General features: G+C 43.5%; 3 protein-coding genes across 3 annotated transcripts in view; 1 reads left to right on the top strand and 2 right to left on the bottom strand.

Moving 5' to 3' along the window:
- The window catches only part of ERICH6B (glutamate rich 6B), a 36,120-nt gene extending 32,796 nt beyond the window's left edge, over window positions 1–3,324 (bottom strand). The window contains exons 1-2 of the mRNA XM_026072237.1: window positions 2,952–3,324; window positions 1–30 (exon numbers count right to left, since the gene is read on the bottom strand). The exon at window positions 1–30 is cut by the window's left edge and continues 28 nt beyond it. Coding sequence (XP_025928022.1) covers window positions 1–30; window positions 2,952–3,324 — 403 coding nt within the window. The remainder of the gene's footprint in view (window positions 31–2,951) is intronic.
- A 27,464-nt stretch (window positions 3,325–30,788) lies between these two features.
- On the top strand, window positions 30,789–31,769 carry SPERT (spermatid associated). The gene has a single exon (XM_026072236.1). It carries the CDS (start codon window positions 30,789–30,791, stop codon window positions 31,767–31,769), a length of 981 nt encoding a protein of 326 aa, XP_025928021.1.
- Window positions 31,770–65,871: 34,102 nt separating this feature from the next.
- Window positions 65,872–114,190, bottom strand: SIAH3 (siah E3 ubiquitin protein ligase family member 3). Its single transcript, XM_026072235.1, is given in 3 exon segments — window positions 65,872–66,544; window positions 113,757–113,950; window positions 113,953–114,190. Coding segments are annotated over 3 exon segments (1,026 nt in total). The 3' UTR covers window positions 65,872–65,950.
- Between the last annotated feature and the right edge of the window lie 18,894 nt (window positions 114,191–133,084).

Below are 133,084 nucleotides of genomic sequence, written 5' to 3' on the forward strand. Positions count from 1 at the left end.
GCAGAGCTGACAGGGAATCTGTCGCCAATTCTGGAGAGGAGAGAAAAAGCTTTCTTAAAAAAAAAAAAAAAAAAAAGATTTTTTTTGCATGGAACAGCAGGATTTTTCTGCCTTGAAATTTCTTGCCATTTCATTATTTTGTATGTCAGATAAAACCTTCCCACCTTAACGGGGAACATTTTTCCTCATCTATTTTAATGGTACAATAAATTGTAGGCAGGTGAAAAAAATAGCTCCCAAAAATGAGCTGTAAAAAAGTTGCTGTAGACTGAGGACAGGCTCTGCAGAAGAAGGGACAAGAGTTACAAGCTAATTTACTCTGCCTTTTCCATTCAGGTTTCGCTTGTAAGCTCTCCAGATCTAATTTTACCGACTCATCGGGAGGACGTATTCCCATGGGCATTTCACCTTCATTGCTTATGCTGGTGTGCCTGCACAGAGGTAACAACACCAAATTGAACTGCACAACTGTCTTCTCTTCTACTTCCAGCTGTCGTCAGTGTTGCTGAGCAGTTGCTGAGGGAAGGGGACCAGAGGCTGTCGTTCTGCAGGAAGGCCAGGATGCTGCACGAGTGATGGGGACATTTGGRATTTTGGCCCAAACACTTCATATAGGCACATGAAGTGCCCTGAGGGGACTTGCTGTCAGAGCAGCACCTTTTTCCTCCAGGTTTGCATTAATTGAGTGGCCACACGTTACACGTTTCCCTCTCTGTGCAGAGCACAGCAGATCTGTTGCAACCCCCATCTACAGAGTTGATTGTAATTCCTTAATCAGCAGAGATTTGCATTCAGCTCAAATGGTCTACCAGTTAAACCAATGGCTATTGAATGTATCTTAGTGCCAAAATCCCAACTGTAGTTATTTTCAAAAAAATCAGAGAGGACAGAGGGAGAGATTCAGGGCAGGAGTTTGCAGAAGCTGCTGGGAGAGAAGAGAGGTGCCCGTGGGAGCACAGAGGCCTGGGCAAGAGCGTGGGCATGGAGACACGTGGAGAGGGAAGAGATGTTGGTGCAGCATAGTAAGGCGTCAGGAGGAGATGGTGGGAGAGAAAATGTAGACGAATATATTAAACACATGGAGAAATGAGAAGCACAATTGTAACAAGGAGCCAGAAAGAATGTCGAAAGGTTGCAGCTCCGATTTTACAAGCCACTCTTATGAAAGACTAAAAAAAATGTAAAGAGATTGAAAAAAGCCAAAGAAGCTCCATGACTGTATAAACACTTTCAGACATATTAATTGTTCAATCTAGGTCCCAAATGAGACAGTCCCAAAGTTACATTTGATTTTCCTTGGTAAATCTACTTGTATCTAAATACTAGCCCTGAACCAGAATAGGCTAAAATAAACTTTATATTTCATCTGAATTTAAAATTGCAAGTTAAAAGGTGTGGAAATCCAACATGCAATTTCTTGGGATAGCACTCAGAGATGTTTTTGAATGCATTTGATTACAGTTACTTGTGGCTGTTTGAGATCCTCAGCCTCTTGCAGGGGTAGATTTATCCTCAGGGATGTAGCTTATGAATATCTGCTAAGAATATTTTATTTCCATGTGGAACTGTTCAAAAATAAACCTTGTGTGTGCAAACAGTCAATTGTTCTTGTTCTCAGAGGTGGGCAAGATTTGTATTGAAAATAATGCAAAAGTGAGCAGAGAACAGTTCTGCTGGCCAAGCCCCAAGGAGGAGTAATGCATGACTTCTGTAGGAAATAGGTAACTTTGCATTAAGGGCGAGGCTGAATCCTTCAGGCCAGCTGTGCATTTCTGGCTGTGCCAAGGCAGGCTGTGCTGGGGGCTATCCTTCTATAGACAGGTGGAACGCGTGACGCTTCTCACCATATTCAAGCATGTTCAAAGAAAAAAGAGGGAAAACATCCAAACTTTCCTCTAGAAATCAATTTATACTTAGGATAAGGCCAAGGAGTCCCACCTGAATCCCAGTCTGGGATCTTTGCATAAGGACAGCTTGCCCAAATGTAAGGAATGAGTTGCACTTCCCCACAGCCACTGTGTGGTCCCCTTCCCAGTGGACCTTTCTTTTCCGACTGGTGCCACTTGTCCCTTCCTTATTCACTTCTCAGGGACAGCTGTGGCCCTGTCCTGCATACAGCAACAAGTCACATTCTTGCTTGCAAGCAGAGGAGATGGGCTGTGTCGTGACTGCTCAGAGAATCGGGCAGCCAGAACCAAAATGGGACAAGTTCTTCCATACTTAGATTTTTTTTTCCTGGAATTTAGGGGCTCATCCTTTTTATGGATTAGCCACATTTTTGTCTCTGCTATCTGCTTCTGAATGTCAGCTGGATTGCTTAATGAGCGGTAAAATATTATTAAAAGCAGGGTATATGGAAAAAAATGTAAGCATAGTTTTAGATATCTAGTAAAAAAAAAAATAATTGTCTAATTCTAGTTTGCTGGCATTTGCATGCAACAGAGCAACTCTGACTTTCAAGACAAGTCTAAGTCACAATGTTTAGATTTTGAACACCTTGGAAGTTCAAAAGTGCTGCCTTATTTCCTAAAATGGGTGTGGCAGGATTTCCAGATATACTCTGTCCTGGCTTCACTGTGCTTCCATTTAAGTCATTTATAAAATCCTATTTTTTTCCAACTGGACTACTTAGACTAGCACTTTGTGTTTGTGGCAAGCTCTCTGACAGATTCCACAAATGGGATTCATATCTGGGTGCTAGTGCTCCTTACCATGCTCTCAAAGCTCAGTACCTTTGCCCAAACAGACTGTGCAAACCAGCCCATGAGTCCACACAACTGCAACCCTTGCTGGCAGGCAAGGAGGGTCAGACACATGTGCTCCTCAGAACCTGACACCATTTTAGGTGCCCATGGATAAAATTCATATTTACCATGTGCAAACAGAAACTTAAAAAAGATCACAGGCATCTAATTCTCTCTCCTTCCCACTAACAGATTGCTGTGAAATACCTGTTAATAGCTTATCTTTCCYTGAAATTTCTTCAGAGATCTTCCAGTGAACTTCTTTAGGATCTTCACTCCACTTTGTGGGAAAGGATGAGGAGGCTCCTTCAGGCTCTTCATTCCAGGCAAGCTCTCTGCTGCTTTTTCTAGTTGTTTCTTTGCCGGAGAGAGCAAGATTACTCTGCTTAATATATTCTTCAATTTTCTGCTTATTGAAGGCTTCTTTAGAATCCATGTACTCCTTTTCCAGCTTTTTCACATTCTCCTCTGTGAGGAGCGAAACAGCAGAGCTGGAATCTGATGAAATACTCCCGGGGGGAAATTTTTTTGGTTGGGACTGGTTACTGCCAGACCCTGACAGCTTGTGTCCATTAGACATATCTGCAATGCATTAAGGAGATGAGAATCTTCAGCAACAGGCAAAGTCAATTCATCATTCTGGTAACAAAGAAAGAAAGAAAAGAGAAATCCCATTAGTCATTTACTCCTGACGGGCATATTGATTGATGTAGTTAAAATGTTCACACTAAGATAACCTTATTAGATTGAAAATCACTTTCCTTTCAGGAGGATCTACTAGGCTGCAATTCAACAAAGCACTTAAACAAATACCTAATATTAAGGGCATGCTTAAGTCCCATTGGTAGGATTTTGTTAAATAGATTCTACGTAACACTTAAACATCAAGGCTTAGGATAGCTAAAAGTCCAAATAATGCAAACAACTATCTGTATTCAGACAGGTCCAAAAACGAGAAACCAAATACCTTGCATCGTAACACACAATGAACCCTAGTCCCCACTAAGGCTGTACTAAAGATTACATCAGTGATTTCATTATTAACCCAGTTTGCATTGGCTGTAACATGCTGTATGGTTGAAATTTACTGTATGAAGGCTGGAACASAGTGTACTTTATATTCATTACCAGTGCTCAGACAAATTATTTTGAACATTTTATGCTACATGCAGATGAAGAAAAAAATAAAAATATATAGTGGAATCTGTTGAATCTGTTTAATTGGACCTGCTGATGGCCATCCGACAATGCCAATTAAATAAAGACAAAGACAAGGAGTGCTCAAAGGACTTGCAGTGAATAAACCCTGGGTAAATACTGCATTATTTGTCTTATTGCATTATTCTGTATAGTTGTGTGTCTGAAATATAAACTAGTTATAGAAAGCAACTCGCCCTGCTGTTTGCAATATCTGGTTAATTGTGTCTGCATCTTCCCTTTATCCACTCAGCCTGTTTAATGTCAAAACAGAAAGGAGAGGAAAATAATAAGGTTAGTTTGGCAGAACTAGTGCTTCACAACCTCCTCTTCGCTTGCCCACCCCTCCCTGTCAGCTCCCATCAGGCATGATTTTCCTCCGCTCTGGCTAACTACAAACTGAGACTGCCATTTCCAGGTGTTTTACTGATACAGGAGGTCAAAAAACCTGCCAGTGTCCTGGGTGTCAGGTTTGGGGCTCCTGTCTGGATCACCTTTGGGACACTGCAATAGCAACACCCTCCTTCCGCATCTCTCCCAGCTGACTGTGCGCATGTGCGCACGCACACACACACACACACACACACACACTTGCCAGGTGCTCAGGGAGCCACTCAGTTGGACATATTTTTTGCCTGTTGTCTGGGATGTCCACATGGTAGCAGACTGGGATTACACCGTTACATCTTGCTTGCAGGTCATTGCATGGGCACGTGGCTAAGATAGTTAATTTAGAGCCTCTGCATTCTCCTTTTAAAAAACAGAAGCATGTAGAGAAACTTGCCTGATGACCAGGTGTGAATCTGCAAAACCAACAGACAGATCTCTGGGACTCAAGGGGAGGGCAGTCTCTGCCAGCGGACTTGGGTTAGTTAGACTTCGGGACTCAAGTTTCATTTGTGGAAGGCAGCAGTGCGAGATGTGGCATGGGAACAGACAGAGAGGGTCCTCTGTCACATTTATAGACTTGGATCAGCAAGGGAAATGGGCAAACAGAGACCAGCTTTAAAAAGGAGAAAAAGATAGAGCCAGGGAGTTACAGGCCAATAGCCTAACTTTGACTCTCTGAGAAACACTGAAACAAGTGAATAATTTATTTGCAGGCCCCTGGAAAGTTTAGAAAGGCCTCTAGAAGGCAAGAGTATAAGAAAAAAGGTAGCATGGGTTTGGACAAGATCAAATGACATCAAGAGAACCTCATTTCCTTCTTTGAACATGTAAAAGTCCTTATGGAAAGAGGAGAAGCAGGAGGCATGAATTACCTGGACTTCAGCTCTCTTGTGACAGTCTCTCAGTGTCTGTTCTTAGCAGCCACCTCATATATAAAGCAATAATTCCTCCACTCTGCTTTGCTTTAGGAAGGCCTCAGTTAAGGAAAGAAGTACAGTTTGGGGCAGTATATGCCAGGAAATGTGTGGAAAGAATGTGAAAATAAGGAGTAATTTAGCCCTTCGGAAGGGCTTTAATGTACTTTCTACATCTACCATGGACTGAACACACAATAATGGGGTCATACTTCAGCAAGGAAAATGCAGCCATGACCTGAGGAAAACCTTCCCATGGAAAGGATGGAAAAGCACAGGAACAGGCTGTTTGGGAGGGCTGGGGAGTCTCCGTCACTGGAAATCTCTAAGAACAGACTTGGAAAACACTGAGCGGGAATGGCACAGCGCAGTCCACGGTGCAGATACTGACTAGGCAACTTCACGAGGTCCCAGTCAGCACTGTTTTGGCGATACTCTGGTAATGGTCGTCTGTTCTGATTTATTGTATACTAAAAACCACAGGCCTGAGACCTGCCAGTTGGCACATTTTAATCCACAAACCTGACATAGTATAATTTCTTAACAGAAATGCCTGGCAGAATCAAGTCAAACACTACAGAGAAGCACATGCATAATGTATCAACACTTTTCCCTTTGTCCATCAAACTTACACATCTCATTAGAAGAAATCACTGAGCTGGTCTGGCAAGAGCTATATTCCCTAACTCTCCGTTGATACACATTAGTGACCATCTTTAGTTCTCCTGTTATACTTTCTAAGTGTCAACTTCTATCAGTTCCTTGGAACTTTCCTTCTGATCCAGGACTTGTGAAAAGCAATACCAATGGCCCAGAGAGATCCCCAAGGTTTCTTTTTTTGTACTGTTTGATCTGGGCTAGCTTTCTATATCTGCTGGTTTTAAAGCATCTAGCTTTACTAGTGGCTGTTTAACACTGCATCCTTCATTGTTGTTGGGACAGGAAATATGTCATTTTCATACTATATAATTACATTGTTTGGTTTTCATCTCCTTAGAGAACAAGCTTTTTCAAGAAAAGTTTGCCATTTCTGCATTTTTATGAATCATTCAATCATTTCTATTGTAACCAGTGATGTTGTTAAAATTCCTTTGCTTCTTAATCATACTTTAAAACTTGTCTGTTGTCATTAAGTCTGCTGATCATATCTTTCTCCTGGTGCCCTTCTGCTTCTTGTATCAAGATTTTACGGTCTCAGACCCATAGAACAATTCAGGTTGGAAAGTAGCTCTGGAGGTCATCTGGTCCACCTCCCTCCTCAAAGCAAGTCCAACTAGATCAGGGGGCTTAGGGCCAGGCCCAGTCCAGTTTTAAATATCTCCAAAGGTGGAGGTCCCACAACTTCTCTGATTCCAGTATTTGACTACCCTCATGGTGAAAAAGTTTTTCATGTTATCTACCTGGAATTTCCAGTGTTCCAGCTTGTGTCCATCGCCTCTTCTCCTACCACCATGCAGCTCTGAGAAGAGTTTGCCTCTGTCTTCTCTTCACCCTCCCATTTGGCAGCTACAGACAGCAACTAGTTCCCCCCTGAGCCTTCTCTTCTCCAGGCTGAACAGTCCCAGCTCTCTCAGCCTCTCCTCATATGAAAAATCCTAGAGTACCTTCATTGTCTTTGTGGCCCTTCACTGGACTCACTCCAGTAYGTGCATGTATCTCTTGTACTGGGGAGCCCCAAGCTGGACTCAGCACTCTGAATGTGGTCTCAGCAGTGCTTATCAGAGGGTACTAATCTTGTCCCAGGACCTGGGGTTTTGAAGTTAAGTCTCATCTAGCAAYTCCAACTGCCACTTCTCCCAACCCAGCGTCACCTTCACCTCCCTACTCTCACCTCCTGTAATTGCCATTTATCTTGAATTACAATGCATGGATCTGGGCAAGCTCAGAGCATGCACTAGGGCAATCCTTTGCCATATTTAAAACGTCTGCAGGGCAGGGGCTGGTCCTTGGACTGCATCTGTGCATAATGCTTCTCTTCAGCTCTGGCCAAGTGCTAAATTTCACCAAGGCAAGACCCCTCACACCATCACCAGTTAAAACTGGCTGCTATCCTTGAAATTCTCCACTTTCAAGAATGTTTTAGACCTTTTTACTTGTATTTTAGTGAGGCTTTTTTATGCTCTCTTAGGACTAAAAACCCCAGGAATTTTAATTAATAAAAGCACAACTACAATGAGCATATTTCAAAGCCAGTGAAAGAGAGAGAGAGCTCTTAAAATACAGACTTAGCTCATCTTCCTTCCTTTTGCTTGGCTCCATGCAACAGCAGCAGTGCCTAGTGGCAGAATCTGTTGCTTATTAGACATGTTGTTTGTGTTTCCTTGTCACCTTTCATACCCTGATCCCCTTAAAAAAAAAAAAAAAAAAGGAAAAATCACATCTTATACAACAAGTGCAGAGTATTCATTTTCCAATGGTGGAAAGTCATTTCAAATGGAGTTTCAAATTCTCCCTGTGTCATTCCACACAAAAGTAACTAACCCTATGGTAATCTAATATCCAAGGGTAAAGTCTTCAGGACAGAGACAACCTCTGACTCTGTGCTTGTACCGTACCTATTAGGCTAAGCTTTCACACTCATCAGGACAGTCCTACTAGATAATATGAATTACAAGAACTTTTAGAGGACCCTCTCTCTGCACTTGGCACATTAAAACCGTGCAACTAATGGATCAGCAGTTTCACCACAATTTGAAGAAAAGCAGTGCTTGAATGTTCATGTTGAACTTTTCCAGCAAACTGAAGAGGATCAATGAAGCATTTTATTGAATTCTAAATAGGTTTTTTTATTTGCATGCTTGCTTTCATCAAAAGAAATGTTCGAAACAAAAAGCCCATGGAAAATTAGAGGGATGAAATGCCACATTTTAAAAGTGCCAAAATTAAAGATTTCTGCTTTAGAACTTTGCCTCTGCCTCTCTAGCATGAGCCATTCTGGGATTTTGATATTAAAATGTCAAATGTTTCACTTGATCCAGTACATACTTTCTTTACAAAAGCCAGCCGTTTTTGGCAAAGCATAAATAAACATTTTCCTAATATGACCAGACACTACCACCATGCAAAGTAAAGTGCTCTTGCTTTATAAGCTCATAGTTCAGGAGACCAGTATTAAATAGAAAAAATCAGTCATATTGAAATGACAGGCTTAAAATCTAACAGATAATGTTAAACTGCCCATTACAGTGTTATATGAGATTGTCCACTAAGTATTCACAAACACATCTGCAATATAGCAAAGCATCTTCTCCAAAGCCATATCTGTCCCTGACATCAGAGTTCTCAATAAAAAGCAAGTGAATTTAAAGCAACATTTATTGGCTATTTCCTCTGTGAAGCTTCACTTTTTAGCTTCTCTGTTCTCATAATGATATGCTGAAATGTAGTCAGAATAGTTGAATCTTAGAGAAACAAAACACAGCTGAAGTAGCTGAAAGGCTAAAGGCTTGAGAAGCAATTTCCTCTGATTCATCAGGAGACAAAGGAAGAGTGATGATTATGTTCATGTTAATAAAAGTGGAATTGCCTTGCTGGCATAGTTGCCCCCTGTATTTATTTCATTCTTGCTTTCATCCCCCGCCTCACCACCAGCGCACTTCAATTCTCCACAGCAATCAAAAATGACATATTTGCTGGAAGCTGCAGCAGAACCTCATTTGATCCGGGTCCTTCAGGCAGTGGAGTTAGTGTCAGCTCAGCCTTGCCTCAGAGTGGGTGAGAGACAAGCATCTGGTCAGCGACAGTCAAGCCCAGAGGGAACCGAGCACTCACAGGAGCTTGGACGGCCCCCGGCGAACTGAGCTGCCCAGCCCCTGCCAGCCCCTGAGGGACATATTCTCCTAACAGCTGCCCAGTTCAGGATGAAAAAAACATGTTTTCCTTCCTCTGAGCATGCCAATCATCCCCAGTAAAAATCAAGCTGTATTCATCACTGGCTCTCACACCCTCGTTCCTTCTCTTGGCAGAAATCATCCCTTCCCAATCAAATTTGCTTTCCTGTGATGGCAGGGTGTTGCTGTCAACCAAAGAGGATGGCAAGAAGATCTGACCTTGCCTTCCTCTGCCCAAAGAGAGACACAGCTATCAYACTGTCCTCCCACTGTCAGAGAGTAACAACTTGACTCTTGGTGCCAGTGGGAGCCCTTGGCTTGGGGTCTCCAGTCTGGTGCAAGGAGCAGCCAGGAAAGCGCTGGTGACCTCCTGCAACGAGAGCTCCCGGTGGCTCCAGCGTGGTGAGCATAGTCCCAGCACGGCCCCACCAGGTGCTGCAAGCACATTAGTGGTAATGATGACTTCCTCGTGAGATTATCCCAGGGGAAATTGTATTATTTGCACTACTGTAACTCCCCAGACAGCAGCAGAAAGCACAGAGTGCAGTTCCATCAGATGAGGATTAAACTCTGCACCGTACTGAGAAATGTCAACTAAATTAATTCTCATCCTAAGCTCCCTACACATATCCCAAAAGATAGAGGACTGTTATGTACACAAGGCTAAAGAGACTTTCACACACAGACATTACAGGGGAATTTCCACACTGCAGTGGGTCTGGAGAAAATGCTGTGTAAATACAGGTTTAGTCAGCCTCTGTTTTCCTTTGCTATCTTCAAGATATTTGTGCTTGTAGAGGAAATCTTTTCTTCCAAGCAATGCCTGCTTGATCCTACAGGGTATATAATCTCTTCTCTAGTCCATTGCAATGAAAGCCATCTGATGATGCCTGTTCTTTGTTTAGATGGGAATTTGCAGCAGGACTTTACAATGCAATATCTGGTCTCAGGAGCTCTCAGAACCACTGCCCAGGAGGGACTGAGGCCCCCAAAGGAGTGCTCCAGTCACTGTGGTCACCCTGCTTTGCTGGAGCCCCTTGACACCCATGGGTGCTGCAATGTCACAAGCACAGAGCTATGACTTAACACCACTGAGCAAAGGCCAAGTGAGCTGGTGCGAGTCCACACTTCCTTAAACGCTGAAGGAAAAGCAGGTCCATTAAAACACACTAACTTCACCCCAAGGGCCTTCTACTGGACCAGATTCTCCTTTTCTTTACTCTGTATAACTGTGGAAAAAAAACCCAGTATGTCTGGAGCTTTCAGTGGCATTTCTGCAGATTTACACTGGGGTAACCAATCACAAAACTGAAGCTGCATGGCATAAAACAGCGTGAAGAGTTGCACTGGACACCACAATCTCTAATAATTAAGAAAACCTAAAAGAAGAGTTAGTATTTCCTTTAATGTTCTAGACTGATGTGTTTCGTCTTCAGCTCTTGGAATAAAAGAATAGAGAGAGAGGGACCTCTGTGACAGGACAGACCTAATTTCTCCTCATATTATTGTCTCCTCCACTTTCCTTCATGAACCAGACCTTTTCCTTCTCTCTGGAGAGAGAGAGAGAGAGAGAGAGAGAGAGAGAGGGGAATGGAGTATGCAAATGTTAAGTCAAAGGGCAAAATGGAAAAACCAAAGAACCCCCCTCCAAAAGATATATCAAAAGTATGACTGATCATTTTTGTCTCCTGCTTGAGAAATGAAGCATAATTCCATGGAGACCCCCTAATTTACCATTCTCAAGATGAGGCAGCCTCAATGCTAAAATAAATTTAAAAAATCTGGGAGCCCCAAGCTCTTCTGTTGGTGGCCATGGTTAGGAAAGTAGTTGACTACTTTCCTAGTAGTATACATACACACACACACATATATATGTACATATTGTACACATATTTATATATATTTACATATTTATATATTTGAAAGCTTTCATTTTACACTCACACTCAAATATTCACACAGTTAGAGCCCCCTAATTACACCACCACATACATTTAAAACCCATATATTTCCATTGAAAGTTCCGATGACAAAGAACTGGAATCAGAATGGAGAAACACAGTTACAGGCTTTAATTACAGAGAATGCCCATTAAAAGAAAACAGAATGTTTCACCTAATGCTGCCACTGCAATCGTGTCCAGAATAAATCTCCAAATTCTGTGTTTAGCCCTTACTGTGTAGCAGAAAATCTCCTAAAATAACTCAATTTTGCACCTTCAAAGACATTTGGAAAGTAATTGGTTGCTGTAAATCATGCAGAAAACTCTTGAGTGGGCTCCTGTTGTACAGCCCTTATGCCTATTGTGCACAAGTAAGTCCTGTAAGCACCAGCAGGTCTAACAGAGTTAGTAGGACTTATCACAGCAGTGTATTCCAGTTTGAAAAACTGCATCCGAAAGGCTGGGGTGCACCAGAGTGTCAATGTTAGCTCAGACTGAGGGTCTACCTAGTTGTCTGTAGCCAGCAGTGGGCATTAGCAGGCATATAGGAAATGTGTAAGAATATGGCAAATACGCTGTGATCCAGGTCCTGGTGAATTTGCCCAGCCTCAAGATGATAAAGATTATAATTTTTATAATAGTATACTATTTCTGCAGGTGCAAATATGAGAACAAACTGTAACCAGCAGTCACAGTCTGCCTCTGTCTGCAGCCATTAACACATGCAAATTAGAAGAGTTAAAACCATTTATTTTGATAAATCAGAAAAKTAGCTTCCCTTCCTTTGCATTTGTATGACATCATAGGCATAAAGAGCAACCCTACTTAGGAGGGACATGGAGAATCACACAGTCAACCTCTGTCGCTGGTACTTGAAAATCACTTGTCAGATCACATCTCCTGGGTCATGTAGCAGACAGGACGCATGCTCTGCTCACAACTGTGGAGCTAAAGTTCATGAATATTCTTCAGAAAGCCTCACTGTTCAACAGGGTAGCAATTATCTGACACAATAAAAGCAAACAGATCAAGCCATAAATCACAGTTATTAGCATATATTCTGGGATTTATGTCACAAGAGACAAGACGTAAATTCAAGTTAGGTCATCTGAATGCAAAGAAATACCTGAATAATGCTGCCAACTGTTCCAGCCCTTTCCTGCTCTGAAAGTGGAAAGGACTAGTCCGACAGTGCTGTGGGAGATTTACTGTGCTTGGCTGGAGGTAACAGAGAGCTGAAGTTACTGCTAGCTGCAGTTTTGATTTCTAACACTGCAGTGAATTGCAGGTGGAAATAATTTGTGCTCATTTCTACGTGCAGGACCCGATTCCCTCAAGCACACAGAGGTCTTTTGGCAGTTCACTGGCAGTGCTTTAAGAGAAGTACCCTTGCTTCACACCGAGCAATGCGAGAAAGAAGCCCGCGCAACACTGCATTTGGCCCTGCCCTTTGCAAAAGCCAAATATTTTAGTGGAGACCAGAAGGGCAATTCTTACATGTGGCCAATAAAGCCTAGCTAATCCATTAGATCCTAAACACAGCACTAAAAGTCACAGTCACGATGTACCTGGCGAAATGCCAACGGTGTAAATTTGCAGCAATGCTGAATATCTAAGTCAAGTTACTCTAGGTTTACAGCAGAATAAATTACAGACTCATAGGCAGTCACACTGAGAAAGACCTGAAAAACCATCTGATTTATCCTCCCTCTCCTGACAGAATAAACTATACTTACACTGTTCCACTGAGCCTCTTTTTTATGCTGTTGTCTCTAAGGTATGCATCCATGTGATATGTGCTAATTTGTTACATCAACTCGGGAAGTGGTTTTACGATGAAACTAGGCGCTAAGTACGGGCTAAACTACAACATCCTGTAACGAGAACATGTCCCCCACCCGAGATGATTCCACTGAGCTAGCGAAACTGCAACGCTAGTTTAGATTACCTAACATGGCGGTATTGCACAACTGTATTGTGAAATGTGTGCACACGACCTGAAGGTCATCACTCACAACGCCGAGGAAGACTCCAGCCTTCATCCCCACGACCACCAGAGGGCTGAAGAAGACCCCCTAGCAACAGCTGGCGCAACCGCAGAAGTTACAGGAAGTGCCMCGTATACCCGGAACTAGAGCCGCATATAAGGGGACTGTGAGCGGGGGAATTTTGCGCGCCGTTGGTGGAGCAGAGACTCCCCGGCCGCCCAGCGCTGCTTTGCTTACTTGTGACTTGCTCAATTATTTTATTAAATTGGAATTAATGCAACCCAGTTAGAGTGGTCGTTACGATTTGTCACGTTTACCTATAACATCCAGAAATACAAATGCTATGGTAAGTCTCAGGGAAACATATATATTCACAGCACTGTCCATTAAAACTACTAGTTCTGAAGCAGAAATTTATAAGAACTTAACCTGAAAAAAAGAAGGAAAAATAGATAAACCACTGCAAACACGGAGAACGTATGGAAAATCGGAAAGAAGCCAAGAGCGGACAACGCCTGCACGGACCCTTCGGAGGCCTGGCCAGGCGGAGCAGGGTCACAGCGGTGCTTATTTGGGGAGAAAGACTTATTTTTTAAGGTATGCCAACCTCAGGGGGGCTGGGAGGGGGCGAAGGGGCAGCCAGACCCCGCACTTCTGCCCTCTCCCGGTCGCGTTTTCCAGCCCTGCCGGCTCTGGGGACAGTCCAGGCCRGCCGCTCGCAGCCAGGCCTCCCGCGAGACCTCCGCCCCGCAGGAAGCCCCGGGCCGAGGGGATGTACCTCTTCGGGAAGGTGCCTCCGGGAGAGGGGGCAAGCGCACGGCCCCTCCGCCACATCGCCTGCGAGCCCCCGCGGCGCCCTGGCCTCCGCGGCCCCCTCCGGCCCGGCCCAGCCCGGCCCACGGTGTCCCCGCGGCACCGCCTGCGTTGTGGTTGCCGGGACAGTGGCAACCCGGTGGGACCTGGTTTAATAACCTCTGCTGCCTGCCGCCACGGCCCCCCAAACCCCCCTTTTTTATTATTTTTTCCCCCCTCATCCGGAGGTGGAGGAAGGTTGCCAAGAGGTGAAACAAAACAAAACACGACGAGGTCAGTGACCGTGAAGCCAGGCTGCCGGCAAGGCCCGCTGCTCTCCGTGCCCTTCAGCTCCGCGCCGCAGCCTGGCTTTCGTCTTTGTGGAGCGGCAGTGGCAACTGAGCCAAAATGTCAGCGGCTTTGACCTTTTGCGCTCCGTTGGAAGAAGTTAAAATTGATAAGGGGGAGGCTGGAAGCCAGGCAGCGCCAGGGTAGTGATCCTCATCTGGCTCCAGCTGCAAGCGGCACCAGCCTGGCCTTCTCCTTTCCCCTCAGAAACACAGCCTTCCCCTTCTTCTGGATGGCGAAAATTGAGAGTTTTATGTCCCAGAAGTTTCCTTAAGGACACACATCTAGCAGAACCTGTCTCAGGCAATGATGTTGTTGGACGGGGAACTGGGGCTTGGCTTCCCATTGCAAAATGATGGGTGGTTTTGTGGGGCTGGTAGCTTCCCCAATATACAGTAATTTGAATCAAAATTATATATTGTACAGTATATACCTCTAATATACTATAGATTTTATAACTGGCTTGAATTTCTCACTACGAAAAAGTCAATTCTTGCACGGTCGGGTAGCCAGAGGAAAGAATACTTTAGTCTAGTCAGCAAACAGGGACCTATTTTTAATCCAAAGACCTCAGTTACTTCTTACCTATTTAATGTAAAAGCAGAATTTACTACACATACAACTTAATCCCCTTTTTATATTTACACAGAGATCCCAGAGCATGTGTATGAACAGTTTTCGAGATAAGAGAGGGAAGGCCTCTGGAGTCAAAGTCATTATTTTTGCATGAAGTATTTAATGCTAAACATAAATATTGCGAGGACTGAATTCCCATGCACTTGCAGACTTTGCTTCTGTGTTCCTGAGGATTTTGCTTTACATCCAATTATTAAGAGCACGATTGTAAGTGAATGAAAAAAATTACTGGAAGCCTTTAAAGCAAAGGCACTTAGCAGGCTTCATTTTAGAGTTGAAAGGAAAGACAGTCTTTAGACAAAACAGAAGCAAAGGTGGTATAGTTTTCATCTCATTAAAAAGAGCTCAGTTAAGAAGTGGATGTGTCAGGCAGTAGAAACCCAGCTCCAGGAAAGGACTTTCTTCAGTGATGACCTCAAAGTGGATTGAAGCTGGAGTTCCTGGGGTGCACATTCATCAATCTCTCTCATTGTAATTCTCCTGATTTATGTTCTTACAATCATGATTAGATGGCGAAAAAAATGCTCTACACTCATGTTAACTTCAGAAAATGACTTTCTTTGTCCAAATCCAATCAAGCTCCACGGCAGGCAATCCTTTAGATTTAGCATTAATTTTAATACATGTGGCCCTGAAAAAAACCTGCCTGGCTTTTGAAACCTCCAGGATGAAAAGACTCCTGGATAAGTGTCAGGCAAAAGATCATCTCTGAGAGCTGCCATTCCTTCCACCAGAGGAAGTTTTCCTGGAGAGAAGAATGGGATGCGCTGGTATGAAATTCATTTAAAAAAGGAGTCAAATGCAACTTAGTGGGGTAAATTAGTTCTCTAAACAGAAAAGCAGGTTCAGAGGAGCTCCAACAGAATAAATAATGGAGGCATTCTGGGCAGTGAAGAGCAGACTTTTGCCTTMCTGGAGGCAATGTAATTGGATTATCCAATTTTTGTTCTTTTGCTTCTAGCAGCTGTAATAAGACTGACAAAATATGTTTACCTTTAAATGTAAAATCCTGACTCAGCTGATGTCATTTTGACTTCAATGGTCCAAGATTTTATACTGAAGCCTCTTTCTGCTGCTACCCATAACTTTCCAAAACAGCAAAATAACGGCCTGGTTCTTATCCTTTGACAAGTGGGCTTTCAGATTGCAAATCAAAGAACAGAAGCTGGCAAACTGCATGCATAATGGTCTGATCTCCATTCCTAAACTGAGGCAAAACAGGAGGGTAAAAAGCTGGAAAGAATCTCTCTGGCATATCTTTCTACATTCATTTGTTACATCAAACGTCAAAACCAAATCTCAACCAGCAATAATGAGCAGGAACAATCTGTGGCCAGTTATTCAGACAAACAGCTCATGGGTATGTAGGAGGAAGAAATCAGAAGAAATGTATTACTTAACTACTGCAGGCTGAGAGAGTGAGTTTAAACTCAAAACTTGAGTCAGGTTCARTCAAACAGACAAATGAACAAGAGCGTTTTTATTAGCATGCTGCATACCGAAATTAAGGACCTGTTCTCTCCTAATAACAATTTTGAAACCATTAACCAATCACATTATACCGGTGACAGTTCTTTCCTATGCTCTTGAGTGGTTTTCCCTCCCTATAATTTTTCTACTATGAGCAGAAAGCTGTAGTGCTGATTGCAAAGGACAGATACCTAATTATTGGACTTGTTATTAGTAGAGTCTGGGAAATAAAAAGTCTGCAGTTTGTATAGTGGGTAGAATGATGGCGCATCTCAAATCACTAATGTGACTTAAAAAGGGATCTATTGGAATTTGCACTTTTTTTTTTTTTTTGCATTAAATGCATAGGAAAGCCTATTAGCAGCAAGATTTGGAAGGCATTGCAATTGTTTTTTCTTGACTTTTGCTGGAACTAAACTTTGAGCATTTTCCTGACATCTTTATTCAATCAGTCTGTCAGTCAGGTACACAATGCCCTTCATGCAAATTTATCAAGGCATTTTATAATCCAGTGTTTAATAGAAATCTTGACCAAAGACAATGTTTGACAACACCTCCAAGGCTTAAGTTCTCAGACACACATCTCTATCTTCCCAGCAAATTTCTGGGACACATGTTGTCCCTTTGCTGCCCTTAGAGCATGCCAGTTGGCTGAATGCTACTCTCCTTACTGCTCCGAACAGGGGTGCTAGGCTTGGTGTCGTTAGGTGTGGGTAACAGGTAACGACCTTGGGAAGGGACTGGGAGCCGGGCTGTTTTCAATCAGCATACACTTCTGTCCCCATTAACAATATCTGGTTTATAGTTGCATTCAAACCAGATATATTGTTTAGACTAAAACGGAAAGAGAGAGAGAGGGAAAAGAAAGTGTCCAACAGTAAAGATGTAAAGTGAGGGAAAACAGGCACTTTTGTCTATGTGGCTGAAGGCTTTGTAAAGATAACAAGCCATTAAACTTTATGATCAAGGTCTCAGGGTAGCACTGGTTTGTTTTTTATATTTCAGTTGTCTGCACAAGTTTTGGACTGCTTTTGACCTCTCTCCTGCCCTCCTACATTTTCTGGGAGATATTCTGTCCTTTGAATAAATTGCACCTATTCATTTTTCATTGGCTTGTTGTCAAGTCTAGTTTCTGTCTCTTAAGGGCATTCCATAATGTTGAGTTAACCTCATTTGTTGACGGTGATATGCATATCGTGTAAAGACATATCTAGTCTTGTCTTTTCTCAATGGATGTTCCTAGAAATTTTCTGTGCTGAGTAGGTACTCAATTAATGAGTGCTATGCCTTTGTGGCCTGAAATATCTGACTCCTGAGTCCTTGTTATGTGATACATGGTATGCATGGAGATAAATCTTTGAATTTCCCAGCAAATTTAATCTGGGCAAAAATACAGAGCAAAGGGTCATTTTCAATTCCAGCCTTTACAGTTTTCACAAGAAGAAATATAGATACTTCAACCCTTCTCACACCCTCTTCCTGGACTACTATATCTTAGGTTTGTTCTAAACTTTGACCAAACCCTGGAAGAGATACAGTTCACAATCAGCAAATGACAGCTTGCCAGACTTAGAGCTATCAAAGGAAAAAAAGGAAAAAAAAAAAAAGATGAAGTAAGAAGAATGGTATATTCCAGGAATTAGATGAAAAAATTAGACTTTAATGTATTGTGTAAAGAGGCAACAGAGCGACTTAAATTGGAAAGACTTGCAGCTGAACCCACCCAAATATTTTAGATTTCAGTCTGTGTAAGTTTTWTGGGAAACCCAAGGCAGTCTTTCAGAAGGGAAATAATGTAATCTTGACACTGCTAATGAGCTGGTAGCTGTGGGATTCTGCAGCAGCTGAAAATGATATAAAGAGTTTAGCAGGAAAATCAAAGATGAGGAAAAAGCAGTGGGGAGAGAGAGAGAGAAAATTATGCTTCAAGGGTTCTGGTTCTCCTTGATGTAACATGTCAAAAGCTGGAAATATCCAGGCATAGGCTGTAAACAGCTTTGACAGTCTGATTGATGTGGACATTAACAGAAGTTATGACATAAAATATATGATCCTGCAAGTGCTTATTTTTTCCCCATGAAAGTGATTATCACAAGCACTTTGCCCAGTGACGTGTGATCTTGTACCTGTGGTTTCCTTGACACAATATAAAAAGAACTCTGAAGAACAAATGTCTCTATCATTTATTTTATATGTATATGCAAGTGACAAAGCATTTAAAAAAAGTATTTTTTTAATAAACTTCATGGTCAGACCAGATTTCAGTTCAACTCRTTATCACTTCTGCCTTTATTACTCAGGAAGTTTTTCAATGTTTCGTTGCTCTGGAAAAGAGTAGTGTAATGTTAGTTCTCAAGTCCTGGTATTTTATATGCTAAATGTGGAGGAAGCACTGCCTTAGATTTCTGCAGGTATCTGTACTTCCAGTGGTATATATTTTTCCTCCCTAAAAACACAGGTATCCCACAGAAGGGTACCGTTTTACTTGATATTAACCTGTATCTTATATGCAGAAGTAGTTTCTTTAGTAGGCTTCCCAGGAGATCAGCTGCTCAGCCCTAGCAATCAGCCAGATATGACTATGCTTTGGTGGCAGTTGTGCATCAGAAATGGCATATTTGAACTATGGGGCAAGCAATTTCTGGTCTCATTTGCTCAAGCATGTTTATTGCATGTGAATTTTTGTCTTTCATCAATACTGCTTAGAGCTGCCTCTAAAAGGGAACCGTGAGGTTGTAAGTAGGTGTAAATGGAGGTGATTTCTAAGAGCTCAGTGTTTGGGGGTGGGTGTGTAACTGGTGCCTTGGAGAGAAATGGAGATAATGGCAGATAACAGAAATGTAAGTTTGTAAGGGCTGTTTAAGTAAATTTCCCCAAGATAGGGTCAAACCTTCACGGGTTACCCCAAACTGCACAGCTCCACAATCCTCTAGCTCCAGGTACGTACGGAGCTGCTGAAGTGAACTGACGATTTTTTTTTGTCTTGGATCTCTCTACTCTGTCTATGTGTTCCCCAGATGGACATGTCCAGACTTTAAGTCATGTGAGTATAAACTGATTTTATGTCATTTTTGGTTGTAATGAGCAAGCAAGCAGGAAAATCCAGACCCAGACATATAGGTTGGCACAAAACATTTCTGGAACTATGTGTATGATGGGTGCAGAATCTGACCCAAATTCTTAAGTTCCTGCCTCACTATATACCTAAGATGTTTCAGGAGCATAGAAAAGTTACAGCCTTTGATCTATTGCAGCAGCTAGGGAAAAACACACCTATGGAGGTGCACTGCACCACTTCTTACAGTTCTTTTTTCTGTTTTGCTGGAAAGTGTGGTCCCCGCCTGCTACTTTTAATCCCCATATATTAGGAAAGCACCTGCTGGGAAGAAAATCACAGAGTAAAAGTAAATATGACAAAACAAAGACCAATAATTAGACAGGTGACTCATCATTTGACACAGAAACTGTAAATTCCATGAACAGCTTGGATCAAGTCCAATGACACATCTACTCTTCCAGTACAACTTCCAGTGTTGTCAACAGCTTTTTCTTATCATGGGTCTTCTGGCACCTGGGATGTTCCTTGTAAGCTCAGCTACTTGAATGGTGTTCTTGATAGAGAGCTTCAGCTTTCATCAGAAAGAAAATAACCTTCTATCTCCCAGGTGTATGGAGGAAATTTGACCTCTAAAAAGATTTACAATCTGTAGGTCAAGTAAAAAGCACCCCACATTTTTTTTTAAACTATCTTTATTTTTAGCCAGCTTTATGATTGGTGAAGACTTGGGGTTAGCAAGGCTGAACTTAGTCAATGAGACTGTAGAGTACAGCAGGTAACGGTATCTTTGATCAATCGGGCAAAGAAGATAAAGATGTACTGCAATAAAATTGACCTGAGAGCCACAGAAATATTTTTTTGCTGTCATTCATCAGTACTTGGGATGAGACTTGTAGAAATTAATCCACATTGGAGCGTAAGGTGAGCGAGATATGGGCTGATGGCATGTACCTTGTCTGTGAGCTTATGACAGGCTTTAGTTCAGTTGTTTTAGATGAGGCTTCCCGGGTCACCGGATTGCCCCTTTCTGCCTTGAAAAGGCGGTGTTGGGCAGTTTGCTTCTTATTAGTGTCAGGTAGAAATCTTAGCTGGAAATAGGAGGACAGTCTCCAGGTACCTTATTAGATACAGAAGATGTGACAATCACAGTAGCAAGTAATACAAAGCATTTAATGGCTAAAGAAGGGCTTTGCTGTCTCATAAAAAGGTTTTTGCAGTGATTTTACAGCCTGGGCAACTGTTCTTTTCTGTATGGTTCAAACTTGTTAATAAACATGCAAGCAGGCACATGTTTTCAGGAGTAGCTGTGTAGCTTTCCACAAGCTAAAGACTAATGGCAATTTGACTTTAGACAGGCACTGTTGACCTGTTACTGTCTTTCCATTATTAATATGGGAACCAGAGTCCTTGGTTGTTCATTCAGCAGTGAGCACCATGGTACTTGGTCCATGATAAGCTGCAAAGCACTGACAGGTTTAAATAGTAAATCGTGTTCCTGATACTCTGTCTATGCAGAAATCAACTTCGGTAAGATAGGAAGAGTAACATCAGTACAATATAAAATCTCAGTGTTTGTATTATGGAAAGTGATATTTTAGTTAATGGGGCGACTGTCACATCTATATGTGTACCTTGCACAAACAATCATGTGGCTTTTAGTTTCTGCCACAATACTCAGGTTAAAGGTAAGAATAACTATGCAAAATATTTTAATGACCACTGTGTATTTCTGCCATCTTGTCCCTGTTTACTATTGGAATGAGATGAACTGTCTTTTCCCCAAGCAGAAAATGTTTAACTTTGTTTTTTGCACAACCAGTGTTGTTCAGACTAGGACAGGAGTAATGCCTGACTGTGTCTGAGATGGCTAGCATCTGGGCCAAGGACGCATCGGCTGTGATGACTTGTGTTGCAGGAGACACTGTACAGATGAGAGCTATAGTTCTGGTGTCGTGTGGCAATCTGCCTAGTACTCACTTTGTCCCTTACACTGTAAACTGGAGATCCAAATCTCACACATACATAGGASAGTCCATTGAATGTTATGGGTGTTCTGCACCCTGGGGCTCCTACAGGAAAAACCTTGCATGAGAGGGTGGTTGCCATAGCTTGAATGCCCTGGAGAAGATGGGCTTCCAAGAGCTGGTGTAAAAGACAGCACTATGTGGTTGCAGAGCCTTATACTTGGCCCCAGAAGTAGAGTCACCTCCAACACTCTTCCCATCGGTAGTGGTAGTGATCTCATTGCAGTTCACATTTAGCAATGCAGGACAGATTACACTGGTGGTTGAGGAGTGTCTCTCTCCCATCATATCACACACCTCACCCCATCTTTTTTCAGACTTTACTTGCTGAATCACTGACATAGTAACATGAACCTCTTCAGGGAATTTCTCTTGTCACCAGGGTGGGATCTGTGCTTTGAAGATGTTATATATATGCTTTTTTCTTTCTGGATGGTTATGAGACAAAGAGCTAGATGCAGTGAGGAACAACAACAGTAATAAAAGATGGTATAATATTTTTTAGAGGCCAATAACTCCATACTTGCTCCTGCTGAGTTACACCTTACTATGAAGCTTGTGTCGCTGATGGGACTTGATTCGAGCGAGGCAAAGAAGCAGGGTCATTATAATTAATAATGCTTAGCAGGAAAGAAGTTATTGTGCTTGGGGGGAGAAGGGGGAAATTTGTTTTGTATTATTTTTTGAAGAGGTAATTGGTAGTAGGCAAAGATTTGCTGCATTGAGCCAGCAGGTGCTGCTTTATGACTACATTAATGTTAATGATATCCTCCTGACACATATGAAGACAGTTTAACCTGTTTTTTTCTAATTGCATTTCTCTGTGTAGGCATATGCTGGCTCCAGTTGTTTTTTGAGTGTCACCACAGAGCACTTGGACAGACACTGACCCCAAATTTGTACAGATGTTTGCAGGCAGTTTTATAAGAACAGGAAACTTTTGTAACCTCCAGTCACACTGGTAAAAACTTTGCAGATTAAAGGTTGAAGGAAATGAATAAAAGCAGCTGTTTCTATGGCTGCAAATCATTCCTAAGGGTTACATAACTTTTCCAAAATAGCCTGTGTAACTGTTCCTAGGTGTACTTAACAATAGTACCTAGGATATAACTGTTTATTCTCTTCTGTTATAGCTGAAATCTCTCTTCTTCTGGCATGCCATTAAAAAAGTACTCTGGCAGCAGTTTAAATCTGGGGATGAACAGGTGTTAAAATTGTGTTCCTCTAAGTGAAGCATGCCATCACCCATCAAAACACAATACATGCTAGAAATGGTAAACCAGTGGCACTGAAGAGCCTGAAATTGTCTTATTTCAGCGCCACTCTATAATTGGTGTTTTGTTATGGCCTATGTCCATTTTTTGCTGAGCTATTTTGCATATCTGGTTCAGTAAACATACATGCCACTGTCCAGAAATAAGCTTCAAAGACCCTTCAAGCTACTCATATTATTATTCAGATATTTGTTTTACACAAGCCTGTTAGCTCCAGTCAAAGCCTGGGTGTAATTTTACCTCCCAAACATGTAGCAGAAGGACAGTCCTTGAAGTCAGGTGTGAAGCTCTTTGGAAAATTCGGCTGACAAAGCTACCATTACAGAAACCTGCTGGATAGAGGGTGTTTCTGAAAGTCAAACCTGAGATTTAATAGAATTACCAAAAGATTCCTGTGCCCCATTGAAAATCTACCCCCACAAATCTAGTGAAAACAAATTGGGAGAACAATTTTTGTAAAGACAAAGATGTACAGAACAGTGTTTGTCATTACATCATGGATGCAACTCAGAAAAGAAGCTACGCTGTAGTTTCTTAAGGTTGAAACACAGGTATTTGGTGTTGAGATACTCCAGAAATATGAGGCAACAACAGCTGATACACAGAGTTGAGAGCAGAACAAGCTGATTAATGAGTAGCGGGGGAAAAGGCATGGGTGAAAGCATGGAACAAGCTAACGCTCGAGGGAGTGGAACCCTATGTATCATCCTTTTTGGAAAGGGTATCTATAGAATGCAACAGTATTTTGTGAGCTACACGAAAAGGAGAAGCCAGGAGAAGAAGTGACTGGGGAAGACAATGATGAAGTGCAAGAGTAGTTTATTGAACTGGGCTGGGCTGAAGAGTACTAGGAAACATTGCTCATCCCATAGATCTGAACCTAGGGTTTTGGGGTCTCTGGGTTTCTTGGTAACCAGCACATATCTGTGAAACCCACTGACAGAGTAGCTATCTCCTTGTAGCATACATGCATATACAAAAATAACTTGCTATTATTGCTGTTGCTGAAAATCACCCTATTTAACTCAAATGGTGCAGATGTTACCAGGCCCAGTCCTGCTGGTGATGCATGTAGAGATCAATGTAGTTCTATATAATCACATTTTCTTAGTTCATCTCTTTAAAAATATCAGATATTCTACATGCACATACATATGTGAATTGAATATTAAAGTTGTAAAGTCAGTCAAGAGCCAGGAAACGCCAGCATTACAATTGCCAATATTTTTAAATGAGAGATGTCTTTCTTGCCTGGTAGGTTTCCACCATGCACTGTCATTTAATCATACTGGGTTAGCATCTGAATGGATTTTTTATGTTGCTTTCATGGTTGCTTGTGTAACAACATTAGAAGTAGCATTGTTTATAGTATACTGTCTAGTAAATCCTAATGGGATACTAATTTTTTAAGATCTTAACTCCCTCCTCTTTACAGCTTTTAAAATAAAACTAAATGGTTAGATTCAGAAAAGCAGATCCTTTTTAAAGCAAGAACTAGTCTGATGATGACTTAAATTAGTACTATGTGGCCATCACATGTTATTTGATAAGCATTCCATTATAATTAAGAAGTGACTAATAGACAATTAATATACAGAATTACACACTTAGCTAATTAGATGATTTTTAATTTTTTTGTTAGATTAAAATGTACAGTATCCCATAAATCACTATTAGAGATTTCTTAATAAGCCTGAACTCTCAATTTTCTCCCTGTCAATCAGAAATGGAACCAACAACTTTTCCTCTCATCCCGTAAGACTTTCCCTCCAGTGCTGTTTGTCGTTTGGAAGAACCAGTGTGTTCAAAATGAGGTGAAATGCCCTTGGCTGCTAAACCTTGTGCCTGTTCACAGGACATCACAGCTCAAGTCTGTGCTCTCATTATCTGCCCCACTCCTTGAGACTTCCAGCTCCTGCCCTTGCGTATGAAATGGGATGTTCTTTAGTTTTTCCCTTCCTCTCAGAATTTGCAGTCTGTTGCTGGATAGGGGGGATTTTGCACAGGTGACCATAACACATGTGAAGAGGGTAATTTTTTCAACCACAAGTCTTTTAGTTCTGCTTAGCTGACCCTATTTAGGTGTCCAAAGCTAGAGAGCAGTTGTCTGCTCGGCAGTGCCTTCCCTTGCATGGTATATGTCAGAGCAAGCTGCACTGGGGCTCTCTGATAGGGTCCCAGACCCAGATTCATTCTACCTGATTTAGGAAGTTAATCACCACAGACTCATCCATAGTCCATGCAGGGGGAGACAGCTACAGGAGGGTGCTTCTGCCCCCATGTCTTCAGGAAGTGATGCCCAATCTCCATCAACTCTATGGGCATTCTTGGCCAACGGTGCTTTCCACTGAGCACAGCTGAGGGCTAAACTGATGGGATGAATCTGGTGCTTTAAAGAGAGCTGGGAAGAGAGGTCATGAAGTAAAACATGTTATGCTTGTAGGAGTCAGGGACACAGAGAAGGTGCTAAATGTATTTGCCAAATGAATACTAAAGTAGGGACTATTAGGATGGGATTCATCTCTAAACTGCAGACACCTGCTTTTAGATGTCTACATGTAGGTGTCTACAGGTCAGTGAAGTGTTTAAGCTCTCGTGTTGTCAGCAGAGACCTAATCAGTGCAGTAATGAGAGCCTACAGCGTCACTTCACTGACAAGCCAACAAGGGCTCAAGTCAGTTGCCTGAATGTTGATGTCCATTGCCGTTTGGGGTGTCTGGGGTATCAGAGATGTCTGCACAGAGCCAGCAGATGTGGCACAGCACCTGTGGCAGGTGCAGGTCTCAGAGTGCCAAGCGGAGTACCCTAAGGCATCACAAAAGGCATATCGAGGCAACTTTACCCCATCAAATTTGTCCTAGTGGAGGGGAAGACCAAACTACCCCCATGTGCACACTGCCAGTTCAGTACCACCATCCTCCTTAATGAGGTTCCCAGGATTCTCACAACAGAAACAAATGCAACTATAATTATTACTGTTAGCACTTATTTAATAATAAACAACAAATAGGCTTTTTCAGCAACATGGGGTGTGCTATCAAGTTTGATCAAACAGAAGTAAGACCATGATACAGGAGTTGGACCATGAGTATTTTGTTGGCAAGGCTCAGGACCATATATCACAGAGACATAACACAAAGGAGTAGTATTGACAAGCAATGGCTTAGAATTGACCGAGACACTGCACRTGGTTTTGATACGTTTTTTAAAATATTCACAGCTGAAGTAGGCTGAAGGCAAAGTGGGAATGAGATCTGAGATAGAACAACCCAAAACTGACCTTTCTGTAAGATGTCACTTACTAGCAAACATCAAATGTTTTGCTTCAGCTTGTAAACACTGAGTGTATCACAATTGTGAGGATAAATAAGGGTGGTGCATGGGTTTTCTCTACCATAGTGCTCTTCATGTTCAAAGCACTTTACAAGTACAAATTAATTTCTCTTGACAGCATATTTCAGAGTGCCAGTATCCCAGACTYGCTGAATACCTGAGGAAATGGGGGCATGAAAACAAATGACTTGCCCAATGTCCCAAAAGAATTTAGGACCAGAGAGGAGGCTTATGAGAAGATATTTCCACCTCTCATTCCAGCCTTCAGCTGACCTCACCATCCTGACCAGTGTTCACATGAGTATGAAGAGTGGAGTATGAGTATCAGTATGTTTTGCACAACATGACACATGTGAAGGTTACAGAGGCACATTGACATCAGCACTGTGACACTGTCCCTGGAAGAGCAATAAGTCTGAATAGATGGTGAGAGGTGTGTCCCTCAAGCAATTTTTCCATCTGAAAAAAACTGCTCTGGAGGTTTTTATTGCTGATTTTTACACTGCTGACTTCACTCAGCTTCTGGGCAGAATACAGTGCTGAGATAACCCCGCATCTCCTTCTAGACACTTCACTGTCCCTAAAACAGACAAAATATCATTTTTGCTCCCTATCCACTTAGCCAGGTCAGCAGCTGATTCAAAATCACTGAAATACGCAAGAATCTTTGTAGTGACTTGGTGAGAATTGCATCAAGGCATAACAGCCTCGAGGAAAATAATCGATGAATGTGTAGTTATACCAACCTGTACTGACAGGAACAAAGGCAGGAGTTTTAGAAGCATGAATGTGCTTGAAGTGGTAGAGAGTGCAAGGGGATTTCTTTGGTTTTATCAGAATAAAGTTTTAGTATTTTAAAACATAAAAAGAGAGGAAGAGAGAAGGTGCTCCAATTCGAAGAAGCATTTTACTTGTACTAAAAGAACAGATTGTTTTGATTGCAGGCACTTTAACAGGTCCTTCTAAGACCAAGAGCAAAGGAAAGAAAGGGCTGAGCTTTACTGTAGGTAGGTGTCCCCATTCCTCCCAAGGAAGCAGGACAAGATGGGGTCTGCAGTGTCCTTCCCGCAAGGCCTTTGCAGACATCAGTTCAGACCTCCCTCTCTCCCCATTTGAGAGTCATACCAGACTGTGACCTCTTGCAGCTCAACAGCGAGCTGTTTCCAGCACTGGAGAATGCTGTGAGGTGGGGATTGTAAGGTCTCCCCCAGAACCCGATAATCTCCGAAAAGAAGGAARAACAGCTCCATAGTCTGGTGTAAGCTGTGTAAGTAGATGGGGGACATAGCTTAGGTCCCAATTAATATTTGATTGTTTGTGTAGTGAAACAGCTTCACCAGGAGAAACTGAAAAGTCTATAGCTGTGGACAAAGCACTCAGCTGTGAAGTTGGTTCAAACCATTCTCCTGGAGCAGGGTTTATTTGTCTCTTGGCAGGGAGGGGAAAACACTCAGCATTATTTCTGCCTTTGTAGTTTTGTGAATGACATCTAAGTCCTTTTGAGATTCTAGCTCAGAAATCAGTGTAGCCGATATAAAAAATTCTGCAGTGAACTGTTGCAGCATTTTCCGTTCAAATGTGTGTCTCCACATATGTGCACATGCAGTGATGCAGGTCACTAAATTTGGCCCAAATACATCAGTATTTGAAGTCACAGTTTTTAGCAAATAAATGATTTGCCAAAAGAGCTTTATCCAACTTTAGGGAAAATACTGCATAGAAAAATTAAGAAAAGGCAAAGGTACACTGTTGAGTTCTCAGTAGTTCTGGATTAAGCAGGCTTTGTCTTCTAATCAGTACTTTACTGTGCTTGTCTCTATTAACTCAGTTTGCAGTCAGCTCTTAGATCTTAAAACATTCATCTAAGTGTTTTAGCGGCCCACAGTCTCAGTCCTTCAAAAATTCAGATCACCCATTGCAAACAGTTGTCCTTCCTAAAAATTGCTGCATCTAGGTAGCACCCTTAAACTCCCATCTGATGGCAAGCAGGGCACAAACACCCTATGATAAAATATTTTCCTTTCTCCTTTAAGGACATTTTCCTGCTCTCCTTTGTTGGGTACTTGAACTTGAAAAGAAGAGAATGCTCCCTGGGGAGTTACCATAGTAACCTGTGATGTTTCTGTGTTGTCTGAGATTAAAAAAAAAGCAAGGGAGAAATTACAGAGAAGAATTTTATACCCGAGTTTATCATCTTTGCATAACACCAAAGCTGAACTGCACCTCCAACTCCCTAAAACAATAACAGTCACCTTGGGGCTGATATCAGGTTGGTAATTTTCTTTGGAAAAGAAATTAACTGCTCTATTTATTATTTGAGAATCCTGATTAGAAAAAAAAATTATTCTACATCTTAAAGATGTAGCAAATAAGAAAGAAAATGAAATCATTAGCAATGTAAAGATGTGGAAGTGGGAATAACTGCTACAAATAATATCTAAACTTGCAATGCATGGAAGCCCTGCATATTCTATTTTCTTCTTAATAGGGTTCAGCGATATTCTCCTTTTAAATATATAGTCAAAGAAAAACTCCACAACCATGTTCTCTTTGGAAATTAACTTCAGGTCTCACTGTGCACACATGGAGGTTATTTTTGAGCATCAGTATCAGCTCAGCAGCAAACATAATTTGAATATTCAAAATAAAAACAAAAATTGTTTTAAAAGAATGTGATAGAAGAACAATCTATTTAAATTGCTCTCAGTTACGAGCATCAAAGATAGAGGGAAGCCTGGGTTCAGGAAGGGGCTTGAGAGCTGAGCTACGGAAAGGTCATTTTTATGAAAAATAACCCAAATGTGTGCTGCTGGGAAAAATCAAAGATAATCTTCGGAGGCCAGCAAAAAAAGAGCAAAAAATGAGTTGTGGGAAGGTGGCATCTGCAAGTGTCTGACTGTCTGCCAGGGGAGGCTTGCTGCCCTTGCCCCTGCCCTGGTGCACGGTGGCTGCTGGTCTTGTCACAGTCTGACGCCTTTGTCCCTTGTTACACACCGCGCGTGCGAGCCAGCGCTGGCAGGGCCAGGCAGGGAACCAGCTCGGAGGAGGAGAAGCTGGGGCAATCTTGAGCCTCTTGCCTCAAATCGAAAAAGCAGCTAGAAACGGGGCTGTTTGGCAAGTGCAGGGAAAGGGAACAGGATCGACTTTTGTGAGAGGGTGAGCATGCGTCAGTGCTTCATTTACTAGGGCTAAATTACCTGGCTCGGCCTGATCTTGTGCAGCTTCCCTCAAGAAAACTCCTTGCCCATCTCAGTTCCCCAGCCTTTTATGGGATTATTTAGCTAGAGATACACAAAAATGATAACAGAGGCTGAGAGAACTTGAAACGCATCTGTGAAGCATGGGTCAATATCTTTACTGCAGTGCAAAAGAGCTGACAGGGATGCTGTCAAGTTTAATTGTCCCCAGGATAATGTCCTTCAGTGCCAAATATATTAAATGTTTCTGTTTATCCTGAAAACATGCCATATAAACACTTTAAATATAAGTGATTTTAACAACTCTAGCTGCCTACCCAAGCTACTCAGTGGCAGGTGGGCCTTGGCTCACAATACCCCTTATTTTCCATTTCTTTTCTGGATATTTAGGGGGATCTGGAGGAAGAGGGTAAATCCAGGTGAAATTTGGCCGCCAACCTCTTTTTTTTTTAATTAGAAAAAGGCACATTGCAGAGATATAGGTTAAAAAAACACACACAAAAAAATCAAACAAGTTTATTATAAAAACAATTCAACCTCATCTCATCTTGAAAATTGCATGCATTTTATTTTTACAAGAACACATATTTTATTTTGATAAGAACTGCAGAAAACAAGACTTACTTTTGTATTTTCCATTCATGAAAAGAGACAGAAATCCTACATTTGTCCAGGTTTATTTATGACGAGAAGATGATTTGGGCAGCAGCATTTTGGGCAGAACAAACAAAAGAAGGGTATTGAGCAGATGAGTCTGAGTTTTCTGTGACTGAAATGCGAAGAATTGGAGGTACAACCTAGCGGGGTGGGTTTTAAAGAGATGGGTTTTCTGGTGATATGAGAAAGAGGCAGGAGGACTGTAAAAAACAAACGAGACATTGCTATTGCAAGTCTAGAATGAGAGAAAAGTAATGGAGCTATCAAAGGATATAAAGAAAAGAGGCACTGGGGAGAAATGAGAAGGAAAGATGGAGAATTATATATGGGGTGCGACAGTGTTTGGAACATGCTGATGGGAACCTGTCAGAAGAACATGTGAAGAGCAACAGAGCTCTCCCAGTCCTGATGTCCCAGTGCTGTGGTTTAGATTTTTGATTATCTGTGCATACTGTATCATTCTGTGTTCTTCCTATTCATGGTTCTGTTGATTTTAAGATTAAAAAGCACAGCTGCCATCAAATTTTTGTGGCCTCCTGTTAGCAAAGGTTACTGAACATCCACCAGAAAAAGCTGCTCTTAGGGCCAGTTTCAAAGGTAATGGCATTTTTTTCATCCCTTAAAAATGTCTTACTAGGCATCTTTGAAAACTTGGCTCCAGACTCATAATTTCTTTTAATTAATTAATTTATTTATTCTCTATCCTTGGAGATATTCAAAAGCCATTTTCTAGTGTATTCTCTACCTTCCAGTATCAAGRTGGCAACACAGTTGACTGTGGGGACTAATTTATTGTTAGTTTCTGTCACCTAATGTATTTAATTTTGACCTTGAATTTTATCAGTAATTCTGTGCATTTGTATTCCATCTTCTATCAGTCCTGAAAAAGCTTCTCCAAAACCCCCGGGTCATCTACCACTGGAGAATGGCCTCTCGTGGAAGTCCTGGAGAAAGTCTTTTCACACAGACTTACTCAGTTTATTAAAGAAAGTCCATGTCTGCTTGCGATCTGATGAACCACAGCATGCAATGTGCAAAGACTGACGTAGATTGTATCACCCCACGGGTGAAACTGAGTGATGAGACATTTATCTTCATTGATGGTAAATGGGTGAATGAAATCTACCATCAGCCACCCTTTGCTTCCCATGAGAAACACTTTAGCAAGAAGACAAATAATGAATGGAGTATCTGGGAGGAGAACAGAGCGCTCTGGGAGGAAAACAAAGCTCTTTGGATTGAAAACAGCATGCTCTGGGAAGAAAACAAGGCTCTTCAATGCCTCCAGGCACAGAATAAAACTGTCAAGGTCATTTATGATGACACTATTCAGCAGGGCCTCCAGAAGGAAAAGAAGTCATTCCCAGTCTTCCCAGAGAGCAACATAGGCTTTCAGGTCAACCAAGACAACAAAGCTCTTCAGATTGTTCGGGAAAAGAATAGTGCTTTAGAGATCTTCCGGCAGGAGAATAAAGCTTTCCCCATCATCTGGAAAAACAAAAAAGCCATTGCAGTCCATGAAGAGAGCAAAGATGCAAGCTCAGTTCTTCAGAAAGACACACAAACTGTCACAGATCCAGAAGAAGGTAACCCTGGCCCTGCCCCCTATCAGGAACACAAAGTGGGGAGCTCCACTCCAACTCAGAATGAGAAGAAGAGTGCCCCAGCCGTGCAGGGTGAGTATGCAATTGGTCAGGCCATCCAGAACTTATACCAAGCCCTCCAGGTCTTCCTGAAAGAGGACTATATTCTCTCTGGAGAGAAAAAGAATATTCAGATTCTCCAGGAGGAGAACAAAGTCTTCCAAGAAGAGAACAATAAATTGAGGCTGCAGTTGAATGCTGTGAAAAACTCTGTGTCAGACATTATGGCCCAAATGGAAATGTTGCAAAAAGAGCTCAATGCCATCACTTCCCCAGTGTACAAAGAAGCAGGACAGATACTGGAAAGTGAGTATCAGCTTGGAGAGATGTGAAGCTTGGAGCTAAACCTGCTGGTTCAATTTCCTGTAAAGCATCTCTCCTTGTTTCAGGGAACTCAATAAAATCCCAGTGGAGTCTGAAGAAAAAAAAACAGCTGGTGAACATTGTGTTATTATGAAACTTTCTTATATCACTTGGATGCATTTCCCCTTCTGATAACATGGGAGTGGGTAACTGTCATGAATTTGCCTAGTGCCAGAAAAACATGCTTTTCAGCATTTTTTAAAAGTTTCTARTATTAAGGCTACATTTTCAACAGATAATTCATGCTTTTCTCACTTAATTTGAGGTACCTTGCAATGGCCATACTTATCAGAGGGATAGGCRCTTCCTGAAAACCAGCATTCCAGCTGGTAGCTGAGTTCAGATCCCTGGTGGTCCCTTTCCTTAGGTTGGCCAAGCTCAGTGGCTGAACTATGTCTTCTGCGTTGCACCAGCCTTGCCTTTCTCATATAGGCTAAGCAGTGAATCATGGAAAACAGCCTCACAGAGGAGACAGGACAATGAAAGAGAATGGGACACAGAAAACCAAACTACCTGTCCAATGAAGCACTGTATACTAGCACAGCTGTAATGAAATATTTACAGTTAAGGAAAAACAGTAAAATTGCATGAAAAGAGTTTTCTATAAAAACTGCCCAGGATTTTTTCAAAATGGAAATATTAAGTGTTCTGTTGAAACCGACTAAGGCATTTACTTACTGCAGTTCTTGAGGATACTCTTCTCCACTAAAATTGGCCCCCTACTCTATTCTTGCTGCTTCCTTTTCCTACTCCTTCATTCCCACTTAACTTATTGTCTCTTTCTGTTATTTAAAAATCTTCCTCAGAAAAGAATCCATTTCTTGCTTCAGAGTATAACAGTACCATAAAACAAATATCACTGTCCAGCAATCACATCCCCTTCTGCCTCAGTTATTTGTAAATTACCCACATCATTTTGTACCTTAATTAGGTTAAATCCTTCTCAAATGGCCTTGTTTTTGGTACACTTGAATAATCTTACTGATTTCAAGTGAGATAATAAATTGGACCCAAAATGACTGCTCAGTGTCTTATTTATAACTCACTCCTAAAAGGAAAATGCCTAATGACTTTAGTGGTCTTTTTGGACCAGCTTATCTTTGTGGCCAGGAAGTTGGCTTGTCTTTGCAAAGAATCATGTGTAGTTATGGAGCTAACAACACTCTAGCCTGGAAAAGAACTGCTATTTTTGGTCGTATCACAATACAAGGGAAATGTTAATGGCCTTCCCTGTGCAGCAGAAGCCCCTGGAAGTTTTGCAAGTCTGAACTGTCTTTCTGAAAACAAGAGGGTTAGTGACGTCCTGGCCAAATTTTCTGATTCTCCATAGCCTTCTGAGTGTTATAAAGATAGTAAAAGAACAAGATGGGTGCAAAATCTCAGGAACATATAGATTTTACTGTTATTTCTATGGCATCTCCTAATGCAAGTAAGGCAGCACTGTCTGGTGTCTGTTGCATTTTTTGAAGGGCTCTAGGATGTTGAGGTCATTGCTTTTTTGCCTACTGTGTGGGTGAGTGAGGAGAGCAAGTCCCAACAGTTTTTGTTTTCTGCTGGTGATAAAGGGTATCTTGTCTCCTGACTCTTTCTCTTTATGAGAACCTTGACTGCCAATATCTCCTCTTCCCAAAGGACTTACATAAACTAAGGAAGGTCTCTTATGCCTGCTCTTTCCATCTTTGTCCTATTCCTCAGGGTGCTCCACTGACATGGAGACAGGCTGGCAGGCTATTTCTAAGGAGTAAACATCCAGGATCTTGGCCAGACATCAGGATCATCCTCAGGCCTTGGGTCAGTTTTATTCAGTCATCTTCCATTGGACATGGACACTTGAAAGCAGGACCATACATACCATAGTAACTTATTACCAGATGCACAGGAATGGGCTGGGATAAGCATGCTACAAGGCTAAGCAATAATACTCGTACCAGCCCTGCTCAGTCACCCAGTGGGTCCTGTTGACCAGACAGTTATTGGGCAGGTGGAGAAGTGTCTCCTCTGCTGCTTGGTCTTGCTGCTTCTTCTCTTAGAATTTTTACATCTTGTCCTTGCAGAGCCTTTTTCTCTGAATGTTTGATGATTTCCCTTCTTTGTCTCAAATTGTTGCTCACTGACATCAACTCAGCAGTCCCATCTCTGTGCCCTTTCTTCAGTTTTATTTTTGCATCTTGCACAGCTTAGAAGKTGACATGTCTTGCTTACAGACTAAATGATGGGACAGCTACAACTCATCATTATCTTCTTTCAGTAGAACAGGCCCATTAACCGAAGGCTCACAACATCAGGCCCTGCCTTCGGGATACAGGCCCAGAAATAGTGAAGGCAGGTCACAGGTATGCCCACAGCTGTGATACTCTCATCTGGGGGGAGAAAGGAAAGAGATGTCCCACTCCATATGGTTGCTTAGGCTGTAAGGGATGCTATTTCCAGGGACAATGGCCCGTTTCTCGTAGATGAACTGTCATATGCAGCTGTAGCCTGGGAGGGGAAGAAGAAGAACACAAGCGGATTACAGCAAGAAAAGTTGGTCCCAGCTCACAACTGACAGGTGCCACACAGGCAAGCRTGGGACTCTGGATGGTGCAGCCCATAGAAGAGGAGTTTGCTCTGGGGTGCTCCCCAAGAGTTARTGAACCCTGGGTGCAGCACGGCCAGAGCCACCACACTGTGGGGTTCCTGAAGTCTGGGGGCACACCCTTTAACGGCCCCATGATTGACAAGTCCAAACAAAGGAGAAGTCGCAGACCCACACCATAAACATCTTGGTGCTGTGGAACCATTCCCCAGAGAACAATCTGTTAATGGGCACGTTGTTACCGGCCCAGCAGAGCTGTGGGCTGAGCACTGGGTTACCTGTTGATATGCACACCGTTATTGACTAGAGCCACACAGCTTTTGTATGACTGTGGGCTGGCATTGTTTTGACTGGCTACAAAAGAGAGTTAGCCACATACGTTTGTTGTGGACTTGGCCCCACGGTCAGCTGGCCTGTGGACTCGAGGACCCACCCGTCAGCAGGGACACCCCTGATGTCAACAGCGTGGTGAGGAGAAACCAGGGAAAACTATACCAGAAGGGTGGCCCTTAAAGGGTGAGAGCAGTCACTGTACTGTGCACCTGTTGCTTGAGAATCCGGGGAAAACTATACTGGGGGGGATGGCCCTCAAGGAAAGGGGGAGAGCGGTTGTTGTATCGTGCACCCATTGATTTAACTGTAGACCTCTGATGTGTATATATATATTTTCAGTTCTGTTGTATTTCTAGCTTTACTATACTTTTAGCTTTGTTATAAYCTCTCATTTTTAATAAATTCTCACACTTGACAAATGATGATCTCTCGAGTTCAGTACAACCAACCTCGGAATCCAAAAGAATCCCGGACGCCCCTCTATTGCCATGTCACAATAATCCATGGACATACTCCAGCCCTCATGTCTCAAAGTGCTGATGAATAAGGGAGGATCTCTCATCCCAGGCATCACAGTGGGGTCACAGAAGTGAATGGATCAGACAGCAGGTCCACATCCTCTGCACAGAGCAGTGAGGTCCCTCCTAGTTTCTTGAACTGTCAAACAATGCAGGTTTTCAGATACTCCGTAGCAAGCAAGTAGCCTGCCAAAAGTAGTATTTTGATGGCTGTTCCACAGCTTAAGTTGGTACTTGGCTGCATATCTGCTTACAGTCTGAAGGGACATGCCAGTCTGAAGTGGTCTGCTGACACAGGAGACAGACAACCTATTGATATGCTGATGTTTAAAAATTGTATCGAGTTCCAACTGGTGTGGCCAGTGTGTCTGGGAATGTATTTTCCTCTCTGTGTTGGACATCCCTGCTACAGAGCAATTTGTCATAATCTTTCAGACAGAATATTGGAATCTTCAGGTAATCTAAGACAGCCGCAAGGAGATTGCTGCAGTGTAATTGTAGGGAGCAGTACTGTAAAGCAAAGGAAAGGTTTCAGTGAGGTTTACCTCTTGCAACAGGACCCAAGAAACATCTTGTCACTATAGTTTACAGGTCTCTAAGTGATTTGGCACCAAATTACTTAAAGGATGAATTATCTTTCACCTTGCATTTCACTCAGACTGCACCAGGACAAATACCAGTAATGACTGTTTATTTCAGAAGCTTAAAGTGTGGAGTATTTTCTTCTGCTTTCAGGGCTTCAAGAAGTTGAGGCAAATCTCTCATGGATAAAGGTAAAGGGTTAGCTCTCAGGAATGCAGGTGGAGGAGTGCTGAGTGCATCAGAATGAGGAGAAAAGAGAAACTGGGAGAACAGCCATTAATAAAAGGATGTGCAGAGAGTAAGTTGCTCCCGCTTAATGACAGGATTATAAATAAATGTAGCTAAATACCTCAGTCCCATGGTGGGAACATGTTTATGCTTCTGTGCCTTCAGACACACTCCTTTTCTCCTAGYTGTCTCGCTCACTATGTTTCGATGTAATATTTGTTAAAACATGCAGGAGGGGGCTTGTGAAGATCCTGTTGCAGAGCTGCAGAGAGCAGCAGTGATAGTGTCAGTAGCTTTGGTCAGGTTTTCATATTTTAACAAACTGATTAGTGTCCTGTTTGAAGAAATAAACTGCTCGTTTGCCAGTGACATGGACACTGACTCCTACTGTATCCCCGTACATAGGGAGAAAAGAAATGTGGGCGTGCAGCTCCCTGACAGGCATCCGGGAGTGTTCATCTCACCTAACCTTAGGTGTCCAGGGCTAGACATCCAGATCTGCACTAGTCCCCCGAGGCTGCCTTTCTAGTCTGTAGAAAGAAACAGGAACCTTCAAGCTGTGATTTATCTGACCTATCTTTGATATCCATTTTAGGATGAGCTGAGTCACCAGCTGGAAGTTCCTGTTTATTGCCTATATAATTACCATCGAGGTGGTTAGCTACCAAATAGGCATTTGGTTTGGAGCTGCATGAGTGAGAAGGGATATATCCTGCACTCTGAGTGATGATCTCGCGATAGTCCTGGCAGAAGAGGCATGTCACCAGGTTACAAGGGAGGCGTGGGGAAGTCGCGTTGAGCTCAGGAGCTTGTGCTGCGAGCCTCAGACTGTGGGTTTGCTTTATATGAGATGCCTTCATTCAGTAGCTGACTCAGATCTCTCCATTGTGAGGGAAAATTRTTACTTTGTGAATAAAACTGAGTTATTCTGGGAAGAGCTTAACTCACAGGAACACTTGCAGAGAAAGTTAGGAAAAACAGGGGAAAATGTTACTTTTCCTGAATGGTAATGATGTTCCTGGGGGAATTTGTTTTTCTGAGCTCTTTGCTCTTTGATCACTGCTTTGGATCTGTGAACTTCATGATTATAACAAGTCTAGATCTGGTATACATTGTTAGCATCTTCCATAGAGAGATTGAAGTGACTCATGCTTTAAAGGTTGCTCGAGTCTGTTGTGTACTGAGATAGCAGTGCTTGTGCTGGGCAGTAATTATGTTCAGTGCCTAATCTTGTGGAGAACCGTAACAAATCTCTAATCTTCTCATGTTTGGTTACAGACTGGACAGAGCTGAGGGCTACTATGGAGGATCATTTCTTGATGATGGGAGAAAAGCAGATGCTCATGAGTATTGCTCGGTCTGTTATCCAAAGTTGAGAGCATGGATGGTGATACTTGGCTGAACCACCTGCAAAGTGTCACAGGACTGTATGGGGACAGTCCTAAGTGGTGCCCATTTTCTGCTTTGCTCTGTGCTCCCAGCTAGTGGCATCAGCTACTTCTCCTTGTCCTCGATGGTACCATCACAGCATCCTACAGGTCTCTGTCCTGCCTCGCCTCTCAGAGTGGGTGTTGCTGAGGAGGGCTGGGCCAGCTCTTGCAGCCTATGTATAGCACGAATGGTGGAAAAATATGGCGATAGGTGTTTGCAGGAACAACTCATTAAGATAAGATTAAGGCAGATTTGGGAAAAATAGGGCAAGCTTCATTTTTTGTTATTTTAGTGGTGCCTAGGACGTTCACCGATTTGCAAGTTCCTGGAAACTGATAACTATTCTGTTTTGAAATGGACAGATGTCATACTTATGCTGCGTGATCTACCTTTTGCAAAGAAAGACGAACTCTCTGTCTCTCTCTCTCCTTATTGTTGCTGATTAGCACTTATTTTTACACTACTCATTTGTCAGTACTATATTTGGAAAGCTGAGTTTTTGGCAAGGTCACCATCAGCCTCTTGCTTCCCTGTGAATTGGATTATTGCCTGTAGCTGGGCTCTGTGCAAATGCTGACTTTCCTGTTCTCATTTCTTATTAGGTAGTCTAATACAATTGGTTTTGTACTGTCTTCATATAGCACCCAGATTGTCCTTTTGCACTTGTCTCAGCAACCCCTCCCTAAAAGGCAGTTTAGCAATTTGTTCAAAGTGTTTTGAGCTTTCTCTCTGACCCCTGGCTTGCTCCTGTTCCCATTGAAGGCAGAGTTCCCAGAGTTTTGCTTGTGATTTGATGAAGTAGAGGATGTGCTTTGAAAGCTGTGGCACAGGCAAACCCCACCCTCTCTGTCGTGGTGCTGGCTGTCTGGGTTCTCAGCAGCCCCGTCTAATCTTCCCAATGTAGGTCCCAATTCAGCTCAGAATTAGCCACGAAAGTACTTTTAAATGCACGATATGGTGGAACTCATTCACTTAAACTTTAGGCTGAATCAGGGTAAAAATCCTCGGTTGTCTTTCTTTTTGACTTTCAAATTTAGAAGTGGACTTCTTGCAATGTTCATGCAGCTTCCACTATCCGGTGAGAGGCAAAGAATGGGGCTGAGGAATTCTGTGCTATAAGCTGTGTGAAGAAATTGTTACCTACAGAGGCCATTCACTGGTTTTAGGGCAAACAGCTGTCTATCTGATAGGAAACACACTACTGTGTTTTCCAAAGCCCAGATTCATCCTGCCTAAGTGGAGGCACTTAAATGAGAGTACTAATCTAGGCACACAGCCACCTGAGGCTGCTTCTGCTACTGATGGAGAGAGACAGTCTTCTCAGAGAGCAATTCAGATCTTAGAGGGGATGAATCACTCTCCAGGGGTGCCTGTCTTTTCCCACTGACTGCAGAGAGAGCCTGGAGCAGCTAAGATTAGGTGGCAAGAGTCTGAGCCTGAGCGATGGTCTCATCCGTTAGTGTATTTACCCAGCCAACACCCCAGGGAAGTGGGAAAGTGCCAGGTTTGTGGTACAGAAGCAAAGTGAGGTGGGGGAAGGATAAGCCACTTGGCTGAGGTTACTTAGTTCACTCTTGTTGGAGTCAAGCAGCAAAGACTCATTTCTTGAATCCGAAATCAGCTCCCCAGCCTCTYGACCGACCAGGCTGCCCCTGACCAATTCTTGCACCAGCCACTCTGAAAGCAACGTGGTACCGCAGATCTGTGGGGGTGAGATCCGAACCTGATCCTGGCTGTTCACCACCATTCAYGCAGCCTTGGCTGCTGTGGGCTTACTGATTTAACCACTGAGTGGTTTTTCATCATTGAGTCTATTAGTTTGATCCTGCACTCCTGGAAGCCAGTGGCAAAACTCTAGCTGAACTAAGCATAACAGGATGGAGGATTGGGTTTGTACTGCACAAATGACACAACCAGATCTCATCAAACTTGTTGTAAATATGTTCACTTTAACTTTTCAGCCTTTCTGTGCTGCCAGGTTAATAGGCTTTGTTGTTGTTTTGGACRCGTAAGATAAACTCTCCAAACTTTCCATTTTTAGAAAAGTATAATTGACAGAAATGTTTTCTAAATGCAAACTGAACATCTCTTTCTTTTGATCTTGGGCTATGCCAAAGCTCTAACATACATCTTTGATCTTATGGCAGTGTCTGGAGAAATTATGGGATTCTAATATGGAATAATAGATTCTCATCAAGATTTCTAGCTTTAGGAAATTGTTTAATCTCCATTCTCAGTGGCTCTTTCTTTGATGCAGCTGTGACTGAAGGGTCCCAAGTGCTGGGGAAAACAGCTCACCAGCTCAGAACAAAGCTGATTATGTAAATTGTGTATTAAGATTCAGCTTCGATTTAATTTTATTCTGTAAATAAATATCCCATTAACATCCATCTGTTAAAAGTCAGGTAAAACATTTTTGAAACCTCCATTGTTGTGGCAGATGTGATTGTACCATAAATAGTGATGGGGTGGTGTTATGAGGATGCCAAAGTACAAAGTGCAAAGCACATTTGAAGAAGCAAAGAAGGCTATAACATTTAATTATAACAAAGGGACCTTGCCTGATTGTTTGAGACTTACAGTGTTTCCATTCGTGATTGTGCTGCTTGCATTATGCAAAAAATGCTTTCTCTGATAGCTGTCTCAGAGATCACTAATAATTATAGCTCATGATTTCACTTAAAATCTAAAAACATTTCAGCTGATGAAGATCAGCACTAAATTATGTCTAAGCCTTTTGCTTAATGGCTTTTTATTTCAACAGCTTACTTGTGGGTAGTCATCTTCCCTTGATCTAGCTGGTATTCAACTGACAACATTGTAAAAGATTATACTGATCAGGAATAGAATGATGAACCCTGTCAGGTTTTCTAAATTACTCTTGGAAGAGTAAGAAAAGGTTCAGGTGCTCTTAACCCGTAGCTATTTTTAACTATTTTAAATAATCAGAGACTTCATGAGCACTGTGAAAGAGCATTTGACAAAGAAGCAGGTCCAAGATTGGAGCAGATTTCACTTATACTGGAAGTACTGTGCATCTGCATCAGCTGGAGATCAGAAACAGGTTCCTTATATATTCTCTAACATCGTAAAGTAAGAATTATAGCAGTGCTAGTTTAATTCCATAAACAGAATGGAAAAGGTATTTTCTGTGGGACACACTGTAGGTAATGGTTAGAGGTAGTGCATTGCTGCGTGCCTCCAAGATGAAACAAGCAAGGGAGAAATTGCAATTCTTTAAGGTACTATCAGACTTTGGTACAACCTGCCAGTGCTCTGCTATTTCATTTAAGCTCTTTGTTTATAGGAAATCTGCACCATATGTGCAAACCACTACTGCTTGAAGGAAGCTAGCCTTAGGCATAAAATTGCATGCCTGTAAATACGTAATCCTTAGTACAACAAAATACCATATGCTGCACTAAAGTTTACAGTCTGATTCCCAGTAAAACCAGTGTACATTAATGCTGCATTGAAACCTTTTAACCAGAGCAAATAAAAACAGCGTCTGGCAGCAAGTTTCAAGACTGGATTGTTGCTCAGTTTAAACATATTTGCAAATCCTAGGCAACTGAGTGGTTCTCCAGGTATCAAATATTACCAGTCATGTCCTCATTCCTGTCCAATTTTCCAGAGAAAGTGTGAGGACATGGGGGCTGTAGCTCCAACTGAAAAATCCTGTCCGATATTAAGGGCTCTTCATCTGCATCAGCATGAAGCGACAAAGCTCTTTGACTGTACATCTTCCCTGCACCTTCACAGCTACCTTTACGCTTTCTTCTTCATGCGGATTTCCAGGTGGTGTGGGTGCAGGGCGAAGAGTCCTGGGCCATGCGGCTTTGCTCATCTTACGGTCCTCAGCATGCCTCCTGGGCCCAGTGAAAAGGTGGCTGCCCAGAAGTACCAGTTTGGTGAGATCCCCCCTGGAGAGGTGGTGGAACCTGAGTGGGGGCTCAGCTGGCAGCAAAGTGAGACTAGTCAGACTAGAAAAAGAAGGTTATCTCACCCTGCCAGCCCGAGCGTGAGCAAGCAGAGGGCAGAGTTGGAGCTCTGAAGGAGTGAGAGTGACCTCTTAAGTGGACATGGTAGGAAGGAACCCTGTGCTTTATTTTATTCTGCATTGCCCTCCTGCCCATTGCTGGCTGAGGTGAGGGAGGCCAGTTTGGATCTCTTCTTGCATATCAATCCACCCTTTTCCCCCATGTGAATTGGTTCTTCTGCCACTAAATCTGTGGATATGTCTTGAACAGCAACATTTTATACCTCACATGTCCTCTAATGCTTCCAGGTGGCAAAGACAGCGGCGGTTTGGGGAAGCTGGGCTGTAACAGTGGAAGGTGCATTGAACATCGCCGCTGCAACTAAAGCTGCACTCAATAGCTAAGCTTGGGTGTACAGCTGGGTCCTTTCCAGGGAGGAAGCATTTGGGACTTGATCCCCAAATAGTCTGAAAGACCCTGACAGGTTTCTTGGCTCCCATACCGTATATGAAACACAACACACAAATGCAACCCACCTCCAAAAGGGCAAACATCTCATTTACCCCATTATTCAGGCTGATGTGCTGGGAAAGGAGCAAGGCACTGAGTGACCCTGCTAGAGAACATCACCAGAGCCTGCAGTGGAGCATTAGGTTGCCCAAGGCTGCCCCCCCAAAATACTGTTTTCTGGCACTGACAGCAGCTATTCTGTAAGTGGAGAACCTGGGCTCCTCTTGGGAGTGAGTAAACGCAAATACAGAGTGGATGTAAACAGTCCATGGAGTCGTTCTTCCCCAAGCAAATAAACAGCCACAAACAAACAACGTGTTGCAAGATCTGTACTCTTTTACAACATATAATCAAGATTTCATTTGGTCTGGCTTTCACAAGATTCAGACACAAAACTTAAATGAATCTTACAAAAAATCCATGTGACTCCCCTTCTGACAACCCACCTCAAATTTGGTCAGCCCCTCTGCCCATGCTGTGACAGCATGGCTGTCCTTTTCCTCACTATATTCCTAATCTCTTTTCAAAACCTTGCTCACTCTCACTTCCCAACCCCCAAGAGATTTACCTCAGACAAGTTATTGTAGGTCATGTAATGTGAAGTATATATGTTGCTGATGGGCCAGATTCCTGGGGACACTTGGACCTGTGACTACTATTGCTTGTGTCTAAAACTAGGTTTGGATTTCACAGTCCAGAAGTTGTTTCAGAAAATGATTTGAATGCAGGAATTGTTTCACTTATTTACTTTTGGCAGGGCATCTTGCAGCAGGCAGAGAGCAGGGTAAGACAGGCTTCTGTAGGACTCCCAGGGCTGGATAAGTTTGGTGAAGGCCCCCTACACCCCACACTTGCAAAAGGCTCTTCCCAAATCATGTGTTGGCTGTCCAGAATGAAAATCTTTCTAAAAGAGGATTTTTAGAAGATGTACGTTTTTCTAATCAGATGCCTCTGTGATCTTTGCAGCAGAGAGGCCAGGGATCATTGGCAAGCTTTATTGAGTATGACTTAAATGCATTAGATTAGAAAGCACTCAATTTAGCTGGTTGTTTTTCATGATTTGCTTGGCTACTCCAACCATCTCCCCCTCCCGCTTCTTTACTGTGATGGAGATGCCGTTAAGCTGGCATGCAGAAAAGACAACATGTCAGCATATTCAGAGTCCTATAGGCGATATGTATCTATGATTGCATAGCATAATGATGAACAGAATTCCATGGCTTTCTAATTAACCTATCTAATTTATCTCTCTATCATATGGTAAATCGGAAGTTAAATACAAGAGAGGAGTAATTCAGGGCCTCATTTTCAGAAGGTCAGTCTTGCATTTTGCACAGACACTTTCCACCTGGAATTGAAATGCAAGCTCAGATAAAATTGATGCCACTTCCAGCTATTTGATGAGGTAAAGGAGAGCAGGGAGAGATGCAAAGACACAGAGAGGTGTTTTGCAAGTGCAAAAATGGAGGTGCAGTTTTACATGCAAAAAGTRTCACCAAACAAAAAGGAGAGGGCCAAGCCAGACCCCTTTTGAAATGCTTCCCCTTAGCAATTTAGCTCCCTGATTGCTATCACTGCAACTTGAGGCTAGTCTGTAGGGTTGGGTGCYGTCAGCGAAGTGAAACATGAGGTTGCTGTGGTTCAGAAGTGCAGAAGCATAGTGGTACAGGACTGTATGGCACTAGTGAGACCAACTTTCTGCTTTGAAACTTCTTTCTTACATCTCAGCAGGACAGACTCACTTAGACATGGAGCTGCACTATTTTCTCTAAACAGATGCTCACAACAGTTGGTTTCTGTCCCTGGCCAGGTATGGTTGAAGTCCCTCGTGTTTATCTGTACCCAGCTGAGTTCTCCGTTAAAAGGGAGACTTCTACATTAGGAAAATTGATGTACTGAGATCCCGTATGGATTCTAGAGACCCTTTCCTCCTAAAAGTGAAAGACATGTTATTTCTGGTCCTACATGAAGCAATTTTTCAGGATATGTCAGGAAGAGGGAATTTTGGTGAAGGACATGATGACAACCCCCTGTTCTATGGATTACAACCTTCAAAATACTTCTCCTCCACTCTCCACCAGCAACTCTCAAATCCTTTACCTCATCCACTCCCTTCTTAGAGAACCCCCAAGCCTCCCATTCATAACAAGACACAATAACAGCTTGTTTCTCCTCCACTACTTTGCTGGAGAGGAACATATATTTTAACAGAGAAAGGAGGCAGAGAAAGGGAGAGGAGTAAGAGGGAACCACTGGCCATCCCCAGGATTTATTCCCATGTAACCCATGGCTGTAGCAGAGGGTCAGGCAGCAGCACCCTTGCTCTCAGAGAGATGGGGTGAAAGCAGAGAGTGAAAGGCAATTATCCAAATTTTTTTTGCASTGGTTTGACAAAAGATATCTCCAGTCACAGGAATATTGAGAGCAGCCAGCTAGCTTCAGCTGAAGTGTTCCTCAGTTTGAACAGCAGAAATTAAACATAAGAAGAAAGGGATTTTAATGCAAGCAAAAAGGTCTGAAGACCTGCCTATCTTACAATGGGGTTCAACTTGCCCTGGAAGTAGACCAGGAGATCTGGCTCCCTGACGACTGTGTCTCAGTCTTCAGAGAATGACTGAGCTGCTCGGTGCACTTCTTCACGCTCTGCTCCAGCCTTAGAGAAATGAGTCCTGGGACTTGGGCTGCTTCACTGAGAGCTCAAGCCCAAGGTCTTGAATGACCTTGTTTCCTGGCAGATTATTCATCTATCGCTATTGCTTTGTTTTCTGTCTGGCCTCTGGCTGTCCTGCTATTAAGCTAAACAGCATGTGCGCTCAGTAAATACTCCAGGACCTGCTGCAGTCAGACGGTGACTGTCCCAGTCACTCAGGGAGACAGTAATCCTCTCGCTTCCTCAGCGCTGTGACTTCGCCATCGAATATCTATGTAGTAACAGGCTGAGGTGTCACTAACGCAGGCAGAGACATTGAAAACAAGCCTCTTGTGCATATGTAAATATTGGAGGTAAAATGAAGGTGAAGAGGCACAATTCATGCCCAGTTAATTCTTTTTGGGATTATCTATTTCCAAGATAATGCCAAGCTTTTTAAAATATATATATATGTGTAAATATGTATGTGTATGTGCATATAGCTTATTCTTACTCTTTAAAGGGGTATTGGAATGAACAAGTAATGACTTCTCACAAGAGAAATTTCATGGATGTTTACAAAGGACAACAATAAGCTCAAGTATGCAGCAAAAAGGCTTATGATGGACAGTCTTTAAAACATGGGTCCAATAATACTTACGTGGCACTTTGAAGCTTCAGAGTATGCTGCAAACACAAATAAATCCTGTGAGCTGAACAACTTGATCTGATTACCTGCCTTTTTCAGATGGGCTAAGAAGGAAGAAGTGTTCCCATTATCACCAAACAGCTTTAATTTTTCACTGAAAAAAGAAATCAGCCRTTTGAGTTTAAAGCTGAAAATCTAGGGGTTTCTAGTTTCAAGAAAAAAGTAGGTTTATCCTTGAGGAAGGTTGTTGGGATACATCTTGCCAGCTGCAGATGTCCCCAGTGCTGGTGTCTACACTCTCCATGGCTGTGTGGGGAGGACTGGGTGTAGCACAGATGCCCGCAATGAACGCATATAGCACAGCGATTGGTGACTGCACCGCAGAAGCCCTTATTTCCTTGGCTATAAAGACAGACACAGTTGGTTTAGAAGCAAACATCTACATTTCAAACAATAAAGCTAGGTGAGAGATCTCTCACTCACAGTATAATGAGATTTATGGGTCAAAAGTACAGCTTTTCACTTAAAGAAAAGCTATGGACAGCCAAAAATTGATTAGGTTCTGTTTCCATTTGTTTCCCATCACTATAGAGACAGATTTAGATCAGACATGCTCTTTCCAACCTGCAAATGTTTACAAACCATTCTACTAATGCCCCATTAAGTATTAAGTGCATGTTTAAGTACTCTGCTAAACCAGGACCTAAAGCAAACAAGTTCATGCCACAAGAAATTCAGCTGGTGAAATTAAAAAAAAAAAAAAAAGACAGATTTTAACAATCCATTTTTGTGTTATGTATGACAATGACTAAAATGAAATCCTGTGAGATTACATTTCACTAAAATAAAATTAACAGGAGAAATACCAAGAAAATTGGTGTGATTCAGTCATACATTGCTTGATCACTTTGGTTCTGCGTGCATTGCAAGGTGAGAGCTCTGTAAGACCCCACAATTTCAGTGCACTTTCATGACTGAATGTTCTTCTGTCACTAAGAAGTTTTTCTGCATGATCCATGTTTGYCATGTTATTTCCTAATAAGCAATTTGCTTTTAGGTAGAAATTGTTGGAAAAATTAAGTTGCAAGCAGCCAAGCTTGAAGCAACGTTGCAAATGGCACTAAAGGTTCCTTACAATATGGTACACCTTTCAGAGTAATATACTCTGGTTTAAAGGGCAGGTGACAAACAATATCGTTGCTGCTTTTCCCTTCTACTTTAGCAGCTCAGATAGATAAATTATAACATCTCCTCCACTCCTCTCCCCTCAGAATAGAACTTTAATTTTAAATTTCATAGTGTGTTGGAAAGAAAACAAACAAAACCAAATGACAGAATGAATCTATTGGGGAAAAGAAAATAATGGAGAATCACTCAGGCGACTTCTGAATGTTAGAGGTGTCCACTTGATTTCATGGGTATTACAATTTTGAAGTGGTCAGAGCTATTTCGGTGTATTACAATCATTGCAGTTCAGGCATGAAGGTTCAGCATCCAATTTTCATTTTAACCTTTTTAAGTCCAAAATAGAAAAACATAAAAAAGAAAAACTCAGGTAATAGCATACTGCTTGGACTTTGGCCTGCCAAGGTACAGAGCCCACATTCTGTGCTTATACACCATTTATCTGAGTAAGTGGTAACAGTGGGGAGAGAGCACTGAACATAAAATTAACAAATCATTTAAGTCTGACAGAGCCTAAGTTTACTTTTGCTGCAAAGTGTGACCAGTACTAAAAAAGAGGGCACCATAGCAACACAACTTCTGAATACTCTCACATCTTGTAGTCTTGCTGGCAAACTCAGAAAGCAATTGGATGTCTTTCTAAAATGTATGCTCTAGCTTGGCAAGGAGTTTTGAGCTYAGTGTAAGAATTACTGAGTGGAATCGAATGGCACTTTATTCTTTGAAGGAGCTCAGACTAGACAGTTAGCTCCCTCCTGGCCTTAAAATCTATGAATCTCATCCCAGCAGTCGCTGGCACCAGGAGCTTTGAGCCAGGAGGAGCTCTCTGCCACAGGGGATTTCTCCACTGRCTTTCTTCCATCATCCGGCACTTTATGGGGGACCAGAGATTATTTGCCTAATTAATAAATTATTTCTCTGTAACAGCTGCAGGACTGGAAGTGGATGAAAAGATATTTTAGACATCAGAATCAGGGAAAGGCAAGAAATGTCTTTTTTGAGGCTATGTCCTTTAAGATGTATATGACTTTAACTATGCTACTTAGATATAGCTTCCCAAACAGTGATTTGCATYGAGTTCAGGGAGACATGAACCAGGCAGAGGACTGCAGTGATACTCCACCATAGGGAGAGATAGGGCAGACTCAAGCTATCTAAGTTGCAACTGCAGTATACAGGACAGAAATGACTCAGGTCCTTCCCTGAAAATATGACTCTCTTGCTCTCTCCTTGGGAACCTCAGTGGCAAAAAGTGATGTGTGCATATACACTTGGCTTTACCACAGAAGGATCTTGTGACAGATCCTCTGTCAGATTAACTACATCTGGATGGATTCATCTTGCCATTTGCGAAGTAGAGCTCAGACTCTGAGATGGTCACTTTCATCCTCTGTGAAGAGAAATAGGCACCTTAAGGTGTGAGTCATCTCCTCCTAGTGTCCAAAAGAGGTCAGCTGAGTCAAAGGCTAAATGTGCCCATTTCTCCCTAAGGACAGTACAGGGAGCTGCGAGTGGCTAGCTCAGGTGGAGACGGCTGCTCTGTTGGCATCTCAAGTTAGAGGAGATGAATCTCTTATGATCCAGGCGAAAACTGGCCCTCCTAGCCTTATTAGCACCATCACATCTCTTCCGTTTCCAAAACCCTTCCCTAACCTTCCCTTCCCTAACTCTTCCCTTCCCTATTCCCAACCCTTCTCCAAATGCTTTCACTCCTGAAAAGCTGTGACAGTCCCCCTGTGCTGGCATGTCACAGAGGTGAGTAACTTCATCAGGGTGACCAACTTCAACTTCGATTGCTTCATAGCAAAGTAGAAACATCTAAAAGGTGTGTGTATGTGTGTGCAGTAATAAGATCTGATGTCTTATTGGGTCTATACTGGGTGCCTAATTAGATGCTTAATAAATAGGCACACAATCCTAGAGAATGAAGTGCACTACCTAAGTCAAGAGCCTCAGCTCCATCTCCAAGGAGGAGTGTAGGTGACTCCAAGGAGAGACTGAGAGAGCCAAGSTATGAGATCATGGGTGACTGGCAGCCAATTGCCAAAGCATGTCTAAGATCCTTCCCCTCTCCTCGGGGGAAAAGATCTGGCCAGGCTCTAGCCTTTCCTCCAGGCAGACAGTAAAACCCCCAAACATGTTTCTTTCTCAGGACTGTCACAGCTGTGGTCTGTAACGCATTGTTCACTGCCTTCAGGAGCACACCTTGCAAATGCATCCCACCAAAGACAAAGCTATTCAGGTAATGGAAATAATCATTACTTGTAAAATTACTGCAAGCTGATTTTCTCATTAAAATTTCATTAATGTCTTTTTTTTCTGACTGTGCTAAATCCCATACTTTTAAAAGCATTTCATTCTATTATATTTCCATTAACATTAGCCATTATATTAATAGCTTGAAAACACATGTTTGTACATTTGTGCTGTTAATGAGCACCCCCTCTTCTCAAAACATAGATATACTGTGCAAAATAAATGCTACCATAATGCTTTGTATTCCTCCCATGGATGTGTTTTAAGGGATCAGCAGGGTTTCCAGTTGATCTCAAAGGTCTCATCCGTGTTTGGTTTGGAAACAAAATGACATCAAGTTAYTATTGTCTCCATCTGAGCACAGTCAGAGCCTGGCTGACAAAAGAAAAGTGTCACATTAGTGCAGGCTACTTCTTTGTTGTCTTCTCTTGGCTCCTCAACTGGGAGCCGCGTTGCAAAGTATCGTTTCACAAGCGCAGGGTTCATCCTGGTGCTCCTCAGTGGGGCTTGCTCTTCTGAGCAGCTGGTGTGTGTTTCTGCCAGGAAAAGGCAGTGGGTCCCTGCCTGGTGGCTGGGGGCATAGTCCTTGCTGGGCTTCATCAGGAGGGCTCCTCTATTTTCCACCTGGTCCTTGGAAATCGTCCTTTTCCTTCTGAATAACAGCGGTCCTTTACAGAGGCACTGCTGAGCCTCACTTGTCTGTGAAGTGGCTTGAAAAGTTGAGCGAGGGAAATTCATCAAGGATGTGTCTTGCTGTGAAAAGAAAACCTTGACATCAGTGGAAGCTGGAAAAGGGCCGTGCTCTTTGTTTTTTCCAGTATTGAATTGCACAGCCGGTTGTGTATAGAGGCTTAATACCCCTGCCACTGAGGTGTGGACTAGGAATAAATTCATTAGGGGCTTAATGGAGTGAAAGACTGCAGCAAGACTTCAGAGGGGAAGGGGTTCAAGCACGTGCTGCATTTAAGCATCTAAACATTTAGCCCACTGACTTTTGCACGTGTTACAAGTCTCCCTGTGCTCCAGCCCCTGGAGGATGTAAGTCATCTCAGCCCCTGACTGCAGAGTGTGGGCTTTTTATTCCAAAAGATGTAAATGCATCCCCTTAGGTGTGTTGAGCTCTGATGCTCCCGCCTGAGGGGCTAGTCAAGAAAGCAGCCTTCACAGCCAGTCCTGTTGACATTAAAGCAGGCTTTTATGGAAGTGAAGATTTGGCTGAATCAGGAGCCTCAGTGAGATCAGAATCACCTCTGGTGTGTGCAGATCATGCAGAAAATAATCCCATTAAAAAAAAATTGCTCCTAATGACCAGAAAGTTGATGGAAGGGGGAGGCGGGAGGAATGTGCAGGACCAAAGGAAGCAAACCAGCCGGTGGTGTCCAGGCACCCAGGCGCTCTGCCGGGGCAGGCAGCCAGCTTGCTGCAGATTTACACTGGTGCAAAYGGGAGAAGCTAACAGATTGCTACAGCATCTTGAAAAACACCATAACCCCCAAGGAGTTGAAAAGGCCTCCTTCATTCAGCCTCCTTAGCTGTGTAGGTAAGCTTAGCGTGCTGATAAAGCAATCAGATAGCACAAAGGCAGCCGGCTCTGCTATTCAAGTTATTATGCAATCAGCRATGTTTACTTCCTTATACTTTCCTAATTAGAGTGAGAGAAAAAGCAATATCTGTGCACTCTGTCTCCTGGGAGGAGACTGAATTTTAACACGTAACTTAAGAAGAAGATAGATAGAGTTATCTGTTCCGGGATCCAGGCTAATCTCCCCTTTCCACAGGGCGGGGGTTAGGGTTAGGGTTGTAGGATTTGCAGTTTTAATCAGAGGARCCTCAAGAACGTTCCTCATCTGCTTCACATTACTCTGGCGACTCCATATCTTCCCATCCCTCTGAATATTGAGGAGCCTCAGACTGAATCCTATTCTGATGATGCTGCCAGACTTCTACGGCTTTATGGAAATTGGCAGTAATTTAGGCTGCTGCCTTTCTTTTCAGAACAAAACAAAGGTTTCCGTGGCATGGGACTCTCGCCCTGTTCCTTCCCCTTAATAATCCAAAAGTTCGAGGAACTGAATGAAAGAACGTTGCTCTACTGGCTGTGGGGATGGCAGTTCCAGCCCTGCCAGATCTGAGCAAATGTCCTGTCCCATCCCTCAGGGGAGGTTTGGCATGAAACAGACGCAGGCACAGACAGGACGAGAGGAGAGCTGAGTCCTCATCAATGAGTTCTGCCCCTCGGAAGTGGTAAGGGAAGATGAGACAGCAATTTATTTGCATTAGCCACATCAAAAATCTGATTTATTGTGCTTTCTAACATGAAATTCCAGCAACGAGAACTGTCAGTGCTCAGCATTTTGTAGGATCAGGCATATAGCTGTATATCTTGCTGTCTCTTACCTTATTTCAAGATTTTTGTCCCTGAGCATTTGGGGCCTGGAAGGGTGCAGACRGAGCAAAAACATCAGGGATTATTTTAGCTTCGTTTGGTGGTTTGCTGCAYGTGCTCTGGCTCTCCTTCAGTCAGCAGGGAGAGCAGCTTGCCCCACGGTGCTGGGGAAAGCTGCCTGTCCCCAGCACGGCTCCAATGGGCACCTCTTGCCAAACGAGGCTGAGCAGTAACGAGAGTCCTTCCCTTCCCTTTGCCTTGCGCTTTCCTCCTTGGAAACGCCTAGGCTAAGACAACTGGCAATATGGGCTAAGAAGATTCTCCTGTGCAGCAGAAAGGATGTGCAAGGCAACAGTTAACTTGGGCTTTTGTCTTCTCAGGACCTCACCACCAGTTTATGCTCTCTACCTCAGCATGCCCAATGGCTTCAGAGGAAAATAATAGCATTCTTCTGGATTAGATGATTCAAAAACTGGTAAAGGAATATAAAAGGTTTTCTGTTTTGCTTTTCCTTTACCTAGAGGAGTGATGTCATTAATGGAGGCTAATATGTTTGGGGCAAATCACTATTTGTTTACAGAGAATGGAAATTAAATCCCATTCCCCTTATCAAAATAGAAACAAGCCACATGAGACATTTTCCTTGCCCAGAAATCCCACTCCAGTGACTTCTGTGATGAAGAAATATTGTCTCTCTGCTCACACAGATCCTGCCACTGCTCCTGCCACTGCTCCTCTGATTTTCTGCTGCTGATGCCCTTGTGGGGCAACTCTGGCTTTTGCAATCAGAAAATCCGATGACCCTCATGAACCGACACTGATCAGACCTTGAGATGAAGATAATATTCTTGGGCAGGAGCTAACAGAAATGGGCTTAATTTCTTCTCCCACTGGGATGTCTGGGAAGAAAAGATGCTTAGGATTGTTGCAGAATGTTTTCGTGATTAAAAAAATGTATTTTTGACAACTTGCAGATTTTTCCTGAAAAAGACATTTGTGCTTGTATGTTCATTTTGACAGTGTTTTCCCTTTATGCTTTAGTGAGGTTTGAAGTGGACTGTCTGGTTATATCCATGAGAGAGGGAAACAAAGGGGGAAAAATAGAGAAAGACCTGAAAGACCTGACCTTTTCAATCTTCTGAATGACCTTTTCAATCTGTTTTGACATAATCCCCTGTTGCAAAAACATTCAAAAGCATTGTGATTTAGGAAATCCCATCGTGATGGGAAAATAAAGCAGATTTCAGAACCTCAAAAATTCTCATGACACTGAAGTGAGTTGTCACTCTCCAGCCATCCCTTGTGCCTAGCATAATCATGCAGTTCAACCAGACCTCTGACTGGCCTTGGATCAAAACTCACCTGTGGGCCACCACATATTCCTGTCAGCCTCACATTTCTATCCACCTTGAAATACATCTTTAGCTCTCTGAGAAAAAAATGAATGACTCACTCAACATTGTGGCATTTATATGGATTGCACACAGATAGGTTTATATTCCTGTTGGACACTCTCAGCCTATGGGTGCCAGGATCTCCATCGGCTGGTGCATGGGGGCTGCTTTGTATTCCCTGAAGTGTCCTGTTGCAGCCAGAAGGGCCCTGAGATGCTTGCATAGTACTTTCTGAGAGAAAATAAAATTTGCACAAGACTCTTGTAGCTGTGCAAATTGCTTTGGCTTAATCTCAGTCATGTTAGTGACCCTGGCTGGGTGATAACTGGCCTTTTTCCAATCTCTCCTGCATTGTTTGATGTAGGACTGAACAGCATTCAGTCAAAGCTGACATTTTTATAATAAATCTGGACGCAAATTGAGTTTACATTCAGTCTCTTTGCCTATAATGCAGTTTTCATTGATGCAATAAGTTTGCAGAATGAATATCTTCTGAGAGTCTTTATTATATTTGTTAACAAGAACAAGGCTGTTCCACTAGAGCATTTCCAACATTGTGTTTTAAATACTTAGATATTCTAAATACAGAGACATTTTAATTTCTTAGTTGCTTTCATTACTCCTAGTGGCTTCAAAAATCATGACTCCATAAGAACAGTTGCAGGCACAAAGAACTTATCAACTATTTGAAAAGAAGCCCTGCTTATATCCTTCCTGAATATATCCTAATTTTGTCTGTAGCTCTGGGAAAACCACTATTTTTTCTACAGATGTCTGCAGCCTCCTGCATTACACTGTCACTTCCAGAAAATAGGATTTCTCACCTACAGATGGCAAGGAGAGAAGAGGATAGCCGTGAACATTAGGTTGAAATTACTTGTCAAGTTTGATCAATTCATAGAAGGACAAAATCCCTTTTGAAAAGGCACAGTTGATTTCTGAAGATTAGTAGTGGTGTTCTCTCAGCTCCATTGTTTGGCTAAATTATACAAAGATGTGGTTTATTACCTAAATGAAAGATACGTTAGCATGTAGAAGRTACAGAAATTATTTGATTCTGTGCTGGACAGTGCAATAAACAACCCCTCTTCCCTACATACACACACAAACACACACATGCATTCACCTACCCGGGACTGATGACACAGAGGGTCTTTCTGTGTGTGTGTGCTTTCTTTTTATTGCTTTGTAAGTATTATTACTTAACAAAGCACTAGGGAAGGAGTACATGAATCTATTAGAGATAACAAAGCTCCATTATGACCTGAAACTCAGGAAAGACGACAAATAAATCTTTCATAATGTGGAATAGCTGGTCCCCAGCTCTTCAAGCAAAGAAAGAAGAGTCAGTCTCAAAGTGAACACTAATCTGAAGTCTGCTGCTCTTGTGGTGACTTCTAGCTGCAGCAATTTCTTCTTATAATTTAGTCATGTCATGATGCATTAATTACCATCTGTGTGGCTCTGTTTAATAGGGACATTAAGAGACAATACCTGGTTTGCTCCATCCTGGAGTATTATTTATAGGAGACAAGTGTGTGTGTGCCAGAAAATGGCTTCTGATCTGTTGTATACTTCATGGTCTACAGATATAGGTTGCCAGAAGGCCGGTAGTTGGCTTTCTCTGACAGGAAAAAAAATATGTTTCATAAACTAGCTTCCTGCTCTTATTTTCAGCCTGGTTTCCTTCAGAGATGTGGCTTATGTAGCCCTGCTGCACATGTATGTCCTACTAATGCCTGAACCACTGGGCAACTTCTCCCTGCTGCATCAGAGCTGGGGGAGGCTCTGAGTTTGTGCTGGCAGCCGCATCTGAGGCTGGGTTTCAGCTCGGTTGTGTTTGTGCTGCTCACAGACATGGGGCATAAGGGTGGGCAGGTCCTTCCCTCTGCCCTTGGCCACCGTGGCTCTCCCCAGCGAGAGAAAGCCCAAGAGGGACCCACACACATGAACTGCATGGGCAGCTGGGGAATTGGGAGTCCCGTGAAAGCTCATGTCCTGGGCTAACGGGGACCTGCCAGGTGGGTTTCAGGAAAATTGGTAACCAAATTGAGGACCAAAACTCCTAGTGGTGCCCACAACAGAGGCAAGTCTGCATCATGTGCACGCTCCTGCTGGACACTGGAGAATCCGGAAAAGATGGGGCGCTGCAAGAYCACAAAAAATGTCCCAGGCTTGAGTAGACATTCAGCTGCAGCTTGCAACCCATCGCTTATGCAAGATGCATGTTTAAGCTTCTGGCCTGAATAAAGGAAGTGTGGACACTTGGACCTCCAGCACTTACAAATTGGGTAATATCAAAGCTTTTCTGTATGAGAAGTACCTGGACCCCCCATCTTGGACAGTGTGAAATTCCTTCTGAAATGTTATAAAAGCACTGTCTAATCCACTTTGTTTGCTGATCACGTGCGAGCAGCCTCAGGAAAAATAAAACAACTCTTGCTTTTAGCCATTTTCTCCTTTGTCCATTAACATTTTATTTTCTGAAGATTAAGGAGAAAATTTGAAGACCCAAACAGCCTCATGTTCCTGAACACTTTGCAGCAGCAGACAGAAACAAAATGAAACAACCCTTTAGATTATTGCATTTTCAAAAAGAATCATAATCTCGTTGTACAAGTGGTGCACACCAGGCCCTCATTAACATGCTGGGCTATTTTTAGCCCTTGTTCTCGCTGTGCATGAAATTTGGCTGTATTAAAGGAAGTACCACCCTGCCTTCCCCAAGCATTGTTTCAGTCCATGAAATGTACCCTGAGCCTTCCTGCCTCGTGTTTTAAGTCACAACAGTCTCATCTGCAAACTAGCAATTGCTCTGCAACGATTAGCGTATTCATTCATGGGGAAGTGGAAGAAAATCAATTGCCTGGTCTTCCTCCCCCATCATCAGCTCATTCTTTCTTGTCTGCTACAGAGTCTTGTTTATGCTGAAAGAGGCTGAGTCTTCCCTTTGGACCTTGTTGAAAGAGAGCCTAAGGTTGTGCTGAGTGCTCAACTGGAGACTGATGTTAACTCACAGCCCAGGATGCTCATCTGGAAACCTCTTGTTAATGCCAGCTGTTCAATGAATGAATTTCCCTGTTTGGTAAGGGGAATTTAGTCTTTTTGGCATAAAACACAAGGAAAAGCACATGGCATCATTCATTCCTAGTCTGATGTGCTTGAGGCAGGTTTCTAGTTTTCCTGGAGATTTGAGTCCCTATCAAAGAGCGGAGGTTGATGTAAATAATGTAAGACATTGTTCTTTTCCTCCCGAAGTAGGTGTCTAAATAAGTGAAACGAGTCACAGCCCCAAGTGCCTTCCCTCCACTGTCTACAAAGGAAATTAAGAACGACCTGTGCAGATGCAGGCACTTACCTTCCAGATATCTAAAATCAGGTGAGACGACATCCATGCTTCATGTCCAGCGTGAGAATTTGGTTCTTCTACTTCCTTCAAGTCCACTTTTTGTATGCACATATGGCAGGGAATTTCAGGTGCCTCCAATCTGGAGCAGATAAGGTTTTCTTATACTGTTTCACTGAATTGTTTAAGACAACCTTGATGTCTTTCACAGCTAGAGTCTAGGAGGAAAGAGTTGTAATGAGGAGGAAATTCATATGAGAGATGTCAGGTCAGCTGGAGATGGCCTGCTCTGAGAAGAGAGTCAAGGTTGCTCCGATAGACCATGAATATTCGTCTTGCACATCTGGTCAGTTTTGATCACTCAGGTCTATTCTAGGCAATTTCTATCAAACCTCATGCAAGCCTGAAACAGGTTTTGGCAATAAGAAAGCAAAAAAAAAGATTGATGTTAAAAGGAATTGACAGGCAATTGGGTTAGAGATCTTGCCTAGTTCTGAGCTTGCAAATAATCAGCCTGAAATTAAAGAATTAATCTGTGAAGGTTCTTGACAACTGATTGGGTAGCTCTAAAGCATATCCCAAGCCCACTTCCCTGTTAGTTGTGACCTGAGAAAAAAGTGAAGAAAAAAATAAACAAACTTCAAAAGCCTGCAAGCCATGAGGAGCAGCCTCATATTGTTTCTCTTTAGGCAAATGACAGAAAGAGCAGAAAATTCAGATAACCCTTTTCTTTGYTTCCCCACATTATCAGCTTTGAGTTAGACACAGAACCAACCTGCAAAAATTAGATTCCCACATGGGTTTTCAAGTGTCTTCCACCAAATGCAGGTGGTGCTGAATCCAGCTCAGCAGCAAAACAGGGAACAGGCCAGGCTGGAAAGTATTGGGTCTTGTTTTTTGCTTCTGGCACATATTGTGGTGATGGTGTTACTATTATTTTCAAACTGATTGTGACTGTAGAAGATTAAAGGTAGATAATAATGAATTGTAAGGCAAGCTTTGGTAGGCAGCACACTTTGGCAATTGTTCTTTCTTTCTAGTATTTCGTTTCTRCCCTCTCATGATGCACTATCCTCTTCATAAAAGTAGCTTTGCTGTAGTAAGGGTCTCAGTTGGCATAGCTGTACATCGTTATGGAACAGATTTAGTTTCTYAGAGGACTGCTTTTCTAGAGGCGTTACCAGAGTGATACTGCTTGAATATTAGAATAAAAAATGGGCTTTTGAAGATACTGTCATTGATGTTTAGAGATGRGAACAACTCAGCATTTTGGAAGTTAAGCTAATTATTTGGATTAAGTGATCTAAACTGTAATCAAATCACAGAGTCCTATGCTCCAAAAAACCCTCTCTTCTCCTCTATAATTTTCAGCTAGCTCCAGTGAAGGCCATGCTATCTCACCAGCGCTGTTCCAAGCACCCACTCTTGCACTCCTTGATGCTTCTTTCTAACTAAGAGAATCTGGAAGCCCATCTCACAGTCTCTCACCTGTCTTTTGCCTGCTGCATGCTTTGTAATCCCTTGCACTAGTTTGCCTTGGGGTTAAATGTGTCTGTCCTGGGAAATGACATAGTGTTATGACATGTGGCAGTTAATACAAGGCTGAAAAGACAGCCCTCTAACCCTGGGGGAGTGTGAAGTCTTGTGCAAGARTCAAATGCAACCAGTTCCCCGAAAACGTCTTGCAGAAAAAGCAGGGACAAGTGTCACACAGACAAGAAAGGCATAACAGTGCTGCTTGCCTAGAAAAGGCTTTGATGAGAGATGCATGAGCGAAGCAGGCCTCCAGTTTAATATTGCCCTGGGCTGTTGGGGCTTTCTGCATACCTGCAGTGGTGCAGTTTTGAAAATTTATTAGCACTCAGTGTAGATAAGCTCTGTCTCAATGGTGAAAATCAGACTTAACCATGAATGACTTGAAATTTCCTTGATCCCCGTCTACAGCAATGTACATTTAACAGGTACATTGTGTTAGTTAACATTAACATTTTTCTACTGGGGACAACAGGCATTTGAAATTTTCTCATCAGCAAAGACCTGCTAATGCTGTCCCTGCAGGAGAGGTTTAGGTACACTTTGTCAGCTGGGAAAGTCCATTTGTTAGAAGAACTGATCTGAGGGCTTTTGAGTCAACAAAGACAAGTGCAGAGTCCTGCACCTGGGGAGGAATAACCCCATGCACCAATACAGGTTGGGGGTTGACCTGCTGGAAAGCAGCTCTGCCGAGAAGGACCTGGGAGTGCTGCTGGACACCAAGTTAAGCATGAGGCAGCAATGTRCCCTYGTGGCCAAGAAGGCCAATGGTATCCTGGGSTGCATCAGRAAGAGTGTTGCCAGCAGGTCGAGGGAGGTGATTYTCCCCCTCTACTCAGCCMTGGTGAGGCCACATCTGGAGTACTGCGTCCAGTTCTGGGCTCCCCAGTACAAGAGGGATGTGGCACTACTGGAGCAAGTCCAGCGAAGGGCTACAAAGATGATTAGGGGACTGGAGCATCTCTCTTATGAGGAAAGGCTGAGAGAGCTGGGCCTGTTTAGCTTGGAGAAGAGAAGGCTGAGAGGGGATCTTATCAATGTATGCAAATATCTAAAGGGAGGGTGTCGAGAGGATGGGACCAGACTCTTTTCAGTGGTGCCCAGCAGTAGGATGAGAGGCAATGTGCACAAACTGAAACACAGACAGTTCCATCTGAACATGAGGAAAAACTTTTTCACTGTGAGGGTGACAGAGCACTGGAACAGGTTGCCCAGAGAGATTGTGGAGTCTCCTTCTCTGGAGATATTCAAAACCCGCCTGGATGCAATCCTGTGCAATGTGCTCTAGGTGACCCTGCTTGAGCAGGGGGGTTGGACTAGATGATCTCCAGAGGTCCCTTCCAACCTCAACCATTCTGTGATTCTGTGATTACAGTCTATATGGTAGGTGAGTTTGTCATAACCTGCAGCCTGGCCTATTAGTGTCAGCCAGTACAGATCTCACGTTTCTGGAGAGCCTGGGTTCAATCTCTGCTGGTTTTCAACACAGGAGGTATCACATGCAATTGCTGTGTAACAGCAACTGCAATTTAACAGGCTGTCATGTATCCAGTCAATCTTCCTCAGACTTGAGGCTGTCCCTGTCTTCTGTCAATCCAGCAGAGCAGCCATTTGAATGCTTATCCAGAGGAGGCTGGATAAATCTTTTAGGCAGCTTTCACACTGGTCACAGCTTGTAGTGGATATTTATCTTCTTTTTTTGCAGTCCTGCTTAAATGTTTCTTTGCAAAAACTCTAGAAGTGACTGAGTGGGGGCTATGACATACCTAAGTTCTGCTTACTGGAAGTCATTTTCCAATAATACATTTCACAAGAACCTGCTGTCTAAAGGCACCAGCAGTGTGTTTCTGCTTCACTCAGGACTCCCCTGGCTCTATTTTTTTTTTGCCTCAGCATTTCTTTGAGTATACAGGGTAGGAGTGAGACTGCCAGTCTTTCGGATATCTTCCACATCTCAGTAAGGCAAAATCACAAGCATTACCTGAAGTTCGGATTGAGTAATGATTGCTTTTAGTATCAGTGCTAGTTTTAAAGATGCTATTGGCCCTAAAAGTACTCACTGTATTATTATTTTATGCATTTCTATTATTTATTTATAMTTCTGTAGTTCCCAGAGGCCTTTCTGTGGATCAGGGCCCCACCGTGGTAGGTGCTGTATCATCCATAGCAGCCTGCTGTCACTGCCAGAACCCAGAAAGGAAACTAYATCTGAAACCAGGAGTCCTCTCATAAAGGTTCAAAAGGATCTGAAGTTTCTGTGCAAGATCCTGTTTTAATTCTCAAAGCTCAGGGAGGGACTCACATTGATTTCGGCTTCTGTTGGACTGAACACCTCTAGAATTAGTGGAATCTAGTTCTGTGGTTCAGTCATTTGCCAAGGTTTTTCTGGGAAAGAGCTAAACTGATTCCTGTAGGTAGATCTAGTGTTTCTGATGTGAAAGACAGGGGCAAAGACGTAGGGCTTTCCTGTATCCCTCCCATGCATGCACACCAGTGAGCCTACTGGAGTGTCAGTGGCTCATGCCCTGAAACCAGCTCTGCCTACAGTCAATATTTGTAGGTTCTTAAAGAACTATCTTATCCAAGGCTTCAAGCTAGCTGTGTGACATATATTATCTCAAATAGATGAAGGAGGGATCGTAACATGAAGAAAGGGTCTACATAGGTAGTGCCTGCAACTTCATACCACACCTAGTAATGCTTTGGCTTCACCCTTAAAAGTTAGGAGATACTGTGCTCTTGCAACAGTCAGCTGGCCAGGCAGTCTGTTCTGAAGAGAAAGATCCTTTCCAGGCTTGTTTCACACCTAGTAAAGTGTTTAAACAGTGTTTATTTTACTTTTTAAATTGATCTCACTTAATTGAGAAAGCAAGAATATGTGAGCTTCTCTTGAACTTAAACCAATAGGACTTCACTGGCCAGTGAAGTGGCTCTTCTGCTAAGCAGACATCCAGTATTTGGTAGTAAGGAAAGTGGTTTTAAGACCACATGAAAACTCTGTTCTGAATCTCACATTTTCATTTGAATATATTTATTGCTTTGTCTAAAAGCTCTGATTTTTCAGCCTGCACTGCATGGATGTTAAAGCAGTTCATCATTGTTGCCATGGAAGTTCAAAACCATTTATCTTCAGTAAGGTTACCTGATACAATTTCTAACAGCAAGAACCCCTCAGTCCTGGAGCTTTCTACAAGATTAAGTGATGTATTCAGATAGGCAATGTCTCAGGAGGAATTTCAGTTACTGGAGGATATAAAACTCATTCTAATCGAGGGACAGCAGGCTTTGTAATTGGTGTTTCCCATTTGCCTCCCATCAGGGTGTTTTAGGCTCTTTTTTGGAGCCTGGCACCCCGTTATGAAGGTACTGCAAGAACAGCCATCTTTCTTTGCAATGAGTATTAACCCTCAACCTCTTCTTGAAGATTATCAATGCCTGCTAGTCCTTCACACTCATGTTCTGGAGGGGCCTTCCAAAAGGAGGATAAAAAAGCAACGTACTAATCTGTTGCCTTTGTGAAGACAGAAAGAATGACTGAGTGGTCAGAGTGCTAACTAAGGATATGAGATATGGGTTTAATTTGCTGTTCTGTCAGACATTTCTTGGGTGGTTTTCAACAGACACTTTCCTAGCTTGGTGGGAATTATCCAGGTGAAAGATAGCAAAACTGTTAGGTGCCATGGCACCGAGGGACAATAAAGAGCTGCAGTTAGATGGGAATCCACTGACTCCCCTTTTTGGCTCTGGGCACTGAAGGAAACAAGAGGATCTGTGGGGCAGGGAAGGGGCAGAGCTTGTGTGCTTACTGTGCAGCTTCAACAAGCTGTGCAACAAGACTCCCAGCAGAATGGACACCCTTGTTCCCCCATGAAAAGTGTGAATGCAAAGTGACACTGCTCTGCACAAAGCATCAGCCCCCTGATGGTTTGCTACTTTCAAGAGGTTTGATCATTTTCCTGATGGTCCCCCACGCAACCTCACTATGGCCAGTTACCATTGAGTAATATTTCTGTCTGCCGGTGAAGCTCTGCTCTCCATTGTATGTGTACGCCTTTAGCGGCTTCAGGTGTTACCCTGTACTACTCTGCTGCGAAAATCACTCCTTTTCTGTGGGGTCACCCAGAAGTTGCTGAGGGGCAGACTTTTGTGTTAACAATTGTGGCAATAATATGTGTGGCAGAATATAATCTTTGTCTTCTGCCCTTCACCTAGCTGGTGTGAATGTGCATACCTAACTGGATTTTTTTTTTGAAAAAAGGAAATTAAAAACTTATGCTTCTGTCTGAACTGCTCACAAGCTGTGGCTCTTCTGTGTGAGAAGGTGTCTCTGGTGCAGCTGGAGCAGAAGTGCATCTCTTGGCTGTTCTGATGGACCATTCTCTGATCAGACAGTTCTTCAGGTGTGTTATGTGCTGGAAAAACAGATCTATCACCTATACTACAGTACTGTCAAACAGCCTTCATTCTTCTGACACCCAAAAGAGAGCATTCTGCAGCAGCACTGGGCAATTTATTATAACCCTTCCACTTTATTATAACTCTTTCATTTTCCAGAATTTACCATCCTTCCTATCCTCAGTAGCTTACTTACCTGCATTCATAAAGGATGGTATGGATCAAACTATGATATCACAGTCCAGTGGGAAGAGAACTACTACCCTACTTCTCAGCAAACCATCTGACTGGCACTGTTATCTTGCACACAGAAAGTTCCGTTGTCATCTTCACAATGATGAGACTCAGGATGCTTCAGCTGATTTGTAAGGAGTCGTGGATGTATGATGTGAGCTTAATTCAGGATGGGATTGAGCTAAAAGCATCAATTTTGTTTTACTGCAGATCCAACATTAGCATTCATGGTGCATTTTAATAGATAGTGCAGAAGAAYCAAAGTAGGTTTTCTCATGGGCCTGGTAGCAATTGATCTGGATCAGTCTTATGAAATTATTGTTGAAATTTACTAAATAAGGCACAAGACAATTCATCCATAAACACAAATATGTTAAACCTCCCTAAAAAAACAAACGCTATTTTCTTTATATAAAAAAAAAAAAGAAAAAAAAAAAAGGAACACTGCTCTGAGGCAGGCAGGAAACAGAATTTTGCCATTTTTTTCTATACCAAAATATGGGTACTCTCTTACTTCACAGCGATGTAGGGCYGAGTTCTTCACCTTTTCTGAAGCAGTTTGGAGTCCCTTAATGAAATACCTTGTGCAGATGCAAAATACTAGAGTAAAAATTAATTCTAGCAACAAAAAGTTTAGAATCTCATTTGGGAAGCCAAGCTACAGTTGCCTTTTAACCATGATCCGAGAGCTGTAAATAGTGTTATATTATGGGCACTGAAAAGGTGCATATAAACAAATTTTCATTGTTGAGCCTACATGTCAGCACTTTAGGATTTATGTCACATCATGCTGAATATTTGCTTCACCTTCACTTTATGGCAGTGAAGGGCTGCTCATAGGCTTTGAACTTTGAGGGGATTATGATGCCATCCATGTCAGAAAGCCCTTAAATGAACCTTTAAACTTTTGAATTTTATGCTGAAATGCTTATGAAGGCTGGTTTTAGGTACCCCTATTTCCATTTTCCTCGAAATGTGTCCTCTTTTTCTGTTCTGGGAGTCTTACTGGGCATATTTTCATGAGTACCCCAACATATCTGGATTTATGAAATCCTTGCCAGAGCTGAGGCTCTGCAGCTGTGGAAAAAGCCAAGCAAGGAGGTTACCTGGTTGGCTGCAAAGAGCAGTGAGAAAGATTTGAGCAGTGGTATCCAAGAGGCAGAGTGGGAGGAGCTGAGCAGCATGATGGGTTCTGCAAGCCAGAGGGCGAATCTCAGGCTGAGAGCTCAAAATTGGACTGAGAGGGGTTGTCACAAGATCAGGGGGAGGATTTCAAAGGGATTGGAGAGAATGAACTTTGGTGTCATGAGAAAGCTTTGGGAGCTTTTGGGGGGAGGGCATGAGGGGCATGAGGAGGTCTGTGTCAGGGGGTTCAGATTTCCACTGTCCCATCGAAACCAGAAAACCTTAAGCCAAGGCAGCAGCAATGGATGGAGATACATGTCCCAGAGAACTGCTGCTGTCACTTTCATCCTGTCAGAAATATATTGGTCCTTGGGCAGGGACATGTTCAAAAATATCGACAGTGCATTCTTCATTTCAGTAGATATTTCAAAAGCCATCTAGCTAGAAACAAATAATTTGGAATAAGTGAATACCTGAGGAACATGTCTTGCCCTAGAATTGGTCAYGACCAGAAAACAAAAGCAGTGTTACTTTAGGTCCAGGATGTCTCTTACCTTAGCATGCAAAGAGCTGAGCAAGTTTAAGCTACTGGAACAGTTTTTCTTGTAGTTTTATGTTGTTGATTTGTTTTAATTCAGCAGCAGAATATTTGCCAGAGGAGCTAGAGAATCCAGTTTCAGTCTGCAAAAATGCCAATGATTGATTTATTTATTGCTGTCATTTAGGGAAAGGGCAGTAGTTGCTGGTTCTGAATATTTAACGTTACAGGGAAAAAGCAAGCCGTTCTGAAGCCTATGTGTTCCAGTGAAGTGCAACAAACCAACACGTTCCCCCCAAAATCTGGAGGTGGGAGAGCTGTGCTGGCTAGCCCCCGGCATATSTTTATGGGGACTGATGCTTCTTTTTCAGACCTCAACCTCCATTTCAATCCAGTTACGAGCAGCCTGTTGAAGAAATCCTGACATGTCCCTGTTATGAAAGCCCAGGTAAGGAGGTGAGGTGCGTCTGCAACTCAGACGCATACCCGCATAGCATTCATTTTGGGAAAACTGCAATTTGTTTTATTTCATGCACAGTTTACAATAAATCCCAGGAGAGCAGCAGGTGGGAGAGATTAGCATCAGCGCTTTTCTCTACCCGGAGCTAGCTATAGTGAAATGCTTTAGAAATGTTGAAGGACTATTCTTAAGTAGCTTCTTCCCTTTCTTTTTCTTTTTCTTTTCCTTTTTCCTTTTTCTTTTTCTTTTTCAGGGGCTTAGGCAATTGGCCTTAGTGTCTCCGACTACTAATTGACACAACCTACCCAGCTACTTCTCAGAGAATTGCTCAATGTTTGGGTAACAGACAGGCCACAGCCACTCACGGGCAGAAGGGAAACCAGGAAAAGACAATTTTCCAGGCTTCATCACGTTTGGTCCTCCAGTAGAGCTCTCTCCTTTCACCCGTCACCCTGCTGCAGTGGGATTTCACTGCTAATGTTTGCTACCAAAGAAATGTTCCTGATTGCAGATGTGACTGAATGCTTGGAAAAGGCCAGCACATGTCTCCGTGTTTCCCCGAGAAGTCATCCAAGAGAAAAGCCCTTACAGAAGCCCATGCCCTCTTGTGACCCATGGTGTCTGTGAACCACTCCCAACAAAAGAAAGGGACAGTCCCCACCTCCTAAGTACATGGAAGAAAAAAAAATGATGTTATTTTTAAAGGAGAATGTTTCAAATCTCATAGCCAATTTGCAGATAGATAYTCCAGCCATGTCATTGTTTTAAACCAGTATTTATCAGCATAAGCTGTGGGGCTAAGGAGCCCAAAATTCAACAGTAAGATCAATACACAACTTGGGACCTTCCTGATACTTTATTTTCTGAAAAACTCCTTTGAATGTTTAAGGAAATAGAAGCTAAAAAAGTGAATGCCCTGAGGACTGGTTATCAGTGATCTCCATCCTGGGGCCAGATCATCTAGCCAGCCTGTTACTCCCCATCATGATACAAGAGTACGATTTAATCATTTGTGACTGTCCACTAGCTGTAGTTGGTGATCTATTGCAGGATGAGGCTTCCCAGGTCCCGGCTCAGTGGAGATTTGTGAAGGTGGTGAGTTTTTCTTCTGGAGAGTTCATTATCTGGRTGGCGAATGTTGCTTCCTCATCCTCTGAAGATGAAGGGAGCTTTGAAACTGTGAGCTCCCTGGGGCAGGCACTGCCGTTCATCAGAGGGCTTGGTCGTGACTGCAGTATAAAAGTTAAATCATTATTGCTAGCACGGAAAAACAACCACAGGGCAATAAGCACTCAGTGCCAAGGGAAGGAGGGAGGGTAGTCACAGACACCCTCAGGCAGTCGGAGGCCTGCTGCAATTCAGTCCGTCTGAGGTCAATTCATCACAGTGCACCACTTTCTGAAGTTGCTTGTGATCAATGAACCTGCTGCAACTCGGGTGTTTCCGTCCCTTAATGGAATATTTTACCTTATTTCAGGCACCAAGGCCTCCTTAATACCAGGCAATTAGGCAGACAATGAAGGAAACACATTTTCGTAGCATATTCACACCAAAGGTTTCTGTGAGTCACCCCAGGAGCACTTTCAAYGAGAGCAGTATCAACTCAAAAGGCTGAGCAGTGTTGCTTGGAGGGAGACAACAAATTGATTAGCCTCTTTAAAATTTCTCATAAAATTGTATTAACAAAACAGTAAATACATTACACAGAGACGGTGACCACAGGATGTTTACATAATGCCCACTGTGGACGAGTACTAAATACCATAAAAGACCTGAGACCCCCCCGAAAAGTCTACAAGTTCTGGCTCTCACAAGGCAGTTGGAGCATCATATTTCTCCTCCTCCGCTTCCTCCTCTTCTTCTTCATATTTCAGCCTCAGCATTGTGCACTTTGCTGGTAGTTATTGCAATTCCTATTGCTAGGCTTCCATTATCGGAAAAGAGCTGAGCCAGGGAAGTGTTCAGCACAAGGCAATCCCCATCCGAAATGACAGAGTCAACACACTCCAGTACTGATCTGGGGGTTGCTTCCCACTTAAGTCGCCTCTGATTCCTGTTGAGCTCGAGCCGGTAGGTGAAGTTATCGGCTTGGGTCGGCGTGCCGATCAGCATCATTGTGGCAAAGAACTGGGGGTGACCTTCATACTTCTCCTGCTTCCTGAGAACCAGCAAAAACTGGTGGCCAAGGCAAGAGTGCATGATGATCCAGTCTGTGGGTGCTGGCAGGTGCATGTCCGTGGCCAGGAAGACAATCTCTGCTCCCTGAAGGATGTTGATGTGGTGTGTCTGTCTCAGATGAGACACCACCACCTCCAGGTGCCCTTCCCATTGGCAAGAGAAGAGCGGGCACGTGCAAGGCACCAGCTGGGGGTCATGCACTGCTTCGTGGTGGTGGCAGGGAGGAAGGCCGCCTTGCTCTGTGGACACCCGGGCAGCTGTGCAGCGATTCGACACATACTACAAGAAGAGAGAAATTACATGTAATAGCTGGTTGACAAGGAACCGGTGCAGATATACAAGGTGCAGTCCCAACAGATGCCAGTCAACTGAAATCCCACCTAAATGACACTGGTGAGAATGCCAGGAACTCATTGCTTTTGAAATCAGCTTGAGACCGGGGCAATCCAGGCCTGGGTTTGCACAGCAAGGGTGCTGGCAGTTGCCTTGTTCTCCAGGATGAGAGAGAAACTGGTTGAGCCTTGATACGTCACTTTAAATGAAAGTGATGTATGTGTTCAAAGAGCAATTTCATTAGTTCAGAGAGAAAAATCTGATTAAAAAGAAAAAAAGTGCAACAAAACAAGGACAGCATGGGGCATTTTATAGAGTTACGGCTCTTGCAGCTCAGAACAAGGAAATGAAATATGTATAGCTTTATTATTCTTTAATGAAACACACTAGCGAATACAGGCATTTTTTCTGAAACAATATGCTTTATAACACACATAATTTGTGACATAAAAGTCAATTTTTATTGTATACGATGCCTTCATTTTTTTGGTCAATGTATTTGTTGCTTAATTGTGTTTTCCTCCATAAATCTGAAATGGTTCTCAAAGGTGGATAGATGGCAAATTCAGGGCATTTTTATGCTAAAGTTAATTTGGATTAAGGTAGGGTGGTTAACGGAAAATGCAGTAGCTCTTGCAGAATGGTTCCATGTGAGGACTAGGAAGCAAACCACTCTGTTTCTGTCAGGTGGATGTTGTTGAAGAGAAACAAGTAAGTCTTACTCAACCCAAAGTGTATGCACATGTAATGTTATTCAGGGAGAATAATGGCTCTCCTGAAATAACTCTATGCGTAGACAAACCCTAAGGCACAGGCATGATGGTCATGCTTCATCCTACCTAATTTTAAGCATTTACCACAGCCATATGAAACAGAAATCTGGTTACCTTAGACTGCCTGTGCAGTCAATAGAGGGAGGCAGGCACTTCCAGGGGTTGATTCAGATCTTAGGTGGAGTAATTCACCTCCTAACTGGGGTGCTGCTGGCAGGCACAGGTGACTAAGGATGGGATCCAATCTGTCTAGTTGCACCTAAGTTTTAAGCACATAAATGTAGGAAGACTTTTTCTCCCTCTGAACTCCTTTGAAGATGCTAATAGGAAAAGATATATTTATGTATAAGAAGTAACAGTATATGCATATATGTACCTATGTATACATATATACACATATGTGTATATATATACACGTGTGTGTGTGTGTGTGATGTGTATATATATATACGTGTGTGTGTGTGTGTGTGTGTGTGTGTGTATTTGCTTAAATACAAGTTTTAGGAAAATTTAGGAAATTCACCTGGTACTCAAATGAGAGTGACTACACTCTACTATGGGTTTATAACTTAAGCTCTGTGGTTAGGTGGGATAAGTCGAGGCTTTTATGCCCATGCATCAGCACTGCCTCATGAAACCCTGTAATACGTCAGCATCTTTCCTCAAAAGATAAAGCAAGTTTCTACACAGGTGCTTGCAAAGGACAGCTTGAAAATACAAACTGGACATAACCCTGGGGCACCTGCTTCAACACAGCCTGGAACAGCAGATCTAAGAGGTGCAGACCACAGGATGTATCCCAACCAGGGCCATTTCCAGCACCACCACCTGCAGTGAGCAGTGTGGTGAGCACCCGGTAGGGAGCAGAGCAGGAGGGCAGTTGTGCAAGTTGGCAACTCAGTACCTGAGGCCCAACTCTTGTTTTCTCACCTTCCACCAGTGCAAGTATTCACAAAACAGCAATATCACAGAAAATCAGAAAATCCACTGCTAACGGCCAACCCCTCCCTTGGAAGCAAATAACCTTAAAGTTGTGATTTGAGGTTTTCTGCCCCATGTCTATTCTTTTTAACACATGTACCCAAAACAAGGGGAACATTATGGATCTAACATCTACCAGCCATGCTTCTCCTTACCATATCCAAAGTCATAGTGGATATGAGACTTTTTTGGCCATTTGGAGTCTATAGGCAATGAGACTCAAAGGCCTGTCTCTCACTGAGACTTATTTTCAGCAGACATTTGTTTTCACTGGAGACAAACATAATCCAGTACAATAGTAGCTAGATATGTTGCAAATTGTGTGTTGTCACATCTTTCTGTGGATACCTGGATGCCATTCATTACAGCTTTGACACAGCAGAGTAAGTGTCCTTACTGCAGCCATTTTTTTCCCCTCACAACTTGTACTTTTGCTTTCCATGACATTTTGGAAGGCAATCTCTTGGGTGAACTGTCCCAGTCCTTAAACAAGCAGAGGTCCCTTGCCAGCCAGGACTGTTAAGTCCTGGATCTCCATTCAGCTATCCAGTTTGTCAGTAGCTGGCAGGGGAACACCATGGCCAGGCAGGGTTATGCATGCTGCTACGTGCATGGTTCTTCCTAAGACACCAGGAGTCAAAGAGCGGCATTTCTAATTCCTCTGACATTTGGTACAAGGAATAATAGACTGTTTAAGCACAATAATTGAACCATCTAGCTTTTTCTTTGGAGAATTATTACTTCAAACTATTATGTTACTGCTCTTTTTTTCCCCCCTTAGTTTTTTTTTATTTTGCTGTATAAAACTCAGGAATGTAAGTTTTCCAAACAGAGATAATGAATCAAGGACTGAAAAATGACTAGCATTATCTGGGAAGTAAAGCAGGTCATTATAAACTAATCAAGGTTTGTGACTTTGGCTGCCTGCTTATCGTGGTGGGACTGCTGGAGAGGTCTGGTTCCCCCTTAATTCTACAYTAATTTTTGCATCCCATTAGGATGAAAGTTATGGTTAATTTAAACTCTTTTGGTGAAAGAGGCTACTGGAATGGCAGATCATAAAAGCCTTTTAAGAAAATCCCTGAAATGCTAATTGCCTCATAAAATGAATTCTAATCTCCCAATCTAATACAGTGGGTGTGAGCAATTACTTTCTCTCACCAAATTGTTAATGCAACATTAGTGATTATACTAATTAAAGCTAATGAACTCATACTCACATGCTGATAAACCTCTCAACCACTCGACAAGTTCCAGCCTTCTATCCATTTTATTTAATTCCTCTTTTGGAAGATGAATCTTAAATTAACCTCTTGAAAAACATTGAAAATTAGATTTTGAAATGTGAAGCTTTATAGAGTGTGTATAATTCCTCTCCAAAGGTTACCAGAGTCAGAGAAACCATTTCCACTGAGGATGTAATTGAATTTAAAAATGCATTTTCCTAATTTGATAAGCTACCCTAGCATGGAGTGCAATGGTAGCTCATCCATCTGAACTGTATTCAAGGTAAGAAAATACAAGTCTCTCCAAAAATCATGTTATAACAATCACATTTCAATAGGTCAGGAACTGGGAAAATAAATTACAATAAACAATTTAGTCAGTGGATCTCACTTCTTTCCTTCATTTGTGATTTTTTTGTGTGTGTGCGAAAATAAATCACAGTTCCCTTCAGCATACTCCATTTTTGAAACATTTTCATGAATCATTTCAGCAAAGAATTTTTGTTCTAAATTTTTTCAGTTCAGGTTTGTTCAAAATATTTGATATTCCAGCACAGACCATGTGGTCTATTTTTATTCTCTGACTAGGTGAGAGTAATCTTCAAAATCTAGTTTCTGAATTTTTGAATATTCCTTTTCTAAATTCTCAATTTTGTAATATTCTGACAAAAATATTTAAAAATTTCTGGTCTCTGTGAAGAAAGCCTCCAAGAAAATTCTATTATTTGAATATTCACTTACACTTTTGAAGTATAAGCATGACTAGTGGGATACTGTGCCCTTGCTGTTCTTTTGCATGGCTGTGAATTGAACCTGTAAAATTGAAATGCAAAAGAGGCATAAAAATGATCGCATCAAACATTTAAATATTTAAATAAATATTTGTGGGCATTTTTTCATGTTTAATCTGTTCCAGTGTTTTCTTTTCATCATTTGTAAACTGGTTACCTAAGAAAATTAGGCTTATAATATTGTTCTGCCAGTCCAGTCCTTTTCTCAATAATCTTTTAGCCTGTTAGCCAATTTCAGTCAAATTTAAGTGTGATAGAAATCTCAAAGATATTAATTTTCAACCAGTTTTGTGAAAAGTGGCGCAGGGTGGAGAAGAATTACTCTTTTGTGTCTCCAGAGAAGAATAGCTTGCCACATGAACAAGATTACATTGTCAGATATGAGAGAACATAAACAACTGCAGCTAGAGCACAATTATATTATTAGACACTAGAGAATCCACATGAGACAGAGTCTTTATGAACAGCAGAAAAGGCTTCAGTCAGAGTGCTCTTCATTAGACACAAGATAATCCAGCCACGAGACACAAAGCCACAGGAAACCAGGCTCTGCTGCTCACAGAACAATTTTCTCTTAATGATGTGGCTTATTCTAGTGTAAATCTTTGTAAGAACAATTCATTTGGCGAAGAGTAGATTTATAAATACCTGGTGTATTTTTTTAGGAACAAAAAAAAAAAAGAAAAGCTCATATTCAGACCTGGGACGCGTTGCTTCTGGGTCCTGCCCCAGCCTTTCTATGGACTTTTTTCTAAAAATTGGACAAATCACTCTAGGTATGATTCATCTGTTCTAACTTTGACATCTGAGGAGTAGATGGCTAAGTCTGAATTACATCAGCTCCTTTTATAGTCCATGAAGACCTCCAGAGTTCAATTCAGTTCATCCCAAGAGAGATCAAGTGCACGTTCCTCTGGATACCGCTCTCGAAGTGCAGGTGGGATTGACCCCATCCTCGGGGACAGATCTGCTGGTTTCCAGCTGAGGAGGAGAAGAGCAGCCCATTTCAGATGGGAAGGAGTTGCATGGCGATAGGGTGCTTCCGTCTTACACAACCCAGGACGGTGAGTAACATACTGGCGACAATGTAGTGGGGGAGAGAGAAGAGGTTTACACCTCTTCACACACAGGTGTAAACCTGTGGCTCCCTACCATTGTTACACCTCCAGTCACCAGTGACTCGATAGAAACTGGGGGGACTCGATAGGGGAAGGTCAAAGGATAGATCCAGTAAAGGAGCTGAGCAGCAAAACCAGGCTGTGGGTGGACTGCAGGGTTGGGATTCCCTCAAGACAGTTTCGGAAGTAGACATCCTATCATCCTACCTACCTATAGGCAGATGCTATCTGGTAGACACCCATATCTGAGTAAGCCACCCTGACTCCCTCTTGAGTTGAGATTTCAGCCCTCAGGGACACAATGTTTTAGATGTCCACATTCCCTAGTCTCGGTGCCTATGTTCATCAGTGCAATGAAAGTCTCCCTGCTCAGCTGCTGTCTGCCCCTGAAGATGCCCCACCTCAGAGAAGACCTCACTCTTTGGCTGACCATTCTCCAAGCTGCCCAGCTCTGTGCTTCCGCATCCAGGCAGAGCTGCCATCTCTTGCCTGACCCTGACTGGGGCACGGCACAGAATGCAGGAACACATAAATCCCGTAGTACCCAAGCCATAGAGCATGTCTAAAGCATATGCACAGAAGCATTACAGAAGCACAGCTGTTACTCCCTAAACTCGTTACTCATTAAAAACATGGCAGTAATCCCATCTGAAGGTGTCAGCAGCCCTGGCCAAAGTGAGAAATGGGGTGGACAAAGAACTGAGGCACAGAGGGATTAAAGATCCAAATATACTGACCATATCTAGTTGTTCAGCTTGTATCACACAACTCCCAACTTTTCAGAGCAAAATTGCCTCATAGAGCACTTGATATCTTCCAAATGCAGCCTTCATTAACCTCAGATGCAGCTGCAAGTGAGAAATGGGATTGTGCACTTGCGTAGCCACAACCATATCATAGGACACACAAGAGTGCACTGTGCTGGCTCATCCTGCTGGGAATGTTTAAGGCTCATTAGTCCATCTAGCAAAACTGTGAAAAGTTCTAGTAAATCTAGAAAATCTGTGTGTGCTGCCCACTTTTCAGAACAGTTTCCTGGTTAAAGGCTTTGACCTAAAAAGGTTTCAAACCAACATTCCCCTGGGAATCCCTTAGTTGCATGCAGGATGTGGGAGAAAAGGTGGGACTTACACCGGCACTAGGTCACTGCGAACCCCCAAATTCAAGAATGGCAGGGCCAAAAAGAGGTGGAGAAGATATAAGTATGTCCCTGCCCCCAGAGTTGGGGCACCCAGCTGGGAGAGAGGGCTTTGGTATTGCTTCTCCCTCTCAGGACACCTTTTGTATTTTAGCTAGTGAACACTTCAGGTCAACTATGGTGAAAGTAGTGGAAATGAGGGCAGCAATGCCCATTTCATGGGGCATGCAGGTGCCAGCTCCCTCATAAATGCCTCGAGCCCTGAGTTCTCTGTTGCTCATCAACACATCTTCAAAAGGGAGGGCAAAGACTGCTGCTACCCCAAGCAGCCTCATAATGAGAGTCCTAATTACTGAACCGAGAGTGCTTCAAAACCCTCAGGAGAAAAGGAGGGTTATATCCTGGCCTCCGACCTCCTGGGAGAGATCTCAGACCCTGAGACTGTGGTGTAAGAAGAGGGTGAACCTCACCGCCACGTCTCAGAAGAATGACCTCTGCTCAGTTCTTTGAAGGAGCGCTTAAATGTCACCATTCTGCAATTTCCAGTGTTTCCCAGTGTTATAAAGGGAGCCTAGATGTTTGGTTCATACGTTTACTTATAGCAATGCACATAATGTGCAAAAAAAGCAGCCTTTTATATGTTTACAAACACTGCAGTGCATGCTGAGGAAAACGACTCACTCACTACCCAGTCAATAAGGCTGTCTGACAGGAAAGCAAGTGCTGTGAATAATCATCTTTTTCCAGACACTTCACACTTGTGTAACTGTGTTTTATTGGTTGATCACACACAACTGCAAACACTCATTAATTCACCCATGGCCCTGGTTATTTGCTTGGGGAAGTCAATGGTGTAGTCTGAAGGCCATCAAAGTGGAGCTTTCGAATGGGGTCATGCAGAGAAGACGATAAAGCTTGACAGGCAAGTCAGACGTGAGACCCAGCTCTAACCAGGAGACAGTACTCCTACTTTCTACCCCTACCCATCTTTTGTACATCCTGATCCACTGCAACTTAACCTATCTTCTGAGAGGGAACCCACATCTGCTCCTTTTGTGGGTCCAAATTCTCTCCTCCTCAGCCAGAGCTTTTTTGCTAAATTACAGGAGCCCTGGTAGGAAGTTGCTTCTGGGTTTTCCTCTGTGAATTAAAGCAGATAAGACTGTGAATTCTCATGCAATTCCCAGTTCCTGAATGCCTCTTCTGTGGCTGAGATTGCATGTTACTCAGCTGTAGTTTCCTCCATCAGTGACTGCTAGTTTCAAGTCCCATATGAATGAATCTTCTTCCTTTTTGCTCTCTGCAAACCTAGAACCATACTTCAGATTAAACATATCCAAAACCAAATTTATTAAATATAAATGCTCGATACCTTGACTCCAAGGGCTCATAATGCTCTGTTTTATCTATGGTGTAAAGTCCCTAGATGTCCCATTTTGGGAAAAACAGGTTGTATGGAGGACATTCCAGCACCACTCTGGATGCTCACTGTGCTTGTTGACAGCAGCTGGGACCTTCAGTGACAGCCAGAGGCTAGGAAGGACTCTGCTCGCCCCACTATTACAAACCCACCATTACCTACCTGTGCTAATACTGCCTCTGGATAAGGTTGTTCCCATTCTAAAACCTGGGTTCCTATTGTGTATAACTTTGTAAAACTTAAGATGTTTGGGGTGACACCTTTCAGAGCGGGTTCCTGATTCAGGCTGGCTTAAAAATGTATATTAAATTATATATGCACCCACACATGCACATACACATTTATTTATAATATAAACTCATAACAATTGCTGACCTGGTTTGGATGTCTCTGAGAATAATACAGTGGGGGTAAATGTGTTGTTTTATCCAGGTTAAAGCATTCTGGTACTCTTTCTATTTAAAAAAGTACTCTGAGGGTGAAATCTGGTAGGGGGAGAGGGAAGCCCATGCATTTTGAAGACAAGAGTATTTTTGCTGTCCTTGTGAAAATAGTCCCAAATTTGAGACCATTTTGAGACCTGCACATTTTTTGAAACTGGCTCTGAGGAGAAGGGGGTTCACTTTGTCCTGTTTTTCTTCTGTGGAGCTCATCACTGTGGCTGCATCTGTTGGAGCATCACAGACATCTGTTAATACCTGTGATGTGCTAAGATATAATGGCAGTATTATTTCCCAATTTAGGGACAAAGAATTGAGGCACAGAGGGAATAAAGATCCAAATGTACTGACCATATCTGGTTGTTCAGCTTGTATCACACAACCCCCAACTTTTCAGAGCAAAATTGCCTCATAGAGCACTTGATATCTTCCAAACACTTCTTTAACCTCAGATGCAGCTACAAGTGATCAGATCTAAGGCTTTACATTGAGCAACTCAAAAGCAGAGATCAGATGGCTGGCAGCCATCCACAAACAGTTGGCTGTAAATGACTTCAGTATCACACAGGACTTGTCAGGGGGCGGCATGAATGGAGTCCCGTTCTCCAGGGCAATGTGATATCCCCCTGCTACACTACCCTCCAGCATGCCATCACTTTTCTCATCTCTAGTTACCTTCCATCTTCTGCAACAGGGGACACAGCTACCCCAGCTGCAGGAGATCAGCCTTGAAATGTGCCATGAGAGTTTGATGCATTTTGCCTTTGGGGACAGCAGAGTGAAGATTTCTATAGCCCACATCTTATAGTTTCCGGCTGTTATTGCTTTGGCAGCACATGGAGAGAAGGTGAGAGGGCCCTGGGCCTGCAATTTTGCAAGAACGTGCCCATGCGTGCAGAAGAGGGTGGAAAGGTTCCAGCTCCCACCTTGGCCCCCTACCTACAGCAGATGCCTCTTGGCAAGAGCCCCACAGTGGCATTCAGAGTTTCTACTGAAACAATTTGTCTTTTTCTTTGTCTCTGCAACGTGCTACTTCTACATCTTTTCTTACTGTCATCCTCCTCTTCTCTGGCTACTCAGGGCCCAATCCCTTCTTCTCATCTGTATGGAAACTGCCTCCAATAATTTTCTAATTCTTAGCTTCTTTCTGCCTCATAAAAGCTTTACCACCCACTGGCATCCACCTACGTGCTATTTACACCCACCACACAGGGACTGATGCTCCAAAGAACTATAAAGGTAACATGAACAAACTAGTGAGTCTTTTAATTGTGGTCTTCATTTAATTTCTCTTCTGCTATTTTTTAGTATGCTAGTGAGATTTTGAAATCTCTCAAATGAAAGAAAAGAGAAGGAGGGGGGAAAAAAAACCCTCAGCCTATTTTGTCAAAAGCTGTATTTCCGTATCTGAAATTAAGAAGTCCAAACCAGGGCTCATGTTGGAGATATATTTAAAATTTTAATTACACAAAATCCTATTCATTATGAATGCATCAGCTGAATTTCTTAAGTACTGAATAATAGTTGCAGCTTTGGCAGTGGAAGGAATTATTTTCCCCACGATCAAATGGCAGCAAGAGTCCAACTTCAAGCTCATTTTGCTAATCTCGCTTTGCAACATAATCAGGCATGACTGGGTAACACAGCGCATGGGATGTGTTAATGGCTCTCCTCATGCTAATGACAAACCTCTGCACACACAGAGAAAATACTCTTTTAGGCCCTGTCTGCACTTTAGCACCATACTTCCCTGTATCAAAGAGGAATCTGAATTTTAGATGAGACCATAAATTTCCAGAGATTTTTGGAAAAAAAATTGATTTTAGTAGTAGTTACAGATGTAACAAAAATATGTTGCCATATTTTAAATATATTCCAGATGGAAAGAAAGACATTATTCTCAAATTCTCAAAACACCTTCTGTTTGCTTTTCAAAAATAAGGGTTTTCAGCATAAACTGTCATGTAGTCTTGAAGTGCAAGAGAAAAATATCAAGAAATTTGACATTCTTCAATACATTAAAAACAATATAGTTATAATGAAATATAAACAGGATCCATACTAAAACATTTCAGTCTCATACCCACTTTGTGAGGGAGACTCAGGCATAGACACTGGCAGGGTGTGTATGGGGTTATGTTCTCTATCTCTCATGCTTTAAAACCACATTCGATAAACATTCCCACCCCAGGCAGGAGGACACTGAAATTTCCCCTTAGCGCTGACCTCTGAAATGCACCTCTTGGGTTTCAAATTGAGGGGAGATGCACCGTCTCCTTAATCCTCAATCAAGACGGGTCATGGACACAGAGACCCCCAAAAAATTCCCATTTAAATCATCCCAGTTTAGTTGCTGTGTTTGCCTTTCTGCATGGTCTTATTTTGTAGCTAACTTGAGATCACTTTCTGTGCTTTCATTGAGGAATAAATTACCTTGAGGATATACAAGCAAAACCATATACATAGGCAATTCCTGTGGAGCATCTGGCACAGTTATTTCCTTGCCAAAATAAATGTGAAAAACATGAAGATAAAATGGAAGCATCTGGATCTGCGGAGGTCTGACTGGTTAGAAAGTTGATACATATCAGCTGCTTTGGGGTAACTGCCCCGTGTCTACTCTAAGGGCTTAACCAAGGTTGAATCTTAGATTTAATCTCTGTAATAACAGAAAAAAAGACATCYTGAGTAAATATAGTAGATCTCATGAGAGATGATGACTGTGGGAATGAATAGGATCAGACATGCTCGTAGTGTCCAGAGTAGCTTTGCTCAGTGCAGGTCACCTGCGACTTTCTCACATTTGTGCTCACTACGCTCACCCACATCACCTCTCCAATCTCTGCTGCTTGGGTTTGGGATACCCTTGCAGAAGCAGTGGCTTCTCGGAAATTTTGAAGAACCTTTAAAACTAAGGAACAATAGAAAGGGATCGCAAACTTCTACCGTTTCTAAAGAAAAAACCCACAAGACTCCTCTTGCCTGTGCTGTTTTGGCCTTTCTCAGAGATACCTGAGTGAGGAGCTACACCAAGATTGTCTCGGTTCTGAGTTACCTTCTGCAGGAGCCAGTCTGGAACCAAGAGAGACTCTGTCATGAGCACAGGGAGCTTCGCTGAAGTGCATACGGCTCCTGGGGGCAACTCCAGACCCTGGAGCCGGAGTGACAGCCAGCACCAGCAACACACATGGGAAGTATGGGCAGCTGCAGGCCAGCAACCTGGTCTTGCTCTTCTCCTGGTAGTCAAAGTCTGAACATAACATAATCATTAGACATGATCTGAACACTTCCATCTTCCAGTTTGGTGCCGGGGGACCCTTTACAGCAGCTAGGGAAACCTTCTCCTGTCAGACTAATCCACTCTTCCGCAGAGCTGTTCCTAACATATCAGGCTAGCTTGTTCTTAAAAAATACCACAGGACATGGTACCACAGCCACCTGCCTAGAGATCTCTCTTATCAGAGTATCAATAATAGTAGCACCAGAAAGCTTTTCGTAATTTGCAACTTGTATTGTCTTTGCTGCACAATGGGCACAATGTAGAGCCATAGTACAGAGTATTTGGTGTTGTCTTGCTGATGTATTTGGGCATGGAGATATTTACCGTCTCCTCTTTGGACTAGGTGTAAATTTTATATCTTGTTTTAACTAAGGGTGATGCCTTTAGACACTATCCCCATTGGTGACAGGGGGAAAGAATTGGAAATCAAGGCACTTACTCTCAGTTCTTGCACCAGAAAGGTGGTGCATAACCACTATTTTTCACCAGATCTCTCCTGATGCAAACAAGGCTGGTTGTGGCTCTGGGTGATACAATGAACAGCCTGCATATATAAAAAGAGCTAATCCAAAATTTAGAATGATCTGAAGATATGCTTCACCCTTTATCCACTTTGTATTTTATATAAAGACTGTTAACAAAGTGCAAAACCATTATAGGCTTTAATTAAAAGCTGAGTGATAAAATAGTTCCAAGCTGCATCTGTTCTGTCTGATAGGGGAGGTGGAGTTCACAAGGGCTCTAGATCAGACCTGTTGCTTTTGTGTTTTACATTCATGCTGAGGAAAAAATTAATATGTAAAAGGAAAAAAAAAAAAAAAAAGAAGAAGAAATGATTACCCACTGTGCTCATAAACTTACCAGTTCAGACTGGATCTAATAACTCATCATCCAATATTCATTTATAAGTTACTACAGTAACAGCATGTCTCTGCAAAGGGCATATTTGCTGGTGTCATCTGAGATAATTAGACCAAATCCTCCTGAAACAATAGAAATGTTTCCCTTCCATCAGACAACCTCCAGCTACCACAATTATATGACGTTTAAATTCACTTACTGCTCTTTCAGGAACACACCCCAGGAGCACCAAACCATGACACAAGAATTCCTGGTCTTCTGGAAGGAGAAAGGAGACAAGGTGGTGGCTGCTAAGCATGCCAGCAACCTCTCATGGCATGACCCATGCCTCCAAGCCCATCCCAACCAGACACACATGCTGCTGGCCATGGATTTGGTGCATGGGCTATACCACACCACTCCTGTAATTGTCACAGGGTAATGAGGAATTGCTTCCACACCAGGCAGCTCACAGCTGAACTGAGATCCTGGTCTGGGACCACCTAGGCTGAGCAGGTGGAAGAGCTCAGCATGCAAAGCTGCTGGCCCTGCTCCCTTCCCACAGCTCCTGCTGTAGCTGTTTGCGGGCTTCTCCCCATATGGCCTATGTCTCTGTAGTGATCACAGAGCAATGTAACAGCTTTAAGAGGCTCCTAATGTTATCTTAGGACTTTCTCCCGAGAGCTGTGTCTGGGAGAATGCAAGAGGGGCTTAAAGTCACATCTGCCTCCCTCTCCCTGCTGGGCAAGACTCAGGCACCTATGATGTGACACCTGTACAAGGAACAAGGATTAGCAAAATCTACCTGGGCATAATGATGAAAGCTGAGGTCTGGGTCTCTGCAAACATGGGTTCACTTTCCAGAGGCTCACTTCACCACCTCAGCTCATATCCTTCCTTAGCCCATCTGTCAAACCTACTTGGAAAGCCCTGCAGGTGACAACTGTCCTGTGCTCCAGGTAGGTGCAACGCCTAGCACAACAGGGCCCTGGTCTCAGCTGAGGTCTCACAGAGCACAAATGACAATGAAATAGTGTGTGTGCAAGCAGGCCTCCCATGAAGTTTATTCTCATTCACTTCATGATATTTACATCTCTTCAAAAGAGAAAGTACAGTAGTGAATGAGTAAGTTCTTGTTACAAGCCAGCCCCAAATTCTACATTGTTTTGTTGTCACTTGAACGTGGCTTGAGTTTGTGCAGTCTGTCTTAAGACGGGGAAAAACGAAAACCATCCAGAAAACCAAAGCAAGCCATTAACTTTGTGCATGAAAAACCAACTGCAATTTAGTTTTTTTTTTTTTTTTTGTAATGTATGCCAATATTTCATTGATATATCCTTTGTGGAAGGAAAAGGACATTTGCGTGGGAAGATTTGGCTTATGTCACAAATACTTCTTCTTTTAATTCTGTGCAAATCATAGCCTGTTCATTTTTCTTCCTCCCCCTCAAATTCTCGAAGAATAGTTCTTTTAGAAGTTATCTTCATAAGGGGAGGATGCAGGTGGAAAGAAAGGAGCAGAAAGGAAGGCTCAGTTTAGCCAGAGAAGAAAACGTTCCACCTACAGCAAGAAAATTATCTCTATTAATAGAGTGAAAGTTTAAAGGGTTTTGTTAAAGAAAAAAAACTAAAGCCTTCTAAGCTAACATTCATGCTTATGGAAAGGCACTGGATTGACAGCTCCTGAGTCTGCAGAAGTAACAGAGCACAGAGAGCAACAGTGTTCATTTTTTCCACCCTGGCTTGCCAAAATGTCTCAGATCTAAGACAAAATAGTCTTCCCTAGCCAGGAGAGGTAGGGTTGGTCTCCATGCTCAGTTAGGGCTGTCCCTGCCACCATGAAGTACCTCTTCTGGCAGTGCTTTTTGGAGGTAAGACTCCCCTGACATCCTCCCCAGCCCACAACAGCTACCTCCCCCCTGACTTACAAAAGCCAGGATCCGGCTGTGCCTGCTCCCTTATGCTCCATGGGCAAGGGGGGATGTCTCCAGGGGATAATGGTGCTGTTTGTCGTTTCCCGAGGCTGGATGGTAGCTGGCAATCTTTGGTTCATTACCCAGTGAAGCCACAGCTCTTGAGGTCTAGTTATTTTTAAAGTCAGGGAAGGACTTGATGAAAATCAATTAGCACAGGCTGCTTATGAGAGCAGAGGCATCATGGACTTTCTATTAGCTCCAGTTTCTCTGGCTGTCCATCCTAGGATTTCCGATTTCAGTGCAAGTGTAGTACTGTAGGAAGGGGGCAGAGGTGCTAAGTTTGTTATTCAAAGCCCTCCTTGCAATTAGATGTCCCTCCCCACACGCCTTCATTTGTCTTTTGAGAAGTTCAGCCAGTTCCTCCCTGTGCAGGCACCTTAATACTTGTTCTTATAAACTCATCTAGCTGTACAATATTCCAAACCTTGCATGTTGTACAAGTGAATAATTGTACAACTATTCTATTATGCTTATGGGTTTTGAGGATTTGGGGGGATAGAATTTTCTAATTTTGTTTTCTTTTTAGTGTATTTTCAGCTTTCCATAGAGAGCTTTTTATAGAGCTTTCTGTGTGACATGTTATTGAACTAGATGATAGGCCACTCATTTCAGCACATCAAAGGCATTTCAGCCTTTCTTTCCTAGGACAGTCCCCTTTCCTTCTTCCAAAGAGCTGCCAGGCTGGAGGGAGGAAAAGTGGTGGCTCAGTGGTAGGACATTGTGGGAAGAGCTGTATTTGCTAGCCCAGTTCTGTGTTGCCTTAGTGAGATGATTTGGCTCTGTGAGTGGTCAGAGGCCCTTCATGCCCCTGTCAACATAGCTTCCATCTGTCCTTAAAACCCTTCAGATCCCTCCTTTCCACCCTTACTGCATGCAATGACGGCTCAACCTGCAGTTTCCAAACCCCCAGTAAGTCCATGCTAACTCAGAATGGCATCACCACACCTGAAAAGCCACAGTCACATCATCCAGTAAGGAGAGGGGCAACATTATTTAGCAGAAGAGACACCTGTGACCTGTGTCCCACCTTTTGGGTGGGATTTGTCTCACCTAAATGTATATGTCTAAAAAGTAGATACACCCAAAGCTGAGTTACTCACCTGAAGCTCCCTTAGTAATAAAGATGTACCTCACTAGAGCAGTTCATCACCCCTGTCTTGGATTTCCCCAGCTTCAGGATAAGATGAAATTACCATACAGCACCTGCAGGAGATGTTTACTTCTCTTCATTGACCAGAAGTGGAGCTAGGGTGACTGGGCCAGGATTGGACATCTAGGCCTTGCAAAGTCCCACTGAATTCAGTGAAGCAGGAGAATCACAACTCAGTGTAAAACCAAGGGTGACAGAAAACAGCCATTGTGACTGTTTAATGGGTTTGTGTGATTGTTTAATGAGCTGCTTATTTGCCTAATGCAGAAAATCCCTCGAGCTGACACATTTTCTTCCCAGCTAAAGGCTGGTCATCCTAATTTTCAGGCCTCCAGATTTAACAGTGAAATAAAACTAATTTACAGCTTTTGCCATTATGAGGACAAATTTTCATCTCTGTCCTTCGGGTAAGAGGCACTATAACAAATGAGTGATTACTGACCCATGGTACCTATAAGAGATTACAGTTGGGTCATCTCATTTGTTGTTTTAACACAAGAAATTAAAGGCCCTAGCAAGGCTGTCACAAAAATTGAATTGATAATGAGATAAACACTATCTTTACCAGAGGCTCACTCTAGAATTACATGTGGGAAAAACTCACTGATGACAAGACCTTGAACTGCAGGCCTGAGTCACATGAGCCCAGCAGGCCTTTCCGCTTGCCCTGGCTACCTTCCATCACTACCTGGAAGTGCAATCTAGCCACAGCATATTTCAGGACTAGAATTAGTCTTCATATATACAAAGGAGCAGTTAACTGTGTACTTGTTTGGCCCCTTCTCCTCCATTGCTGCCTGCAGCTAAATTGCCCAAYGTGGAGGTTTTGAATCAAAAGAAGGTAAAAGGATAGGCCAGTTCAATCCCAACGATATCTACCCCACTCCTGTGCACTTAGCCCGATGCTGATTGCAGACCAGGTCCCTGCTGCCAGGTAACAAAGCTGATCTCCTTCAAAAACATTCTTACTGCTGGGAAACAAAGTTTTAAGGGAAGTACCAAAGAACTTCGTGGACAATCCGACTATGCATTGTGTTTCGTGAAGGGCTGCCCCTTTCCTTGTCTGAGTAATAATGAACACTAACAGGAATTTTTGGATGAATTCCTTGCAAACTAATCATTTAAATATATAGTAGGAAGGCGAAAACAAACCTTTAGCAGTCCTGTAGTCTCAAGCTCAAGACATAGGTATTTGACTTCTGCTCAGACCATCCTCCCCCTACACAGTGTGGGCTATATTTTGTGCATGGGTAGCTCAGCACCACAGCTTCTCTCCTGGTCTGCGACTCCAGGCTCCAGCCGTCCCACAAACCCACAGATCTGCAGACCATCCATGGCCTAGCAGCATTGCTGCTCCCTGCAGCCTACCCAGATGCACCAGATGTTTCTCATCATGTGACACAACACCCTGGCATGGTCTCATGTATTGAAGGAAAAGAAATCGTGAGAATTGTAAGAATTGACTACCACTTAATCAACTACTAGCTAGTAATTAGTTGACTAGTAGTTTCTTTTTTTTTTTAATCTAGTATCAGATACAAAACCATTGCAATCCCCTGAGTCCCTAGAGGTCTCCTGCTTTGTTTGCTTAGTGTATGCAAAGGCGGAGAAAGTGCTCAGACCAGCATCTTACCCTTGCTTTCTGGAGCTGGGTTATATCCTCCCTCTCCACCTGTGGGGTTTCAGCTTTGCACTCGGATGGAAGGAAAAAAGAGCTATAACCTGGTCCTGTCTGGACATTCTTCAATGGCAGAGCAGCAGAGCTGACTGCCCTGTTAAGTGTGGGCTCAGGGGAGCACAGAGAACCGGATTATGCCCGAATCCCCATAGAACTCTACAAGGTTGTGGTGTGAAGCTATATGGTGAGCCACACTGTATACTGTCCATGTGTACTATTCATGTCTACAATCAGCTTCAGATTTAGATCTCTCAGTCCAGATGGTAAATGATCAGTGGAGGACTTAATACCTTCACTGTCCTCCATCCATAGCCACTTACAGCGGTGTGTTCCAGCACAACGGGGAAAACATAGCAATGACGGCACAGATCCTCAGCCTCTATAAACTGGAGTAGTCCCAGTTCTCACTAGCTTAGGACGTGGTTCATTAACATCATCCCTGCTCTGGGTCTCGTCAGCCCTGCTATGAGCAGCTAACTACAGGGAAGGCAGTGGAGAATCCATGTTTGCATAAAGTGCTAACGCAGTTACAGTGGGAAACCTCCACTCCCTCTGCCTCACTGCAGTCTCAGCTTGTTCACCACAAAAACGCCCTCTTTCTGGGCTGCTTTGTCTCTCTGGTGAACCTGAGGTTGCAATGGCAGCATTGCAAAGTCAGATCTGCAAGTCACATTTCCATTTTGCTTCCTATGTGAGCTTTCTCCTCATGTATTCGCACCGTCTCCTTTTACCCAAAGACCTGCGGAGGGATGTCATGCAAGCTTTTGGGCTTGCTCCAGCACTGTTCACTGAAATTGTATCAAGTATTGATTGGTAACAGATATATTACAGGGGCAATGCTATTGAGGATACATTAAGTAAATGGAGGAGGAGGCCCATGCTGCTTTCTTCCTTTTACTCTGTTGTGGTTTATCAAAATGGCAATAGGCAGCAGCAGAGATGTACACAATCTGAATCAGTTGTGGCTTAAACTGGCGAGAGATCATCCAAATTAATAGGTTATGGGAAAGACCTAGTGTTGTGCTAAATAGCCAYGGGCACCATACTGGCCTCGGTTACCCAGGTATAAGACAGAGGTTACATGGATGACCTCGTGAAATTAGAATGGCTTTAGGAAAACAACCTTGTGATTCAAGAACTTCAACATTGCAGTGATCTTCCATATTGTTGTGTTTCATTTTCACTTATTATCACTGAATATTTTATTTTCTTCTGTGCTTAGAAAGGTGTCAAACACCTGCGACAGTGATGACTGGCTACTATATCAAGCCACACAACCAGGGCAGTAAAGTAAAAGGGTCAGTAAAAGAACAGGAAGAGGCAAATACAACTCCAGGCAGTGGACACCAAGGTGACATTGGCAGAAGATGAGAGGAAAGTGAATATTTCAGGATGAGAAACTGAAGTAAAAAAGGGTTTTAAGCAGCAAATTTACACTAATGTGCAGGTAAGAATACAGGCTAGGAGCAAAATAAATGATGACGTTTTCTTAACAGTCGAATGTAAAAATGAACATCGGTGATTTCAATATAAACCTAAACTGATTTGCAAATGCCTTTTTGCTGGAGACTCTTGCTACTGGCATTATACAGGTGACTGTAATTACAGGAATGTGTGCTGAAAAATTAGAGAAGCCTGTATATCAAATAACATCAGGATTACCTGAAACCATCTGAAGCTGTAATATGGCAGAATTACTGCTAAACTTCCTTCTCAGCCCAGTCTGGCATTCCCCTGATTCTGGATGGCATCACTTGGATATTTCTCTCCACTGACAGTAAAGGGCATTGAGGCTGACTAAGCCAAACTCAGATGCCAATGTCTGATGTTCAGGCTCCTACAGTCAGCTGGGATGAATCCCACCTTGATACCTTGCTCCCTACCTTGGCTCCTGAGCTTCTTGTTCATCCGTGGTCCTTTGGTTCTGTCTGTTCCTGATCTGTCTGCCTGGTCCTGCACTGGCCTTGCAGCAGCCTTGCACCTTCTTGCCTCAGATCTGTCCTCCAGTTGCCCCCATATTTGGGATTAGTGCATTTATGAATTTAGCCTCTCCTAATGACATCGCTGCTCTTCCCTGAGCTCTGCCCTAACCTAGCCATGAAATATGACTGTCAGCATCCTACTGTAACCCTAGATGGTTTTTAAGAAGCATTCCCTGGCCCTGAGGACAAGGGGCACAGCTTGTGTCCAAATGGTCAAACTCGCCTCTCAAATAGGGTGGCCTTCACATTGTGCCTAATGTAAACACTCCTGGTCCCTCCAAGGCCATGGCCACTGCCCAGGGGAGCACTCACTGGCACGGGACAACACTGAGGAGAGTGCTAGCAAACTCAGTGCAGGAATGGCTGCAAGCCAGTGCCCCAGTCTTGGCCTGCTGCAGCTCTGTACGAGCACAGTGTGGACACAGCCATATCCCAGTTTTTCCCCCCTAGAGGTGGCTCATCTTGTGCAGGCAAGAGGCACAAAGTCAGATCAGGAGAGTTTGCATGCTGCTTCCCAGGTCCTTAAAGGTTAATGGTCGCACAGGGACCGTCAGCCTCCAGGGTTGTCTTTTGGCACCCTTCCTAACCACTCAGTTATTTAGAAGGAAATAACAAGCCCTGTCCTGTGAAAGGCTTTTCTTTTGGCATCTTGAGTCAAGATGCAGTTACGCATCATGTACGTGTTTGTTTTTACAAGGAACTATGTAAAAAACCTCTCTTCCTTCCAGTGTATGTTGTGTCAGCAGCTCTTTTGGAACGATTTCAACTCCTTACTTGTATTGCAGCTCTTCTACAGTGAGAAGAGGGCATTCAGGCTTTACCTTCCCTGTCAGCTGAAGAGTCACACTACTCTACAAACTGCCCTTGAAATCAATGTGATTCCTGTATTAGAAATACTTTGCGCATAAATTGTAGGACACAGAGGCAGTGTGTATTACAAGGCATGATAAGCAGGCAGTCAACCTGCAGGATAAGCTCATTTCAAAATCTACACTGATATACCCACACTGCAGATTCAGTGTTAAAATGAGCTTGCCCACTAATTTGTGTACTTTAGCCCTAATCTGAGGATGTTAGTGGGTGGATGTGGTTAAAGAATGATTAAATAGGAATGGAAGTGGCATATGTACATTATAAAGGTGATACCACAGGGCTACATTTTAGTAGTTGATACCGCAGGGCTTGATTGTGTGCATGGTGATAAATAATTATAAATGGGTACCTTAATCCTGGAATAGTGGGACAGCAAGGGAAAGAATGAGAGTTATCTGTGCAAGTTTTCATGAACCACGGCATTAGAAAGCCCAGGGGAATGCAGTAAGGATGCGTCCAGAAGGTGTTTGTTTTTCCACGCCCACCAAGGAGAGGTACACCTCTGTGTGCAATTATTAAAGGCATATCTTCTGTGTTCACAAACCTGAGCCTATGAAAAAGACAAGCTTGTTTACCAGGAAAAGTATTTCTCTGTGAAAAACCTAGAGGCTCTTTAGRCGTGCCAAATTGATTTCTTTGTCTTTTCTTCAAGCACAAATATCAATTAAGCTGAGGTTATGTCCTAGCTTAAAAGCAGGGTGAGATTTATGTGAACAATCAGTTTCAGTTACAGGGAATTAATCTTAAGTGTATAGCATGGGCATAGGCCTGCATTACTCTCCTTTTATGTCATTTGTTTCCTGACACTGGCACTCTGGAGCAAGGGTATCTCAAGTAAATTTGGCTTCTCATTATACATCCAAATCCCATCAGCACAACTACAGACACCTGGCGAAGGGTCACATTCAGTTGAACATACTCAGCTGTGTTTAGGTGACATAATATTTCACTCGAGGCATCTCAACGTTTCGTAGACATTGCTGGTAAAGGAGCCTTGGCTCTAGGGAAAACAGCAGATGCTGAGAGGCTGAACTAGTATCATCTGCTGGAGCAGTACATTTCTCATATGGCTGCATTACTGTTGTGCCATCCTCATTACTTCTACTATTATTATTTCTCCAGCGCTGAGCATAACACACACCTTGAAAAAGGACTGCATAGAAAGGGTGAATCATATAAACACAAATTCTTAGCTGAGCAAAACCAGCACAGTGCCAGTGAAGCCACAATATACCTCCACGCTATACAGCCATGCTGCTAGGAGCACGGGAGTCATGGGGACAGAAGACAAGAGGCTTTCACAGTTTGGGTACTGACGTGAGGGAAGATAAATTTAGGATCCAGTCCTAGTTTCCGTTGATTGTGTTTTACAGGAGACAGTCAGCAGCTAAAAGAAGGCAGGCTGCACTTTCCACAGGAGACTTTGATATGGAGTCATATTTCTTCTGCCCTCAAGACACTTGCATTTTTGACTGCATGATGACCTTGCTTCCACAGGAGAGGTGGAGCATGATTCTGCCCTGATCCCTTCCGCCTTTAGGGCACTTCTGTGGGAAGTAGGAGATGAAGGACTGCATTCCCACTATTTAAGGGGGGACTGAATGCAGGTCTCCCATCCCGTGGGAGAGAGCTCTGACTTCTAAGTTGCTGTGCAGATGGTGGAGGAAGGCATAAGCACTAGAGTGAAAGCTGCTGCCAGGGCATTGTGTCTTCTCCTGCCTTTCGTGTTTCCATTCCATGTTGGGTACACTCACAAATTACTACATGATTTAGCACCTCAGGGAGCATGGGACAGCCTGGTTTTGGACCCAGAGAGGTAGAAGCGGGAGATGGTTGAGCTGAGCAAGATGGTGCCTTAAGAAGCCAGCTCTTCTAGGGGTGCGCACTAGGCACATAAGCACATTTTCAGTGCCACCTTTGTGCACAGTGGCTCTTAGAGTGTCTAAGTGATCAAGTGAATCTTTTGTGAACTGCAGCCTTGGAGTTAGAGACCAAATTGCATCTAATTGTATTTTAGGAGCTGAATCTTGCCCTGAGTCTTCAACATGTTCATGGACAGATAAAAGAAATATCACAACTTCCTCCTACACTGGCTAAGGCACCATCCATCATGGGAACTTATCCTTCACCCATATACTGTGGGCACATTTGCAGAAGAGCTATCCTGCTCTTTGATACCGCACTTGAGTTTGCAACAGATGAGTCCCATAAGGCCATCTGGGAAAAAGAAGACACCTTGAGTGAATAGCTTTGAAAAATGCATTCAAAAGGAAATGCTGGACACTAGAGGTTTCTGCTCTGGCAGTAACAATGGAAGCTGAACCTGACTGTGGCTGTGGCTACAGAAGAGGAGGGGAAGAACAAAATGAAAGTGGGCTAAGCTAGACGGGGGTTCAGTCTGAGATGCTAACAGAGAGGTTGCCTAACTGTGCTGCACACAGTGCTGGTGATACGTAAGCCACTTCAAATGGCATCAAAAGGGCAGGGCATGGCTCCATGACCCAGTAGTAGCAATACCCATCCTCACTACCAATGCTGATTTTGGTCCCCAGCAAAAAATAGCCTGCAGATCTGCACATAGTAAGTCACTTACACCCAACACATTTGTAACCTCCTCGCCTAAAAATTGAGCTGTCTATGATCCAGGGACACAATGTCCAGCTCTGATACAGACCAGCTACATAACCTTGGCTTGGACTGCTGAGGAAATTGCTAAGTTGGGAGAAAAACCTGTGAGAAAGTTTGTAGAGCAGAGACATGCAAGATAAGAATAGTGAAATGACAAACAAAAGTAGGATAGTTGAGATGGGGATAGGTAGCAGCTCAAGAATTCAAGAAGAAAAACACCACCATGAGAATATATGAAGTCCTAAAGAGAAAAACAGAGAGCTGGAAACTGGAAACTCAGCAGCACTGAGTATCTATCACAAGGAGTAGTAGAAACCAGTCTTTCCCCACCTGACTGCTGACTGCCTGGCCAGCAAAGACTTGCCAGGTGTCTTAACAGGGAGGCTGAGTATACCAATGTTTAGCCTACTAGCATGTTAAACCCCACCTATCTTTTGTCCATATCAACTAATAAATGACCATGTTATACTTTAAAGTTGTGTGCATCCTGCTTGTAGAGTCACAGCAAAAGGTGTCTGAACTAAGTGACCCAGAAAGGGAGTGTGTTACACTCTCTTCTTTCCAGCATAGAAATCTAGCACGACCCATAGAAGAATATATGGTTTCTTTGTTCATATTCTCCCTCCTCATCTTCATCTTTCCTCCAGTCAATGCAAATGAAACATTTCCATTCTGTTCTGATGGCATAGGGATTTACCACAAAGGCAGAGGGGTAAAAAATACACCCAGAATTGTATTTCCACTTGTACGCAAGTGGAAAGTGGTGCATGTAGTATGTCATGATGTTGACTATAATTAGGACAAAATTCAGATTTTTAGTAAGAGTCACAGAACAAAATACCTTTGAAGATCTGGAAAGTGAGGAGATCCCTCATATGGAACAGATACTGTCTTCCAATCTGCAAGGTTAGAGTATCTACTCTCTCAAAAATAGAAATCTGTTTAAAGTTTTATACCCTGTGTTTTAAAGTTTTGAGTTCACAGAAAGGTTTCAAAAGTAGCTCAAAGAAAAAGTGAGATTCATCTTACCTAACATCACAGGCTTCCGCATAAGAGAGAGTCAGTATGGGCTCCCCCCAATAGTCAAAGGAAATAAACAGGCATGGTCTTCTGTGCTAGTCTCCTGATGTGCTTTAGCATTTAATCTGGGTGTACCTCTTTCCCTCCATTGGGTAAAACGGGGCCCTGCATTTGGTCAGATATCTTCCATCTTTGGCATCAGAAATGAGCAATCTGCAAAGAAGGGAGGAATCACTGAGGGTGCAGAAATGAAAAAAAAGAWGGGCAAATAAGGTAAGAAATGGTATGAATGTAATGAAAGGAAAGGAAATCTGAAAATGGAAGGTTGCATGAAAATAAACCCAGCTCTGTAGCCCCTGGCAATCTTGCTGAAACTTGGAGGAAATGGGAATGACACTTCCAGAACTCATGTGTCACAGAACAGATGAAGACCCACAACCTAAAAGCAACCACTTTATCGGAAGTTTGTAACACGTGATTGCAGCAGCCACGAAAAAATGTTCCCAATTTGTAAGAGATCGCAGCAATATTACTATTGTAATTGTGAAAATCCCGTTTGAAAAATTCCTGTTTGAACCTCAGCCCACTGGCCAATCACTACAGTAATATGTCTTTAGGGCTATTCTTCCTGTCTTCTTCTTCTCCTTCTCCTTCTTTTTCTTCTTCTTCTTCTTCTTCTTCTTCTTCTTATTATTATTATTATTATTATCATTAGTGTTTCACAAGAGCTCCTGAGGGTTTGGTAGTGTCCTGGTATTTTCTGACCTTTAAGCCACCTTCCTTATACATGCACAAACTTCTTCTTGTCTGGTTGTGTATGATGAAAACTCTCAGGAGGCCTGACAGGCAAATGTGTTGTGTCATCACTTTACAAGCTTGCTGCCTGAAGTTCTGGGTTTCTTGCCATCCTCCACTGCCTTGAGGCGAGGCCATGTGATAGACCAGGTGTGATAATCCCAGACTGATCTGATGCAACCTCAGGGCCCAAGTTCAGGAGCCTCCTTTCGCATAAAGTGCACTTAAGGGAATGTGGCAGCCCACTGTTTCCAGATAAATGCAAAGGAAACAGGAATGACTAAAATGGATCACTCTGCCCTGCCTTTGGATGTGGTGAAGGACACTGCATTAGCAAGTCTCCTAGCCTAGAGGTTAACATTTCTGAGCACCAAGCCAGCACTGGCACCCTTAGTATCTCCTTTCTCTACCTCCTCTGAGATAAATTGACCCTGTCTAAGTAAGAAACTACCTTCCTAATCTCATTAGAATCAGCTTAGATGGCAGAGAGGGTAACAAAATTAGAGTTTTTAAACCATTATGTCCTCTCCACAGACATCTGCACTGATACAAGCCTGTAGAGAAGTAAGGAAAGCTGAGCTATGTCTGATCTCATTATAGCTTTAAAGAACAAAATGCTTGATGGAGGGGGATGGGATGGGTTTTCCCTTGGCCTGGTCTATGGCCGAGGGAAAATGATCAGATGCTACTCAAGCCCAGAATGGTTATATCCTGTTTCATTTTTTAAATTAAAATGATCTTCAGTTCCTCAAATCTTTTCCTAGGCCCCATATACCAACTAACATATACACTTGTATACCTAGTTAGGTAGGGTGCTTCTAATTTCATATTATGTGTATCATGCCATAGTGTTTTAATCCTGTCATCTGCATCTTTTTTGATGTAACAGTTCATTGTAATATTTTACATAACTGCAGTTGATATATTGTATAGAAAAGCCAGAAAGCATGTCTGATCTCTTTGCTATGACAGGCAATAACTGAAGTGATATGGTTACTGTACTCAGAGAGAAACATGAATTCTGAAGAAAAGCTGGACTGGATGAAGTAGAAGGTAGGACTGGATTTTGGCTATTGCAAAATAGATATCTATATGACAGATGATGTAGTAGTTAAGAACTGTATCATGCAACCTCTTTGTTAAAAGCACTGACTTCTTACATGGGAACTTTTCACAAATTTCTTAATGTAAATCAGGAAAAAAGTTATTGTCAAAAATTCCTGTTGATTTATTCAAAGTGAAACTTAGTATGAAAAGAATTGCTTTTATTTATAAATGTGTGCTAAATTAAGGAGATCAAAACCAAACCAATATATTCTAAAGATGTTGCAGTTAAAGGGTTTGATTACATCAAAAATTATAGGTTACAAACACAAAGTCAGCATCTGGAGCTAGATATTTTTAGTGCAGACAGATATATGGCTGTGCCCAGCAAAAGAAAATCAAGTAGTGAACCCAAATGCTGGACTGCTGATCAGCCACATGACTGATCGCCCTGTTTAATCCCTGGCTCTGCTCTGGACCATTCCAACTATGTCTCTCCAAGACAAAGCTGCTGTAGCAAAAGCTAACCCCAACCCATTGAAGAAGTCAGTGGTGTTTAGCTTCAAGCAAGAGCTTGCTCCTTGTCTCTCTTTCATTTAGCAGTATAGACTGCTAAATGTTTGAATTTCAGGCTCTGAAACTGTACTTGCTGTGTGCAAGCATCACTTCTACAATGCATTTACATAGATGTACAAAAATGCACATGCGTGCACACACGCACACAGACACTCATCTTCTTCACTCCAATTTGGCAGAAACCTAAGTCTATTCCTGAAATGCTGTAGCTGAAATATAACCCCAAAAGATTTTGCAATGCAGATAGTTTCAGTAGTATGATTTATAGCACAGCCCCCAAAATGGTACTGTTGGTAACAGGTTGAGATGAGAGAGCAGAAACTTTTCAAGCCAGCCTCATCACTGAAGTCTATCATGAAACTACCCTCTCCATCTAGAGATATTTAATTGCTCCCTGGCTTTTGGCCTCATTAAATTCCAGATAATTAATCCCCAAGTAGTAGGTTTTCATTCTGCCCCGAGACACTTCAACAGGTTTTCTTAGCCGTGGCCCTGAAATGATCATTTCCTGCTCTCCGTGCTGAACATGCTGTGCCAAGCAGTTTAATGCATGTCCATTAATAGCAGGCCACTTTGCTATATTAAGAGGAAAAAAAAGATGGAAGAAAAGTACAAGCCATGCAATATCATCAGTTTCACTGTGAATTTCAGTGATCAAAGGAATGCAGATTTGACCACTTGCGGGAGAATTGCTTTTCAGGGAGCTCTGTTTGCAAAATGACTGGAGAGTCACACTGATTTTCCGAGCTACTGCTACTAGGTCACCATCACAATCCTCTCCAGCCAGAGTGGTGTCTGCTGTCCAAGGGGGAAATGACCATACAAGTCCAATTCACTCCAGTCACAACCCTTTCAGCAGCATTACACCAGACCACTCATTTTACAGGATGTCTTGTTATTGGTTATATTGTCCTAACATACTATCTAACACATAACTCTGAGCAGCTCATCCTCTTCCCACTGTTAAAGTCAGAGAAAGCCCCAAACTGGCAAAATTAAGCTCACCTGAGAAGCAGGAAAGTATTATCTGTAGTGTTTGAAAATGGTGGATATCCCCACAGCTGGCAATGTCCATGGAGATTTTTTCCCTATAGATGCCTGGTAAGAATTCAGATCACGTCATTGGTAAAATCAAAGGGCCTAGCAGAAAGACTCGCTTTCATTGTTGTGTGTGTTTTGGTTCCCAGATTCAGTCCAGGACACCTATTATCCATAGACGCCAGCTTCCAGTGCAATCAGTGAATGTAAACATTCATCCTGTCCGGGTTAGGCAGTTGTGGTAGGTAGTCTGACTACAGCCTGGGCACTCTCAATGGTTAATTGCAGTCCTCTGGGAAATGAGCTCTTCTCTGTTGTACGCAGTGGGGAGAGCCTTGCAGTCTAACCACGGTCCTTCAGAGATATCTCTTCTTGCCAGCACTGAAGGTTGGGGCACAGGAGGCAAAGCTCAGTCCAGCATCCTTTTCCTCAATGAAGGCCCATAAAATTTCCCTCTCACTAAAGGGAAGGGGCCAAAACCAATTCCATCCTTTCAGTATTGAAACTACCTCTCAGTTCCACTCATTTGCCTTTATTCTAGTTCAGATCTCAACCCCAGAAGAGCCCAGTTCTCTAGTTTTGGTTCAAAGGCAGCAAAAATCACAGAAAATGAGCATAATGCATTCCCAGTTGTGAAATCTGGATGCAAACCTTAGCTGCGATTTAGTCCTAAGTAAATTCTAGCACAAATTAATTTCAGTCAAAGCCTTTTGCTGCAGGTTTTCCCTCAATGATGGCCATTGGCAGAGGCATCGTTGAAAGGCAGCATCCCACAGGCAGTGMTAAGGCACTTGCTTCAGGGACAAACAGAAGGCATCTGGCATGAAATTTGCACATTTGCCCCTGGAGACCCAACAGCATCTCCATTTTTTCTGTAATTCAGATAACAAGTTTAATGTAATCTTCGGACAATGGAACACACATATGAAAGTAACTTTCTTAATCATTTTCTAGACTGCTGGGGCTGGTACTACAGCCCTATCAGGAACTGAAATGTCCTCACAAGATTCATAGTTCATACACTTTATGGTGAGATAGGGAATAGTGTGTGTCCTTCAACAGGCACCTTTTCTGGGCTATAAATGTAATCAGCTTATGTTTACTCTGCAGTTTCTTAGCACCGTATCTCTATTTGTTATATATAACAGGTGTCTGGACTGATTATCTCTGAGAACTGCATAATTAATGGCTTTCTGTGCCTTCAAAATCAAATGCATTTTCATCAGCCTCAAAAGACCCCTTCTTTCTGCTCATACAGAGTGTGAACCTGTAAGTGCTAAGCCCCTGAAACTTTCCCTGATTTCAGAAGAGGTTTCATCTCTTCTTCCACAGAATAACTGAGAATGCCTCCTTGTTGAAAAGAGAGGAGACTGGGACTTTCTTCTTTCTGCATCACAGACCTTGCTTTAATCTCAAAAAGACTTTGGTTATTCCAGCTCTAAAATGGAGGTAACAGTATTTGTAAGGACAACTGGAGTTTCTACTTGAGGAACATTTTATGGAAACCTGGCTATTTGCCAAACACAAGCATGATATTTTCCAGACCAATGAGCCATGGCCTCTCTACTGCAGCAAAAAAAAAAGAGTAAGACAATCCAGTCACTAGAAACAGGAGCTTCAGCATTCAGTTAGAACAAAAGTAGAGCATTAAAGTGTTATAATATTGCCAGCCACGTATCCCCAAGGCTGAGGAAGCAGAAAGCTCACAGTTGGTCCCTGGTAATGGCCCAAAAGGAGCAGGACCAGAGCTGCTTCAGGAGCCCAAGGAGCAGAGGCTCTGCAGGGAAAGGTGCTCTCTACTGGCTCCTGATGGGGAAAAAAGACTGAATAGGTCAGGCAGCTTTTCCTTTTCTGTGGTACGACACTTCAGAGCTGTGGTCAAAGTACAGTTTTGATCAAGGGACAGTAAAAATCTATTTTCCCTATTGGGGAATGAAAAGAAAAAGAGCAGTCTAGCAAACTGGGAGGAGCATGCTACAGCTACTGTTGAAAAGAGAAATTGTGGAGAGCTGGGATGCTGGTGCTTGGGGTAGTGGTGATTGAAGACATTGCTGGCTTTTAGAGAGTGCTGAAGGCACCAGGGTGGGTTTGCAACCTGGGGGTGATTTTCACAAAGCCTCAGAGGGCAAGAAGTGCTGAAGGGCTGTCTGGATGCAGCTATCAATGAGGGCTGTAGCCGCACCAGAAAGAGCTGGAATCGCTGTGGATGAAGGGAGAGAAACATGGGGGAAAGCCACTGTGGAAGGGACAGGTTGATGTGGTGAACGCCTAGGGAATGCAAGACTATTGCAAAGCTGTTCGAGGAAGGGGAGTCTCAGTGAATCGATACAAACCTCCATTGTCGATTAGCTGTGATTGATTTTTGTGAGGTTATTTCATTGCTTCTCCCCCCCCAGTAAAGTTACTTAGGATTGTACAATAGATGCAGTGTTTCTGTGGGAATATCAAAGTTCTGCTGAGCAGGATGGAGGAGATACTTAAATTTCCAGGCTTCTGTGTGGGATCTCAAGTTGCTGCTATTTCTTTAACATTCAGGAGAAAGAAAACACTAAACAACCCCTCCCCTAATTTCAGCCTTCCTAGATAATTAAATGTAGCCTTTTTTCTGTTAGCAGTACCATTTCTTAAAATATCATATTTTTCCCATAGACATGTTGTGTTCTCCACCAATGAAAGTCATTGTGTCCAACATAGAGGTCTTTCTAAAAGACATCAGGTAGCTGAATTTATGGCCTTGAACTCCTGAATGGGGATCTTGGCTTGGCGTTTGTTCAGCTGGCTTGATGAGATTACCATAATAGCTTCTTTTAGCTTTAAAATAAGTGAATTTATGCATGCGAGGAAAAACATTTCCCTGTGCTCTCATCAAAGCTTCCCCCTGTTGTTATGCCAGCAAAGTTTCGAATCAGATCCCTCCTTTCCTTTGCCCCTGCTGCCAGTTTTGCTGGCTGTTTCCAGATGTGTGTCCTCAGTGATGTACAAAATGTGCTGTGAGGACACAAAGTTGATGACGAGGAGCGGAAGATCCTCAGTTTTGCAGTTTGCACTTCGTTTAGGCCAAAGAAGACACAAACATGATGCCCTGCAGTTCTTGGGGGTTAATGACAAAGAGGCAGCTTGGCAATCCCCGGGGATGGTGGTATGACCCTCCTCTGAAGGATTAGCACTCTAACGCCCCAGGAGGACAATATCCCTGAGCATGCTGCAGAAACGGAGGAAACATTTAACTCATGTGATTCCCATTTCATCTGGTAAGTTACAGCAGAAGGAACCCTTGAAGGACCACACTGTTATTAGGTCCTGGCAGACACATATTGTCCCCTTCTCCCCCAATTAATATTTGTTAGCATTATTACTGAACCCAGATTTGATGCATTTTAGGCCACACGGTAATGTGTTGTTCATGATAACAGTCTCCTCTTCCTTTGTCATTACAGGCCAGGAGCTTTATGAAAGTCTTTGATAACTACTGCATCTACAGATGGGTTGATTTATGCTCCATTTAATGAACCTTGTTCTATTGCATATTGATTTTCTGTGTGGTTAATAGTTTAACTTAAAAATGATGTGAAGGCCATAGCCATGTTAAGCTTGTATGAACAGCAAAACACCCCACCATAACAGAGCAAAAATTGCTGTGACCTGCAGCTAGTGCATCCTTTCTCTGTTTGAGAACCTGCTTAAGCGTCATAGCTAACAAATTCTCTCAAATAATTTTTCTCAGAGGTGAGCTCATAAGTAAGCTAATTAAATACAAAATGGGTTATTGCAGATGTAATTATTGGCCATGAGAAGTTATGCATCTCTGACATTTCTCTCTGTAAATATGTTTTAAATAAGTCATTGGTAGTTAATTACCATACTGTAAAATTAAGGCAAATAGATGTATTTTAGATGCTATAAGGCAGCTGCTTTATGGTAATTAAATAACATCAATGCTTAGCTAAAAATCCTGGAAAATCAGGAGCATCACTTCATGGTACAACATTTATTGCTTCCCCAGCCATTGCTTCTGGATTAGAGGAAATGCGCAGGATATGTCTGCATTAGCAACTAGGACAGCACAAAGCAGGAAGGAGAGAGGGGTCCATTTGCTGCTGGTCATGCTATTTCCAGGCATTTCCACTTCAGAGCTGTGGTGAAAATACAGTTTTGATTGAGGGATATTAAAATCTATTTTCAGGGCTACTCAGACTATTGCCTGGGGAAGGATTTACCTCATTAGGTATATGCATTTCTTTTCTTTCTCAGCTTTGGATTTGAGARGAGGGCCCACCAGAAAGCTGGCTTCTGCTCCTCTCTTTGCTTTAGAATAACAGCAGCCTCTCACGGTAAATGAGATTTGTACCTTTTTTGAGATTTGGCCATTACACTGTGCTGCACCCAAGGTGCAATTCACCTGGTCACACAGACTGGCCAGCTCATGACTGGCCTCAGCCTYATCTTGCACACTGGACGTGAAGACAATGCACGAAAAGTAGTCGTCTGGGACTGAGAGAGCCTCCATACTCATTTCATATGGTGCCAGATAGGGTGGAATATATGATTCTCTGGCAGGACAAATGAAAATGTTACCTTTGGCCATGCAGTACATGTACATCTATTCCCAGACATACTCCTCTGTTCTTGCTTTACCCCATCCTCAGGTAGTTCACAGTACCCCCTTGAATTTTTTGCCAGTTAAGAACCTCCTGAATCTCACTGAACTGACAGGCTTTTTTATTTATTGTGTGACATTAGGACATTTTCTATGAGAGTTAAACCCACCCTGAAATTAGACCCCAGAGACTAGATGGCCTGTGTTGTGGGTACTGCAAATTCTGCCTCCACTTYAATGCTGTGAACTCATCATGTCTGGGATTACATGAGGCACAGTCTAATCACTGGTTGGATGGAGACTCACCAAGAAAACCCAAAGAGACAGAGACTATTTTTGTTTCAATAGGCAACCTCCCTTCCTTATGAGTGAAGCCTAGCTAATGCTGCCTCACTTGTTTTTTTGTTGGATCATTGGTGTGGTGAAATATAGATGATAGATGACCAAACTTCTAAGGATTTGTCTTTGCTAGGAAAAGGCACAGAGGTTGCTACACTGACATACGCCTTTCCAAGAAAATATCTTCAACCTTGATGTAGGTGATGATTGAATTTTACTCTGGCCAGAAGCTGAAACCAAAAGCCAACTTTGCTGTTTTCATTAGAGAAAAAGTCAAGTTGTGTATCAACATACTTGCAGATCTACCCTAAAAACCCAATACCCTCTTACAAGAGAGGTTAGGGAGCTACAGTGTGCCTCATGGCATTTACCTCAGATCATTATTTTCTGTCTCCCTCCGCCTCCTTCCACAGTGTCAGGTGGAGAGGGCATCCTTCACTTTCCTCCTAAAGGCAGGCAGGGATGGCCTGCTGTGTAATGCTGCTGCAGCATGTTTGCTTCATTCCCTCTCAGTGGTGGCTGCATATTAGCCATGGATTAATGAGCCCTGTAAGTATTACTTAACACTCCTAAAATGCTTTATGTTTTCTAAGTAAAGTATAGTCATCATTAAATGATTAAGGTAAAAAATAATAAACTTCGGTGGCTACAAATAAGCTTCAACATCCTCATTTCCATATTTACTGCCCGATTCTGAGCTCAGGAGAGTATATCCCCCTCAGTTTCAAGGACATCATAGGGTTCAGCCAGTTCACAGTATTATGGCAACTGGACTAGTCTTGTGGGTGGGTCCCTTATACACATACAGCAGCTCAACCTACAGCAGTCAGATTTGAAAAATTTGGCCTCCATCCCAAATCACCTAACTGATGTAGGAGAACATTGTCCCCCACCTCATTTACAGAGAGAGAAACCAAAGGCACAAATACCCAGCAAAGCACCTCAGCTAGCTGCGAAGGCTACATGGTGGACCACTGCCTCACGTGGAGGTACTCACTAGCTTTGAACACAGACAAACCACAACAGCTTGGCAGGATGCTTCATTGAACAGATCCTGTCTCTTGCAGGGCTTTTTAGTTCAGGCACAGCACTCGTCTAATGCATCTATTTAGCCTCTGAGCTCAAACTGGCTTATATCCAGCCTCTAATGTGTCCTTGCTCTGTCCTTTCTTGCACCTCAGGTTCTGGGACTAGCAGGGACAAGAGAAGGTCCAGCCTGTCAGTGCCTGCTTGTACTGGTAGGTTCAAAGGTTGTGTTCATACACTGAGGGTAAAAACAGGCTTAAGTACAGAGATGAGCACACCAGACCTCTGACTTGAGCACTGTCTGCCACATTGTTAGCTGTAGCCTGGGCTCAGCGCACTTGGCTCAGCCACAGTGAAGGTAACTGAGTGCCCTCCAGAGACCTCAGCCTAATTTTACCAATGAACTCATAAATGCATGTTAACAGGATGGGTGTTGGGGAAGTCTGGTGATGAGATTGTCCCACCAAGGTAAATATAACTACCAAGAGGCAGATTTGTTTTCCACAATGGAAAGGAATTAGCTGTAAAACTGGAATTAGTGGAGGACTACTCAACTGTAGAAGGCCAGACTAGGGTCTCGCTCCTGTTTCAGCTCTTGGCTGCTTGCAAACACCACGTGGCATAGGTCTTATTGGAGCACCTGAGCTGTAAATATGTGTTAGACAGGACAGAAGCTGGCTGCCACCAACTGCACAAGTTGCCTGGAGAGAGCATCAAGACCCCTTTGCATGAAAAGCCATGCAGAAGTTTCTTCTGTGTTGTAAAAGTTAAGAAGCAAAAGTTATTATTAGAACAAGAGCTGAAAGGCTGGTTTCAGCATCAATTAATTTTCCCTATGAGTGAGTAAAGAAAAGGTCTTCGCTTCCCCAACATCTGCTTCACCAGTCTGAGTTTCCTTGCTATAGGCTGTTGATTGGCTCCTGGCAAATTAAAGTTACTTTAGTTAAAGCAGCAAATAGACAAAATACCCAGATGCAGCTTGGATTTATCTGTGAATTGGGATTTTTCTTTTCTAATCACTGTCTTGCTATTAAAAATTCATTAAAGACTTAAAAATTATTAAGAGATACCTCACCATAGCTCATGTTCCAGTTTAGTTGCAACCCTAAATTATCTCCAACTGCCTTGTGAAGCTACTGGAGAGATTAAGCTGGCCTCAGATCTGTTTTCTGATAATGCCTTCATCTTTTACCAACAGCATGAAAGAAAATTCAGTCTTTAAAATCAGTTATTTAYAAGCCAGTGGTTATGTTTATGCAACCTTGCATGACCTTAACATTTTTGAGTCTGCTTTTGGAAATATTTTCTGTGTCTAAAGAAATCCAGTAGAAGTTTAATTTATTTTTAAAGCTGTATTATTTCCCGTATGACTTAGACTCCTGAAAGTCCAGGCAGAAGTTAAAACTGGAAGAAAGATTCCAGTGTGACTCTAAGGGAGAAACTAGATGAAGTGCTTTGAACTGCCGTAAGCATTTGTATCTGTTTTCTTGAGGCACTTTAAATCTTGACCTGGGTGTAATCATGAATTGCCTGCAAGTAAATGTACCCCTATGGGTAAGGAAAAGGTGTCTGCCACTTGCCGCCCTCTTTGTGTTTGTGCTCTATCAATGTTGGCGTGTGCTTGTGGGAAACACATCTTTGCACCTGCTCTCCAACATGCAGATAAAGGCACGTCTAAGCCAGCTATGTATCTTGAGACAGACATTTATACAGGCACAGGATACTGCTTGATACAGCAGAGGGAAAGAGGTTCTCAAAAAACATTCATTAGAGCAATGACGAAGAGGAAATTAAGTGAGTTAGACAAGCATCTGACCACATTACAACTATTTTGCAGGACTGTGAGGAGAGAAAATGAAATGTGAACTCCTCACCCAGGCCAACAAATCTTAAAAACCACCATAATATTTTTCAAGGACCAATGCCTCAAGGCTCCTGTCAGATATCCTCTGGTGAAGCTTGCTAGGGCAGTCTCAGGCATTCCTGATCCCAGAGCCCGCACCACCACTCTGCTGGGAGTTATGTCCCCATGGCCAAGCAGCATGTGCCAGCATTTTGACTGTCTCTTCAGTCTAGCATACTAATGCAAACTCTTCTAGTAAACCGTCCAAGGAACCTGGCTGGGGGAGGCATGAGGAGTAGGCATACAACCCAGGGCAATGACAGCTTGCTGGGGACCAAGGGAGTCATATGGGTTGGGTAACATTTTAAGTTGCTGCGAGAAAATGCATGCCACCAACAGATTTCCATCCTGCAAGCCATAAACTGGCCCAAAAAGGCCAGATAAATAGGCATTTCCTCATCTTGAATGCTGCTATCTCATTCTAAGTTGCCAACACATGGACAGCACCAGTGGCCTTCACAGTTAAAAGAAAAACGTAAGAAACAAACTTCATCGAGCCTGGGAACAGACTCAGAATCTAGTCAGGGAGCAGAAATGACACTACCTAAGCAGACACTCTGCTTTGTACCTCTTTGTACAGCTAATTAACACAGCTCACATCTCAAAAAGCAGGTCTGAAGCATTAGGGAAAAGTAGCAGAAAAATAATCATGAAGAAGTTAATTGAATAAACCCAGGGAAAGTTTGTTCTGATGGCAGCCATTCCATAAGGAGAATGAAAGGCAAATGTGGTGGAGTGGGTTATTTGCTTCACATTATTCATGCAGCACTCTTTGGGAACTTGTTTACCGTTGTGCCACAGTGCAAAGTTTTTGTAGCTAGATGTTGAACAGTCTGACTTCTCCCCTTCAGAATTTATTTCGTATATAAGCACCAATAAGGGTGGTTATCCCAAAGCATATTCAGAAATACAACTTATTCTTTTGTCATCCTTCTTCTGTGACAGTGACTCCTTTCCATTCCAGACTGAATTCATTACCTGGTAATCTCTCAGGGCTTTGGACCTACTGCAAGGATATGTATCTCTGACTAGTTCTTAATTACTAGATGCTTGTAAAACTGGTATAGCTCAATACTTTTTCACTGGTGTCAGTGTCCTGTGCTGATCCACAGACTCCTGGCCATCTCCCACATGTCTATCAGTCTTCCTTCTTCATCCTCTTCAGGTATTTCCCACAGTTTGTCTTAGTCATTGATGATGTAAATGTCCGATGAGACCCTTGTACTGTGGCACCCTTGTCTGCACACCAGGCTCTGTTTATATTTAGGGTTAAAAATTCAGAACAATTCAAGTTGGAAGGGACCTCTGAGCATCATGTGGTCCAATCCCCTGTTCAAAGCAGGGTCAACTACGAAGTTAGGTCAGGTTGCTCAGGGTCTTGTCCAGTCAAGTTTTGAAAATCTTCAAGGATGRCAATACTACCTCCTCTATAGGCAATTTCTGCAAATGCCTCACTACTCCCATGGGAAATAATTTTTTCCTCATATCTAGTCAAAATATCCCTTGCTTCAGCATAAGTCTGGTCCTTCTTGTCCTTTCAGTGTGTATCTCTGGGAAGAGTCTGGCTCTGTCTTCTCTATACCATCCCATTAGTTAGCTGTAAACAGCCCTTGTATCCCACTTAGCCTTCCCTTCCCCAGGCTGAACATGCCCAGCTGTCTCAGCCTGTCCTTGCACCTCCCAAGCCCCTGACCACCTTGGTGGCCCTCCATGGGGCTTGCTCCACTACATCAGTGCTTTTCTTGTATTGAGGAGCCCCCAAATGGACTCAATACTCTGGATGCAGTCTCACAAGTGCTGAGCAGAGGGTAATAATCATTTTCCTGGACCTGCTGGTTACACAGACCAGAGAGTGATTGGCCTTTGCCACAAAAGCACACTACTGTCTCATGTTCAACTTGTCCTCCCACCAGGATCCCCAGGGCTTTCTCTGCAAAGCTGCTTGCTATCTACTCAATCTCCAGCCTGTACCTTTACAAGGGATTATTCTGTCCCAGATGAAGGACCCTACATTTACCTTTGTTTCTCTGCCTTGCCTGGCAATGGTGACAGCATCCATGGTCTGTTCAGTTGTTTTGCCTGAAACCTCCATTGTCAATTAACCCAAAAAGTTATTCCATACTTTTCTCTTGAGTAGAAGTTCCTTGTAGCGGAAAGAAATTAAAAGCCCTCATCCTTCAGTTGTGTTGCAGGACTTTTTTTTGCTGTATCTGAAATTTCCCTCAAAGCTTGCTTTCAGGGAATGGAAAACAGGTTGTCTTATCTGAACYTGTGTAAACTAATAGTGAATATATTTGGTGGTATAGGATCCAAATTTTCTGGGTTTATCTTAAGGAGACACTGCTATCCTGATGAGGTTTTCTTTTGGACAAGTCAAAAGAACTGTAGGGTATTGGCGGAGTTAATTTCACCTAACCTCAGCCATGTAAAAACGAGGTGTCTATCCCAAGCTAGTCTTCTGGTCTTGCTTGATAGTCAGTGACGAGAAAGGCAGGCTTCCTTTAAGGGCAATTCATCGCTCCAGCCTTAGACTCCACAASTTGTTGTATCTCAGTCAGGGATGTCCTCAGAGGAGCTCTCAAGTAGCACCAACAGAGAACTCACGGTACAGGCCCACAGGCAAAGCCTGGTCCTCATTGATCTGTTAATGCAATTTGTATCTGCCTTTTGTACCGTAGGACTCCAGCCAGCTGAGATAACAGGTCTCTGCATGCATCAGGCATCTTCATCGGAGCAGCTGATGCAGGGCAGCAGTGAGACAGTACTTCTTCCAGGCTGCACTTCCCTATTACAGAGGAAGATGTCTTGAATCTCCTCTGCTCTCTTCAAATGAAGTGGATGAGTTTGCTGGACTCCTGCAGATTTTTCAGGTCTTTAGCTGGATTTAGCTTGAGTGCCTTTAGAATAAATATATCAGAATAAGGCTCTGATCCTGCAAAACATACATATTTTTGAATCTGTGCACATGCTGAACAGTAAACCCATGAGCAATCTTGCAGAGTTCACGGCCCTACTCTGATACCTAGCTCAGCATACGCGTGTTGATAGAGATAGGTGGCAATACAGCGCAGTCTGATACCGCTAGTACTGTCATCCCGCTGTTTCCATTTCAAACTCCCATTTCCGCAAAAATCTGAAGGTGACCTTAACCTTCCCCTCCTGCCCCAGCTGCCATACATAATCCCTTTGTGGTAATTTACTCCATTTTCAGACTTATTACTTTGCTTATTTTCCACGTGGTAGTCCCTAATAGTGGAAGAACATTTTCATTCTCTGCTGATGTGTTGTTCTGCTCCATAGCAGCTGCCTCTCTGCTCGTCTGTAGTGTTTATTTGTTTTCTGTGCAAGGGGAGGCTACTGATTTCATCTTTTTTTGTCTCATTTGTGCTCCATTTCTCTGGTTCTCTTTCCATTTCAGCTTCATGTGAGAGAGAGTGTGATCTTGTTTTTAAGATAGTCACTAGGACCTGTGTTTCTTTGCCGCACATTTCCTGGGGGATGACGGTCAATCCTCCAACCACTTTCTAACTCAGTATCTTCATGTGTAAAATATCAGTAACACCACTAAAACTCTGCAAATGATTTATTTGTTAGTGGGAAGGCCAAACTGGAAGAAAAAAAGAAATTCATTTTGGATCAGCTTGGAATGAATTGCTGTAGAAGAAAAGAATAGAACCTAAAGCGCATAATTTGGTGTGAAAATAACTGATTAATTCATTTGCAGAGTTGTTTCAAACATTTTTCTACTTTAAAAAAACTATACCAAAATAAGCATACAAGGCATTTGGAGGTGTCTGGCACTCTCCCCCAATGCCATTTCTTTGTTGTTGCTGAGACTGAAGGGGAGCGCTAAAGATAAATCCATTAATGCTATATAAGATACTCTGAAATGCCTCTAAATAAATAAAACAGCTTCAAGTTGTATGCTGCATATGTGTCAAACAATTCATCCGCAGTGCCAGGACACTCTTCCCACTCTAAATGAGACTGCTGTGGGAGAGCTGAGTGGGCTGTTGCAGGTGGTTACTAGCAGCAGACCACCCAGAGTCATTTTCAGGAGGTCTCCAYGCACCACTGAAATTTTACCATTCAGCACAGCCACAGCCCTACAGCCCTGTGCTCAAAAATCCTTGGGGGTAAAATCTTCATGTGAGGTCCTGAAAACCAGCGGCAGCCACTGCTCTGCCAACTGTTTGCTCCTGTCGGATGGGAAGCAGAAGRGACGTGTGCCCACCTTCGTAATGCGCTGTTCAGATTACTGGCTTAAATCCCTGCTAAAAGGCAGAGCCACCACACCAAAGAAGAGGGAAAATATTCTCTTTTGCCTGCTCTGGTGAATAAATCGTGATCGCGACTCACAACACTAGGCAGACAACAGGCAGCAGTCACATCTTCAGCTAGACCTGTCTCTTCAAGTCCTAATCACCAGGGCATATCATGACAATGTTTTGCAGGCACATAAAGCACTCGGCTTCCTCGCCATCTGCATCAATGAATGCTGACAACAAGATTTCTCTGCTTTTTGTAAGCTCTCCTTGTCAGCTACTGCTTTATAACGGGACTTCATTTGTCAATAGGTAAATCGATGGCACTGAGCAATTTGAGGACTGAATGACTGTGATTTCTTTTGAAGAAGCTTAAAGGCAAATAAAGGATCCAAAGTTGCAGCGAAATTAGTGATGCTTTCCTTCAGCGGGAGTGAAAAAGGCCAAAATTAGATTAGCGACAAGCAGACAAGGAGAATCTTTTGCTTTAAGAATTTTTTATGGCTGGGAACAAGCAGGGTGAGGAGGAACAAAAGCTCAGGAGAAAAGGCAGTTAACAAAAAGACACAAGCTATGAAAAGAAAGGAAAAATAAAGCAGTCTGATAAGGTGTTTAATGTCTCAACATTCAAGCTTTTCATTTCCAAATAAAGCTCACATGGCTATAGGCTGGAAGTTGCTCCCATTTTTAGAAGGATCCAGATGAAGAGCTCAGACCCAGGCACCCCCCAACTCTGCCAAAAGTTGGCATTAGACCCAGATCAGCTGAATTTAGCTGCCCAGCTCTGCTCGGTTTGTGGCCTCCATTCTAAAAATCATATCAAAAGTGAGACCAGCATATTGCCTAAACCTTTTCAGCTTTCCAAAGGAATTTGCTCCCTTCCAGCTACACGTGTCCTGTTCTGCACCTGGCTAAGAGACACCAATTGCCCATTGGGTGGGGAAAGTGTTGGGGTGTTGGGGGGAGACCTGAAGTCTCAGCTTGGAGCCAAGCAGGACAAGGATCATCGATTTGGGCTTTCTGCAGCATAGGAACCATGGAGCTGGCAGCTCCGCTTCCCCTTGACAAACAAGGCCTTTCCCAGTGCTACTGTTCCCCAAAATGGTACATTCATACAGAAGTGTTCGGTTACAAGGAGTTGGCATTTTCTAGCACCACCCCCCCCCAACCTTTCGTCAAAAAGCCCCTGTCCATTTTCAAGTGCAGATGTTTCTTGCCTCGTCCCAGGAGTGGGCCTTATCCCTGGTGTAGGGGAGACAGAGCACCACAACAGCAGCTCCTTTACTGAAGTTCTTGGGATCTGCTGTGTTTTCTTTAAATTCCCTGACTTCCAGATTCCTCTGGTAACTTCAGCATCTCAAATTCCATCCAAGAAGTTTCTAAGYGCCCCCAACTATGGAGAAAAAATGAGCTGTGAAGCCTTTGATAATAGAAGAGAATCTTAATGAATAAACCAAAAATATTTTATTTGTAAATTGCAATTTTAAAGCTAATTTCATGATGCTTGGGAACCTGACCCAGGATTTTTTAATGTCTGGGGCTTGCAATGCCATATTCAATGCATGGCTTCTCTACTGAGGCAACCAACAAAGTGTGCTAATTAATGCCAATTGTGGAGATTTCTGGGTGTGACTTAYGTCTGCTGGGAACTGCACTGAGACCTCATGACTCATTTCACATAATCAAGGTTTTTATTAAAACATCTCTCTTTCCTCTGCACCCCGCGTGTTAGCAACAGCGATTATTCTGGGGCAGCGTTTCTCCTGAGGGAGGTATTTGGGCCATTATGTATAACTCAAAGCACTATACTGAGAAATTCTTGATATACCAAGCCATATCAGAGTGGGTGGATTAGACAGCAATATGTGGCTGTGCCTGATATCTACATCTAACCCCTGCTGTCAAACACTCTGTTGAGGGGAGAGGTATTTCTTTAATATTATAATAACTGCACTGTCTCCCATTGATGACATCTGACTCGAAATGTCCTGCAGTCAGGTTGGGTTTATTATTAAAATTCATACAAGCCGTTCCACCCTCAAAATCAAATGTGTCATCCCTAGGTAGGAGCGAACTCAATATTTAGTCACTCCATCCCATCTCCAGAGCCACATCATGACAGGCAGCGTCAGTTAACAGCAGTAATTAATTTTCCACAGCAGTTTGGGGGGGGGGGAAGGGGAGGAGCAAGCTTCCGAATATTAACATGGAAACTTCTGAGGCAGTGATTCGTCCCCTCCCTCTCTTTCCCTCTGAGGAGATGTCGCAATTGCTGTTCTGAGAGACCAAATTTAAGCTCCGAGCTGCTCTCATTTTCAGCTGTAACGTCTGTGTTACACACTTAAAACGAAGCCCAGGCTGCTCTGTTTGCACCTTCTGCAGGGTGTGCATGCATGCGTGCGTGTGCACGGCTCTATGAACTCAAGGTTAATGGGTCACAGCAGAGGAGCGCGCCCAGGATGAGGCAGCGGCATTAATAGACTGCCTCCCTGGGGAGAGCTGCTGGAGCATCTTCTTGCACCCCTTTGCTGCAGGAAAAGGGCTGCGCGTGAATCGTTACGGCTGCATTTGCAGACAGCTGTGAACAAAAACACAGAGGCTTCCTGAGTGTTTGCTGTTAAGCTGATTTCCAGTTTTACCTTCTGAAGCCTGTTCGGCAGAGGCAGCGTCGAAGGAGAGGCAGCAAATCAGCGCTGCTCACTGTCTTCTGCAGGGACACGGTGTCCTTACAGAAGGATTTCAAAGTCTGCTGCAGATTGTGCTGTGCCCAATATTGATGTAGCAGTGGTCCTGAGCTGCGGGTGGACCCACATAGCTTGGTGAGAGCCTGGGTTTGCAGGCAGGTGGTGGGCTGCCAAAGCCCCTCTCGCGGTGGCTGTCAGGTTAGTGCTGCTTCAGGTAGGAAAATGTCACTTGGGCTCCCCAAATTACAGGAAACTGAGGGTGTCTCTGTTGAGATGGTGGCAGAGGATGGCTAGGGATTGTCAGTGGTACATTTCAGAGGCCCTCTCTTCCCTTGCCCCAAATAAATAAATAAATCTCGTGGGGGTATAATGCACCATAGCACTTTAATCCCACATTAAGGTCTGCTGGGGATAAAGTGGATTACAACACTATTTGGTGCCACTGCACGCAGAGCCCAACTGTTATAACAGGATTCAAATCCCTTCCCTAACTCAGAGCAGATTTGCTTGTTGCTTTAAAAAAATGGCTATAACACAAATTGGCCCAATAAACTGAGCTATGACCCTTTTTGAATGTAAGGCTAAACTATTTTTGCTTTCCTTTAAATATGGTTCTTTTCATAATTTAATGAGTTCCTTTAAGTCCCACAGAGACCAGGAAGAGTGTTTTTATAATGAAAGTTGCATTTTCTCACACATTCAGAAGAGTTAAGATTGCGTACACAAAGCTAGTAACTCCTTGAATAAAGACAATATTTTTTACATAGCCATACACAGCGCCTAGCAAAATGTCAGGGCCTGTCTGGGGTGTGATTACACTACAATAATGTATTATGTAAGACTGACCTGTGGGGCAAGGAAAGAAGTCAACTGAGGGAAAAGAAAGAAAAAGGAAGATCAGAGGGTGGTGGAGAAGACTAAAGGACTTAGTCTGTTCTGCCTACCAAAAGGCTAAGGAGAGATAAAGTTATTGCCTATAATATATCAGAGGAATTAATATTCCTGGTAAATACTCTTCTGGCAAGTATCAGAATGGTGAAAGAGCAGTGTAAGTGAAAGGACAGGCTTAACGCAAAAAAGCCGGCAGCATAACCTGGCCCTGGAAGGAAGGTGGAAGAGGGCTCCCGGCACAGGGACTTGTGGGACCAGCTTCCCAAAAGTAGGAGCTGCCTCATGGAGGAGCTCAGGACCCTGGCCCTGCTCCATCCCTGGCACTTCTCCGTCCAGCGCGCCGCACTTCGCCGTCCCTGGGGTTTCTGGCTTCGTGGTGCTGGGAACCGACATGTTGGACACGGGTGCCCAGCTTTGCTCAGGAGTGCAGTTAGGAGTGCTTGGGGGGACTGTTATTAATAGGGGAAAAACAGAGAGGCATTCACTGAGCCGTCTGTACGTGGAGCCCAGCGAACATTACTTATTCCTTCCACACACTGAGAGCGCATAAAACTTTCCCAGCAAGCTGAAGCCTTCAGCCAGCAGGATGCTGCTCCTCTGAGCAGCTCCCTCTAGTTATGATGGCCTCGAGGAGAACAGTCACTGGGCTGGTGAGCTCACACTGCCTTGTCTTGCCTCTCCAAGGAGAGACTTCAGGGTGACTGCATGCTTGAAGGAAACCCAGGTTACAAGGTAATGCATATAATATGATTGAGAATGAAGGTGACCTATAGAAGTGCAGTAAATACATGATTTTCTCTGCTCAGCAAGTGCATTTTGATTACAGCTTAGCACCAGGTTTCAAGGTGCTGTTAGCATTCTTGGGAAAGCTTGTGAAAGGACAACGTGCAAAAAGCAGCAAGGAGGACAAAGAGGCTGCAAAACAAAACCCAACTCCATCTGCGCCAATACCAAGCATGCAAAATCCAGAGTGATGGTTGCAAAATTGTCTCTCCCTGTTTAGAGCCGCCTGTATCAGCCTGTCGTACAAAGGGAAAATAGCAGCAGATCAATAGAGGTATCTGCACTGACGTTCTTAGAGTTTTCTCTCTTAAAATACACTGGATAGCTCATAAGCCTTCTCAGTTAATGAGCCTTGCTGCGTGAAGAAAGACACATGTTTCTTTTTAAGTGTGTATTTCTCTGCCAACTTCTGGGCTTTTCCTAAAGGAAGAGGTAAATTAAGGCTCTTGTCTTGGTCACGTGCCCAGGTGGCCATCTTGGTGGCAGTGTGCTGGCATGGGATTTCAATGACTCCTTTAACTCTACTCAAGGTTCCTCTTGATTTAGGTTCACAACTGTGAGAGCAGCACCACATGCAACATTTCTCTGGAGGGTCCTAGGGTTCCCCTGTCCAGGGCCACTCAGTGAACATTTTATATGATGCCAGATCGCTGATTCACACACATGATCAGCAACCACAGACCCTCAGCAAGGGCTGGATCCTACTGCTGCCACTGAACACTCCCTTTGACGGACAGGGGCAAGAATAGAGGTCTTGGTGCAATTTGACTTTAATGGAGTTATGCACATTGGCACTGACTGAAGACCTGACCTGTGTGAGGGATGTCAACCTGCATAAGCACACACAGAATATGATGCCTGTCATTTATTATTTGTTCTAGTCAGCCAGGAACCCGCTCATTTGGGTGGTGTGGAAATATAATAAAATAATCCCTTTGCAAAGGGCTTACAATTTTAGTGTAAGCACAAATATTTAAGCCTTGGAGGGAAGGGAGAGAAATGACATTGCTCCTAGCCTTTGTTTCCTAGCAGGCTTGTATTCATCGACCACATACCTTAATACAGTTTTCACTTCACTTGTCAATTGTGAAGATAGATTTGGGGGCTGTCAACAAAATATTACAGTTGAAATGACCCAGCTAGAAATAATAGACTATGAAACATCAGAGTAGTCATAATACTGTAAACCACCACAGAGGAATACATTCAGACTTTTTGTTTTTCATGGCCCCTCACATGTTGTTCAATCCAACAGGACAGCTTGGGGAGGATTCTTCTGCCCCAACTTCAGATGTCTCCATGCCAGACCACTGTGTCTGAGGGACTGACTGCAGCCTCCTCCCTGTGTGACCCTTGGGGAGAAACGAGCACCACGAGAAGCAGATTCACCTGCCTTGTCTTAGACACCAATTTTAGGACAGGACACCTTGCCTGCTGGAGGTGTTTACCTCTCTATTGCCAGAGAAGAGAAGGCAGGATGTCTAGTTCAGACTTCAGGGTCTTACTTGGAGACATCTAGAGTCGGCCACAGGCTCCTGCCACTCYCTGGCACTGGTAGGTGAGGGATTTAATGGGTGCCTTTTGCACGGCACTCAGCACAAAAGCATCCAACCGCCTTTCACAAAACTTTCACAACCTGTTTCACAAAACAATGGTAAAATAGTGAAAGAGCTATTGGGAAACCGAGCAAGACATCATGAGAGTGAACCAGTCCTAAAACCCTCCTTTATTTACCAGGTTGGATGCAAACTGTGTAACTGAGAAGCACCTTCAAAGCATATTTCACTTTACACTTTATTTTCTTTTTCAGACCAGGAAGGTTTCTTGTCCACTTTCACATCTGCCTGGTGTCACGACAGGCACCCATGGGAAAACGCATACAACTGGCTTCCCACTGAAACCCTATCACATGAAGGAGAAGATTCCCTCGGACACTTCACTTACATGTAGGACCCTTTCCTAGAAGCTCCCATTTATTTCCAAGAGAGCTTTGCCTCTAGAGCCTGATCTCAAGAGCAGCAAAGTCAGTACTGACATTGCTCTTCTGTCTACTGGGTTTGGGATCTGAACAGTGAAGAGTTTGGACACAAGGGATTTGCCCTTATAGTGAAATGCCCCATATATTTAATAGAGAGGCACTGAAGCATCAATTTGTTTCAGTACATCTTAAGATAAAATTCTGCAGCTCCTAGTACAGATAATCTGCAACTTGAGAGAAACTGAATTGTTTAAAATCAGTTCTAATAGTAGATACCAGGAGAGCAGTCAGTGGGTATCCCTTTCTCTGTTTGTGGGGCCTCATCACACAATGACACTGGCACTGAAATTGTAATGACTTATGATAACCATTTTCTGTTTAGGTTCTTTTTTTTTATAATTGAAATGATAGACGAAAGTAGCAGGAGACAATCATATAAAAGGGGTCAAGTACAGAAGCATTCGTTTAAAAAAATCTCTTTATGCACTCAAGAATGCGGCTATTTCTTTCAGCAAAGTGCTTATCCATTTGGACGGCCAGATCCCTTTAAATAATAATAGGGCTGCGGGTTTTTTAAATAGCTTGTGTTGGTGGCGACGGAGGAGTGCGCTGCGAGTGCTGACATGAGAAGTGAGGCAGCATTCGAGCGCCTGCCCTGGCTCCTCTGCGCTGCCGCCAGGCTGAGAGCAGGCATGGAGGGAAACCCTCCCGGAGCTGCCGTTGTGTTAGAAATGACCTTTCTCCACTAGCACTGCCTGATACTGGAAATATAACTCTGGGATATCTGCCCTTTTTKGGGGTGTTGCTTTTTGGATCTGAAGGTGGAAGAGCCAGGATGTTGTTTGCATGCTCTGAAGAGGGACCTACCCCATCGGTGGACCTCCCTGCAGCGAAGACGCCCCTCGCAAGTTCCTCATGGGGACTTCAGCAGAGCCAAAGATAAGTTGTCCTGACATAAATTCATTTCTGAGTTTGCATAAGGCTAGTAGAGCAGCACTACAAGTCAGGTCTGCAAGGACTTCCAGCACAACAAGATTTGCTTCCTTAAAGTTGGTCATTCATTACCGTGATAAAGTAATTAAAGTGTCCCAGTTGCTTTCTTCCCCTGCTGGTCCTTCTCTACATGTGGTTAAAAACATTAGTGCTTTGGCATAGGCAGAGCTGTTGCCGCTTTACCAGTGAAAATCTCAAAATGTGCAAATAAGAGAAATGTTGTATGGGGTCTATAAATAGTTTTGCATTAAGGCAAATGTAGTCTCCTGCCTAAAATAGCTTCACCTTGCAAACGGCTAAGGACACTTTCAAAGCCAGAGGAATACCTTCAGACACCCGGCAGGAGACAAAAACAGCCCTTTCCATCAAAAGGCAAACACGACCAACAGCCACAGCCCCCCCCCCCCCCCCCCAGTGCTCCCAGTACACCCCCAGCACCCTCACCAGCACCCCCCCCCCCCCACACACACACACACTGCCTCCCCCTGTCTCTTCCCTCCCACTTGCTAATCAGCAGCACACCGTACTTCGGTGTCAGTCTGGGGGACGGTCCAGGCGCCGGTCTGGTATCCTTCCACAAAAAACACCATTTATTCAGCAAACTAACTTTTTTCAATCATTTTTTCACAGGAACTTGCAACCTGAGTATTTGTAACACAAATGTAAGGAACTGGGAAACTTTGCTGATTGTGGGACGGGGGTGGGGAGCAACAATGTCCCAAGATTGCTTTCAGCAACTGCTTGCTTTCCCTCAGCTCTGAAGTAAATCCTGCAGAAAGACAATACGAACCCCCTCTTCGCCAGGGCTGCAAAGTGTTAACAACACTCTCCCTTTCTCGCTCGAGCATCATTTCATTCCCCACGGAGAAACACCAGCGGAAGGGGGGGGGAGGGTGAGAAGAGATCAAGAACAGACAAATATTTGTACCTCACCTTTAGGCTGTGTGTTGGGTTGACAACGCAGACGAGTTGCCCGGCAGCTGAGAAAACCCTCTTTGCCTTGTAGTGTTGAAACCTCAGGTGGATAAGATCTAACACAGCCCCAAAGCACTGGGTGAAGAAAAGCATCACAACTTTTGTTGTTGCTGCTGCTGGCGGCAAGCAGGGGAAGCAGCGGTGGAGCCCCGTAGTCCTTGAGCCCAGGGAGGGAGTGCAGCCGGCGGGGACTACGCTCCAGCACAGCTTAGCATGCCTTCATATTCATCATCAAAATAAGACGGGAAGAGGCTTGCAGCAGTGGGTCGGCCAATGGAAAGGACAGAAATGTTATCCTTGAGGTCCGGAGACAGCCAATAACGAATGCCTCCCCTCCAGAAACTCCCTGATGAATTGAGCCTGGTGGAGAATGTATTATTGAACATTACCATACATCAGCACGTTGCATTTATCTTGTGATTACAGCCAGTCATATGTAAGGCTGTGGAGATATGCAGGCAAAATTGATTGCTTAATGTCTCCATTTATTAATTGACTTAATTTAACAAAAGAGCTCTCTAAGATGAAGCCTAAATGCAAAGCACAGAAAAGAAGCCCACCAGTGAGACTGTTAGAAAGTAGCAAAATAGATTAAATGGACTGTATTTTACTGAGGGAAGCAGCACAGCAGAAAAATCAAATATGCGAAGAGAGTTACAGTTTCTTCCAGGGGTTAAGCAGAAGTAGATCTCACTCTATAAATAGATTCACGTCTGTGCATTTTGTGGGCTTCAATTTGTTTTTTTACCCCTCTGATGTTTTCAAAATTTCATATTCAGCTACTTCACAAGGAAAACGTTCCCAGCACACTAATAACATCCCCCCCCTAAAAATAGGAGAAGTCAGGTCTCAGGTCTGGTGTAACTTGGAATAACTCCATTTAAAGTCAGCAGTGTTTTCCTGATTTACACTCGTTGATGGATCAGGTCCATTGGACACAAAACATAGCAATTACTGGATGCTGGAAATATGAGAGCACAGAAAGGCACAGAGCATGCTTCTAAAAATAATGAAATACATGATGCGTAAGAGCACACACACAGAGAAACTTGCACAGAGGGAGAAGTGGCATCTAAATCAACAGAATAATTAAACATGCAGAAGGCTTTTGCTTGTCATTCATGTGCATATTGGTGGGTAGGAAATTACCAATTAGCCATTAGATTGTCCTAGACATTAAAAAAGGAATTAGGAAAGTGCAAGGAAAATAACATGCTTTTGTATATTATTACCAGGGTGTATCCACGTTGGTGGGCAGGGATCCTTTTCAAGCCATTGAGTCTCATTAAACTTGAGGCCCCATAACCAGGTTTTCCAGGAGGTGAAGGCACTGAAGCAGCCGTGGGGATCAGAAAGCGCATTCATTTTGTGGGACAATCCTGTGTGATATGTTGCTCTGCTTGTTAATAAATCAAAGAGGGCTAATTTAATTAGCTCTCTGCCAGAACTTCCTATCAGGGTGATATTTAGGATTGTTAGCTAAGTACTCAGACGGCTTATTTAGCCCTGTGTAATCCTTCTCCCTTCAAAGCAAAAGAGATAAAAGTAGCTTTTCTTTCTTCTTTTGCTTCTCTTTAAGTGTGAGGCCAGCACTGGGGATCAGGATTCTGCTCAGGACTGAGTAGCCCACATACAAAGTGAGCTTCAATCTGTGACCGAATTGTCACAACTGCTAGTTCCTAAATCAATACTGCAATACGGGCTCTGCCAGACTGCAGAGAACCTTTGTATGAAAAAAAGAAAAAGAAAAAGAAAAAGAAAAAGAAAAAGAAAAAGAAAAAGAAAAAGAAAAAGAAAAAGAAAGAAAGAAAGAAAGAAAGAAAAAGAAAGAAAAAGAAAGAAAAAGAAAGGCTTGAGTAGATAAATAAGTGGGATATTGTGAATGCTGGAACAGCTGACAACACAACCCCCACACACACCCAAAAACATTAAAAATAGGAGGAATATGTATCTCTCCATTCTTAGCATTTGCTTGTAAATGAAAACAGGAGATTTTTTTTTGCAGTGCTGAAAGAGACTTTGAGCATATTTTCAGACAGGCTGAAGTACAAGTGAGTGAATTGCTTTGCTTCAATGTATCCTTTTTTTCTCTGTTCCCAAAGTAACTGTGAGTATCTATTTATCTATCTCTTATTTATTTATTTATTATTAATTTGCAGATTGTAGCTGCACAAATACTTTATACCAGAGATCTCAGCCTACAAGTTACCAGCGCAAGTGTTCTGTATCAAGGATAATTTTGCTCTTAAACAAGCAAAAGCTGCCTGTTATTTATGTTTGTTATTGCTACTTGGACCTCCTGAGACTGTTTGTGTTTCACTGATATTGCAGCTCTGCCCACAGCCCGGTGCTCACTGTGCTTTCCTGGGAGGCAGAAATGCTGTGTTTCAACCCATAGGGACAGAGGACTGTCTTCATCCTAAATGCATATATTGGCCACTGGGCCAGTACGGGAAAAAGGGGTTGTCATTCTCGCAAATAAAATAGCAAGCAGTTGTGTGCACTAAGATGTGTAAATCGGGCGTTCGCCACTTGAAGAAGAGCATGGGGACCTTTGAGAATGGGCAGTGCACACTGAGGCAGAGCAGTTTGCACCTTCACAGTGCCTAAATCCCTGCCTCACACTGGGTTTATGTGCTCAAATATGAGTACTAAGTGCCTAAAAAATCTGGCTCTTGGAGAGCAAAGATGCCTCCAGAGGCCTGTACGTGGATGTCTCGATTTTGACATGTGATTTTCTGAAGAACAGCTCGCTGCTAGGAGTATTTGTGGAAAACAACTAAAACAAGTGCTCAAAACATCTGAAGGTAACTCCTGGTCAGCATGTGAGCTCATGCTCATGGCTATGCTTTTGCAAAATGTGTCTTACCCACTAGCTATGTGGCACAAGCACTTTATGTTGTCCATATTCCTTGTGTCTCAAGGCCCAAACATAGCAGCAGTTTGCTACATTTCAACAAGTGACTTAGCATCAGCTTGACAAGGGACCCCACATCAGCCATGCTGAGGCAACTGGCTGCGTGCATAGTCTCGTACAAGTCGTAAAAGTTGAGCAATGCCGTTGGTCACGTGGATATACATCCAGGTCCTTCTGCTTTCCCACGCTCTCAACCAGCATCACTCCATTGCTTTGAATTCACAATGGTCCCAATGGCTGCATCTACATTAGTAAATTAATCCTGTAATTGTTCATACACATTAATTGTTGTCATGTACTTGGTACAGTTTTGCCCTGGGCCAACTAATACATTTGCAGGCAATGCCTGGGAACTGCAGGTTGTTAGCCTGGATCAGTTCCCAGTGGGCACTTTGGGTTTGGACAACCTGCTTGGAGGAGGGAAGAAGAGGAGAGAATTTAGGCTTATTGATGTGATGCCTACTGTGCTACTTGACCTCAGAAGATGGGCCCTCATTGGCTGTATTTAGCTGTATAGAGGTAGCCAGAGAGAGGAGAAGCAAGTCCACAGGCAAGATGCACTTGATGAACCCTGTTTAGCTGCTGGTTGCTAATTTCTAGAGATTGTTGCCATTATTTCCCAGGTAGTTAATTCTGTAACATGTAAGTCATGATATGGCAAAAGACCACAGGCTAAATCTTCATTAGGATCCAGATTTTGCCAGATTTTGCCTGCTTCGGAGCAGGACTAGCTTGGCCGCAGCTCCTCACTCTGCCGTGTCCGCCGCTAGCCAGCCAGGGGCCTCTTTCCCCCATGACTGGGCTGGCAGAGAGGATGCATGGTAAAATGACAGAGACTGCAAGCAGTAGTGGTGAAATGAAGAGAGAGAAGATGGTTTCATCTTCCCTCAGCAGCTTCAATAGCTAAAATTGCCAGGTTTCACTTCTCCCTAGATCTTTCTGAGGTAGATGGGTTTTGTTACATATTTTTCTGCATCTTTTGGATGCAAATGTAATGTATGAAGCTTCATCTGCTCTTCTGGATCTCCTGGTAGGTTTTGAGAAGAGGTGTTTGCACTGTTAGTTAATGTTTTCCTCTGTTGTCCACCAGACCTTTTAAATAAGAACATAAGAAATGACCTACCAGCTCAGGGCAATAGCCCATCCAGCCCAGTGCTCTTGTCTCCATCAGTGACTGCAAGAGATGGCATTTTGGGACAGCATATAAACCAGGGCAACTATCCCTTGTCCGCTCTCCTTGTACTCCCCCAGCATCCACAGCTATTGTACTAGGGGCATGAGAGGGTTCATCCCTATAGAATCAAACCCAGAAATTTTTGAGGCTGGAAGCAGTGTTGCAGCCCTCCCAGCTGACCTCTCTAAAGCACATGTCACTTCATTCTGACTGCTTCGGTTGCTCCTGGGTCAGAGCCTGTCCTTGTCAAGTAGTCTGAGTTGAGAGCTTCCCTGGAAGGAGATGTCATGGCACCTCCCAGTAAGTTCTTCCAAAGGTTATTTATCTTTACTGTTAACATTTTTATCATACTTCCAGTCTGAATTATTTTCTTGCTTAAGCTTCTCTCTGCAGAATGTCAGCATGCTTTCTCTTGCTAAATTAAGGCAGTCTCTAGCATCACAGATCTTCTCCATGTGAAAGAACAGTTTTTGCCTAAACTGTTCTTCAGAAAGCAACAGACAGTGTTTCCATTGCAAAGCACCTCCCTTCCCAGAGATCAGCTCACTCCTGCAGCTTCTCCATTCGTTTTCTCTACCTCCTCCTCATCTTTTCCTGAACCTGATCTTTTTCCCACAGCTGATGCATGAAGAAGTAAAATGACCTGTTTGGCTCAGAGCTTTACATTGCGCTGTTTATGGGCACAGCACATCGGTTCCTTGGCCCTGCCTCATTCCCACACCTCCTCCTCATCTGGAGGGGAAAATTCACACCGCTCAGCTCCGCGCAGCCACGTGGGGAGCCAAAGTTGCTGGCAGCCCAGGGAAGAGAGAGAGGAACTGAACATCTCTGGAGAACGCCTAGCTCAGCCAGCGCAAATGTATTCCCTCCTCGCCAATTCCCTGGTATCTGCAGTGGTGAGAGATGGTAAGAGAACATGGACAAATCTCTATTACTCTTTTAAAAAATGAATTGTTTTTCAAAGCAAAGTATGGTTGAAGTTAGTGGCTTTATCAAAACTTTTTATTTTTAGTGAACTACTTTACCAAATATATTTTCAAATTTCCATTTTGTTTCTATGAAAAGATATGAACATACGAAGATATGATATCTTCTAAAAAAATACGAAATTTTACTGATGTTTTAAGAAGCTGATCATAACATCTTAACAGTTTTCTTTTCCTCAAAAATCCAGTTTTTATTTGGCAAGAACTATCAAGAACGTGAGTCTTCAAAGCAGTTAAATAATAATCAAAAATATCATTGATAAATGCCATAGGTAATTTTACAAAACTAGGGAGAAAACTGAGTTCTGTAAACAGGAACCAATTTCATAATTTTGAGGTTCTTCCAGACATTTTTTTTCCCTTAATCTGTTTTCAGCTGTTCAGTCAGGACCCCAAGTCTCTTCCAGCATCATGGCTTTCTGGTAGCATAGACCATCATGAGAGGTATCAGACTGTGCCTAGTTTATTATATAAGCCCAATGGCTTGGTATCAGTGATCCAACTCCTCCAACTCCCAGATCCATCAGTGTTTGTGCCATTTTGGTCCTGCTTGGACCACGGTGGGTACATCATGGAAGGTCCACTGCTTTCTTTCCTCCTAGCTCCTGGGAGCTCACCCCAGCTGTGCTCGGACCTCTCCCTTCTGGATACTTTGCAACACGACACCTTCAACACCGCCCCAGGACCAGCTCTGGATGAGCCCTCTTACTGGCACCTGACCTTCATTCCTCAGCTTGGGCCACGTCTCCCTGCTGTGTCATGGGGTGAAAGTCATTTCTGCGCCTTGTGGTCACCTGCAGAGCACATTCAATGCACAGCTGCTGAGCCAGGTTTTTCGTGTTAATCTTCCTTCCGCAGAAACTTACATTTCCCTCTGGCATTGAAGGACACTAATATGGCAAGAGACTTCTTTTATTCCTTTATAAGACATCCTTTCTACATTATTAGTAGTAGTACGTGAGTTTTTTAGTCACCGGGTCAAGAGGGGGATTCTTCATTTCTCCTTGAGGGACATCTGCTGCCTAGCGAAAAAGGTTGCTGCCTCTACCTTCTTAATTTTTTTCCCTTCACAGCGCTGCAATTGTTATGCTTTCCCTTCCTCTGCTCGCTTATTAACAGGAAAGTTTATGGCAATATCTCATGCCACTTCTCTCTGCAAATGTTATACCCAAGGGAGCATCTCCTTTAACTTCACCAGCAACCCAGCAGCTCAATAAAGACACATTACATTTTCATGCCGTTATTAGATAAAGTAACCGCCATCATTTCCTATTCATAGTGACTGCCTGGTGCCCACATTAACATAAGGATGTATTGCTTTCAATCATCAGCCTAATGTAGTGCCCAGCAGAGAAACGTGCTGCACTGGGCTACATCAGCGCAGAAGGCGAATGGACCGTGACAGCCTCTATCGCCTCGTGTCGGAGACAGAAAAAGCGCCCGAAGCCAGTAGTTATGAACAAAGGGAGCTCCTTTTCCTGCTGTCCGCATGGGCACTGGCTTGTGCAGGGACAGCATCTAATTTTGAGCAGCTTTTAAGGGCTGGAGAGTGTCTCATTTGCTAGAGAGCCCATCTGAGAGGCTGTCCCTGGTCACGCTCTGTGCACTGGCGTTTTGCTCTGAGTGCTGCACTTAGCTGGAGTAAACAGCAGTCAGCAAAGCAGACTGGCGATGGCACTGGTGTCACTGTTTAATCTCCTTAGCATGCTCTTAGCACCAGTGCTGATTTGCAATCAGGATGTTGGGTGCCTCCCTGAGCCCTAGGACAGTGTCAGAGTCTCTACAGGCGTTTCTTTTTTTAATCCAGCTGCTTTAAAATAGACACAGACACGCACGCACGCACACACGCACGCATACATACACAGCACAGACAGGCAACAGGGACAAGAAAAGCTTTCTGTCCTAACAGCAAAGGGTAAGCAGCTTCTGCAAGTGCAAACAAGCCATACCGAACCAGGTCACACTGTTCCTGTCTTCTCCGCACAGGAGATAGGCCCTGTGCAGAAGAGGTGGGGGGTGTATCCAGGCTACCCAGCGGGACGGACTGAAGTCCCTGCTCTTCTAGGTCACAGGAATAAGAAAATTTCAGGCTAACTTCAGGGTTTCAGATCTTACATGCAGGTTTTCCTGGCACTGGACTTTTCTGTCTTCAAAATCTGGTCCAGACAGATTTTGGATTCAAGGATTTTCCAGCCATCAGAGATGGCATACATCTTCCTCTGGCAGATGCCTATGTCTGAGTTAGCCAGCCTTGCCTCCACAAATAGTGGGAAGAAGTCTGTCTGGGACATCTCAGGTTAAAGCAGATATCTAAAATAGGTTAGATTACTCACAACCTGAAATTACCAAATTGCCTCCATGGACTGCACATCTGCAACTCAGACCTCAGGTATTACACCATGGACTTCTAAAATCAGGTGAGAATGAATCCCAGACCCTAGTGAGATGGGCATTACTATGCAAGCAGTGGCTCCAGCTGAGCTACCTGGCATCCTGATACTCAGCACTGTTAGCCAGCATGGATGCAGGGAGTCCAGCATGCCCAGAAAGCACTGGGCTTCCCAAGAGTGGCCAGGTCCCATCTGAGCGGTTATTCGAAGGCCTCCTGGCAAGCTTGGGTGGAAATACTGTAATTGCCTATTGGCTTCCACTGGGGCAGGGCTAGATATCATGGTGGAGACTGCACCAGTGTGGTCTTACTTGACACTGGCATTGCTTGGCCAGTACCAGCTCCGAGGGTGATACAGCCTTGCACTAAGAAGTAACCTGCTTAGCACACGCAAGTGGTACTCCTACACCCTGCTGCAGCCACAGCAAAGGGAAACACAATAGTGGTCCTTCCTGAAATGGCTGGGCAGAAACTGAAGCATGTCTTAACCAGCTAAAGCCATGGAAAAATTTAACTGAGGCAAAGAAGGACATGTATGTGCTTCAGGGAGGTGTCAGGATTGCCCCTTTTCACTGAGAGTGGGAGGCGGGTCTGGCAGCCCTGGAGAACAGGCAATTTCAGTCACTCATCACTCTCTTGAATGTAGGTGGTAAGGTAGCATCTAAATCTGTCTCAGGAGCCATCATAGGCGGCCTGAAGCTGACCCTGACCTCCTGGGAGGAAAAAAGGCAGCTAGCACAAACACTAGTCCTTGTCACAATGGGGTGGAAGCAGGCGCCTGTCTGTAGGGGTATGCGCCCACTGTAGGGCACGTACACAGCCACTTTGCTCTCTTCAGCTACAGCATCCCTATGGCCTGAGCTTAACAACAGTCCCAGAGCCCTGGTGACCCCAAATTAAGCTGGGGACAGTGGGTGCAACCCAGCGCAAGCACTTGTGTGTCCCCTACGGTTCCCATCCCACTTTGGGCAGTGGAGGTCCCCAGTTCAGTCCTAAGATACCAGTTCAAAGAGCCAACCCTTGCAAGCGGTACCCAGCCAGAGGCCCTTCACCAGCACAGAAAAGGGACAGAGATGGCTGGGCAAGTGCTAGTAAGGTCTAAATTTCAGAGAACTCGAAATCCCTTTCTTGAGAGTCTCCTCACCCCATGTCCTTCTCTTCAGGACAAAACTCTGCCCAGCAGTAACCTCCTGGGTGGTTATGGTGAGCCGAGGAGATGTGCAACATCATCTGAAGGTCTCACCAGTTCCTGCCATCTCAGGACTCACGGGTCCCACTGATGACCACTGACCAAGCAGGACATGTAGCCTTTCCGAATCTGTATTTACTCATTTGGAAAATGTGCCTAACAATGCTAGTTTCACTGAGGTATTTCTGTGAAGCTTAATTAGTTAATGGCACAGAGTTTCGGAGAGCTACTTGGATGGGAGGCGGTATGGAGGTGCCAAGTGTGGTTATCATGATTATCACATCTCAGTGTATTACCAGAGGCATCCATCCAGCACAAGCTGCACCAGRTGATGGCTTGCCTGGACCATGTCCCTTCATATCTACATGCATCCAAGGCACCCTGGCAGCTGATGCCATTTTTTCAGACCATGAGCACAAGAGCTAGCTAAGGTAGTGCCCAGCTAGGTCAGAGACAGCAAAGGAACTCTTGTTTCCCCAGAAAGCATGAACAAGAAAGGATATAGAGCAAGGAAGTGTCACTTGGAGCACCAAAGCCTCTTCCCAAGTTCATGTGCAACACTCCCATGATGCCAGCTGCATTTGTAGACAAGTATCTGATGGCAGAATTTGACTCTTAGCCCATTTATTTCACCTCCTCAGGGTCACAGAAGGAAAAGAGAGGTTAGTCCTCCCTGAAATAGATTTTTGGGCTGTGCTTCAGCTCAGTATACCCTTTCACTTACTCTGATGCTAGCAGAGATGAAGCAGACTAATGCTTGCCATTGCCAGCCAGCCAGTGCAGTGAAAGCTGCCCAGTTTTCTCAGGGTTTTGTCCTGCAGCAACCACTTTCTTTCTTCACATCAGAACTAGTGTCTTGACAGTGGGTTCCTCGTGAGCTAGAGACAGGCTGTCAAGTACATGATGCACCTTTAGATATAGACCTTGCCTGGACTGACGTAGCGAATGCGAAGGCGAGAAACACTGTGGAGGATTATCGATGTATGATCTCTTTTTACCTTCTCTTTGCAATGGGGGTAGAAAAGGGATGCTGTGCCATGTTTCAGAGTGACAGGCAAGGCAGAGTATGTTGGTAGAGCAATGCAGAGGAGCATGAGGTGAGAGCTGGAGGGGCAGAACAGAGGGAGATGCTGCTGTCAGGACAGGAGATGATCTACACCTGACATAGAGTTCACCTAAGTGGAAAGATGTCTTTCAGAAATGTTTTGGAGAAGACAGATTTCAGATTTTGGGTAGGGCCAGGCCACGAGACCCACGGGCACAGTGAAAACCAGCCGCAAGGACCTCTGGCGTCATGGTGGCTGTGCTCTGGTGATTCAGACTGCTTTTGGGTGGCATCAGGCTTCTCATTCAAGAAACTGTAGTTAAAAGACCTGCATGGATGTGACATCTTCCATCTGAACATGAGGAAAAACTTTTTCACTGTGAGGGTGACAGAGCACTGGAACAAGTTGCCCAGAGAGGTGGTGRAGTCTCCTTCTCTGGAGATATTCAAAACGCGCCTGGATGCAATCCTGTGCAATGTGCTCTAGGTGACCCTGCTTGAGCAGGGGGGTTGGACTAGATGATCTCCAGAGGTCCCTTCCAACCTCAGCRATTCTGTGATTCTGTGATTCTGTGATCTGCACGGGCCAGGTGACTCCTGGTGACTCACCAGGAGTCACCTGGCCCATGCAGTCTGCAGGAAGTTCCCAAGCAGTGTTACACTGAGTTAGACCCTTTCCTCCTGTGCCTATAAATAACCAATCTTCCTTGTGTGGTGGAAAAAAAATATATTTGGAATTATTAACCTTGGTTAAAAGCCCTTAATTCATCATTTCCTTGGAGCAAGGTGGTGCAACTCTCCTTCACACTGGTGGGCACGTCACCCCGTTGGGTCTGCCTGGGCAGGTAATTGCTCACCAGTTTAGGTTGTCAGGAGGGCTTGAAATAAATTTGAAATATGTAGCACTGGAAATGACAACAAACAAATAATTACTTGCAGCCATATCATACTGTAGGTTTCCCTGGAGAGAACTGTTTTAATACTGACTGTATAGGGTGGCCTGCGTTTCGGGGCACAGCCACAGGACAGACCTTATTGCTTTTCTTCCTCCCTTTGTAAATTTAACTAAATTAATTTGATTTATAGAGCCAATAAACAGGAGCTTCTGTCCCCTGCTCTCAAATACGATTGTCAAATGGGCTGTTCCTGCAGTCACCTCTTAGCCAATAATAACATAGTTTTTTTAGTTGAAAATAATCATTTAAAGGGACAACTGTCCCAGTTGTCTCATGCCTTAATTCCAGATCTGTTTTCCAGAGAATAACTAATGCTTTTCATAATGAGATCAGTTCCATCTCAGGGGACACAATCACCTTCTTCCTGGAAAGTCTTTCATGCCGGAGGATGCTAGTTGAAACCAAGAGCAATATTGTCGGTGAAAATCCCAGCTGACACTACACATTTTTTACTGTGGTACAGCTAACCCTCAAGAGGCAAGCAGAGCCTGACCTCAGCAGAGCCAGCAGAGATCAACGTTACAACACCCGACCTGGGATTTAGCTCTGGTGCTTTACGCTGAAGTAAAAACTAGCAGAGTCTGCTCTCCAAGAAGATTTCCCAGAAAAAATACTATTTTGAGTTAACTAACTGTCTTGATATAAAAAACATACCTCTGTTAGCAGTAATAGCTTAAGAAGAGTTCCCAGTGTGTTTTATAAGCAATACCACTGGGACTAAAACTGCATACATTGCTAACCATGGCACATCAAAAAATCGGGCAGTGATTCAAGGTTTGATTTCTTTTTTCTGGCTCTGTGTTTCGATTTCTATTTGGCATCCCTTATATAAAAATGTAAGCCCTCAGTGTCCGGTAAAACCGAGCATATAGATAGCTCAATACAAGATATAAAAGTTGGTTATTAGGACCATCATGACCGTATCGTGACCCTTTACTCAAAAACCAAACAGCTCCTCCATATCTTTTGCCAGCAATTAGCTGCCGGACAACAACCCACTCCTTCCCAAACCCTGCCACCACTGACATCTCCTCACCAAGCTATCGCCCTCAATCAACAAAAGCCAGATTAAACAGATGAGCCCTGACCCACAGCCTCGAGGCCATCGCATTCGGGTGCTGGGGAAGTCTCAAAAGATTTCATTCCAGCACGTGTGGTATTTTACATTTTAAATGGCAATTTATAAAACYGTGATAAAGCTAACACTGAAGACGCAACTTGTTTGAAATGCAATGCCTGCCATGCAATGTGACAATGGCATGCCTCGGGGTTTGCCTTTTTTATTTTTTTTTATGTAAAGATATCAAATCATCAACCGAATAACCTGGTGTTATTTCACCTCTCTGTATGAAGCAAGTCCATCAGAGACACTTTTCTTAATTACTCAGCAATCCCACTGAGATTAATTTATCTCCAGGGTTAAAATATGCCAGGCATTTAAAGTGCAAACCAAATGATTGTATTTAAAGTTTGCCAGAAGGACTATCAGCATTTTATGTGTGTAACATCCCTGTTCGAATGATTTGGAAAGGTGGCTGTGATATATTCTGTTTAATTATTTCTTCTGATGGTTTTATAAATGTGCTCTCTACAGTCTACAAACAGCGTACATCTTGATTATATATGACATATTTGTCTTTAACTAAAAGCAGACCAATAAAGAGACTCCACTTTTTATTTAAGGTTGCTATTGGTTTGCTGTTCAAAACAAAAAAAAATACAAATATTAGTTGAATAATAAAAATCCTGACAGGCTGCTTAAAACATAAAAAATAGATATTATCCATTGTTTTAGAATTAGATGGTAAACCATGCCTGTGCATCTGAAATGGAAAGCAGTAGAGCTGGAGGAAAAGGTACAATGCAGCGTTTTCACCCTTCCGAGTGCCGGTGTGGAGATTTCTATGAATCAAAGCATGAGAGGAGCTGCTCTGCTGCGGAGAGCAACTACCGCCCATGCTGGCTCCAGAGCCCGCCAGGAGAAAGCAGCCCCTGTGGCGAATTATGGTCCCAAAATTCACATCAGGAAGTTTTGGAGTTTTTGGTTCCAGACCTCTTTCAGCGACTTATCCGCCTGGTTGGTCCGTGGCTCTGGATAAAAATTACTGCTCAGCTGAGGTGCTCCAGCTCAAGGCTTTAAGCCTGTAAAGCATTAATTGTGGTTGTCAAACCAACTTGGAGAAATCTGGCAAGTCAGTGCAGCTGTATATAAATCAAAGCACCGAGGAGTTGTTTCTCTGGTGATTTGTGACATTGAGCACGGTTCTGTAGGAGAAAACGTACCCAAGCACACACATTCGCAGAGAAGCAGGTCCAGCATAGTCCCTCAGCCGCGCGCTCGCCGCCTGCTCCATAATCCGTGAGCCCTGCTGGTTTATCCCTTGCGCGCTGCCGGGGCCAGCAGGTTAAGAGCTGCCCTCAAGGAGATCCAACAAAGCACGTCATGGGAGCAAAATTAAACTAAAAAAATCAGCTCTATCCAAACTGCTGAGGGCAGACTGCTCGAGTTGCTGTCGTGCTTTTTAAATCTACCCAGGCTTTTTACCTTTTCGTGATGCCAGGGGAGTATTTTCGTATGCTCTTCGAAGCATCTGCTTTTGGCCAGGCAAGACCCAGGGCTGGACGGGCCTCTGGTCTGACCAAGCTTGGTTCCCCTCGCACCTGAAATAACGAAAGGGGTCAGGGTCCAAACTTGCGCCCTTCCTTTTCAGCCACTGGAGCCACATTCAGACCCCGTGACGGTCCCGGGCTCATGAAAAAGGCTTTTGATGAACTCCTCCAATATGTTTGGGTTAATGGTTGTCCTTTGTCACTCTCTGCAACAAAATGGAGCATTTCTCAAACAGTTTCCTCAGTGTTTTGCATGGGAACACGTGTGGCCCCAGAACAGGAGCAGAGGTGAAGGTGGACAGGGGCAGCAGAGGGTTAGCCATGCTAGATGCTGGGCTGGGCTGGGCCGGCTGCTATTGAAAGTGGCATTTACATTTATTTCAGGTGGCTCTGCTGCTTGCTCGCAGCTGATGGGAGGAGCTGCAAGTCAGCGGACTGGAAACTGGTGTAATTGGCTCATAATTGCCAGTTCGGATGGGTGTCCAGAGAGCCCGCCTGCTGGCCGGAGGCCACCAAAATGGGCAGAAAGAAGTTGCTCGGTCCCCTTTCTCAGGGGCTCAGTGGCATCTGATTGCCTCTTAGGCAGCATCGACCTGTGCTCAGGCTTCACAGTCAAGGGTGCTCCTTTGATCTTGGATACCAAGCCTATTTTCTTTCTTTCTTTTTTTTTTTTAAGTGCATTCTAGTTCTTCCAAAACACAGCAGGAGGAGGCGTCACCACTGCCCTGTCTCTTCACAGTTAGTGCACTGGCCCGAGCCTTTATGAAACCGGAGACCTCCTTGGCTGCGGGGCAGAGATGCTGGTCAGGGCCTGCCGCAGCAAGGAGGTCAGAGACATCCCCACTGCAGAGACAGAGTACAGAGAGCGGCCGGGTGCTCCACCGCTGGGCTGGGCAGTGAGCGCCAGCATCATCTGAATTGCAAATTTAGGGGCATTTCACAACACGTGGCTCTCTTAAGTCCCTCTGGGAATCCAGCCTTTTCTACCCTGTGTGCTTTCCTGATGTGCTCCTCTCTCTTGCAGCCCTGCTTCCCACCCCCTACTGCCATCMTTGAAGCAATTTCTTGCCTCCAGTGGTGAGACTGAAAGTGGCCACAGCCATGGGAGAGATGGACTTCTCTGCAACAAAGGTCGGGCCAAGGAGAGTGATGGAGGAGGAAAACAGTGCCCAGAAGAATGCACACGTAGCAGTTATTGTTAATATTACTGTTTCTTATCATGAGAAAGCAAGAGCAAAAACAAAGAGGATGTAAATGGCTTTTGCTTCTGCATATCCAAGTTTTCCACTGTTTGCAGATCCCTTCCATTGCTTCTCTTGGAGAAGAGAAAACCCTTCTAGATCATTTTCCAAGGCTTTATAATTAATGTAAGCAGAACCCTGAGGGGCATTCGATTTGTGTTAGAGTGTCAGTCTCATTTACGGTCAATTTGGGACAGATCCACTCCACTTTGCTGGACTGTAGCACAGAGTCAGATCTGTTTATGAGATGCACTTTATTACCAGCAGAGGTACCCTCAGGGCACTACATCAATTTACGAGTACTTAGTCACTGCTTTCCCTTAACCCTTTGATTGCCAGTGCATTTGTATTTTGTAAACTAAACAAAGAGATGACTTGTAGCCATGGTTGGCTGTGGCAGACTGGAAAATAGCAATTCCCTTAGCTAGTGGATCCTAAATAGTGAGATGGAAATAAGACATGCACCTGTATTCTAGTAATACTGTCATTGCCTAGAGAGGCTGCAGTTAAGGATCCCAATGTGCTTTATATGGACAGTCAGGGGACAGAAAGGGGCATGTGGGTGGGTTGGTTGTGAGCACTGGAATGTCCCTCTGCAGATGGGCCCAGGGTTAAGTGATCCATCGGTGCCTGCAGAAAAATCCAGGAAGCCTGGAAGAAAGCCTGGAAGAAAGCCCGCACGTCCTGAATTGCAGAACTCGTCTGCCCGCTCCAGCTCCAGCCTCCTGTTACTTCCCACGATCATCTGAGTCACTCCCCATCTCGGACCATTTGGTAGCCATCCCTCCCAGATTTTGCAATTTCCTCCACTTTCACACCCTAGATAGACTGCAGCAAGTCGTAACTAGCCAGGATCTGTTTATTTTTCTTCCCCCTGAAAGCCCCTTAGGTGCTTGTGAGGGCTGGGTGAGCACAGCGAGTGGAGCCGCCAGTCAGTGCTCCCTCATCCCTGCTGCATCTTGTGGCTGCCTTGGGGACCACTGCTGTCTGCCAGATCCCTGAAACACTGTGGGTTAAAAATAACCCCACCCCAAAGAAATGGAGGGAGGGGAAACTGTTTTTATCCCACATCATTTCTGCCATCCTGTTTACCAGATGGCGGCAGAAGCTATGGCTTTAGCAAAGTTGAAGAGCTGCAATGGGAAGGCGGAAAGAAGCCCGTGGGAGCGGGTTTAGGTGATTTCACCCTGACCTCAGAATGGTATGAAATCCCACTCGCCTGCAGAGTTGAGGGAACCCAGACTCACCACCAGGAGCTTGCATGGATCGTTTGAATGCCCCTGTGTCCTGGGAGCACTGGGAGAGGGCACGGGGGCAGCATCTGTCGCTCCCTCTCATGCCCATCACGCGGGCTCATGGTGGCTGAGGCCAGGGTGCCTCCTGACCTCCTGGCACCAAACCTGCAAAATGTCAGCACAGACAACAAAAGTCCCTATTTTTGTGGAGAAAAGGTGTTTCCCCATCAGCCCTGGCTGCAATCTAAAATCAGCTCTGCAGACAGGACCCAGGAACATTTTCACATTCTCTTTGCTCACTTTACTGGAAAAGAAAACTTCCCTTTTGGTTAGGTCTGCAGAATCATCTTCCTCCTGCAGCATCACGCGAGGGAGTAGAGGTTATTCTCCATAGTGTGGGACACTGATGATGACTCTCTGTCTCACGTGAGACTCAGTTTTGTTCTAGACTCTTTACAGAAAATAACGTGCAGAAAATGAACTGCTGCTGGAGCAGCTTTCAGGCTATTTCTCTGCTACAATCACACCTCAGTCAAAACTGGGGCAGGAAAAGCCCAGAAGAAAGGAGCAATAAAACAGTGAACTATGGGAAATGACAACAGAGCAGACATGTCAAGGGGGTTTAAATGGCCAGCTTACATAGGATGGTGGAGTAAATGCGGTTAATACAAAGCAATTTAAAGCCAATGGTAAATGACAACTATGTTCCTTTGCTTTTTATTATTAAATCATGTTGGATTAATCTGGCGTTAACTGGTATTTCTGTCTCTCTCCTCTGTTGCACAGATCCATAGTTGCTCTGAAGCATTGGCCTTGATACATCTTATACAAATTGCAGCCAGCAGTGTGGGATCAGCCTCTGTCTGCAGAGGTGAGAAAGGGATTCCTCTTCCCTCCTGCTCTCATAGCCAGCATTTCTAAATACTACATTAAAAAAAAAAAAAAAAAAGATGTTTGCACAACTGGGCATTACCTGGCCAAACTCAGCTTGGATTATTCTATTCTTCCTAAACAAAATCTGGTGATGTTGGAGAAATTATCTCTTTGTGAAAATTGTAGTCTACCAGCACCAGGCTACATGCAATTGTGACGCTCCACCATGGGGATGACAACAATGAAGAGGTGACCCTCTGGGACACATTTTCTCTCTGGGATGTCTTGGGAAATGGGGAGTGATGGGCCTGAGCTACACCCAGAAACAATGATATCCTTTAAGAAAGTCAGCTTTCATTATAGCCAACCTGAGGGCTGAAAGGAAGAGCCCTGAGCACTGCACCACTTCTTTGGACATGGCTCTAAGACTGCAAATGAAAAGCTGTGGGTTCTCTGCAAGATTTTCCACTGATCTCTCAGGCCCTTTGCACAGCCTTCAATTATTCTCTTCTTGCCCTCAAAGCTGAACTAAAAAAAAAAAAATTATAATAGCCTGAATTCCTGGAAATTCTCCTGAGCTTTCTGGTCCTAGTAACATGTATCCAGAAGCAGAGAATGACTGCAGCATTGATTGAATATATAGATTGGTAATGTCTCAACTTTTGTTTTAATCTTTCCATTACCTATGGTATTTTTTACAGGGAAAGCCTTATTATTTAGAAAACATTTTCTGTCAGCCTTCAAACAGATGAAAAGCTTCAGCATCTTAATCAAAGGTAAATTACTGGTGCTTTCACAGTCAGAGCTTCTCTGTGGCCTGATGAAAAGGTTAACCATTTAGCACCTGCTTAAGTTGAACACCATTTTCCAAGTGAATGAGAATTTGGTAGAATTTGTTGCAGCATATCCACTAGCTGGACGAGCTTCTCCACATCACCATGGCAGGGCTGTCTAGGAGGTCTTGGGCTGATGCCATCTCATTTTCCTGTCTCATGTGCTGCTATTTGATAGCATTCGCCATTAAATTTGCATTCGCCTATCTTCATGCATTGCTTTGAATCTGGACTCAGACCAGCCTCTTAGCAGCTACCTGCCCCTTGCCAGTGTTCAGGTCTGCTCACACTTGAAATTTCAGTGCACTTTTGCTCCTGCTCCCTCTTTCCATGATCAGGCAATCTGGTTATTTGCTGCAAGAGGTGGTTATTCCATACCAGGGGGTCCAAAGTTTTATTTGGGGGGTAAACCCATGCAGGATTTCCAAGTGACAGCAAAGGCAGCAGGGTTGGATGGCTAATTCGTAATGGTGACCTTGGCGGTTTCAGGGATGAGGAAGAAGCATGGTAGCTTTTCCCTTTGTGCAACAGAGGAAGSAGCCCCTCATTTTTGCTCCTCACCCCAAGCCTGTGCGTGGCTGGCCAATCCCCTCTTGGGCTGTGATGTGATGACACCCTGCATTTTCCTACCACCGTCCTCCCCTGCTGCTGAGGCTACCCGTGGTAGTTCAGGCTATTTCTCCCTGCCTCCCTCGCCCAAAACAAATGAGCAATTTCACTGGTGAGCCGAAATTGGATTCCAGCCTAGGTGTCTAGATGGCAAAGGCAATTGCTTTAATCCATTAAGCTACTTTAGCTCCCTGTTTTATCTGAAACTCACAGACAGAAGTGTCACTGGGAACTTGATGGACTTAACTACTTCACGCAATCAAGGTTCCCGTGTGCAAATTACGTTTTCTTGGTTAGCTTGTTTAAAAGGAAAATGGCAAAAAAAAAAAAAAAGATCTTTATCACAAGCTTGGATACGTCATTTTAGAACAAAATCCTCATTAAACAAACTGGGCCAGCAAGAAAGCATTTCAGTAGAATAGTGGGGCAGGAGTGATGTGCGGATGTTTGACTTGAAAATGACTGCAGCCTGAAAACCCATCTGTTTTTAAAAGGGAAGATAATCCAACACATACACTAAAAAGCGTAGAGACAGTTAAATCAGTCAGGCTACCAATAGACACTCATGTGACATGCTGATTTTCCTGTCTCTCCCTGTTATTTGGTAAACCGTAGAAGGCTTCCAGCACTTCCAGCATCTTTATGCCGAATCCAGCTGTCACAGATCTGTAATTTAAGGTATAAACTGGAATCACAGTTTTTTGATGACTGTGAGCAGAGTGATGCATAATGAAAGCTGCTTTTGGCATCAGGCTTTTCAAGTCCCCTGAGGTTATTATTATATTTAGATTTTTGGCAAGGGAGCAAGCTGAAGACCACGCCAATACTGCCAGTCAGTAGAAAGCAGACACGAGGCTCGGATACTCCCTTCCTTCCCACTCAGGGCTCAGTGGGCTCAGCCCCAAATTTCTACAAATCCACTGCAGAGTGGGGTGAAAGTCACGGAGGGACTCAGGAGAATTTGGGAAAGGACACGGAGCTGGCACTGAATATGCAGGCAGCTCCCCAGGCTCAAAGTCAAAACTCAGCTGTGGTGGTGAACACAGGAAAAGTCGGTGGCTCAGGCATCCCAGAGCCCTTGTGTCCCACCCCAATAGCTAAGCCTGCTCAACAGAAAAGCTAAAATGCTTCATTACCCTTCACGAGATTATTAAAGGCAATGAAGTGGGGGACTCGCAGAGATGAAGGCTACTTCCAGCATCACTAAATCGGGGGGGGGGGGGGGGGGA

Source organism: Apteryx rowi, unplaced genomic scaffold, assembly GCF_003343035.1.
Source record: "Apteryx rowi isolate R43461 unplaced genomic scaffold, aptRow1 scaffold_339, whole genome shotgun sequence".
NCBI lineage: Eukaryota > Metazoa > Chordata > Aves > Apterygiformes > Apterygidae > Apteryx > Apteryx rowi.

Coding starts and splice junctions, on each gene's coding strand:
- SPERT (XM_026072236.1), top strand. CDS start 30,789: ATGTCTGCTTGCGATCTGATGAACCACAGCATGCAATGTGCAAAGACT.